Source organism: Anomalospiza imberbis, unplaced genomic scaffold, assembly GCF_031753505.1.
Source record: "Anomalospiza imberbis isolate Cuckoo-Finch-1a 21T00152 unplaced genomic scaffold, ASM3175350v1 scaffold_308, whole genome shotgun sequence".
In the NCBI taxonomy this organism is placed as follows: domain Eukaryota; kingdom Metazoa; phylum Chordata; class Aves; order Passeriformes; family Viduidae; genus Anomalospiza; species Anomalospiza imberbis.
The window spans coordinates 1-114257 of record NW_027099929.1 but is presented as its reverse complement, the minus strand read 5'-3'; the positions used below and the strand labels follow the sequence as shown (position 1 = coordinate 114257).

Sequence of the window (114257 nt, the reverse complement as noted above, 5' to 3'; positions counted from 1 at the left end):
TGGGATTTATGTTGTTGCAGTTCTTCTGGCTGTGAGGATGACCTGAAAATTTGAAGCAAGTGCACCAGCTCTTTACAATGGCTGTGGCAGCACCAGGGTTTGGGTTTTTTGGTTGGCATAGAAAAATGAGCTGTGAGCAGCATCTCTGCCAGGGAGGAAAGTGCCCCTGGAGCTGGGGCTGGGAAGCCGGGGTCGATGTGAGCACTTGTGGGTGGGAAGGAAGCTGGCAGAGCGCTGAGTTTGCTTTTCCTGCAGGCTCGCGCTCTGATCTGGCAGAACGGGACCCCGCAGCTGCAGGAGCCCAGGCGCCTGTCGGCTCTGCTGCGGGACTTCCTCGAGTGCAGCCTGGAGCCGGACGAGGAGCGGCGCTGGTCTGCCCAGGAGCTGCTGCAGGTGAATGCCAAGCGGCTGCAGGGGAAGCAGCAGCGCCAGGGAGGGGTTTTCTTGTGGGGCCCCCTCCGATGGTCTCCGGTCTCGCTGCTTTCCACACGCAAAGCAAGCAGAATCCTCGCCTGGTTTGGCTTGGCAGGGGCCTTTCGAGGTCATCTGCACCTGGGGCCCCACAGTGAGCAGGGCCATCTTCAAGCAGCTCAGGTGGCTCAGAGCCCTGCCTGACCTGAGCTTGGATGTTCCCAGGGAGGAGGCACCTCCCACATCTCTGGGCACCTTCTGTCAGTGCTTCCCCACTCTCCTGCTAAAAAAATTCTGCCTCAGATCTCATCTGAGCCTGCTTCCCTCTCCTGAGTTTCAGACCATTTCCCTTTGTCCTGTTGCAACAGAGCCTGTGAGGAAGTTGACTCTGGAAAGTAACGGTTCATTTCTTTCTTTTTTCTCCTTTGGGCAGCACCCATTTTTATCATCAGCCAAGCCTCTCTCCAGCCTGACCCCTCTGATCATCACAGCAAAGCAACTGAGGCAGCAGCGGAGGAGATGAAGCACTGGAGGACAGCATTTAGTTACAGTAGTTAGTTAGGACAACTAGTTAGTTATGGTAGTTAGCAGTGCCAGTTAGTTATGGTAGTTAGTAGTGCTAGTTGGTTAAGGTAGTTAGGACAGCCTGTTTGTTACAATTCTTATGACAGCCTGTTTTGCATGGCAGTTTTTTGAATAAAAACTCTCTTAAACCTCAACTCCCTTGACGTGTCCCTTCCTTCTCCCTGTGTGACTCAGCTGCCCAGAGCAATGTGAGGGGAGAGCGGGCCCAGCCTCGCCCAGAGCTGAGCCCCAGCAGAGCCCTGGCAGAGCCCAGAGCAGCCTCGGCATCTGCAGAGTCAGCCTGGAAGGAGGCGCTTGGAGCCTTCTTGGCTGCACCCGACTCTTGGTTACAAACTGTGTGTCAGGGCTCACCCCCAGATTGGGGTGGCCCTGAAAGATGGAAAAGTCTCTCCTCCAGCCTGTGCCTTCAAAGAAAGACTCAGTAGTCTTCAGTCGTCCGGTCTCAAGGTAGTTTATTGTGTGTTATCTAAAAGATTTTCTTCCTGAGCTGCTGCGGTCCGTTCAGCAGGTCAGACAAAGGCACACACTGACTCCCAGCGGGCTGGTGCCATCTTTTATATCATCCATGACGTGTTAAATGTTTATGGTTTTACCCCAATGCCTATCACCTATATTGAATGGTGACTTTCTACTCTAAAGCAATCTGTGAGTGCCAACATCGCCATGAACATGGAGGTTAGGGAGGAGAAAGAAGGAGGACCGGGCACGCCCAAGTCCCTTCATCTTAGAACTTCTGACTCCCATGTACAAAACTCAGACCCCTCTGTACAAGGCCTAAAATCCCCCTGTACAGCACTCAAAAGTTCTTCCTTTCACTTTGTGACTACTTCTACTATAATATCTAGACTTGTGTGATTTCTTGCTCTTCCTGCAAGGTTGGTAAATTGTTCCATGGGTCAGATTCAAAGCCACAGGGGTTTCCAGCTGCATGCCAGGGTCTCAAATGCTTCTGACCTGTACCCGGAACATCCAAGAGTGTCCAAGGGACATTCTGGGTTCTGACAAGAACAGGATAATGAGAAGTCAATGAAGAGCCTTGAATGCAGCTTTCCCCACGCCTCCCTCCTTCCAGCTGCACCTCCTCCCCCGGCAGTGCAGGAGACAGGGAATGGGGCCGTGCTCAGTTCATCCCCCGTGGCTTCTCCCTCTGCCCAGGGACAGGAGTCGTTCCCCTGCTGCAGCCTGCGGTCCCTCCCACCGGAGACTTCTCCAGGAACTTCTCCAACCGGAGTCCATCCCCTGGGGCACAGCCCCCCTCCAAGTGCTGCAGCGTGGGTCACTGTGCCACGGGGTCACTCCTTCCAGGACAGGCTGCTCCAGCGGGGGCCCCTCTGTCCACGGGGTCACAGCCTCCTCTCAGGCATCCCCGTGCTCCAGCCTGGCTCCTCCAGGGGCTGCAGGGGGATCTCTGCATCCCCATGGATCTGCAGGGGGATCCCTGCAGCCCCATTGTTATAAATGAATCAGTCAATTTAATAATTAGAGGAATTTATTAAATCAAGTCAAATAAAAATTGGAAAAGCCACAAGCAAAACAGCACCGAGCCAGGCGATCGGAGCTGGTTTCAGGCTATACAGCCCCGTACCTCTGGCAGTTCACAAGGTACTGATTCCACAGGGTTTTATTTTTATTGCTTTCAGACGTAGTAGGACTCCTGGGGGGTCTTCCTGTTCCCTCTTGTCGGTCTTGCCCCTTTCCACATAGTAATGCATGTTTTCTTGTGTAGAGTTTTTCCTGGAATACGCTGCTGAAAGCTCGTTAGATGGTAATCCTCTCGAATATCTTGTTCTGGCTATGAATATTCATCTTATCAGTTCAATGCTTATCTTCTAGATGGAATAATCCTTCAGAGTAACCATCCTTTGAGACAGGAATTCATCTTGTATATATTGTTCTTTCTGTCACTTGATTCCATTTAAAAAGATACTGTATTTTTTTTAGTCCTGAGCACGAATTTATTTTAAATTATATATTACACCCATGGATATGCAGGGAGACCTCTGCATCCCCATGGATCTGCAGGGGCATCTCTGCAGCCCCATGGATCTGCAGGGGCATCTCTGCAGCCCCATGGATCTCTGCATCCAGCAATGCCATCTTTGGAGGCACCAGGAATAGGCTGAGCACTGCCTGAAGCTCTTCTCACATTCCCCACACCCTTCCCACCACAGGGGGAGTTTTACCTCCTCACAGCTCCCCAGGCTGGGTTTGCAGCCCCTCCTCATGTGGGACCTCTGGGGCTTTTCCTCCCCATTGCATTCCTGTGCCGTGGAGCAATTCCAAATGGCCTCTTCCACGAGGTTCTGTGGCAGGGATTTGTTCTCCCTGGTCTCTGTCCACAGATCAGTGCCTGGGGCAGGAAGGACAAGGAGAGTTAGGGACAGGGAGAAAAGGAAAGGGAAAGGCAGGAGAGGAAGGGAGAAGAAGGAACGAGGGAGGAAGGAAATGGGAAAAGACGTAGAGGAATGAAGGAGAGAATGAAGAGAGGAAGCAGGGCAGAGAAGAAGATGGGATTTGTGTCCGTGCCAGAGGGAAGGGGAAGGAGATCCCCTCAATCCATCCCTGGCAGGACGGCGTCAGCAGCGAGGTTGTCCTGCAGCCAGGGGCGATGCTGGGCTGGGAGATGGAGCAGGAGAGAGGGGCAAAGGGGCAGTGACTTCCTCCTCACCTGCCTGGCTGTCCCAGCCTGTAGCGTCCTGGCGCTACCAAGGCCCTTGGAGCGTCCGGCACTGATGAGCCCGAAGCTCACGGCAACTTTATAAAGCTGACAAAGTAGGCAGGATGGGTCTTTGTAGGATCTCCAGCAAACTGGGTTTATTGGAACAGGAACAGAGCACACAGCTGAACAGGCTCCAGGGACAAAGACAGGCTGCAAGCTGAGGGCACAGGGGGTTTTTATATGGGGTAGTGAGGGTGGAGCTGAGGGTCAGGGTCCAATGGATATGGGGGAAAATGGTGCAAAGGAGGGGTTAAGGGTCGTGTCAGCTAATAGGGAAACAGAGGCAGGGAAATGCAGTAAACTTGGGCCAGTGGAGGGACAGAGAGAGGAGAACATTCTAGGGACTAACCAAAATAGGTGACAGGGGTTGAACTGGGGTAATTAGGCCAACGGGCCAATGGGGTAACATAACTTTACAGAAATCAGCATGTGCCTGCAAAGATCTATGGGAGAAGCAAGCTTCTCCCCATAACCTTGAAATCTATTCTTGTTTGGGACCAGTCCTCCAGAGCTGAGGGACTGAGATTCTGATGGTAGGCCCCTGGGCCTCCACAGCAGTGCATCTTCCTTTTCCTTGTTTTCATTGCAGCGTCATTCTCCTCCACCCAGATGAAATTGAGGATTGGCAATGGCTTGCAAGAAAGCAAGGGGTGAGTACCTTGGGTTTGGTGAGAAATGAGCCTCATGCTTTAGAATTTTTAAAACTTTAAGAAGGCATAATTAGAGACAAATCAATAACAGCAGTGGGTGTTTGGCAATGGCCAGAGGCACACTGGTTAGCCATAGCAACTCTTCTTATCTATTTTTTCCATTTTATTGTTCAAAAACATATTGATAAAGGTTATACGTATTCAAACCTTTATTTGAACTCGTTTACTTGTTCCAGGAACTCTTTAAGTTGGTTTGACCCACAAGCCGCCTTTCTAGAGTACGTGCAGGAATTGTGGATTGTTGTTCTGAGGGTTTTGTGTCACTTCCTCACAACAGCCCCCTGATCCCTGGTTTCAGCTGTCAGTCTGCAGTCCCCAAGTTGGGCAACTCCCTGGGGGCTCCCCTGGCAGGGGAGACCCTCCTGGAGCAGCTCTGTGTCAGGAAGGAGAGACGCATTGGACTTCTTTGGTCTTCAGCTTCTGTTTATTGTTACCTTGTCAAAACTTCAGCACACTGTCTGCACCAGACTCTGCGAGCAGGAAAAACAGCACAAAAGTGACTAACAATCTCTTGTTACAAGGCCTTTTGAGTCTAATCAAAAACTACGCTACCCAGTTAAGAAGGGACACCTAAATTATTTTCTTTTCTAACCCAATAACTGAGCCCTAAAGACCCGGATTTTTCATGTGGATTTTTCTACCCAATTACAAGATACCAGCTAAAGGCAAGAAGAAAGACGAAGAAGAAAGAAGAAGGGAACTCAAGACAACACCCTATATCCTCCATCTTGAACCCATCTATAACATACTAAAAATCCTAAAACCTAAATGTCTCACCCATGTGAAATACTACACTAGTCTCTACAATCTCTACAATCTCTTTCACACTTTTGTGGTTTCTAGTTTACCTTGAGGCTTTGGAAGTTTTCTCGATGAGCGAGGGTCAAAGTCAGTGCGCCCCTGGGGGTCAGGGCACCCCAGAGCAGACAGAGAAATATTCCCAGTGCCCTGGGTTTCCACATCAGCAGGCGACAGTTATTGACAGTTGAATGGTCAGCGGCAGGGGTCCTCATCACACCCGTTCCTTAAATGTTATCTGGCCATGCAGACGGTTTTAGCTACTTCCACAAGTACTTTAAATCAACATTAGCTGTTTCACAAATATCTCTGAGTTATTCTTGTCAGTTAGTTACAAAAATAAAAGCATTAGTTATTATTTCACAACTGCAGCAACTTCTGCAAAAGTTAACATTCCAATGCACAACACGTAGCATCCACTTCAATACTTTGCAAAAGCCAAAACTATAATGTATGTTTTTCATGCTGTCCACAAAGTAAAATATCATCCATGAATGATGTTCTGAGGACTTGAGCGACACAGGGGCCAGGGCATTGGCCACAAAATGCTGACAAATTATACTACAGCAAAAGTAGTTAAAAGTCATTACAAACTGTACTGTATCAAAATCGTTGTGATTAGGAATAAGTTGCAGAAGTCAAGACAAAATAGCAAAAGCCACCAACTACATAGTTCTTTATAACAAACCCAGGGCAGGTTTTTCCCTTGCTCGGAGCACTTGGGCCTTCCCCGGGCCCCTTCTGCCCTCTTGCAGAGCCGGTGGCATTTTCCACCACCCACAGTTTGTAACCAAGAGTCGGGTGCAGCCGAGAAGGCTCCAAGCGCCTCCTTCCAGGCTGACTCTGCAGATGCCGAGGCTGCTCTGGGCTCTGCCAGGGCTCTGCTGGGGCTCAGCTCTGGGCGAGGCTGGGCCCGCTCTCCCCTCACATTGCTCCGGGCAGCTGAGTCACACAGGGAGAAGGAAGGGACACGTCAAGGGAGTTGAGGTTTAAGAGAGTTTTTATTCAAAAAACTGCCATAACAAACAGGCTGTCATAAGAACTGTAATAAACAGGCTGTCCTAACTACCTTAACCAACTAGCACTACTAACTACCATAACTAACTGGCACTGCTAACTACCATAACTAACTAGTTTTCCTAACTAACTACTGTGACTAAACGCTGTCCTCCAGTGCTTCATCTCCTCCGCTGCTGCCTCAGTTGCTTTGCTGCGGTGATCAGAGGGGTCAGGCTGGAGAGAGGCTTGGCTGATGATAAAAATGGGTGCTGCCCAAAGGAGAAAAAAGAAAGAAATGAACCGTTACTTTCCAGAGTCAACTTCCTCACAGGCTCTGTTGCAACAGGACAAAGGGAAATGGTCTGAAACTCAGGAGAGGGAAGCAGGCTCAGACTAGGTCTGAGGCAGAATTTTTTTAGCAGGAGAGTGGGGAAGCACTGACAGAAGGTGCCCAGAGATGTGGGAGGTGCCTCCTCCCTGGGAACATCCAAGCTCAGGTCAGGCAGGGCTCTGAGCCACCTGAGCTGCTTGAAGATGGCCCTGCTCGCTGTGGGGCCCCAGGTGCAGATGACCTCGAAAGGCCCCTGCCAAGCCAAACCAGGAGAGGATTCTGCTTGCTTTGCGTGTGGAAAGCAGCGAGACCGGAGACCATCGGAGGGGGCCCCACAAGAAAAGCCCTCCCTGGCGCTGCTGCTTCCCCTGCAGCCGCTTGGCATTCACCTGCAGCAGCTCCTGGGCAGACCAGCGCCGCTCCTCGTCCGGCTCCAGGCTGCACTCGAGGAAGTCCCGCAGCAGAGCCGACAGGCGCCTGGGCTCCTGCAGCTGCGGGGTCCCGTTCTGCCGGATCAGAGCGCGAGCCTGCAGGAAAAGCAAACTCAGCGCTCTGCCAGCTTCCTTCCCACCCACAAGTGCTCACATCGACCCCGGCTTCCCAGCCCCAGCTCCAGGGGCACTTTCCTCCCTGGCAGAGATGCTGCTCACAGCTCATTTTTCTATGCCAACCAAAAAACCAAACCCTGGTGCTGCCACAGCCATTGTAAAGAGCTGGTGCACTTGCTTCACATTTTCAGGTCATCCTCACAGCCAGAAGAACTGCAACAACGTAAATCCCAAAACAAATTGTGTCTGGAGACTGCAGAATATGTGTCTGTGTTGAGGCTCCAGTCCTCTGGGAATTCCCTTCCCCATGTGCAGAAACCTCCAGCTGCTGCTCCCAGTGCAGGGTCACGCTGTGCTCACAGGCCTCTGCAACCACGGGAGAATTGGCCTCTTACCATGGCCCTCGTTTCCTTGAAGTAAGGAGGTTCTCCTTCCACCATCTCGATGGTCACAATGCCAAAGGACCAGATGTCCACCTTGGGGCCGTAAGGAGAACTGGTGACAACTTCTGGGGCCATCCAGTGAGCAGTGCCCACCATGGAGCTGCGCTGGTCCTGCTCAGGGCTGAGCTGAGCGCTGAGGCCAAAATCAGCTGAGGACAGAAACAAACACTGTCAAAGGCAGCTGGAATGAGGAAACCAAGCACAAAGACTCCCCGCTCTCAGTCTGAGAATGCAGCAGTGAAGTCAGCTGGAAAAGTCCTCAGGGCTGTAGCCAAGGAAAGATGGAACTGAGCTGGACCCTTAAAGAAACCCTCAGCTTTCGTGCAGTTGCTTTTACTGATTCCCTTGGAGCTTTAGATCCCAACTCCTGCCCCTCTGGGAGGGCCATTGCCAGAGCAAAGGCACCCCTGACAGCCTGCTCCTCTCCTGAGCTCTCTGCAGGGGCAGCCGCTCTCAGCTGGCAGCAGGGGCCGGGCAGTGCCCCCAGCAGCCCTTGTGGGGCTCTGGCCGTCACTGGGAAGCAGCCCCACAGCCGCACCCCGGGAGCGCTGTGCCTGGCCAGGAACACCCACCCAGCTTGACAGAGCCGTCCATGCCCAGAAGGATGTTGGAGCTCTTCAGATCTCTGTGGATCACCCGGTTCGAATGGAGGAAATCCAGGCCCTGCAGACACTGAGAGGGAACAAGAAACACGAGGGTAAAAACCAATGGCCGGAATATATCACACAAGAAAGGACAGTTTAGAATTCTGCCAGCAGCGACTTTGCTGTGACAGGCCAGGAGTGCAGTGCAGACAAGCTCCAGGCAAACGGTTCAAGGCAAAGCTGAGAACAGCACATCAAATCCAAAACAGACAGAGAGTGCCACAACAGCAGGAAAGAGAACAAGAACAGAGTAGAAGTGCAGTGCTGCTGGCAGGCCGTTCACTGCAGGGGCTCTTTCTTCTCCAGCTCATAAAAATAACAGAGAAACAAAGCCCTGAGCCTGGAGCCACTCCTGCTCTCACGCCCTCTTGGGAAGGACCATCGTGTCCAAGGCATGGCAGTCACAGGCAGGATCCCTCACCTCCCGACTGACAGCTGCCATCTCTCCTTCAGCCATGCGTGTCTGTCTGACAACGTCCTGCAAAGTTCCTCCATCCATGTATTCCATCACCAGCCAGAGATCTCCATCAACAAGGAAGCTGGAAGAGGAAAGCAGTGGCAGGGAGACCAATGTGCAGTGCTCAATTCCCCCATGGAAAAGCCTGGAGTGGAGTTTTGTTGCCAGGTCACTTGTCAATGAGGACAGAATCCGATGGAGAGACATTCCTGCCAGGCTGCACAGCCCTTGGAATCTGCACAGTCTAAAGGAGGAGACCCCTGTGAGAAAGGAGAGGCCTGAGATGGCAAGCAGGTGAAAAATGCAGTTTAGCAAAGGCCCAGATCAATGTGGAACCACAACACTGGCCCCCAGCTGGTTCAGCTTCTGAACTCATCAGTTCCACCCTTCCCTGCAGAACAAGGCAACACAGCTCCCAGGGTTATCCAGGGGAGGAGGCCGGGCAGCACTTGGGACAAAAGGGGTCAGAAAACCTTTCAGAAAGTCCCTTCAGAAACAGGCAAGGCCAGTGACAAATGGGCAAACGAGGCATTTCTGGGAACAAGAACCTGGTCTTCCTGGCATCTGCAGCAATGGGAAAGGGCTGGGAAGAAGAAGCCAAGGGAAATAATTTCTGCTGTGGTTTACCAGCACTTGTTGTAAGACACAGAAAACAGGGTCAACTTGAAGGAAAAACCAAACCAAAGCAACAAAAGCACACGGAGGGAGCGAACTGCCAGGCTGTTGTTTTGGGAAGATACGGCTGGGTCAGGCATTTTCAAATCAGGCTACAGACTACAGATGCCAGGAAAGGTTAAGGCAGGGCCCAGGCACGGGATAAGGCCTGAAGCACTCACCTGTCCAAAGGGCTGACAATGTTGGGGTTCTTCTTGTCCTTCAGGAGCAGGAGCTCATTCACAGCTCGTTCCCTGTTCTGCCCTCTCAGACTCATTTTCTTTATGGCCACCTGAAGGGACATTGCAGACCTTTCACTGGAGGAGTCTGTGGCAGGAGGCCGCAGCAAACACGGAGCGAGTCTTTTTGGGGCGACAGAGCCGGGCTGTGCCAAACTGCCTTGGGATGGGACACCAGAGCTCAGCAAGTGCCATTCCCACAGCCCATTGCTCTGCTCGCTGGGGGCTGCTTACAGGACACATGGCCAGAGACATTTGGCCTTGCAAGCCCTGCAGAAATGGCCCCTCAGCTGTCAGCCTCCAAGCTCTAACCACATTCTCTGCACCTACAGTCTTCTCAAATGGCCTCAACACTCTCATTATTGTTCAAACACATTCTGCAAGCAGGAGGTAATTCTGGTTCTGTGCAAACAGAGCAAAACAGCCGGGAACCCTTTAGCAGTTCTTCGGGATTTGGTCATGATTTCAGATGCAACTGCTCTGGTTGGGGTTGCACAACAAACCAAACAGACACATCCATTGCCATCCTTGCATTCCTTTGGGCACTTCAGAAGGACCAAGTCTGTCCCAGCTGTGCTCTGCAGGCTGACACGGCTCTGCCTGCAGAGGAGCAGCCTGTGCAGGAAAGCTCTGCTGGCCCCCAAAGCTGCAGCCACAGCTCCCAGCAGAGGGGAGAGCCCTGGAGAGCTGCCAGACGTGCTGGGCGTGTTGACACTGACCTCTCCTCCAGTGGCCCTGTCGAGTCCTTTAGAAATGGTTCCGAAAGCCCTGGAGACAAAACAGCAGAGAAGAAAGAAGCAGCGCTTTAGGCCCTGGCAGTGCAAGCCAGCCCAGACAGGAGATCTCTGCTGCCTGCAGCGTTCACAAACACCTGGGGGCATCGACCCTTCCAACAACAGCGCAGCAGCCACCAGCCCTCTGCCATGCAAGGTGTGCCAGAGAAAACTGAGACCCAACACCAAGGAATTGGGCTGGAGCAAATCCCAAATGTCCATGCTGCACTGCTTTAGTTCAAAACCTGAAGTGAGCAATGGGAGTCTAAAGAACTGGAAAAGAATGCATTCCATCCTTTTCCATTTCCTGCCTAAGACCTGCAGGATCCACAAGGGCCCTGCCATCAGGCAGGTGATTCATTTTCCCCCAGAGTGCATCAGCTCTGTGTCTGTTACTGAATGTATGGGCTCTACTACCTGTGCTAGAATAGAGCACTTATTAGTTCAGCTCTGGTTTCTGTTTCTAAACCATTAGGTTGTTAATCCTGACCGGAGGATATTTTTTGAAGCAAAATATTTGAAAGAAATCTCCTTGAGAACTGTTTTCTGACGGTCACCAGATGGTGAGTGGCTCTTTTAGGCAATCCAATTCCAGGGACACAAGGTCTTCCAGGTCCTGCTCCTTGCTGCAGGCAGGACACTGCCAGCCTCAGGGGCCTTTGACGGTGCCTTCTGAGCACAGGTATCAATTCTGATCAGGACTGAGGGACAGCAGGATGGCACCCCAGTGTCTGGAGGTGTTTGGAGCTCTCCTGACTTCTCACTTGATCCTGCACCAGCACAACACCTGGGCCTGCTTGTGCAGAAGTAACTGCCGTGCACTTACCCTTGGCCAATCTGCTCCACTTCCAGGTATTTCTCGGCAGGCTCCGCCAGGCTCACGGTGTTCCCTGAAAGAAACCACGTGGAAGACGCTCCCTCCCAGAGTGAGAGCCCGCCTTGCAGCAGAGCCAGAATGCAGCCCCCCTCCCTGGGGCCGTCAGCCCCTTGGTCTCAGCTGGGGAAGGACAAGAAATGACCCTGGCACATTCAGCTGCAGAGCAGCACTGGGTGCAGCTGATGCCGAGACACACACACAGCACCCTGCTCTGGCACACAGGAACACAGCAGACGTACTCAGCTGCATCAGGCACCACTCCCCTCTCCCCTCTGGCTGCAGGGCTGTGCTGCTGTCAGAATGTTCAGCCCAGGATCCCACAGCCGAGGGAGGTTCAGTGTCCTCTTCCCAAGCACAGGGAGCTTCTCTGTCCTCTTCCCAAAACGCTGCAGGTTCTCCGTCCTCTTCCCAAAACGCTGCAGGTTCGCCATCATCATTCCAAGCCCGGGGACGTTCACTGTCCTCTTCCCATGTTGGGGGAAGTTCACCCTCCTCTTCCCAAGCCACAAGATGTCCTCTGTCCTCCTTCCACGCCGGGAGATGTCCACTGTCCTTGTCCCACACTGCAGGAGCCTCACCGTTGTATTCCCACAGCGCGGGATGTTCACCCTCGTCTCCCAGAGCAGCGGGAAATTCACTGTCATCTCCCGGCACTGAGGGACGTTCACCATCGTCCCCTGGAACAGCGGGAAGCTCACTGCTGCCTTCCTCCTCTTTGGCCACTTCTTTGGAAGCAGAGGGAGCCATAGGAGGTTCTGGTGCCGCTTTTGTGCCCTGTGGACAGAAAGAAAAGGAGAAAACTCCCAGGGATCCCTTTGCTGCTGCAAGGACACTGACAGGAACTTTCCTTCAGCCTCCCAGGCTGGCACTCGGCTGCCACATGCCGAGCTCACAACTTGCTGCACAATTCCAAACACCAAAGGTTCCTTTCCCACTCACCGAAGGAGGAGCTGCTCGGGATCCACTCATGAGGTGCCCTGCAAGGGAAGAGGGAACATGAACCAGATGCTGTCAGGAAAAAAAACTGCCTGTGGTGGGAAATGCCCCGGAGCAAGGCAACCCCGAGAGAGCATTTTGCTTTCACAGCGTCCCTCCAGGAGCCACAGTCCCTTCCCACAGCAAGAGAACAGCACAAAATACTGGGCTGGGTCAGCTCTTGGCTGGACAGGCAGTTCCAGGCTCTGCTGCCACAGACTCCCCGCTTGAGGGAACAGAACCCCCCAGGGCTCATTGCAAATGCTGTGCACGCCCCGCTGGCTGCAGACACCCCCTTTTCCAGCTGCAGCTGCTGCCAGGAGCTCTCCCAAAGCAATGGTGTCTTCATGGCAATTTGGTTCCAAAGTCAGCTCAGGCCCAGAGGAAGAACAGCAAGCACACAGCAAGCCCAGAGACACAGCACCAAGGGAAAACCTCGACTTACGTGCCAAGTGGGTTAAAAAATACCCCGCATACGCCACAGAGTACAGCGTGCAAACTGCAGCAGCCACGTGCTGGATCATTTTGGCTGCGCTGCACACATCTGCAGACTGTAGCCCTGCAGGCACAGAAGGACACCCGTCAGGGCTGGGCTGGCTGCTGAGAATGCCTCGGGCAGGAGGATCCTCCGGCAACGAGCAGTGCCCAGAGCCACTCTGGACACTGAGGCCTCCGTGTGCCACAGCAACGGGAACACCTCGGGGACGTGGCAGTGCTCCTGTGACATCACAGCAGCAGCTCACGCAGAAACCGCCTGGAAGGTTCTCCTGTGTCACAAAGGAGCACAAAGAACCCTCCCAGGGCACAGCCTGTTGCCCAAAGGATCCAGGAGGAGCTCTGAAAATGCAGCAAAAAAGGACACCCCATAGCCCAGCCTGAACACTGAGGAGGAACAAGGACGGCACCAAAGCAGAGCAAACATGACCTTTAGTCACTGACACTTCTGGCTAAAACCAGCAAGCCGTGTTCCATCTGGGATCTTTGTTCTCGTTCTAAAAACAAGCAAGGTTCTCCACTCTAAATATAGAGAAGGCAGGAACTGGGCAGGAGGTGGGATGAGAAAGGAGGACGAGGGAGAGGGGAAAAGGAGGAGTAGGAAGAGGAGGAGCAGGAGCAGGAAAAGGAGGAGAAACAGGAGGTTCCAGTGCCCCCTGTGGCCACAGCACCCTTGGCCCCGGGACCATCGCCCCCAGCTCATCCTGCAGGTGGGAGGGGAGGGGGAGCTTGTCCCAAATCTATCAGGGGGTCCCTGAGAGGGTTTTTTTATTGGGGTGTGTTTGGAGCTTGCAGACTGTGGAATTGAGCCCCAAATATCGTCTGGGAGGCCCAAATAGACCCTGGGAGATTTATTTCTCTGTGTGTGTGTGTGTGTGTGTGTGTGTTTGTCTGTGTGTGTGTAGGTTTGGATCTTGCAGGACCCCAGAGCTGAGCCCCTTGGGGGGATCTTTGGGAGTCCACGTGGCCACTGCCCAGGGCCACCAGGGGGAGGACATTGGTCCTGGGGACCCCCGGGGGAGCAGAGAAGGGGAACCCCTGGGACCCCCGGAGTGGGGAGAGCAGAGAGGGGTGATCCTGGAGCTGGGGGACCCCCGGCTGGCTGGAAAGTGGGGGAGCCTGGAGAGGAGGGAGTCCTGGGACCCCTGGGATCTCAAAGTAGATCATCAAGGCAGAAGGGACCCCATGGACCCCCAAAAGCCCCTGGATCATCCCTAAGCAGGACGCCAGAGAAGGGGGAACCCCTGGAGCCATTGGACCCCCATCATCCCAAGGAAAGGAAACCTCTGGAACGACAAAAGTGGAGAGATCAGAGATCGGGAACTCCTGGGAGAGTTGTTTTGGGCTGAACCTTGATATAGTGGAGATTTCCATGGACACAAGACTCCTGCTGAGTTCCAGGGATGGATTTGGGCAGTGAGGAGCCTCTACTCCAAGGCGCTCCCACCTTGGTTTTCCCCAAAGAAGGATTTGTCATTCCCAGGGTGTGGCTGGATGGAGAAGAAGGAAAAGCCCTGGAGATCCTGCTGGAGGAGGGGTTGCACAAGTCACAAGAAGCCCCACAAGTGCAAGGAATGTGGGCAGGGTTTCAGCTGGAGCTCCACCCTGATGGAACTCCAGAACATCCACACTGGGGAGAGGCCCTGTGAATGTGGGGAGTGTGAAACAGCTTCAGTGGGACCTCTGACCTCATCAAGCACCACAGGATCCACACTGGGGAACGGCCCTATGAGTGCTTGGAATGTCAGCTTCAGGTGGAATTCAGAGATCGTCACTCACCAGCACTTCCACACCAGGGAGAGGCCCTGTGAGTGCCCCGAGTGCAGGAAGAGCTTCGTGCGCTGCTCCAGCTCCATCCCCCATGGGAGGATCCACGTTGGATGATCCCCAGTGAGCCCCGTTGGGCAGAGCCCCGGTGACCCCGTTCTGGGTGATCCTGGTTGGGTGGGGGGAAGGTGTTGGAGAGATTTCTTTCCCCTCTGCTTGTCCTGGTGTGATTTGGTTGGTAATAAATTCCCTCCCTGTGCCCGGGCCGGGTCTGTTGTGCCCGTGCCGGATTTGCTGAGGGATCTCTCCCGCTCCTTGTCCCCAGGCAGGAACCCTCGGTTCCATTTGCTGTCCCTGTGCGGCTGCGGGGGGCAGGGACAGAGCGGCTCTGGGGGGTGCCTGGCATGGGGCCAGCGTCACCCCTCGCCACGGGCACCCCTGAGACCCCGCGCAGCCGGGCACACATTTCTGGGCACAGCTGAGCTCCCAGCTGCGCAGCGCCCCAAGGCTCCCCGTGCCTGGAAAAGCCCCAGCCGGGGCTGCAGCGTCCCGGAACCGCTCAGCCAATCCAAACGCAGCCAAAACGCGCTGCAGCCAATGGGAGCGCGAGGAGTTGAGGAGTCATCGGTTGTGTGGCAGAGCCTCGGCAATCGGTGCCCAAAAGTGCTCGGAGCCAATGAGAGCGCGCGGCGCTGCTGAGCCCGCGCTGCTCCGGACTGGTGCTGCCAGCGCAGCGCGGCCGCTCTGGGGCTGGTGCTCCCTGGGCGGCGCTGGCCATGGGGCGAGTGGCGGCAGCTGGGGCCGTACTGGTGGCACTGGTGGTGCTGGGAGCCCCCCCGGCTGCGGGCGCGGAGCTCTCGGGAGAGCGGGGGGGGGGCGGGAGGCGGTGGGACAGGGGGGAGAATGGGGAAAAGGGGGCGGTGGGAGCCCGAAATTGCAGGGGCAGGAGGAGGAGGGGACCCCGAAAGGAAGAGCGGGAGGGGCTGAGGATTGGGAGCAGGTGAGGACGGGGTGGGAGAGGGTGGGAAAGTGGGGAAAAGGGGAGGGTAGGACCCCAAAACTGAGCGGGAAGGGGGGCTGGGCTTTTGGGAAATTATGTTTAAAAGGTTGGGATAGAGGAAAATGAGTAAATGGGACCTCAAAACTCATCTGGGGAGAGGATGAAAGTCGGAGGGGAGAGGATGTGCAAGGACAAATGGGGGAAGGGTGGAAAAGAGGAAGTGGCAGCGCGGGCAGGAGGGATCCATGGTCGTCCTGGGGCACAGGGGGTACGGAGTGGGGATCCGGGGTGGATCTCGGAGCTCTGGGGGTACTGGGGGGGCACCCCCGGACCTGTGTCCTGCACACACAGGGGTGTTCCAGTACGTGGGAAAGTCCGAGTGTCACTTCATGAACGGCACGGAGAAGGTGAGGTACCTGAGCAGGTTCATCTACAATCGGGAGCAGTACGCGATGTTCGACTGCGACGTGGGGCACTTTTTGCGGTTCACCCCCTATGGGGAGACAGCAGCCAGGTATTGGAACAGCGACCCAGACGTTATGGAGCAAAAAAGGGCTGCGGCGGACTGGCTGTGCCGGTACAACCACGAGTATCTCAGCCCGTTCCTCACGGAGCGCCGAGGTGAGCGCGGGGCAGAGCGTGTCCCCTCGGGCCCTGCCCTGGCAATGACCCTGGAGCCCCTCAAAACCTCCCTGGGATCGGCCCAGAGCCCTCAGCCCTCCTTGTGCCCATCCCCGAGACCTTGTGTCCCTGCCACTGACCCCCGTGGCTCTCCCAGTCCATCCCAGTCTCTCCCAGTGCCTCCCGGCTGTCCATCTCAGCCTAGCGTGGTGCTGCCGCTCTCAGCCAATCAGAGCGCGTGTCTCTGATGACTCATCAGTTGCCAGGCAGACCCGCAGCGCCGAGTGCCCCGCACTGGACTCGGCCTCCCAGTGCCGCGCGCTTCGTTTCCAGTTCCTCCCAGTGCCGCCCCAGTCCCTCCCAGTCCATTCCCAGTTCATTCCCAGTTCACTCCTAGACCTCCATCCTCCCTCCCAGTGCCCCCCATCCCCTCCCATCTCTCTGAGTGCCACCCCAGTCCTTCCCAGTCCATTCCCAGTCCCTCCCTTCTCTCTCCCAGTTCCCCCCAGCTGATCCCAGTCTGTCCCCGCTCTCTCCCAGTGTCCCCAGGCGTATCCATCTCGCTGGTGCCCTCGAGCTCTCAGCCCGGGGCTGCTCCGTGATGGATTTCTAGCCTGCCCACACCCAGCTGAGGTGGTTCCAGGGCCAGCAGGAGCTCTCTGTGGTGGCCACCGACATGGTCCCCAACAAGGACTGGACCTACCAGCTCCTGGTGCTGCTGGAAACACCCCCCTGGTGCGGGCTCACCTGCAGCTGGCAGGTGGAGCACGTCAGACTGGAGCACCCCCTGAGCTGGCATTGGGGCACAGGGGAGGAATTGGGGGCGCTGGGAGAGCCACTGGGATGTGCTGGGAGCAACTGGGAGGGAGTTGGAGACAGCCTGGTTTAAGCTGGGAGAGGGGCTTGGAGGTGTGGAAGGGCTGAGAAGTGATTTCAAGGATGCTGGGGAGGGTGGGATGGGGTTCTGGGGGCCCTGGTGGACACTGGGAGGGAGTTTGGAGGTGTTGGGTGTGACTGGGAAGGATTGGAGTGAGTCTAGAGGAGCTGGAAGGAGATTGGGGATGGAAAAGCAGAGGTTGGGATGAGGTTGGTTGTGCTGGGAAGAGACATGGAGGGGTCAGGGTGACTCCTGGTGAGGCTGGGAAGGGACTGGGACAGGGTTTGTGCGTCCTGGGGCGGTGCGAGGCAACTGGAAGGGGGCTGTGGGATCCTGAGAAGGATGGCCAAGGCTTTGGTGGGTCCTGGGGAGGCCGGGAAGGGATCGGGGGAAGGTTTCAGGGGGTTCTGGGTGGGATGGGGGTGACTGGGAAGGTACTTGGAGGTGCTTGGGGTGTCTCTGAGAGGTTTTGGGGGGTCCTTACCCCTGCAGACCCCCCAGAGATGCCACTGGATGCCGCCCGCAGCAAGATGCTGTCAGGGATCAGGGGCTCTGAGTTGGGCTTCGTCTTCCTGGCGCTGGGGCTCAGCTTCTAGGAGCGTGTGTGCTCCTTCCCTGGGGCCCCCAGCCCGGTGTCACCCCCTTTTCTCTGCACACAGAGCTCCTGAGCCGCCGCAGGCTGCAGCCCCTCCCCGTGGTCTCGGGCCCGGCCGGGACCCCCCGCTCCGTCCCCACGCTGATTTTGGGGGGGTCGTGTGTCCCCTCAACCCTGCTGTCACTCTGCCCCTGCCCGCCTGCTCCCAGTCTTCCCTGTAAAGCTTCCCAGTTAAACCCAGCCCAGGTTATGGGGGGCAGTGGGGAGGGACTTGGGGGGACCCCACGCGGGGGCCGGGACTGGGCAGGGAGGGTGGGGTCCAGGTGGGGAACACTGGGTGCTGCGGGTCTGCCCGGCAACTGGTGAGTCATCAGCCCCGCTCGCTCTGATTGGCTGACTCTTGTCCATCGCGTTCTCTCATTGGCTGAGGAGAGGCCCGGGACTGGAGAGAAGCAACGGCAGAGATCCCGCCCCGAGCACCGGCACGGGGACAACAGACCCAGCCTGGGCACACGGAGGGAATTTATTACCAACCAAACACAGCAGCACAAGCAGAAGGGAAAGAAATCCCTCCAACACCTTCCCCCCACCCAACGGGGATCACCCACAACAGGGCTTATCCACGATGGAGAGACGGGGACAGCCGAGTTTAGACCAGAAGCCAATTTCATTGAGGGTACCAGGTGTTTATACAGGGTTTTACTTGTGTGGTGCTCAGATAGGGCTCGATGTTTGCTAACAATTTCCCATTGGTTACACATTCTTCATGACATCATGGCACCTGGGAACATTATCTTATCACAAAGTCTCACAACAGGTTGCTTGGTCACTTCTTGCCCAGGGAGACTTAAACTGTGTCTGTGTCTCCCACAGTTGCTGCTCAGTCAGGCCTCAGATATCGGCCCCTTTATCAGCTCCATTGTTTTCCTCTCTGTTTTATTCCCCATTCAGGGGCACCAGGACTCTGCCCAACGGGGGTCACTGGGGATCATCCAGCCTGGATCCTCCCATGGGGGATGGAGCTGGAGAAGACCATGAAGCTCGGCCCTCACTCGGGGCACTCACAGGGTGAGTGGTGCCTCCGTTGGTGTTTGGTCAGGTCTGAGCTCCTGGAGAAGCTCTTCCCACACTCCCCACACTTGTAGGGCCTCTCCCCACTGTGGATGCGCCGGTGCCTTGTGAGGTGGGAGTTTTGCTTGAAGCCCTTCCTGCAGTCGGGGCAGCGGAAAGGCCTCTCCTCTGTGTGAATCCGCTCATGTCTGAGGAGATCGGAGCTGGTCTTAAACCTCTTCCCACACTGGGGACACTCGTAGGGCCTCTCCCCAGTGTGGATGCGCTGGTGTCTTCTCAGGGAAGAGCTCCACCCAAAGCTCTTCCCACATTCCAAGCACTCGTAGGGCCGTTCCCCAGTGTGGATCACCTGGTGCTGGCTCAGGCCAGAGCTGTCATTGAAGCTTTTCCCACAATTCCCACACTCATAGGGCCGTTCCCCAGTGTGGATTCTCTGGTGCTGGAGCAGGTTGGAGCTGAGGCTGAATCCCAGCCCACATTCCAAGCAGGTGTAGGGCCTTTCCCCAGTGTGGATCACCTGGTGCCGGATCAGGCCAGAGCTATGCCTGAAACCCTTCCCACACTCCCCACACTTGTAGGGCCGTTCCCCAGTGTGGATCCTCTGGTGCTGGATTAGGTGGGAGGTCCGACTGAAGCCCTGCCCACATTCCAAGCACTTGTGAGGCTTCTCCACCAGCTTTGGGCTCCGGCAGGATCTCCGGGGCTTTTCCTCCTCCTCCATCCAGCCACACCCTGGAATGAAAAATCCTGGTTTGGGGAAAAAACAAAAGGAGAGCACATTGGACTGGAGGTTACTCCCTGCCCTACTTAATCTCAGGAAGTCATTGGGAATCTTGTGTCTGTGAGAACCTCCAAAAAACCAAGCATCACCCCAGAAATCCTGCAAACTTCAAGACACGGATCAAAAACACCCCAAACCTCATAATTCAGCAAAAACCAAAACCTTCTCCAAAAGATAAAGATTCAGCTGCCACATAAAACCAAAGCACCAACATTTAGCCCAAGCAAGGCCAGAAACAACAAGATTCATCCCGTGAAAATCCTGGATCCCCCTCCACAGTCACCTGCTGCATGTGTGGGGGAGCAGCACTCCTGGGGCTGGGGGGAGGCTGCAGATACAGGGAGGGGTGGAACCTTGTGCTGCTTCCTGTTTCTGGTCCTCCTCCTATGACTCTGCTCTTCCTCCTGCTATTCCTCCTTCTGCAAAATCCCACCTTTTCCTGCCACGTCCATCGTTTGGCCATATTGTTCCTCAACCCTGCTTCTCCTTCCCTTCTCCTCCTGCCCCCAGGCCCAGCACCCACTGCCGGCTCCCTCTTCCCCCCAGACCCACAGCATCCCAGCGCAGGGGCAGGGATGGAGCTGGGGCAGGTCGGGCTGGGGCAGCGCTGGGCTCTCGGCCGCTTCCGCCCGCACTCGGTCCCCACTGCAGCCGCTCCCGCCAGGACAGCGCGGGGGGGCCCGGCCTTGGCGCTGCCCCACTCCCACCTCCCCAAATTCCCCTCGCGGGGGCGATGGGGCCGAGGGGGGGGGCGCAGGTGGGGTCCAGGTGGGGAACGCTGGGAGCTGCGAGTCTGCCTGGCAACTGGTGAGTCATCAGCGCCGTGCGCTCTGATTGGCTGAGCTCTGCCTGAGGGCTGGGGCTGCAGCAAAGAGGGGACACCCTGCTCCAGGGGGGATGTCCCGAAAACGGGGGACCCCCATGAAAGGAACAAGAGGAAAGTGTCTTTACAAACAGATGCTGTGAATCTGCTCCGAGATACGGCCAGGGACCTGTACATAAGGAAGTGACAGGAGAAGCCATCGGTTTCAGGACATGTTATCAATTGATGACACAGACTGCTGCTCAGCCAAGGTCCTGCTCAATTCATGAACTTCCAGAAGAACAACAAAGACTTGACAGAACCAGGAATATCGTCTGCTATACAACAGTGGGGTGCATATGAAGGGAGTATGTACTAGGTGGATTGGGAAGTCTGCACCTCTCAAGTACTTCAGCCAGTGGGGAAAGGGAGAGGGAGATGTGGCCAGGAGAATTGGGATGAAAAGGAGGCTGTGTCCTCCAACAACTGCAGAGATCCCATGGGGAATGTCCCATGGCCTCTCCCATTTCTAGAAATGAAATTACTTTTACAGGACTCCTCTGACTGCTTTGTGGACAGAAACCTCTGCTGATGTCAATTTTCCCACACACCCTGGGGCTCATCCGGAATTCCTTCCACCGGTCCGGGGCGGCGGGCAGGGAGTGCAGCTGAAGGTGCCTCACCCACTTTGGGTGATCGGCTCCCTTGGCTGGCGGCGGCACTGGGGATCGATTGGGGACCCGGGAGTGACCAGGAGACAGACGAGGGACACATCAGGGGGGTCTGTGAAGAGTCAGCAGGGAGAGAGCACTGAAAATCTCAGCAGTGAGTGCACTGGGATCTTCGGGGAGTGAACATGGCAGGGCACCCAGGGAGGGGAGAAAAAGGAAAGCCAGGCAGGGGTCCTGGCCAAAGGGATGATGATCCCAAAATGTCTCTGAAGGGTCCTTTGGGAGAATGTTGAGGTAGTTTGCACATTCCCCCAGAGGTAATTAAGGACATGGACACCCAGGGGGGCAATAAGGGAAGTGGAGAAGGGATTTGGACAACAGGGGATGGATGGTGTTGGTGTGCTGGGAAGGGATCGGGTGAAGGGCAGTGTGCAGCAATGTGGTGAAGGCAAGAAGCAGCAGGAGGAATCTATGTGGTAAGAAAAAGGATGATCAGAAAAAGAATGAAGAGAAAAATACAGAGGACTGGGATGTTTTTCAGCACTGTTCTATGCTCAGAATTTGCCAGCTGATCCAGATCCTTTCTATCCTGGGTTTCCAGGAGAGGAAAAGAAGGAGGTCAGGATGTCAGGGGGTTTCTCTGTGGTGGGCAGCGGCAGCACCGGGCGCAGATGTGCGGGACCGGGAGCACGGGCTGGGGGCCTGTGGGGAGCTGCGGGGCCGGGCCGGGGCTGTGGGGCAGCCGGGGCTCAGCGCTGGGCGCTGCCTGACCCCACCAGCCCCGGGCAGGGCCGGCAGTGGCCCCCGGCCCCCAGGAGCCTGCGGGACGCCCCGGCCGCTGCCAGGCCCCATGGAGCTGCCGGCCCTGCCCGCCGGGGGGGCCGCCTTTGGACACTGCGGCAGGACAGGGACCGGCTCTGGGATACGGGCTGGGGAGGGGACCCTGAGCACAAGGAGGAAAACAAAGACACATCTGGGAAATGTAGATTGTACATGGAAGGATCAGGATTTTCTATTAAGCATTTGCTTTGGGTCGCTGGAGAAAGGAAAGATTTTGCACAAAACTCAGCAGCTCTCAGAGGATGAGCACCCACAGGCAGTGAGCAGGGCTGCAGGAGCGGCAGAAGAAGGCCCTGGAGCACTTGGGCACAAAGGCACAGCAGCTGAATGCAAGAAGGGATGAGCAGAAGGCCAAGCTGAAGGCAAAGGCCATGGCACAGCTCTTACAGCCCCTCAGGGATCAACCCCAGGGCCCAAGGGGGCCCCAGCACCCAGGGGACGGGGTCGGCCACAAGCACCTGGCAGAGGCATTGCCCTCCTGGCCAGGGGAGAGCCCACCCAAACAGCCCCTGGGAAGGAGTCAGGGCTGTAATCCAAGATGCCATGGGTACGGCTTTTGCCGTTGGCTTTGGCAAGAAGAAGAGCCAGACCCAGGGCAGATATTCAATTCTCTCCCTTGCAATTGATCTTGGGAATTCCTTACCCTGGTAATTCTCCACCCAGTGCAGGGTGGGGATAAGGGATGGACATTTAAAGCACTCAGTGGCCAGAGTCCTGTCTCTTGTGAAATCTCTCCCACAGGAAGCTGGGCTGGCACAGAGCCTGCCTTGGCACTTTGCTGTTCCCAACATCCAAGCAGGACATCGGGCCCTGCCTGAGGAGGCCAAAGCAGCACCACTGGTGGCCAAGTGGCGTGGCCCATGCCAAGTGTCCCTGAGGCCAGAAACAGCCCCCAGCACAGCTGAGCACGGGGGGACCCCTCAGCCTGGGCTCCAGGGCTCTGAAGCCCCGGAGATTTGCACTTCCCGCCTGCAGCAGGAGCATGGGAGGCCCCCACGGAGCCTGCACTGAAGGCAGCGCAGCAGCAGCCAGGGCTCCACAGCGGGGCAAGCCCCTGGGCCTGCCCACACATCCTCTGCTCAAATCCTCTGCCTGGGCACCCTCCTTTGGCATCTCCAGCCACCGGGGCCAATCCTTGCTGCCACTGCTGCAGCTTCAGTGCTTTCTGGGCCTGCACTGCCACAGCTGCTGCCGAAGACAACGGCACAATTCCACTCTGGGTCTCAGCCACACTCACACACTGCCCTGCCTGGGATTGCATTGATGGAAAATACACCAGGTCATAGACTTGAACATTTCTAACATTTTATTTCCCTACTCAGCCTTGGTTTGCCTTGGCCTCGGGGAAAGAAATGGTAAAGGTTTTTTTAAGGGATGTTCCACCCCTCAATGGAGATGAATTTAACATCTCAACACTCTGGGAATGGCCCAAAAGATTCCCACAAAGATAACGCCCAGCAGCAAACAGCAACCAACACCTACCCCAGACACTGCCCCCGGCAGAGCTGGAGACACCTGCTCTGGAAAAAGCTGAGAAGGAAATCCAGCAGTTCCGATCTGATGAACAGCAGAAGCCAAGAAATCCGGGTCCAATAGGAACCCAAATACTAAAAACTGCACAACTTGAAACTACAGAACATTAAACCAATGGATTTAGATTGGTTCAGACTGTATCAAGTTTGGGGAAAATCCAGTCAAACCCACGTGTCATGGAACGATTTTCTCTGCACACCCGGGCTATGTAGGGATGGAATGATTTCTGCTGCACATCCTGGCCAGAATCAAGGAATGCCTTGACTCTAACACTAAACACATTGGTGGAGTTTTTCTTTTTCCTGCACTTTCAGTGCAAAGTTTATAGCAGTAGAGCATTATTTGTAATTTTCCTACTTCTATATTGCCGGTTAGGTTTGGGTCAGGGATGAGAGAATGAGTTTTTACTCCGAGGAGACGAAGAAAAAACTTAATTGCCTTGGGATTTTCTTGTGTATGTCTGTGTGAGAGATACCAAAATTTTGCTCTGGGTTTTGCGACATTCACCTTTAGGCTGCATTTTCCAAAACTAGAAAAGATTCACAGGTGACCCTTTAACTAATAAACAGTAAATAGATGATTTGAAGGAAAAAATTAAAAAAGCAGCAGGTTGTGGGGGTCCACATGTGAGGCTGCTGGAGGCTGCTCTGGAAGAGAAGCTGCATTCCAGGCAGCCAGCAGAGGAGCTTTAGAAATGCAAATTAACACTGCTGGGGCAAAGTGGGGACAATGGACCTGGCTCTTCTTGCCTGGGGCAGGAATTGGGCTGATTCCCTCTGCCCCTCACCCCAAGCTCTGCCTGCCTGCACAGATGGAATCTGCACAGCTGAAGGCAGAGCCCATGGTGAGGATCTCTGACTCTGCAACAGAAATGGGTGAAGCTGCAAAGGGAAACAGCAAATGGAGAATGCTGTGAAAACCTCACTAAAATAAGGGGGGATCATCCCTGTGCCCACTCCAACATGTGCTGGCACTGTCTATGCTACACAGGGAGTATCAGAGCACTGGGGTTTTTGCTATAACAAGTTCAGGGAAATCAGTTGGAATTCAAGTATTTGATGATGTAATTAGACAAAAGCGGTCAATTGATGCAGCCCCGGCTGGAGGGAGCACCCAAAAATGGGGAAAAGATGAACGGCCACCAGAACAAATCCGACAACACCGTGGACCTGCCCCTGGGAACCCGAACCAATTCATATCAGGAGACACAGCACCCATTTATCATTTCAATGGCATCATTAGATTACAAGATGTCCTCGAAATAAGAACCAACCAGACACCTCCAGCTCCTGACCTTCCTGCCGACCCATCCACTGAAATGAGGAACACAACATTTCACCAGGGGATGGGATCACATTATCTGTTAGCAGAAAAAACAGGAGTTTGTGGAAAACTAAATGACTCCAACTGCTGTTGGCAAAGAGATGACAAAGGAAAAGCAGTGAAAAAAGATAACAAAGGAAATAGGAGAGCAGTTTATGTATTGGTCCAAACATGGAAAGGATGGGAATGGGACACGGTTTCGTGGCTCCCTGGCACACCATGGGTTAAACGAATGCTGCTTCTCCTCTTCTGTGCTACAGCAACTCTCATCTTTTTACCATGCTCTACACCTTGGGAGTGCAGCTCATCCAGCAGCTGAGCCAGGGGATGCAGGTGGCAGCCAGGCCTCCTGATCCAGAAACGGCTACAAAAGGACAGGGAATGAGGGCACCGAGAATAATCCCAAAACCAAAGAGGACCCGGGAAGAACAAAACAGAGTCAATGAGTGAATCTGCCTGGAGATAGGGCCAGCGACTTGGAGATGAGGAAATAACGGGAGAAACCATCAGTTCCAATAAATGTTACAAATGGACCCGGACAGCTGCTCAAAGTCCCGCTAAACTCCTCAACTTCCCGAAGAACAAAGACCAAACAGAGCCATGAACATCGGCTGTCATCCACAAGGAGGGGTGCATATGAACGAGGACAGGCAGCAGGCGGATCGGGAAGTCTGAACCTTCCAAGTCCCTCAGCCAGTGGGCAAAGGCAGAGGGAGATGCGGCCGGGAAAATGAGCATCCAAAGGAGGCAGTGTGCTACAACAAGGGCAGAGCCCGCATGGCAAATGCCCCACGGCCTCTCCCTCTGCTCAGCAATCGAGTCACTTTGACAGGACTCCTCGGTCTGCTCTGGCCACAGAAACCTCCGGCGACGGGAATTTCCCCGCACGGTCCCGGCCACGGGGCAGCCACCTCTGTCCCAGCCACAGCAACCGGGACGAGCCAGCGCTGCTCCGGCAGCGGCTCCTGCCCAGGCAGCGGCGGGAAGGAGACCGCGGGCAGCCGCTCCCGCAGCGCCCTCAGCCCAGGGCCGGCACGGGCCGGACACGGCACCGCCAAGCCGCCGGAGCCCCCTGCCGCCCCCTCCGCCCGCAGCGAGCCCCGAGCCCCCGCAGAACCCGGCGCGGCTCCCACCTGCGCCGGGGCCGCCTCCGAGCTCCGCCAATGCCGCCTCCCCGCGCTCCGGCCGCTGCCGCCGCTCCCGGGCCCGCACAGACGCTCCGCCAATGGCGCCGCTGCCGAGCCAGGGCCGCCCTCAGGCCGCCAGCGGGGCCGTGCTTCGCCCCGCTCTCACCAATCAGCGCGCCAGAACCGCGACTGACGGCAGCAGCGGCCAATGGCAGCGAGGGGCGGGCTCTGCACACGGCACAGCCTCGCCCCGCGCTCTCAGGGCCCCCCGGGCTGTGGGAGGGCAAAGCCGGAGATGAGGAACAGCCCTGGAACGGGCCCGGGCCCGGGCCGGCATCCATCTGCAGCACCAACAAACTGCTCCGCACCTCCCGACACGGCTTTCCCGGCCCTGCGCCTTCGCCTTCGCTGGCTCCGGCTCTGCGGGAAGCCCATCAGCCCCACTTCTCCTGCCCCCTAATTCGGAGCATCAGCGCATCGCTTTGATTTCCCCCAAAAAGGGAAAACCGCCCCAAAGCCCTGTGGGGGAGTGGGGGAGGGGAGAGATTTCTGGCACAAAACTCCAAAAGCTCCGAGCAGGACAATGAGAAGTCAGTGAAGAGCCTTGAATCCAGCTTTCCCCACGCCTCCCTCCTTCCAGCTGCACCTCCTCCCCCGGCAGTGCAGGAGACAGGGAATGGGGCCGTGCTCAGTTCATCCCCCGTGGCTTCTCCCTCTGCCCAGGGACAGGAGTCGTTCCCCTGCTGCAGCCTGCGGGCTCTCCCACCGGAGACTTCTCCAGGAACTTCTCCAACCGGAGTCCATCCCCTGGGGCACAGCCCCCCTCCAAGTGCTGCAGCGGGAAAAACGCCAGTCACTTGTTTTTACAACTTTTAAAAGTTTAATGATAATGAAATGGTTATAAAAATAGTAATACGATTAGAGTAATAAAAATTTAGAGTTCGTGTAATTACAGGACAATAAAAAACAAAGAATTACGGACATCTGGATGCTCTCGGGCACTTAAGCTAGGACAGGCATGTTTTGTGAACAAAGGAATTACTCTTAAGATCCATTCACTGTTGCATATTCATACATACCTCATGGTTATGCATACATTCTATTTAAAATTAGTAACTCTCTCTGGAATATGTCAACTCCTTCTTTTAATCCCCACAACCTCTTCCAGTCTGAGCAAGGCCTGAAGAAATTACCTTCTTCTGATAAGAAACCCATAAATTCCTCTTTTCTGGAAGATTTGGGTGTTCTGTGACTCTTATCTCGTAGCCAGTATCTCATTATTTTTAAAAAAAACCTACATACATAGTTTCTATTTTAACTACTAAAGCTTCATTTTAACTACAAAACTACATTTACCATTCTATCAAAATGTTAATACAGCACTTCTAATCAATATATTACATATAATATTTGTTGTAGATGTCGGCGAACCCAATGAGAAGAACGATGATGTCTGACTTATTTCAGAAGGTTGAATGATTTTTTTATTATAATTATGCTATGATACATCAATATACTATATAAAAGAGGATACTAAAAACTACATGCTGCTTTCTCTAACTGTCATATCTAACTCCCTCACAACTCGTGACCCTGTTCTCCAGAGCCCAGACACAGGTGGATCTCATTGGCCATCAGGCCCAAACAATCCACCGTGATCCAACCAGGCATTTGCTCCAGGTAAACAACTCTCCAAACACATTGCACAAGAGAAAACAAGGAGCAGAAATAGAAATTGTTTTCTCTTTCACTTCTCTCTGTGCACCTTTATAAAAATCCTGAGAGAGAGAAATGTGCTTGCCACAAGTATTCAATTTAATATTTGTGAAAAGCCAATCATAAAATATGCATTTTTCACAGAGGACATCCCGAGGCTGCTGCAGGGACAGTGATGTCACCGCTGTGACGTCATCGGGGATGGTGACATCATCAGGGACATCGCTGCTGTCACTTGTCCCCTCTCCCCTCCCCACATGGGATTTGAGACAAATTTGGGGAATTTTCTGGGAAGTTTCATTGAAATTGTCCCAAATGCTGATGGGAATTCCTGGGTGACGTCACTGGGGACACTTGGGGACACTCTGAGGACGCTCTGGGGACACTCATGGAGGCGGGGGCGGGTCAGGGGGTGAATGACCCCCTCGGTGCCTTGCAGCAGAGGCAGCTTTCTGCTGTGGCTGCAGCAGAGCCAGGTTATGAATGACAATGGAATAATTGGCTTCTGCATTTCTGCACTGGCTTCTGCGCGTTGCTATTGATCACAAGGACTTTGCTCTGGTACTTGATATTGAGATTGATTATTGATGATTCCTTGTAGCTGCTCGCTGGTACAATAAAATCGATCCGTTTATGTGTGCACCGTGTAACCAATTTAATGCTAGAGTAACAAATAGATATTCTCTCCTAGGCCTTCAAATATTAAAAATAGATGAATATGAAATAGATCAATAACAAATATTGAAATAGAGACTATGCAATGTTAAAATGCTTCTGTGTGACTGACTCGGGTGGAAAACAACTCCATTGTTTCTCCCATCTGTGGACCAGCCTCACCAGGTGATAACAGTGACACAAACCTGAGAAGCATTTATGAATTTATCAGGGGCTCTGAAACAACAGGATGGAACCACGAGAAGAAATCAAATGTATTGACTTAATCTGCAGAATGTCCTGCAGACAAGTCAGAGGTGAGAACCAAACAAGAGTTCCTGGAACATCCAAAGCTCCCGGGAGTGTTTGAATAATGTCAAAACTCAGGGATGTGTTTGTAGCCCTGCAGTGGAACCGGATCCGGAGAACGAAGGGTTAAGTTAAGGGCGGGTTCTTTGGCCGAGCGCCAAAACCCTTTTTTATCCCTTATCAAACTTTTACAGATCTCCAAGAGTGAACTTTGTTTTTCACACCCGGCTGGGGTTTGGGGGGCCCGGGGGGGTCCCCAGGCAGCCCCCGCTGCTGAGCACTGACCCCCCCTCCCCGGGCACCGGGACCCCCCAAAAACCGCACCCGCACCCCCTTCAGTGCCCCCGACCCCCCCTCGAGCACCGACCCCCCCGAGCACCGGGCCCGGACCCCCCTTTGTGCCCCCCACCCATCACGGGGGTTCCGCCCCCTCCCCTTTGAGCCCCCGGAGCCGCGGGACCCCCGGGAGCAGCGCCGGGACCGGGGGGGCCCAGGGATGTGAGCAATGGATTTGTCAGTGTGAAAAATGCAGATTGAATGATCGGCTCTTGGCAAACATTAACTTGGATACTCTGTGTGCTGTGTTGCACAGTTATTTTGTAGAACTGTATTAATCCTTTTGAAGTAGTGTGAGAAATGCAGTTTTGGGTTATGACATAATGTCAAAATAGAAACTATGCGATGTAAGATATTTTTTGTAACTAGCTCAAGGAATGGGTAGGATAATTAAGAAATTCTTCGCAGGGAGATAACAGCAAGAGTTACTGCCTCCTTCTGGGAAAAGACAAACATTCTTACACCTCTCCTCTGTCTGTAATGAGCCACCAGGGTTGAGGGGAAAAAGCTGACAAAAAGCAGAGAACACCCTTTGTTTGAAAAGAATTTATGCACCATGGGTGAGATATTTGAATGTGCAACAGGCTATTGCTTTTAAGGGTTAACCCTTTGTTAGCCAGGCATGTTTTTGTGGCTTAGTGCCCAAACCTACCCTGACGTCTGTAATTCTTTCCTTTTTATTGTCCTTTATTGTCCTAACTCTGATTGTCCAAATTCTCATTGCTCTCACTTTTATTCCGGTTTTTATGACTATTTTATTACAATGAAGATTTTAAAACAAGTGATTGGCGTTTTTCACAGTCAAGGGTTCCCAAAACCTGGCAGAAAGCTCTCACAGCCTTGGACTTGTCCGTGCCAACTCTGAGATTTTATTGTGCCAGCGAGCAGCTGCAAGGAATTATCGATAATCAAAATCAGTATTGAGCAGCAGAGCAAAATGCTCGTGGTCAATAGGAACCTGCAAAAGCCAACAGAGAAATGCAAAAGCCAACAGAGAAATGCAAAAGCATTCTGATTGTGCTCAGAATGTCCCCAAGTGTCCCCAGTGATGTCACCCCAGGAATTCCCATCAGCATTTGGGTCTTGCTGCTTGATGCTTCCCATCAGCATCTGGGAAATTTCGGTGAAAATTCCCAGAAAATTCCCCAAATTTGTCTCAAAGCCTGCGCAGGGAGGGGACAAGTGACAGCAGCGATGTCCCCGATGATGTCATCACTCCGATGACATCACTGCGGTGACATCGCTGTCCCTGCAGCAGCCTCGGGATGTCCGCGATGGCTTTTTGGCTCCGCTCAGCCACTGTGCGGCAACTGGGGCCACCGGGGGGCTTCACGAGGAGCCTGCAGATGTCCCCAAGTATCCCCAGCAGGTGACACGTGGCCAGGCGGGCACTGGCCTCCCACAGCCGCTCGGCCATGGCCGCCTTGGCCACCAAGTCCCTGAGGACATCGGGGGACGCCTCATTTGTTCCCTGCAGGATGGCCTCGATGGCCTCGAGCCGGCGACACATCCCCCAGACAAAACACCTGGCTCTTTTCCACGTGGCCAGCAAGTGCTCCAGGGGCCCCAGGGCCACCTCCGAGCGCTGTCCCCTTCAGACTCCTCCAGTTAAAGGTCTGCAATGTCCCTTCAGGTGGCCATAAAGAAAATGAGTCTCAGAGGGCAGAACAGGGAACGAGCTGTGAATGAGCTCCTGCTCCTGAAGGACAAGAAGAACCCCAACATTGTCAGCTCTTTGGACAGGTGAGTGCCTCAGGCCTTATCCCGTGCCCGGGCCCTGCCTTAACCTTTCCTGGCATCCGTAGTCTGTAGCCTGATTTGAAAATGCCTGACCCAGCAGATTCTTCCCAAAACAACAGCCTGGCAGTTCGCTCCCTCCGTGTGCTTTTGTAGCTTTAGTTTGGTTTTCCCTTCAAGTTGACCCTGTTTTCTGTGTCTTACAACAAGTGCTGGTAAACCACAGCAGAAATTATTTCCCTTGCCTTCTTCTTCCCAGCCCTTTCCCATTGCTGCAGATGCCAGGAAGACCAGGTTCTTGTTCCCAGAAATGCCTCGTTTGCCCATTTGTCACTGGCCTTGCCTGTTTCTGAAGGGACTTTCTGAAAGGTTTTCTGACCCCTTTTGTCCCAAGAGCTGCCCGGCCTCCTCCCCTGGATAACCCTGGGAGCTGTGTTGCCTTGTTCTGCAGGGAAGGGTGGAACTGATGAGTTCAGAAGCTGAACCAGCTGGGGGCCAGTGTTGTGGTTCCACATTGATCTGGGCCTTTGCTAAACTGCATTTTTCACCTGCTTGCCATCTCAGGCCTCTCCTTTCTCACAGGGGTCTCCTCCTTTAGACTGTGCAGATCCCAAGGGCTGTGCAGCCTGGCAGGAATGTCTCTCCATCGGATTCTGTCCTCACTGACAAGTGACCTGGCAACAAAACTCCACTCCAGGCTTTTCCATGGGGGAATTGAGCACTGCACATTGGTCTCCATGCCACTGCTTTCCTCTTCCAGCTTCCTTGTCGATGGAGATCTCTGGCTGGTGATGGAATACATGGATGGAGGAACTTTGCAGGACGTTGTCAGACAGACACGCATGGCTGAAGGAGAGATGGCAGCTGTCATTCGGGAGGTGAGGGATCCTGCCTGTGACTGCCATGCCTTGGACACGATCGTCCTTCCCAGCAGGGCGTGAGAGCAGGAGTGGCTCCATGCTCAGGGCTTTGTTTCTCTGTTGTTTTTATGAGCTGGAGAAGAAAGAGCCCCTGCAGTGAACGGCCTGCCAGCAGCACTGCACTTCTACTCTGTTCTTGTTCTCTTTCCTGCTGTTGTGGCACTCTCTGTCTGTTTTGGATTTGATGTGCTGTTCTCAGCTTTGCCCTGAACCGTTTGCCTGGAGCTTGTCTGCACTGCACTCCTGGCCTGTCACAGCAAAGTCGCTGCTGGCAGAATTCTAAACTGTCCTTTCTTGTGTGATATATTCCGGCCATTGGTTTTTACCCTCGTGTTTCTTGTTCTCTCTCAGTGTCTGCAGGGCCTGCATTTCCTCCATTCGAACCGGGTGATCCACAGAGATCTGAAGAGCTCCAACATCCTTCTGGGAATGGACGGCTCTGTCAAGCTGGGTGGGTGTTCCTGGCCAGGCACGGCGCTCCCGGGGTGCGGCTGTGGGGCTCCTTCCCAGTGACGGCCAGAGCCCCACAAGGGCTGCTGGGGGCACTGCCCGGCCCCTGCTGCCAGCTGAGAGCGGCTGCCCCTGCAGAGAGCTCAGGAGATGAGCAGGCTGTCAGGGGTGCCTTTGCTCTGGCAATGGCCCTCCCAGAGGGGCAGGAGTTGGAATCTAAAGCTGCAAGGGAATCAGTAAAAGTGACTGCACGAAAGCTGAGGGTTTCTTTAAGGGTCCAGTTCAGTTCCATCTTTCCTTGGCTACAGCCTTGAGGACTTTTCCAGCTGACTTCACTGCTGCATTCTCAGACTGAGAGCGGGGAGTCTTTGTGCTTGGTTTCCTCATTCCAGCTGCCTTTGACAGTGTTTGTTTCTGTCCTCAGCTGATTTTGGCCTCAGCGCTCAGCTCAGCCCTGAGCAGGACCAGCGCAGCTCCATGGTGGGCACTGCTCACTGGATGGCCCCAGAAGTTGTCACCAGTTCTCCTTACGGCCCCAAGGTGGACATCTGGTCCTTCGGCATTGTGACCATCGAGATGGTGGAAGGAGAACCTCCTTACTTCAAGGAAACGAGGGCCATGGTAAGAGGCCAATTCTCCCATGGTTGCAGAGGCCTGTGAGCACAGGGTGAGCCTGCACTGGGAGCAGCAGCTGGAGGTTTCTGCACATGGGGAAGGGAATTCCCAGAGGACTGGAGCCTCAACACAGACACATATTCTGCAGTCTCCAGACACAATCTGCTTTGGGATTTACGTTGTTGCAGTTCTTCTGGCTGTGAGGATGACCTGAAAATGTGAAGCAAGTGCACCAGCTCTTTACAAAGGCTGAGGCAGCACCAGGGTTAGGGTTTTTTGGTTGGCATAGAAAAATGAGCTGTGAGCAGCATCTCTGCCAGGGAGGAAAGTGCCCCTGGAGCTGGGGCTGGGAAGCCGGGGTCGATGTGAGCACTTGTGGGTGGGAAGGAAGCTGGCAGAGCGCTGAGTTTGCTTTTCCTGCAGGCTCGCGCTCTGATCTGGCAGAACGGGACCCCGCAGCTGCAGGAGCCCAGGCGCCTGTCGGCTCTGCTGCGGGACTTCCTCGAGTGCAGCCTGGAGCCGGACGAGGAGCGGCGCTGGTCTGCCCAGGAGCTGCTGCAGGTGAATGCCAAGCGGCTGCAGGGGAAGCAGCAGCGCCAGGGAGGGGTTTTCTTGTGGGGCCCCCTCCGATGGTCTCCGGTCTCGCTGCTTTCCACACGCAAAGCAAGCAGAATCCTCGCCTGGTTTGGCTTGGCAGGGGCCTTTCGAGGTCATCTGCACCTGGGGCCCCACAGCGAGCAGGGCCATCTTCAAGCAGCTCAGGTGGCTCAGAGCCCTGCCTTACCTGAGCTTGGATGTTTCCAGGGAGGAGGCACCCCCACATCTCTGGGCACCTTCTGTCAGTGCTTCCCCACTCTCCTGCTAAAAAAATTCTGCCTCAGATCTCATCTGAGCCTGCTTCCCTTTCCTGAGTTTCAGACCATTTCCCTTTGTCCTGTTGCAGCAGAGCCTGTGAGGAAGTTGACTCTGGAAAGTAACGGTTCATTTCTTTCTTTTTTCTCCTTTGGGCAGCACCCATTTTTATCATCAGCCAAGCCTCTCTCCAGCCTGACCCCTCTGATCATCGCAGCAAAGCAACTGAGGCAGCAGCGGAGGAGCTGAAGCACTGGAGGACAGATTTTAGTTACAGTAGTGAGTTAGGACAACTAGTTAGTTATGGTAGTTAGCAGTGCTAGTTAGTTATGGTAGTTAGTAGTGTTAGTTGGTTAAGGTAGTTAGGACAGCCTGTTTGTTATGGCTCTTATGACAGCCTGTTTTGCATGGCAGTTTTTTGAATAAAAACTCTCTTAAACCTCAACTCCCTTGACGTGTCCCTTCCTTCTCCCTGTGTGACTCAGCTGCCCGGAGCAATGTGAGGGGAGAGCGGGCCCAGCCTCGCCCAGAGCTGAGCCCCAGCAGAGCCCTGGCAGAGCCCAGAGCAGCCTCGGCATCTGCAGAGTCAGCCTGGAAGGAGGCGCTTGGAGCCTTCTCGGCTGCACCCGACTCTTGGTTACAAACTGTGTGTCAGGGCTCACCCCCAGATTGGGGTGGCCCTGAAAGATGGAAAAATCTCTCCTCCAGCCTGTGCCTTCAAAGAAAGAGTCAGTAGTCTTCAGTCCTCCTGTCTCAAGGTAATTTATTGTGTGTTATCTAAAAGATTTTCTTCCTGAGCTGCTGCGGTCCGTTCAGCAGGTCAGACAAAGGCACACACTGACTCCCAGGGGCCTGGTGCCATCTTTTATATCATCCATGACGTGTTAAATGTTTATGATTTTACCCCAATGCCTATCACCTATATTGAATGGTGACTTTCTACTCTAAACCAATCTGTGAGTGCCAACATCGCCATGAACATGGAGGTTAGGAAGGAGAAAGAAGGAGGACAGGGCACGCCCAAGTCCCTTCATCTTAGAACTTCTGACCCCCATGTACAAAACTCAGACCCCTCTGTACAAGGCCTAAAACCCCCCTGTACAGCACTCAAAAGTTCTTCCTTTCACTTTGTGACTACTTCTACTATAATATCTAAACTTGTGTGATTTCTTGTTCTTCCTGCAAGGTTGGTAAATTGTTCCATGGGTCAGATTCAAAGCCACAGGGGTTTCCAGCTGCATGCCAGGGTCTCAAATGCTTCTGACCTGGGCCCGGAACATCCAAGAGTGTCCAAGGGACATTCTGGGTTCTGACAAGAACAGGATAATGAGAAGTCAATGAAGAGCCTTGAATGCAGCTTTCCCCACGCCTCCCTCCTTCCAGCTGCACCTCCTCCCCCGGCAGTGCAGGAGACAGGGAATGGGGCCGTGCTCAGTTCATCCCCCGTGGCTTCTCCCTCTGCCCAGGGACAGGAGTCGTTCCCCTGCTGCAGCCTGCGGTCTCTCCCACCGGAGACTTCTCCAGGAACTTCTCCAACCGGAGTCCATCCCCTGGGGCACAGCCCCCCTCCAAGTGCTGCAGCGTGGGTCACTGTGCCACGGGGTCAGTCCTTCCAGGACAGGCTGCTCCAGCGGGGGCCCCTCTGTCCACGGGGTCACAGCCTCCTCTCAGGCGTCCCCATGCTCCAGCCTGGCTCCTCCAGGGGCTGCAGGGGGATCTCTGCATCCCCATGGATCTGCAGGGGGATCTCTGCAGCCCCACTGTTATCAATGAATCAGTCAATTTAATAATTAGAGGAATTTATTAAATCAAGTCAAATAAAAATTGGACAAGCCACAAGCAAAACAGCGCCGAGCCAGGCGATCGGAGCTGGTTTCAGGCTATACAGCCCCGTACCTCTGGCAGTTCACAAAGTACTGATTCCACAGGGTTTTATTTATATTGCTTTCAGACGTAGTAGGACTCCTGGGGGGTCTTCCTGTTCCCTCTCATCGGTCTTGCCCCTTTCCACATATTAATGCATGTTTTCTTGTGCAGAGCTTTTCCTGGAATACTCTGCTGAAGTCTCGTTAGATGGCAATCCTCTCGAATATCTTGTTCTGGCTATGAATATTCATCTTATCAGTTCAATGCTTATCTTCTAGATGGAATAATCCTTCAGAGTAACCATCCTTTGAGACAGGAATTCATCTTGTATATATTGTTCTTTCTGTCACTTGATTCCATTTAAAAAGATACTGGTTTTTTTTAGTCCTGAGCACAAGTTATTTTAAATTATATATTACACCCATGGATATGCAGGGAGACCTCTGCATCCCCATGGATCTGCAGGGGCATCTCTGCAGCCCCATGGATCTGCAAGGGGATCTCTGCATTCCCATGGATCTCTGCATCCAGCACCACTGTCTTTGGAGGCACCAGGAATAGGCTGAGCTCTGCCTGAAGCTCTTCTCCCATTCCCCACACCCTTCCCGGCACAGGGAGGGTTTTCCCTCCTTGCAGCTCCCCAGGCTGGGTTTGCAGCCCCTCCTCGTGTGGGACCTCTGGGGCTTTTCCTCCCCACTGCATTCCTGTGCCGTGGAGCCATTCCAAATGGCCTCTTCCACGAGGTTCTGTGTCAGGGATTTGTTCTCCCTGGTCTCTGTCCGCAGCTCAGTGCCTGGGGCAGGAAGGACAAGGAGAGTTAGGGACAGGGAGAAAGAGAAAGGGAAAGGCAGGAGAGGAAGGAAGAAGAAAGAACGAGGGAGGAAGGAGATGGGAAAAGACGTAGATGGATAAAGGAGAGAATGAGGAGAGGAAGCAGGGCAGAGAAGAAGATGGGATTTGCCTCTGTGCCAGAGGGAAGGGGAAGGAGATCCCCACAATCCATCCCTGGCAGAACGGCGTCAGCAGCGAGGTTGTCCTGCAGCCAGGGGCGATGCTGGGCTGGGAGATGGAGCAGGAGAGAGGGGCAAAGGGGCAGTGACTTCCTCCTCACCTGCCTGGCTGTCGCAGTCTGTAGCGTCCTGGCACTACCAAGGCCCTTGGAGCGTCCGGCACTGATGAGCCCGAAGCTCACGGCGACTTTATAAAGCTGACAAAGTAGGCAGGATGGGTCTTTGTAGGATCTCCAGCAAACTGGTTTATTGGAACAGGAACAGGGCACAGAGCTGAACAGGCTCCGGGGACAAAGACAGGCTGCAAGCTGAGGGCACAGGGCGTTTTTATATGGGGTAATGAGGGTGGAGCTGAGGGTCAGGGTCCAATGGATATGGGGGAAAATGGTGCAAAGGAGGGGTTAAGGGTCGTGTCAGCTAATAGGGAAACAGAGGCAGGGAAATGCAGTAAACTTGGGCCAGTGGAGGGACAGAGAGAGGAGAACATTCTAGGGACTAACCAAAATAGGTGACAGGGGTTGAACTAGGGTAATTAGGCCAACGGGCCAATGGGGTAACATAACTTTACAGAAATCAGCATGTGCCTGCAAAGATCTATGGGAGAAGCAAGCTTCTCCCCATAACCTTGAAATCTATTCTTGTTTGGGACCAGTCCTCCAGAGCTGAGGGACTGAGATTCTGATGGTAGGCTCCTGGGCCTCCACAGCAGTGCATCTTCCTTTTCCTTGTTTTCATTGCAGCGTCATTCTCCTCCACCCAGATGAAATTGAGGATTGGCAATGGCTTGCAAGAAAGCAAGGGGTGAGTACCTTGGGTTTGGTGAGAAATGAGCCTCATGCTTTAGAATTTTTAAAACTTTAAGAAGGCATAATTAGAGACAAATCAATAACAGTGGTGGGTGTTTGGCAATGGCCAGAGGCACACTGGTTAGCCAGAGCAACTCTTCTTATCTATTTTTTCCATTTTATTGTTCAAAAACATATTGATAAAGATTATACACATTGAAAGATTTCTTTGAACTCGTTTACTTGTTCCAGGAACTCTTTAAGTTGGTTTGAGCCCCAAGCCGCCTTTCTAGAGTACGTGCAGGAATCGTTGATTGTTGTTCTGAGGGTTGTGTGTCACTTCCTCACAACAGCCCCCTAATCCCTGGTTTCAGCTGTGAGTCTGCAGGCCCCAAGTTGGGCAACTCCCTGGGGGCTCCCCTGGCAGGGGAGACCCTCCTGGAGCAGTTCTGTGTCAGGAAGGAGAGACGCATTGGACTTCTTTGGTCTTCAGCTTCTGTTTATTGTTACCTTATCAAAACTTCAGCACACTGTCTGCACCAGACTCTGCGTGCAGGAAAAACAGCACAAAAATGACCAACAATCTCTTGTTACAAGGCCTTTTGAGTCTAATCAAAAACTAAGCTACCCAGTTAAGAAGGGACACCGAAATTATTTTCCTTTCTAACCCAATAACTGAGCCCTAAAGACCCGGATTTTTCATGTGGATTTTTCTACCCATTTACAAGATACCAGCTAAAGGCAAGAAGAAAGAGGAAGAAGAAAGAAGAAGGGAACTCAAGACAACACCCTATATCCTCCATCTTGAATCCATCTATAACATACTAAAAATCCTAAAACCTAAATGTCTCACCCATGTGAAATACTACACTAGTCTCTACAATTCTCTACAATCTCTTTCACACTTTTGTGGTTTCTAGTTTACCTTGAGGCTTTGGAAGTTTTCTCCATGAACGAGGGTCAAAGTCAGTGCTCCCCTGGGGGTCAGGGCACCCCAGAGCAGACAGAGAAATATTCCCAGTGCCCTGGGTTTCCACATCAGCAGGCAACAGTTATTGACAGTCGAAGGGTCAGCGGCAGGGGTCCTCATCACACCCGTTCCTTAAATGTTATCTGGCCATGCAGACGGTTTTAGCTACTTCCACAAGTACTTTAAATCAACATTAGCTGTTTCACAAATATCTCTGAGTTGTTCTTGTCAGTTAGTTACAAAAATAAAAGCATTAGTTATTATTTCACAACTGCAGCAACTTCTGCAAAAGTTAACATTCTAATGCACAACACGTAGCATCCACTTCAATACTTTGCAAAAGCCAAAACTATAATGTATGTTTTTCACACTGTCCACAAACTAAAATATCATCCATGAATGATGTTCTGAGGATTTGAGCGACACAGGGCACAGAGCACTGGCCACAAAGAGCCGACAAATTGTACGACAGCAAAAGCAGTTAAAAGTGATTACAAACTGTAGTGTATCAAAATCAGCTCATCTTTCATGTTGTGATTAGGAATAAGTTGCAGAAGTCAAGACATAATAGCAAAAGCCACCAAGTACATAGTTCTTTATAACAAACCCAGGGCAGGTTTTTCCCTTGCATGGAGCACTTGGGCCTTCCCCGGGCCCCTTCTGCCCTCTTGCAGAGCCGGTGGCATTTTCCACCACCCACAGTTTGTAACCAAGAGTCGGGTGCAGCCGAGAAGGCTCCAAGCGCCTCCTTCCAGGCTGACTCTGCAGATGCTGAGGCTGCTCTGGGCTCTGCCAGGGCTCTGCTGGGGCTCAGCGCTGGGTGAGGCTGGGCCCGCTCTCCCCTCACATTGCTCCGGGCAGCTGAGTCACACAGGGAGAAGGAAGGGACACTCAAGGGAGTTGAGGTTGAAGAGAGTTTTTATTCAAAAAAGTGCCATAACAAACAGGCTGTCATAAGAACCGTAACAAACAGGCTGTCCTAACTACCTTAACCAACTAGCACTGCTAACTACCATAACTAACTAGTTGTCCTAACTAACTACAGTAACTAAACGCTGTCCTCCAGTGCTTCATCTCCTCTGCTGCTGCCTCAGTTGCTTTGCTGCAGTGATCAGAGGGGTCAGGCTGGAGAGAGGCTTGGCTGATGATAAAAATGGGTGCTGCCCAAAGGAGAAAAAAGAAAGAAATGAACCGTTACTTTCCAGAGTCAACTTCCTCACAGGCTCTGCTGCAACAGGACAAAGGGAAATGGTCTGAAACTCAGGAGAGGGAAGCAGGCTCAGATAAGATCTGAGGCAGAATTTTTTTAGCAGGAGAGTGGGGAAGCACTGACAGAAGGTGCCCAGAGATGTGGGAGGTGCCTCCTCCCTGGAAACATCCAAGCTCAGGTCAGGCAGGGCTCTGAGCCACCTGAGCTGCTTGAAGATGGCCCTGCTCGCTGTGGGGCCCCAGGTGCAGATGACCTCGAAAGGCCCCTGCCAAGCCAAACCAGGCGAGGATTCTGCTTGCTTTGCGTGTGGAAAGCAGCGAGACCGGAAACCATCGGAGGGGGCCCCACAAGAAAACCCCTCCCTGGCGCTGCTGCTTCCCCTGCAGCCGCTTGGCATTCACCTGCAGCAGCTCCTGGGCAGACCAGCGCCGCTCCTCGTCCGGCTCCAGGCTGCACTCGAGGAAGTCCCGCAGCAGAGCCGACAGGCGCCTGGGCTCCTGCAGCTGCGGGGTCCCGTTCTGCCGGATCAGAGCGCGAGCCTTCAGGAAAAGCAAACTCAGCGCTCTGCCAGCTTCCTTCCCACCCACAAGTGCTCACATCGACCCCGGCTTCCCAGCTCTAGCTCCAGGGGCACTTTCCTCCCTGGCAGAGATGCTGCTCACAGCTCATTTTTCTATGCCAACCAAAAAACCCTAACCCTGGTGCTGCCACAGCCATTGTAAAGAGCTGGTGCACTTGCTTCACATTTTCAGGTCATCCTCACAGCCAGAAGAACTGCAACAACGTAAATCCCAAAGCAGATTGTGTCTGGAGACTGCAGAATATGTGTCTGTGTTGAGGCTCCAGTCCTCTGAGAATTCCCTTCCCCATGTCCAGAAACCTCCAGCTGCTGCTCCCAGTGCACGGTCACCCTGTGCTCACAGGCCTCTGCAACCACTGGAGAATTGGCCTCTTACCATGGCCCTCGTTTCCCTGAAGTAAGGAGGTTCTCCTTCCACCATCTCGATGGTCACAATGCCGAAGGACCAGATGTCCACCTTGGGGCCGTAAGGAGAACTGGTGACAACTTCTGGGGCCATCCAGTGAGCAGTGCCCACCATGGAGCTGCGCTGGTCCTGCTCAGGGCTGAGCTGAGCGCTGAGGCCAAAATCAGCTGAGGACAGAAACAAACACTGTCAAAGGCAGCTGGAATGAGGAAACCAAGCACAAAGACTCCCCGCTCTCAGTCTGAGAATGCAGCAGTGAAGTCAGCTGGAAAAGTCCTCAGGGCTGTAGCCAAGGAAAGATGGAACTGAACTGGACCCTTAAAGTAACCCTCAGCTTTCGTACAATTGCTTTTACTGATTCCCTTGCAGCTTCAGATTCCAACTCCTGCCCCTCTGGGAGGGCCATTCCCAGAGCAAAGGCACCCCTGACAGCCTGCTCCTCTCCTGAGCTCTCTGCAGGGGCAGCCGCTCTCAGCTGGCAGCAGGGGCCGGGCAGTGCCCCCAGCAGCCCTTGTGGGGCTCTGGCCGTCACTGGGAAGGAGCCCCACAGCCGCACCCCGGGAGCGCCGTGCCTGGCCAGGAACACCCACCCAGCTTGACAGAGCCGTCCATTCCCAGAAGGATGTTGGAGCTCTTCAGATCTCTGTGGATCACCCGGTTCGAATGGAGGAAATGCAGGCCCTGCAGACACTGAGAGAGAACAAGAAACACGAGGGTAAAAACCAATGGCCGGAATATATCACACAAGAAAGGACAGTTTAGAATTCTGCCAGCAGCGACTTTGCTCTGACAGGCCAGGAGTGCAGTGCAGACAAGCTCCAGGCAAACGGTTCAAGGCAAAGCTGAGAACAGCACATCAAATCCAAAACAGGCAGAAAGTGCCACAACAGCAGGAAAGAGAACAAGAACAGAGTAGAAGTGCAGTGCTGCTGGCAGGCCGTTCACTGCAGGGGCTCTTTCTTCTCCAGCTCATAAAAACAACAGAGAAACAAAGCCCTGAGCATGGAGCCACTCCTGCTCTCACGCCCTGCTGGGAAGGACCATCGTGTCCAAGGCATGGCAGTCACAGGCAGGATCCCTCACCTCCCGACTGACGGCTGCCATCTCTCCTTCAGCCATGCGTGTCTGTCTGACAACGTCCTGCAAAGTTCCTCCATCCATGTATTCCACCACCAGCCAGAGATCTCCATCGACAAGGAAGCTGGAAGAAGAAAGTAGTGGCATGGAGACCAATGTGCAGTGCTCAATTCCCTCATGGAAAAGCCTGGAGTGGAGTTTTGTTGCCAGGTCACTTGTCAGTGAGGACAGAATCCGATGGAGAGACATTCCTGCCAGGCTGCACAGCCCTTGGGATCTGCACAGTCTAAAGGAGGAGACCCCTGTGAGAAAGGAGAGGCCTGAGATGGCAAGCAGGTGAAAAATGCAGTTCAGCAAAGGCCCAGATCAATGTGGAACCACAACACTGGCCCCCAGCTGGTTCAGCTTTTGAACTCATCAGTTCCACCCTTCCCTGCAGAACAAGGCAACACAGCTCCCAGGGTTATCCAGGGGAGGAGGCCGGGCAGCACTTGGGACAAAAGGGGTCAGAAAACCTTTCAGAAAGTCCCTTCAGAAACAGGCAAGGCCAGTGACAAATGGGCAAACGAGGCATTTCTGGGAACAAGAACCTGGTCTTCCTGGCATCTGCAGCAATGGGAAAGGGCTGGGAAGAAGAAGCCAAGGGAAATAATTTCTGCTGTGGTTTATCAGCACTTGTTGTAAGACACAGAAAACAGGGTCAACTTGAAGGGAAAACCAAACCAAAGCAAAAAAAGCACATGGAGGGAGCGAACTGCCAGGCTGTTGTTTTGGGAAGATACGGCTGGGTCAGGTATTTTCAAATCAGGCTACAGACTACGGATGCCAGGAAAGGTTAAGGCAGGGCCCGGGCACGGGATAAGGCCTGAAGCACTCACCTGTCCAAAGAGCTGACAATGTTGGGGTTCTTCTTGTTCTTCAGGAGCAGGAGCTCATTCACAGCTCGTTCCCTGTTCTGCCCTCTCAGACTCATTTTCTTTATGGCCACCTGAAGGGACATTGCAGACCTTTCACTGGAGGAGTCTGTGGCAGGAGGCTGCAGCAAACACGGAGCGAGTCTTTTTGGGGCGACGGAGCAGGGCTGTGCCCAACTGCCTTGGGATGGGACACCAGAGCTCAGCAAGTGCCATTCCCACAGCCCATTGCTCTGCTCGCTGGGGGCTGCTTACAGGACACATGGCCAGAGACATTTGGCCTTGCAAGCTCTGCAGAAATGGCCCCTCAGCTGTCAGCCTCTAAGCTCTAACCACATTCTCTGCACCTACAGTCTTCTCAAATGGCCTCAACACTCTCATTATATTTCAAACACATTCTGCAAGCAGGAGGTAATTCTGGTTCTGTGCAAACAGAGCAAAACAGCTGGGAACCCTTTAGCAGTTCTATGGGATTGGGTCATGATTTCAGATGCAACTGCTCTGGTTGGGGTTGCACAACAAAGCAAACACACACATCCATTGCTCAGGTGATCCCTGTCACAGGCTGTCACTGACCCCAGAGCCAAACACAACTGCAGGGTTTAGGAGAGAGCTTTGCTCTGGACATCCATCTTCTCATTTCTCTCCCTCTCTCTCTGTGAAGAGCTGCAGTGGAACTGAAACCCCAAACTGAGCCCAAGCAGGATCTCTCCCTCATTAGGCCTTGAGGTATCCTTTGAAGATGAAAGGCAGGATGGAAAAACTGCTAAATAGTGTTCCTGTCTGAGGCTGGGGTGAAGATAAATTGGGCCTCAGTCTCCAGCACTGATGCATTCCCACTTTTAGATATGAAGACCAAGCCAGCGTGTCCTGCTCTGACAGACACCGCTGCCCTCCTTGCATTCCTTTGGGCACTTCAGAAGGACCAAGTCTGTCCCAGCTGTGCTCTGCAGGCTGACACGGCTCTGCCTGCAGAGGAGCAGCCTGTGCAGGAAAGCTCTGCTGGCCCCCAAAGCTGCAGCCACAGCTCCCAGCCGAGGGGAGAGCCCTGGAGAGCTGCCAGACGTGCTGGGCGTGTTGACACTGACCTCTCCTCCAGTGGCCCTGTCGAGTCCTTTAGAAACGGTTCCGAAAGCCCTGGAGACAAAACAGCAGAGAAGAAAGAAGCAGTGCTTTAGGTCCTGGCAGTGAAAGCCAGCCCAGACAGGAGATCTCTGCTGCCTGCAGCGTTCACAAACACCTGGGGGCATCGACCCTTCCAACAACAGCGCAGCAGCCACCAGCCCTCTGCCATGCAAGGTGTGCCAGAGAAAACTGAGACCCAACACCAAGGAATTGGGCTGGAGCAAATCCCAAATGTCCACACTGAACAGCTTTAGTTCAAAACCTGAAGTGAGCAATGGGAGTCTAAAGAACTGGAAAAGAATGCATTCCATCCTTTCCCATTTCCTGCCTAGGCAATCCAATTCCAGGGACAGAAGATCTTCCAGGTCCTGCTCCTTGCTGCAGGCAGGACACTGCCAGCCTCAGGGGCCTTTGACGGTGCCTTCTGAGCACAGGTATCAATTCTGATCAGGACTGAGGGACAGCAGGATGGCGCCCCAGTGTCTGGAGGTGTTTGGAGCTCTCCTGACTTCTCACTTGATCCTGCACCAGCACAACACCTGGGCCTGCTTGTGCAGAAGTAACTGCCGTGCACTTACCCTTGGCCAATCTGCTCCACTTCCAGGTATTTCTCGGCAGGCTCCGCCAGGCTCACGGTGTTCCCTGAAAGAAACTACGTGGAAGACGCTCCCTCCCAGAGTGAGACCCCGCCTTGCAGCAGAGCCAGAATGCAGCCCCCCTCCCTGGGGCCGTCAGCCCCTTGGTCTCAGCTGGGGAAGGACAAGAAATGACCCTGGCACATTCAGCTGCAGAGCAGCACTGGGTGCAGCTGATGCCGAGACACACACACAGCACCCTGCTCTGGCACACAGGAACAGAGCAGACGTACTCAGCTGCATCAGGCACCACTCCCCTCTCCCCTCTGGCTGCAGGGCTGTGCTGCTGTCAGAATGTTCAGCCCAGGATCCCACAGCCGAGGGAGGTTCAGTGTCCTCTTCCCAAGCACAGGGAGCTTCTCCGTCCTCTTCCCAAAACGCTGCAGCTTCTCCATCGTCTTCCCAAAACGCTGCAGGTTCTCCGTCCTCTTCCCAAAACGCTGCAGGTTCGCCATCATCTCTCCAAGCCAGGGGACGTTCACTGTCCGCTTCCCATGCTGGGAGAAGTTCACCCTCCTCTTCCCAAGCCACAAGATGTCCTCTCTCCTCCTCCCACGCCAGGAGATGTCCACTGTCCTTGTCCCACACTGCAGGAGCCTCGCCGTTGTGTTCCCACAGCGTGGGATGTTCGCCCTCGTCTCCCAGAGCAGCGGGAAGTTCATTGTCATCTCCCGGCACTGAGGGATGTTCACCATCGTCCCCCGGAACAGTGGGAAGCTCACTGCTGCCTTCCTCCTCTTTGGCCTCGTCTTTGGAAGCAGAGGGAGCCAGAGGAGGTGCTGGTGCTGCTTTTGTGCCCTGTGGACAGACGGCAGCGTGAGGGACGGGAAGTTCTGTCTCAGTTATCACCTTATTTACCCTCAGCTGCACATCCAGCTGCACTAAGCAGAAATTGGGTTCGGAGTTGTTCAAACTAACAATGGGCTAAAGTCGACATTGCCCCTTATTGTTGGGAATTCCATATTCCACCATGGCTAGAGCCAGCAAGCAATGCTCTGCCTGCAAAACCAGACCTGCAGCTCTTCAAAAGCTCTTCAGCAGAAAAGGAGAAAACTCCCAGGGATCCCTTTGCTGCTGCAAGGACAATGACAGGAACTTTCCTTCAGCCTCCCAGGCTGGCACATGGCTGCCACATGCCGAGCTCACAACTTGCTGCACAATTCCAAACACCAAAGGTTCCTTTCCCACTCACCGAAGGAGGAGCTGCTCGGGATCCACTCATGAGGTGCCCTGCAAGGGAAGAGGGAACATGAACCAGATGCTGTCAGGAAAAAAACTGCCTGTGGTGGGAAATGCCCCAGAGCAAGGCAACCCCGAGAGAGCATTTTGCTTTCACAGCGTCCCTCCAGGAGCCACAGTCCCTTCACACAGCAAGAGAACAGCACAAAATACTGGGCTGGGTCAGCTCTTGGCTGGACAGGCAGTTCCAGGCTCTGCTGCCATAGACTCCCTGCTTGAGGGAACAGAACCCCCCAGGGCTCATTGCAAATGCTGCGCACGCCCCGCTGGCTGCAGACACCCCCTTTTCCAGCTGCAGCTGCTGCCAGGAGCTCTCCCAAAGCAATGGTGTCTTCATGGCAATTTGGTTACAAAGTCAGCTCAGGCCCAGAGGAAGAACAGCAAGCACACAGCAAGCCCAAAGCCACAGCACCGAGGGAAAACCTCGACTTACGTGCCAAGTGGGTTAAAAAATACCCCGCATACGCCACAGAGTACAGCGTGCAAACTGCAGCAGCCACGTGCTGGATCATTTTGGCTGCGCTGCACACGTCTGCAGACTGTAGCCCTGCAAGCACAGAAGGACACCCGTCAGGGCTGGGCTGGCTGCTGAGAATGCCTCGGGCAGGAGGATCCTCCGGCAACGAGCAGTGCCCAGAGCCACTCTGGACACTGAGGCCTCCGTGTGCCACAGCAACGGGAACACCTCGGGGACGTGGCAGTGCTCCTGTGACATCACAGCAGCAGCTCACGCAGAAACCGCCTGGAAGGTTCTCCTGTGTCACAAAGGAGCACAAAGAGCCCTCCCAGGGCACAGCCTGTTGCCCAAAGGATCCAGGAGGAACTCTGAAAATGCAGCAAACAAGGACACCCCATAGCCCAGCCTGAACACTGAGGAGGAACAAGGACGACACCAAAGCAGAGCAAACATGACCTTTAGTCACTGACACTTCTGGCTAAAACCAGCAAGCCGTGTTCCATCTGGGATCTGTGTTCTAGTTTCAAAAAAAAGCAAGGTTTTTCCACTCTAAATATAGAGAAGGCAGGAACTGGGCAGGAGGTGGGATGAGGAAGGATGAGGAGGAGGGAGAGAGGAAGAGGAGGAGCATGAAGAGGAGGAGCAGGAGCAGGAAAAGGAGGAGAAAAAGGAGGTTCCAGTGCCCCCTGTGGCCGCAGCACCCTTGGCCCCGGGACCATCGCCCCCAGCTCATCCTGCAGGTGGGAGGGGAGGGGGAGCTCATCCCAAATCTGTCGGAGGGTCCCCGAGAGGGTTTTTTTATTGGGGTGTGTTTGGAGCTTGCAGATTGTGGAATCGAGCCCCAAATATCGTCTGGGAAGACCAAATAAACCCTGGGAGGTTTTTTTCTCTGTGTGTGTGTGTAGGTTTGGATCTTGCAGGACCCCAGAGCTGAGCCCCTTGGGGGATCTTTGGGCATCCACGTGGCCATTGCCCAGGGTCACCAGGGGGAAGACATTGGTCCTGGGGACCCCCTGGGGAGCAGAGGAGAGGAACCCCTGGGACCCCCCAGAGTGGGGAGAGCAGAGAGGGGTGATCCTGGAGCTGGGGGAACCCCGGCTGGCTGGAATGGGGGGGAGCCTGGAGAGGAGGGACCCCTGGGACCCCTGGGATATCAAAGTAGAGCATCAGGGCAGAAGGGACCCCATGGACCCCCCAAAAGCCCCTGGATTATCCCTAATCAGGACGCCAGAGAAGGGGGAACCCCTGGAGGCATTGGACCTCCATCATCCCAGGGAAAGGAAACCTCTGGCACACCAAAAGTGGAGAGATCAGAGATAAGGATCTCCTGGGAGAGTTGTTTTGGGCTGAACCTTGATATAGTGGAGATTTCCATGGACACAAGACTCCTGCTGACTTCTAGGGATGGACTTGGGCAGTGAGGAGCCTCTATTCCAAGGTGCTCCCACCTTGGTTTTCCCCAAAGCAGGATTTGTCATTCCCAGGGTGTGGCTGGATGGAGGAGGAGGAAAAGCCCCGGAGATCCTGCAGGAGGAGGGGCTGCAAACCCAGCCCAGGGAGCTGCGGGGAGGAAAGAGCCCCCCTGAGCCAGGAAGGTGGCCGGAGATCCAGCCGGAGCACGGAGCTGGTGGAGAAGCCTCATGGCAGGGAGAAACCCCACAAGTGCTTGGAATGTGGGCAGGGTTTCAGCTGCAGCTCCACCCTGATGGAACACCACAACATCCACACTGGGGAGAGGCCCTGTGAGTGTGGGGAGTGTGGGGAGAGCTTCAGTGGGACCTCTGACCTCACCGAGCACCACAGGATCCACACTGGGGAATGGCCCTATGAGTGCTTGGAATGGCAGAAGAGCTTCAGGTGGAATTCAGGGATCGTCACTCACCAGCACTTCCACACCAGGGAGAGGCCCTGTGAGTGCCCCGAGTGCAGGAAGAGCTTCGTGCGCTGCTCCAGCTCCATCCCCCATGGGAGGATCCACGTTGGATGATCCCCAGTGAGCCCCGTTGGGCAGAGCCCCGGTGACCCCGCTCTGGGTGATCCTGGTTGGGTGGGGGGAAGGTGTTGGAGAGATTTCTTTCCCCTCTCCTTGTCCTGGTGTGATTTGGTTGGTAATAAATTCCCTCCCTGTGCCCGGGCCGGGTCTGTTGTGCCCGTGCCGGATTTGCTGAGGGATCTCTCCCGCTCCTTGTCCCCAGGCAGGAATCCTCGGTTCCATTTTCTGTCCCTGTGCGGCTGCGGGGGGCAGGGACAGAGCGGCTCTGGGGGGTGCCTGGCATGGGGCCAGCGTCACCCCTCGCCACGGGCACCCCTGAGACCCCGCGCAGCCGGGCACACATTTCTGGGCACAGCTGAGCTCCCAGCTGCGCAGCGCCCCAAGGCTCCCCGTGCCTGGAAAAGCCCCAGCCGGGGCTGCAGCGTCCCGGAACCGCTCAGCCAATCCAAACGCAGCCAAAACGCGCTGCAGCCAATGGGAGCGCGAGGAGTTGAGGAGTCATCGGTTGTGTGGCAGAGCCTCGGCAATCGGTGCCCAAAAGTGCTCGGAGCCAATGAGAGCGCGCGGCGCTGCTGAGCCCGCGCTGCTCCGGACTGGTGCTGCCAGCGCAGCGCGGCCGCTCTGGGGCTGGTGCTCCCTGGGCGGCGCTGGCCATGGGGCGAGTGGCGGCAGCTGGGGCCGTACTGGTGGCACTGGTGGTGCTGGGAGCCCCCCCGGCTGCGGGCGCGGAGCTCTCGGGAGAGCGGGGGGGGCGGGAGGCGGTGGGACAGGGGGGAGAATGGGGAAAAGGGGGCGGTGGGAGCCCGAAATTGCAGGGGCAGGAGGAGGAGGGGACCCCGAAAGGAAGAGCGGGAGGGGCTGAGGGTTGGGGGCAGGTGAGGAAGAGTCGGGAGAGGGTGGGAAAGTGGGGAAAAGGGGAGGGTAGGACCCCAAAACTGAGCGGGAAGTGGGGCTGGGAATTGTTAGAACAGGGTGGGAAAGGGTGGGAAAGAGGAGAATGGGATCCGAAAAGTGAGTTGGGAAAAGGTTGGAGGTGGAAGGGGAGAGGATGTGGAAGGGCAAATGGGGGAAGGGTGGAAAAGAGGAAGTGGCAGTGTCGCCCTGATTTCTTAGGATTTTCTAAAGTCTTCTGAATTTACATTCTTGTAGAGAACTTTCTCATGCAACTTTCTGTAAACAACCTATTGTTTTGCATTCTTTCATAGAGGTGGAGAAATTTGATAGACTGGTAGTTTGTCCAGTGTCATTGGAGAGGTGGCACGTTCACCCTTCAATCCACTGGCACCTTTTGAGAACTATAAATGATTGGAGTCAGAAAAAATAAATTAGTCTCTTCATGGTGACCAAAGCTGTGGTGCGTCGTTTTTCCTTGTGTCCTCTGGTGACATCTGGTGGCCGCCGGCGTGTACTACAGCTTCGGTCGGGTGAGAGTGAGCTTACCCCCCCCCGATCTGTGGGGTTTTGCCTGCTGTGTTAGTGATGGAAACCTCTATCGGTTTCGGGATGGAATCTCTTATGTTGGATCTCTGGAGGAATGGCCTGGAGAGGAATCGTGTTTCCGTCTCCTGGAGTGATTTTGAAAGGCTGTTTCTGTGGGCAAGGCAGCAGGGGTTCTTTTCTGACTTTAGGGAGGTGATGTCCCGGGAAGTGTGGTCTCAGTTGGGGGTCAGACTCATGGACGCCCTGTTTGATAACTGCTCTGTGGACGTTGGACCACTGCTGGTGCAATGGAAAATAGTGGACGCGGCTTGGCCGGAATCTGAATTTGGTAGCTCTCGGAGCTCTTTGGGGGAACCGTCTGTCTCGGACGTGGACGACGGGGACTTTGAGTTTATGCAGGATGCGGGTGCTTCCCCTTCTCCCCGAGACAATGAGCTGGCAGGTGGTTCCTCCTCTGAGGTGGATCGGGCTCCCAGCCCGCTGGCCTTAAGCGAGCTGTCGGTGGAGCCGGCTCGGCCGCCTCGCCCCGCTCCGCGTTGCAGGCGCAGTGAGCCGGTGGGGCCGGCCGGGCCGCCTCGCCCTGCCCCGCGCCGCAGATGTAGTGAGTCGGGGGAGAAATCGCCCTCTCTTTGTGCCTTCCCAGCGCTCGGGGGCGAAGAGGGGCCTGTGGATCAGTCCTCGCCTCTGATTGCGTCTGATTCGGTGACAACACTTTGTCCAAATTGCGGTGTTTCTACGACATATCCCCTGGGGGCAGCGAGAGCGGGTTCGCCCGTTTCCATCTCGGGCTCGTCTTCCGGGGGAAGGTCGTCTCCCATGCCTGAGCCTGCGCAGCCTGCTGGGCGTGCGGCGGCAGTGGGAGCCGCCGGAGGCGGGGCGCTGGTCGCTGTTCCTTCGGGCCCCGGCCCAGCGGGCGGGCAGCCCGCCCCGCTCCGCCCGGCGGGGGCGGTGCCCGCTGCGCGGCTGCGCGGCACGGGTGCGACGCTCCTTGGGGCCGTGCTGGACTCCCTTGTGTCGGCCCGTGATAACGTGACTCCGAGCGCCGCGTCTCTCTCTGTGCCCCATCCCTCCCCCGCGCCGGGGGAGGGGGGCGCCGCGCCGGGTCTGCGTTCCGCGCCGCAGCCTGTGTCCGCCGCGGTGCCCTCTGCCAGCGCTGCGGCGGGCGGCACCGCCAAGCTGCCGGCTGGTTCGGCTCCGCCTTCCCCGCCTGCCGCGGGGGCTGAGGTTGCGGTACAGCGGGGCGCTGAGGTGTTTAGCTTTAGCGCGACTGCTGACGCGGCCAGCGGGAGACCGGTGGGTTCCCGTGGCCGCGGATCCTCTCCATCGGCCCTGTGGACCCTCCCCCCCTGCCAGGTGACCGTGCGTCCCAAGGACCACGGGCGGTTTTGGCAGGAGGTCCTAGATAAGGCTGAGGAGATGTGCGACTCTTCCTCCTCGCAGCGCCTGCAGGATCGTGGGGGAGGCTCCTCTGGCTCTGCTGATGCTGCGGGGAGCGTGGTGTCAAGTGATGCTGCACTGCCCCGCAGTCAGGCGGCTGCCGTTGTCCCTGTGGAGCCCACGGGACGGGACGCGGCGGGTGATGCGACCTTGACAAGGGGTCCCCAGGCTTTCCCTGTGCTTAGGGGTGTTACTCACAACACACATCAACCTTTACCGTTTAAGACACTGAAGGAAGTCCGTGATACCGTTGCCCAGCATGGTGTTGGTTCTGCTGAAGTTATGCAGACGCTTCGCATGCTTGTTGCTGAGATGCTGACGCCTTCCGACATCCGTTCTGTGGCACATGCTCTTTTTGACCCTGTGCAGTTTGACGTTTTTGAGGACAAGTGGGCTCGTTTGGTAGCCAGCGCAGTGCAAAAGAATGCTACGCGGGGGCCACAGGATCCCAGGAGTGCGGTTGGCACTGATATGTTGCTGGGCACAGGCAATTATGTTGATCCTCAGCTGGATATGATCCCCTTGTGCTTGACCAGTGCCAGACGCTAGGCTTGGCAGCACTGGTTCAGACCCTGGAAATGGCTGCTCCTCTGCAGCCGTTTGCAACCATTGTCCAAGGGGTAGATGAGCCTTTCATGAAATTTGCAGGGAGACTGACTGCCTCTGTGGAGAGGCAGTTAGCAGATTCTGAGGCGAGGAGAATTGTGCTTGCGAACCTGGCCAGGAGCAACTGTAATGCAGACTGTAGGAGAGTCATAGGGGCTCTTCCTGGTACGGCTACTGTCTCGCAGATGGTAGAGGCCTGTGCAGACCTCAGCCCCTCGGTTCAAAGGACGGCTGCCCAGACTACTGTTGCGCAGCCGATTTGGGCAGTGCCGCAGGGTTGGCAACAACAGCGGGGGGACTGCTCGGGCCAGCACCAAACAGGGAAAGAAAGTGCAGAAGGGAAAATTTCCCATGTTCTTGTGTGGCCGGTGTGGAAGGCCCGACCATATGTCATACGCCTGTAAGGCAACTGTTCATGTTAATGGCCAGGCGCTGCCGGGCCCAGGAAACGGGAAGCGGAGCGCGAAGGGGAAGCGCGCCCAGACACAAGTTCCTCTCCAGACCCCGGAGCCCATGGAGGTTTGCTCAGCCAGCTTGCAGCCAGCACCCGTGGATCAGCAGGTGTGGATGTCTGCACAGCAGCAACAGTTGTGTTAGAATCTAGTCAAATACACAAGGTTCCTCTGGATGCTTTTGGTCCTTTGGGTGAAGGCATGAGTGCTTTCCTTATGGGAAGGTCTAGTGCCACCCTTCAGGGCATCATTGTGCACCTGGGTCTCATTGATGCGGACTTCACAGGGCAGATTTGTGCAATGGTTTCCACACCCACCCCCCCAGTCACGATCCCGAAAGGGACACGGCTTGTTCAACTTGTACCTTTTAAGTCTTCTATTCGCAGGACAGCTGGCCGGTCGTGTGGAGTCAGCAGTTTTGGGTCTACTGGGCCGCCTCAAATTCACTGGACCGCTGTCCTGACCAAAGACCGTCCCGAGATGTCATGTACTCTGTCCATCCCCGGTGCAACCCCATCGGAGATTCACCTCCGCGGGCTTCTCAATAGTGGCGCTGACGTCACAGTTCTCTCCCTTGCCACCTGGCCTCCGGACTGGCCTCTGAGTCCCGTGGAGACATCCGTCGCAGGACTGGGGGGGACGGCACGATGTTACGTGAGCCAGCGGTCTGTGCTGATCACAAACCCAGAGGGACAGACGGCCTGGGTTAGGCCACATGTTACTTCTACTCCTGCTAACCTCTGGGGAAGGGATGTTCTGTCTGCATGGGGGGTGCGCATCGGGACGGGTTTTTGATGGGGGCCACTGCGAAGAAGGGCGCAGAGTGTCCCACGCCTCCTATACGGTGGCTGGTGGACACACCTGTTTGGGAGAACCAGTGGCCCCTCCCTTACAATAAATTGAGCGCCCTTCGGGATTTGATGCAGGAGCAGTTGGACCAGGGTCATCTGGAGCCTTCTACCAGTCCCTGGAACACTCGTTTTCTGCATCAAGAAGAAATCTGGGAAATGGAGGTTGTTACAAGACCTCCGAAAGGTCAATGCCGTGATGGAAAGTATGGGAACTTTGCAGGTAGGCATGCCATCGCCTACCATGCTTCCTGCAGATTGGCCAATCTTCATCGTGGATTTGAAGGATTGTTTCTTTACAATTCCTTTGCATCCCAATGACAGACCAAAATTTGCCTTTTCGGTGCCAGCAATCGACAATGCTGAGCCCGCACAGCGATATCAATGGAGGGTCTTGCCCCAGGGGATGCGTAATTCCCCTGCCATATGTCAATGGTATGTGGCTCGTGCCTTGTCTGGAGTTCGCAAGCAGTTTCCTGGTGCACGTCTGTATCATTATATGGACGACATTTTGGTGGCTGCTTCTACCCAGGATGAGCTGCTGAGGATTCAGCCTCGGTTGCTCGATGCTTTGCATGAGCATGGACTGCAGGTGGCTCCAGAAAAGGTTCAGCGACAACCTCCTTGGAAGTATTTGGGGGTCAAAATTCTGGAACGGACAATCCAACACCAGGAGGTGCAATTTGTGCATTCAGTGAAGACACTGAAGGATGCCCAGAAGTTGATGGGTGTCATCACTTGGTTACGTCCATACCTGGGACTAACCGACGCACAGCTGTCTCCTCTGTATGATTTGTTGAAAGGAGACTCTGATCTAAAGTCGCCTCGCACGTTGACCCCTGAGGCATGTCGGGTGCTGGAGGAGGCTCAGCAGGCTGTTTCTGCCCGCCAAGTTTATCGCATTGATTTCTCCGTTGATGTCACTGAATTCGTTATCCAGATTCGCATCCCACAGGTATCATTGGCCAGTGGAGTGACAAATGGTCTGATCCTTTGCACATCTTGGAATGGGTTTTCCTGCCCCATCGGCCGCAGAAGACAGCAACTGAATTGGCTGAGTTGCTTGCTCGCTTAATAATCAAATGCCGGCAACGGTGTTTGCAATTGATGGGCGCAGATCCCGCAAAGATCATACTCCTGGTATCCCGGGAGGATTTTGACTGGAGCCTTGCACATAGCGTATCCCTGCAATGTGCTCTGGTAAACTTTTCAGGGCAGATCAATTATCATCTGCCCAGCCACAAGCTACTGCAGGTGGCGAAATCCACGCAAATTTCTTTGCGGCCCAAAAATAGTCAGGAACCCGTGCAAGGGCCCACCGTCTTTACTGATGGCTCGGGGAAGACTGGAAAGGCCATTGCTACCTGGCAGGATGGATCTGAATGGCAGGTTCTGGGAGGTCATCAGGATGGATCAGCCCAATTGGTTGAATTAAGGGCTGCTGTTACGGCATTTGAGAGATTTTCCCAGGGACCTTTCAATTTGGTCACGGATTCCGCCTATGTGGCTGACATTGCACAGCGATTGGGTCATTCAGTGTTGAAGGAGGTCAGTAATCCTGCCTTGTTTCATTTACTGAAGACATTGTGGTGTGCCATTCAGGCCCGGGTTCATCCATTTTATGTTTTGCATGTGAGGAGTCACACCAACTTGCCAGGATTTGTGGCAGAAGGTAACGTGAGGGCTGACAGGTTGGCTAACCTGGCATGGGTAGCACCTCAGCACACTCGCGCAGGCCAAGGCATCGCACGGGTTTTTCCATCAGAACGCACATACCTTGCAGAAGCAGTTTCAGCTGACGCCAATGGAGGCTCGGGACATTGTCGAGTCCTGTGACGACTGCCATGTGCTTGCTCCACCTTTACCAGCAGGGGTAAACCCCAGAGGCCTTAGGGCTTTGGAGCTTTGGCAGACTGATGTCACCCAGATTGCCGAGTTTGGCCGGCTTAAGTATGTGCATGTCACGGTGGACACGTTCTCTTCTGCAATGTGGGCTTCTGCTCACACTGGAGAGAAAGCCCGCGATGTCATTGCCCACTGGCGGCAGGCTTTTGCCGTCCTGGGGGTACCTTCTGCTGTGAAAACCGACAATGGTCCTGCTTGCGCATCGCAAAAGGTGCGGCAGTTCCTGCAGCTGTGGGGTGGGTCACACAAGTTTGGTATCCCTCATTCTCCAACTGGTCAAGCTATTGTAGAACGCGCTCATGGTACCCTGAAGCGGGTTCTTCAAAAACAGAAAAGGGGAATGCAGGGTGAAACCCCGCACAGTCGGTTGGAAAAAGCATTGTACACCATCAATCATCTTACAGTGCAACAGAACTCAAATAACCCTGTCATTTTGAACCATCATTTTTCATTGCAGGCTGCAGACGAGGCACATCAGCCTCGAGCAAAGGTTCGAGTGCGGAATTTAGTCACCAAACAGTGGGAAGGTCCTTATGACCTTATCGCTTCGGGGCGCGGGTATGCTTGTGTGTCCACAGATACTGGGGCACGATGGGTACCTTCAAAGTGTGTTCGCCCTGACCTGCGACCACAGAGACAGAATCCGGCCGACGGGCAACATGGAAACCGTGACCAACCTGAAAGGCATCAAGTGGGTGAATCGCTGAGTGATGACTCGGATGCAGACAACACGAGTGATCACTCTGATGATTCCTCCATGAATGGACACTGAACACTGTTCATTTTTCTTTTTCCATTTTCTTTTTTTAAACTGAGAAGGGTGAGATGTCGCCCTGATTTCTTAGGATTTTCTAAAGCCTTCTGAATTTACATTCTTGTAGAGAACTTTCTCAAGCAACTTTCTGTAAACAACCTCTTGTTTTGCATTCTTTCATAGAGGTGGAGAAATTTGATACACTGGTAGTTTGTCCAGTGTCGTTGGAGAGGTGGCACGTTCACCTTCCAATCCACTGGCACCTTTTGAGAACTATAAATGATTGGAGTCAGAAAAAATAAATTAGTCTCTTCATGGTGACCAAAGCTGTGGTGCGTCGTTTTTCCTTGTGTCCTCAGGTGACATCCCAGTACTCCCATCATCCCAGTTCCCCCTTATCCCAGTTCCCCATTATCCCACTCTCCCAGTTATCCCAGTTCCCCATTATCCCAGTTATCCCAGTCCCACATTATCCCTCTCTCCCAGTTATCCCAGTACTCCCATTATCCCAGTTATCCCAGTTCCCCATTATCCCACTCTCCCAGTTATCCCATTATCCCAGTTATCCCAGTTCCCCATTATCCCACTCTCCCAGTTATCTCAGTACTCCCATTATCCCAGTTCCCCATTATCCCAGTTATCCCAGTTTACCTAACCCACTCTCCCATTTATCCCAGTACTCCCATTATCCCAGTTCCCCATTATCCCAGTTCCCCCCATTATCCCAATTCCCCATTGTCCCAGTTCCCCAGTTATCCCAGTACTCCCATTATCTCAGTTCCCCCCATTATCCCAGTTCCCCATTATCCCAGTTATCCCAGTTCCCCCAATTATCCCAGTTCCCCATTATCCCACTCTCCCAGTTATCCCAGTTTCTCCCCCATTATCCCAGTTCCCCATTATCCCACTCTCCCAGTTACCCCAGTTTCTCCCCCATTTTCCCAGTTTCCCCATTATCCCGTGCTCCCCAGTTATCCCAGTTCCCCATGATGCCTGAGAGACTGGAGAGATTATATGGAACTGGGATAAAACAGGGAATGGGATCAAATAGGGACGGGGATCCTATGGAATGGGATAAACTGGACTGGGATAAACTGGACTGGGATTATATGGAACTGGGATAAAACAGGGAATGGGATCAAATATGGACTGGAATCCTATGGACCGGGATAAACTGGACTGGGGTTATATGGAACTGGGATAAAACAGGGAATGGGATCGAATAGGGCCTGGGACCCTATGGACTGGGATAAACTGGACTGGGATAGCCCAGACTGGGATCCTATGAACTGGGATAATCTGGACTGGGATAGCCCGGACTGGGATCCTATGGACCTGAATCCTATGGACTGGGATAAACTGGACTGGGATTATATGGAACTGGGATCCTATGGACTGGGATAAAACAGGGACTGGGACCCTGTGGAATGCAATCCTATGGAGTGGGACCACCCAGACTGGGATAACATGGACTGGGATCCTACAGACTGGGACTGCACAGAGTGGGACTGCACAGACTGGGACCACATGGATCAGGACCATAGAGACTGGGATAAACAGGACTGAGATGATATGGAATGGGATCCTACAGACACGGAGCATACAAATCCCAGTACAAACTGGGATCGCATGGAAGAGGAGGGGTGAAGAAGGAGAGCGAGTAGGGCTGGAAACAGAAGGAGATGGGAAAAGGGAGGGGGAAGAGGAGGAGGAGGAGGGATGGAAGGGGAGGGATGAAGGAGGACAGGGAGGAGAGGATAGCACACAGGAGGAGGAGGAGGAGCGATGGAAGAGGAGAGATGAAGGAGGAGAAGGCGAGGGGGGGTTAGGGAGAAGGAGAAGGGGGGAAGGAAGAGGAGAATCAGGCGGGGTTAGGGAAGAGGAGGAGGGGGGGAGAAGAGGAGGGAGGGAAGGGCAGGGATGAAGGGGACATTGGGGGTCCCGGTGGCAGCTGCCGGCAGAGGCAGCCTGGAGGAGCAGAGCCCTGTGTCCCCCAGGAGCCCAAAGTGGGGAGCCCAGAGAGGGGGGAGCGCTGCCATCGGCGGGACCCTCAAGAGCCTGGAGAGGGGCAGGGGGGACTCCTTGGAGCCCCTGCAGCCCCAAGCAGAGAGGAAGGGGAGAAGGGAGCCCGGGAGCCCAAAAAGCCCCGGCAGCCCTAAATGGGGAGAGCCAAGAGGGGGGAGCTTTTGGGATTGCTGGGACTCCCAGCAGCCTGGGGAGGGCGGGCAGCGAGGAGAAGGGGGACCCCCAATCCAAGCGTGACCCCCAGCAGCTGGGACAGGGGGGAGCCCCAAACAGCAAAGGGGAGGGAGCAGGGACGGGGAACTCCTGGGAGGCTTTTTCAGGGCTGAATCTTGGTGTTTGGGAGGTTTTTATGGAGCCCAGGTGGCCAGGGACTTCTAGAGATGGACTCGGGCAGAGGGACCTTCAGACTCAAGGTGCTCATCCCTTGTTTTCCCCAGACCAGGATTTCCCATTCCCAGCCCCTGGGAGGCGGCGAGGAAGAGGAAGACCCTGTCCTTGTCTTTGCTCCCCCAGAGCAGGAGCTGAGGATGGAGAGCAGGGAGGACAAATCCCTGCAGCAGAACCTCGTGGAAGAGGCTGATTTGAGCGGCTCCACGACGCAGGAACCCAGCGGGAAGGAAAAGCCCTGGAGATGCCGCACGAGGACAGGCTGCAAACGCAGATCGCGGGGATCTGAGGAGGAAAGACCCACCCTGGGCCAGGGAGGCAGCCGGAGATCGAGACAGAGCTCGGAGCTGGTGGTCCATGAGCAGCTCCATGATGGGGAGAAGCCCCACACGTGCTCAGAGTGTGGGAAGAACTTCAGGAGGAGCTCAAACCTGATCAGGCACCAGAGGATCCACAGTGGGGAGAGGCCCTACGAGTGTAGGAAGTGTGGGAAGAGCTTCAGGCGGAGCTCACACCTGATGAAGCACCAGAGGATCCACACTGGGGAGAGGCCCTACGAGTGTGGGGAGTGTGGGAAGAGCTTCAGACAGAGCTCCAGCCTGAACGTGTACCAGAGGATCCACACTGGGAAGAGGCCCTACGAGTGTTCCAAGTGTGGGAAGAGCTTCAGCCAGAGCTACAGCCTGATCAAGCACCAGAGGATCCACACTGGGAAGAGGCTCTACGAGTGTTCCAAGTGTGGGAAGAGGTTTCAGACCAGCTCCCATCTCCTCACGCACTATCTGGTTCACACAGAGGAGAGGCCCTTCTGCTGCCCTGACTGCGGGAAGGGATTCAGGCAGAAGTCCCACCTCATCAGACACCAGCGCATCCACACCGGGGAGGGGCCCTACGAGTGTCCCCAGTGTGGGAAGAGCTTCCCCAGCAGCTCTACCTTGACCAAACACCAACGGAGCCACCGGTAATGGAAGCGCTGCGAGTGCCCCAATGTGAGGAGAGCTAAACTCCATCCCCCACTGGAGGACCCACATTGGGCACAGCCCTGGTGACCCACATTCCCTGTGATCAACATTGGGAACACACCCGGCTGCTTCTCCTTTCCTATTGACCTTAATTTTTTTCTCTTCTCAATTTAACTGCACTCCGAAAGCCAAGAGGCATCGATCTTTCCCCTCAAAACCACTCACATGCCACTGAAAACCACTGAATTTTAACCCATAAAGGCTCAATCCCACCTCAATTTGCTTGTTCCCACCTCAAAAATCTCAATCCCACCCAAAACTCACTCGATTCCACAACCTCCAGAGTGAGATGGGGTTGAGAGGAGATTAGGAGAAGTGGGATCCCAGTTTGGAGCGGTGACATGGGGACTGTGTGGGGATGGGTGGCTGGGATGTATTTGATAGCAAATAAAACTTTCAGACTTACTGATTTCTTTACCGTTCATTTTCAGTCCGTGGCAGTTCTGTCTGCAGAGCGCCGCCTCACAGAGTGTCCCCTCACAGTTCCCGCCCTTGGCCTGGCCCCGCCCCCTTCCCCTCACGATTCCCGCCCTTAGCCTGGCCCCGCCCCTTTCCCCTCACGGTTCCCGCCCTTGGCCTGGCCCCGCCCCTTTTCCCTCACGGTTCCCGCCCTTGGCCCCACCCCTTCACCTCACGGTTCCCGCCCTTTCCCCGCCCCTTTCCCCTCACGGTTCCCGCCCTTAGCCTGGCCCCGCCCCTTTCCCCTCACGGTTCCCGCCCTTTGCCCTCACGGTTCCCGCCCTTTCCCCTCACGGTTCCCGCCCTTTCCCCGCCCCTTTCCCCTCACAGTTCCCGCCCTTGGCCTGGCCCCGCCCCTTTCCCCATATGGTACCCGCACTTTGCCCCGCCCCTTTCCCCTCACAGTTCCCGCCCTTTCCCCGCCTCTTTCCCCTCACGGTTCCCGCCCTTTCCCCGCCCCTTTCCCCTCACGGTTCGGCCTTCGGGAACGGGGGAGGAGGAGGAGGGAGGGAGGAAGAGGCGCAGCGGCAGCCGGGAGCGGCCGGAGGAGAGGAGAGAAGGAATCGCGGGGCCCTGGCGCTGCCAGAAGTCGCCGCAGCCCCGGGAGCATCGCCCCCCATCCCGCAGGTGCCCGGGCAGGGGGAGCTCGGCCCAAATATCCCGGGGGGTGCCTGGGTTGGGGTTTTTTGGGGGGGATGTTTGGAGCTGGCAGGGCTCCAAAGCCGAGCCGCAGCTGGCCCTCGGGGGACATCGGGGGGTCCCCGGGAGGTGTTTTTGGGTGGTCCCGGGGCCGGCAGTGGCTTCTCCCAGTACGAGCCCAGTTCGTTACAGTATGAGCCTGGTAACTTTCTCTCACTCCCTGCAGGATTCCAGTATCTCCCAGTTTGATCCAAGCTTATCCCGACCTGTCCCGGCTCCATACCCGCTCGTTCCGCGCGCTGCCAGGGCTGCGGGAACGGGGCACCGAGGGTGTCGCTGCTCCTGTTAAAGGAGGAGGAGGGAGGGAAGGGCAGGGCAGGGATGAAGGAGGAGGAAGAGGAGCAGCTGGAAGGAGGGAGGCGTGGGGAAAGCTGCATTCAAGGCTCTTCATTGACTTCTCATTGTCCTGCTCGGAGCTTTTGGAGTTTTGTGCCAGAAATCTCTCCCCTCCCCCACTCCCCCACAGGGCTTTGGGGCGGTTTTCCCTTTTTGGGGGAAATCAAAGCGATGCGCTGATGCTCCGAATTAGGGGGCAGGAGAAGTGGGGCTGCTGGGCTTCCCGCAGAGCCGGAGCCAGCGAAGGCGAAGGCGCAGGGCCGGGAAAGCCGTGTCGGGAGGTGCGGAGCAGTTTGTTGGTGCTGCAGATCGATGCCGGCCCGGGCCCGGGCCCGTTCCAGGGCTGTTCCTCATCTCCGGCTTTGCCCTCCCACAGCCCGGGGGGCCCTGAGAGCGCGGGGCGAGGCTGTGCCGTGTGCAGAGCCCGCCCCTCGCTGCCATTGGCCGCTGCTGCCGTCAGTCGCGGTTCTGGCGCGCTGATTGGTGAGAGCGGGGCGAAGCACGGCCCCGCTGGCGGCCTGAGGGCGGCCCTGGCTCGGCAGCGGCGCCATTGGCGGAGCGTCTGTGCGGGCCCGGGAGCGGCGGCAGCGGCCGGAGCGCGGGGAGGCGGCATTGGCGGAGCTCGGAGGCGGCCCCGGCGCAGGTGGGAGCCGCGCCGGGTTCTGCGGGGGCTCGGGGCTCGCTGCGGGCGGAGGGGGCGGCAGGGGGCTCCGGCGGCTTGGCGGTGCCGTGTCCGGCCCGTGCCGGCCCTGGGCTGAGGGCGCTGCGGGAGCGGCTGCCCGCGGTCTCCTTCCCGCCGCTGCCTGGGCAGGAGCCGCTGCCGGAGCAGCGCTGGCTCGTCCCGGTTGCTGTGGCTGGGACAGAGGTGGCTGCCCCGTGGCCGGGACCGTGCGGGGAAATTCCCGTCGCCGGAGGTTTCTGTGGCCAGAGGAGACCGAGGAGTCCTGTCAAAGTGACTCGATTGCTGAGCAGAGGGAGAGGCCGTGGGGCATTTGCCATGCGCTCTCTGCCCTTGTTGTAGCACGCTGCCTCCTTTGGCTGCTCATTTTCCCGGCCGCATCTCCCTCTGCCTTTGCCCACTGGCTGAGGGACTTGGAAGGTTCAGACTTCCCGATCCGCCTGCTGCCTGTCCTCGTTCATATGCACCCCTCCTTGTGGATGACAGCCGATATTCATGGCTCTGTTTGGTCTTTGTCCTTCGGGAAGTTGAGGAGTTTAGCGGGACTTTGAGCAGCTGTCTGGGTCCATTTGTAACATTTATTGGAACAGATGGTTTCTCCCGTTATTTCCTCATCTCCAAGTCGCTGGCCCTATCTCCAGGCAGATTCACTCATTGACTCTGTTTTGTTCTTCCCGGGTCCTCTTTGGTTTTGGGATTATTCTCGGTGCCCTCATTCCCTGTCCTTTTGTAGCCGTTTCTGGATCAGGAGGCCTGGCTGCCACCTGCATCCCCTGGCTCAGCTGCTGGATGAGCTGCACTCCCAAGGTGTGGAGCATGGTAAAAAGATGAGAGTTGCTGTAGCACAGAAGAGGAGAAGCAGCATTCGTTTAACCCATGGTGTGCCAGGGAGCCACAAAACCGTGTCCCATTCCCATCCTTTCCATGTTTGGACCAATACATAAACTGCTCTCCTATTTCCTGTGTTATCTTTTTTCACTGCTTTTCCTTTGTCGTCTCTTTGCCAACAGCAGTTGGAGTCATTTAGTTTCCCACAAACTCCTCCTTTTTCTGGGAAAAGATAACCTGATCCCATCCCCTGGTGAAATGTTGTGTTCCTCATTTCAGTGGATGGGTCGGCAGGAAGGTCAGGAGCTGGAGGTGTCTGGTTAGTTCTTATTTTGAGGACAGCTTGTAATCTAATGATGGCATTGAAATGATAAATGGGTTCTGTGTCTCCTGATATGAATTGGTTCGGGTTCCCAGGGGCTGGTCCATGATGTTGTAGGATTTGTTCTGGTGGCCGTTCATCTTTTCCCCATTTTTGGTTGCTCCCTCCAGCCGGGGCTGCATCAATTGACTGCTTTTGTCTAATTACATCATCAAATACTTGAATTCCAACTGATTTCCCAGAACTTGTTATAGCAAAAACCCCAGTGCTCTGATACTCCCTGTATAGCATGGAGAGTGCCAGCACATGTTGGAGTGGGCACAGGGGTGATCCCCCCTTATTTTAGTGAAGTTTTCACAGCATTCTCCATTTGCTGTTTCCCTTTGCAGCTTCACCCATTTCTGTGGCAGAGTCAGAGATCCTCACCATGGGCTCTGCCTTCAGCTGTGCAGATTCCATCTGTGCAGGCAGGCAGAGCTTGGGGTGAGGGGCAGAGGGAATCAGCCCAATTCCTGCCCCAGGCAAGAAGAGGCAGGTCCATTGTCCCCACTTTGCCCCAGCAGTGTTAATTTGCATTTCTAAAGCTCCTCTGCTGGCTGCCGGGAATGCAGCTTCTCTTCCAGAGCAGCCTTCAGCAGCCTCACATGGCCCCCCCCCCAATACCTGCTGCTTTTTTTATTTTTTCTTTCAAATCGTCTATTTAGTGTTTATGAGTGAAAGGGCCAACTTTAAATCTCTTCTCGTTTTCCAAATTGCAGCCTAAAGGTGAACGTCGAAAAACCCAGACCAAAATTTTGGTATCTCTCGCACAAACATACACAAAAATTTCCAAGGCTATTAAGTTTTTTCCTCTTCTCCTCGGAGTAAACACTCATTCTCTCATCCCTGACCCAAACCTAACCGGCAATATAGAAGAAGGATTATTACAAAAAATACTCCACTGCTATAAACCTTGCAGTGAAAGTGCAAGAAAAAAAAAAACAAAACTCCACCAATATGTTTAGTGTTAGAGTCAAGGCATTCCTTGATTCTGGCCAGGATGTGCAGCAGAAATCATTCCATCCCCACATAGCCCAGGTGAGCAGAGAAAATCGTTCCATGACACGTGGGTTTGACTGGATCGTTCCCAAACTTGATATAGTCTGAACCAATCTAAATCCATTGGTTTAATGTTCTGTCGTTTCAAGTTGTGCAGTTTTTAGTGTTTGGGTTCCTGTTGGACCCGGATTTCTTGGCTTCTGCTGTTCATCAGGTCGGAACTGCTGGATTTCCTTCTCAGCCTTTTCCAGAGCAGGTGTCTCCAGCTCTGCCGGGGGCAGTGTCTGGGGTAGGTGTTGGTTGCTGTTTGCTGCTGGGTGTTATCTTTGTGGGAATCTTTTGGGCCATTCCCAGTGTGTTGAGATGTTAAACTCATCTCCACTGAGTGGTGGAACATCCCTTAAAAAAACCTTTACCATTTCTTTCCCCGAGGCCAAGGCAAACCAAGGCTGAGTAGAGAAAATGTTAGAAATGTTCAAGTCTATGACCTGGTGTATTTTCCATCAGTGCAATCCCAGGCAGGGCAGTGTGTGAGTGTGGCTGAGACCCAGAGTGGAATTGTGCCGTTGTCTTCGCCAGCAGCTGTGGCAGTGCAGGCCCAGAAAGCACTGAAGCTGAAGCAGTGGCAGCAAGGATTGGCCCCGGTGGCTGGAGATGCCCAAGGAGGGTGCCCAGGCAGAGGATTTGAGCAGAGGATGTGTGGGCAGGCCCAGGGGCTTGCCCCGCTGTGGAGCCCTGGCTGCTGCTGCGCTGCCTTCAGTGCAGGCTCCGTGGGGGCCTCCCATGCTCCTGCTGCAGGCGGGAAGTGCAAATCTCCGGGGCTTCAGAGCCCTGGAGCCCAGGCTGAGGGGTCCCCCGTGCTCAGCTGTGCTGGGGGCTGTTTCTGGCCTCAGGGACACTTGGCATGGGCCACGCCACTTGGCCACCAGTGGTGCTGCTTTGGCCTCCTTAGGCAGGGCCCGATGTCCTGCTTGGATGTTGGGAACGGCAAAGTGCCAAGGCAGGCTCTGTGCCAGCCCAGCTTCCTGTGGGAGAGATTTCACAAGAGACAGGACTCTGGCCACAGACTGCTTTAAATGTACATCCCTTATCCCCACCCTGCACTGGGTGGAGAATTACCAGGGTAAGGAATTCCCAAGATCAATTGCAAGGGAGAGAATTGAATATCTGCCCTGGGTCTGGCTCTTCTTCTTGCCAAAGCCAACGGCAAAAGCCGTACCCATGGCATCTTGGATTACAGCCCTGACTCCTTCCCAGGGGCTGTTTGGGTGGGCTCTCCCCTGGCCAGGAGGGCAATGCCTCTGCCAGGTGCTTGTGGCCGATCTTGTCCCCTGGGTGCTGGGGCCCCCTTGGGCCCTGGGGTTGATCCCTGAGGGGCTGTAGGAGCTGTGCCACGGCCTTTGCCTTCAGCTTGGCCTTTTGCTCATCCCTTGTTGCATTCAGCTGCTGTGCCTTTGTGCCCAAGTGCTCCAGGGCCTTCTTCTGCCACTCCTGCAGCCCCGCTCACTGCCTGTGGGTGCTCATCCTCTGAGAGCTGCTGAGCTTTGTGCAAAGTCTTTCCTTTCTCCAGCGACCCAAAGCAAATGCTTAATAGAAAATCCTGATTCTTCCATGTACAACCTGCAGCTCCGAGTGTTCCCCACCTGGACTCCACCTGCGCCCCCCCCTCGGCCCCATTGCCCCCGCGAGGGGAATTTGGGGAGGTGGGAGTGGGGCAGCGCCAAGGCCGGGCCCCCCCGCGCTGTCCTGGCGGGAGCGGCTGCAGCGGGGACCGAGTGCGGGTGGAAGCGGCCGAGAGCCCAGCGCTGCCCCAGCCCGACCTGCCCCAGCTCCATCCCTGCCCCTGCGCTGGGATGCTGTGGGTTTGGGGGGAAGAGGGAGCCGGCAGTGGGTGCTGGGCCTGGGGGCAGGAGGAGAAGGGAAGGAGAAGCAGGGTTGAGGAACAAAATGGTCAAAGGATGGACCTGGCAGGAGAAGGTGGGATTGTGCAGGAGAAGGAGGAATAGCAGGAGGAAGAGGAGTGTGAGGAAGAGCAGAGTCACAGGAGGAGGAGGAGCAGAAACAGGAAGCAGCACAAGGTTCCACCCCTCCCTGTGTCTGCAGCCTCCCCCCAGCCCCAGGAGCGCTGCTCCCCCCACATGCAGCAGGTGACTGTGGAGGGGGATCCAGGATTTTCACGGGGTGAATCTTGGTGTTTCTGAGCTTGCTTGGGCTAAATGTTGGTGCTTTGGTTTTATGTGGCAGCTGAATCTTTATCTTTTGGAGGAGGTTTTTGCTGACTTGTGATGTGTGGGGTGTTTTTGATCTGTGTCTTTATGTTTGCAGGATTTCTAGGGTGAATCTTGGTGTTTTGGAGGTTCTTACAGACACAAGATTCCCAATGACTTCTTTAGATGAACTTGGGCAGGGAGGAACCTCCAGTCCAAGGTGCTTTCCTCTTGTTTTCTCCTCAAACCAGGTTTTTTCATTCCAGAGTGTGGCTGGATGGCGGAGGAGGAAAAGCCCCAGAGATCCTGCAGGAGGAGGGGCTGCAAACCCAGCCTAGGGAGCTGCAGGGAGGAAAGAGCCCCCCTGAGCCAGGAAGGCGGCCAGAGATCCAGCCGGAGCACGGAGCTGGTGGAGATGCCTCATGGCAGGGAGAAGCCGCACAAGTGCTTGGAATGTGGGCAGGGTTTCGGCCGGAGCTCCCACCTGCTCCGGCACCAGAGAATCCACACTGGGGAACGGCCCTACGAGTGTGGGGAGTGTGGGAAGGGATTCAGGCGGAGCTCCCACCTGATCCAGCACCAGAGGATCCACACTGGGGAACGTCCCTACACCTGCTTGGAATGTGGGAAGCGATTCAGTTGCAGCTCCCGCCTGACCCGGCACCAGAGGATCCACACTGGGGAACGGCCCTATGCGTGCTTGGAATGTGGGAAGAGCTTCAGAGACAGCTCTGAGCTGATGCGGCACCAGAGGATCCACACTGGGGAACGACCCTATGAATGTTTGGAATGTGGGAAGAGCTTCAGAGACTGCTCTGAGCTGATGCGGCACCAGGTGATCCACACTACTGAATGGCCCTACACCTGCTTGGAATGTGGGAAGGGCTTTGGGCAGAGCTCTTCCCTGAGAACACACCAGCGCATCCACGCTGGGGAGAGGCCCTACGAGTGTCCCCAGTGTGGGAAGAGGTTTCAGACCAGCTCCACTCTCCTTTTACATGAGCGGATTCACACAGATGAGAGGCCCTTCCGCTGCCCTGACTGCGGGAAGGGCTTCAAGCACAACTTCAGCCTCACCGTGCACTGGCGCATCCACAGCGGGGAGAGGCCCTACGAGTGTGGGGAGTGTGGGAAGAGCTTCTCACAGAGCTCTCACTTGACCAGACACCAACGGAGGCACCAGTGAGGGAAGCCCTGGGAGTGCCCTGAGTGAGGGAAGAGCTTGGAGTGAGGGAAGAGCTTTGTGGGCTGCTCCAGCTCCATCCCCCATGGGAGGATCCGGGCTGGATGATCCCCAGTGACCCCTGTTGGGCAGAGCCCTGGTGATCCGTGGTCCTGGTGATCCCCGTTGGCTGAGGGGATGGTGTTGGCTTCTTCTCCTTGTGCTGCTGTGATTTGGGAGGGTTCCCATGGATGGGGGAGGGGCGGTGAGTGGGGGGTCCTGTTGCACTGGGGGGGGCTCATGGATCAGGAGGGGTCCCAGCCTTTTGGGGGGGTCATCTAACGGGGTGAGGCAGTGCACGGGGGGTCCCGGTGCTCGGTGACTGGAAGTGTCGGAATCCAGGACATCCCTCTGGCTGCCCTGGATGGCTCGAGCCCCTGGCAGGGGGCTCGGAGACCTTGGCACGGTGTCAAGAACGCCTGTGGCTTTGGTTTTAGCCCCTGGAGAAAATTGTCAACATTGTATGAGGAATTACAAGCCACAAGGGTTTGAGTAGGGTGGTAAGTGAATTAACACAGGGCGAAAAAGTAGAATTTTAGTGTTTTAAAATAAAGGGTTCAATGGGACAAGCTGGAGGGATTTGGGCGTGTCCTGACCTTCTTCTCCTTCTTCTTGCCCTCCATGTCTTGCTGTGGTGGTGACACTTTTCTCTTGGTTGAAGGTAGAGTCACAGTGTGCAACATGAATAATAGGTGTTGGCACGTTATTGTAAACACAGTACAGGTACTTTTTAGTGTAAAAGGCAAACACCGCCCTGAGGGCAGGGAGGCTGCCACAGACCGACCTGCCAGACAGAGCGGACAAAGCATGTTATGGATAAGAGAAAATAAACGACCTTGAGAAGCAAAGCTACGCATCTCGACTCCTTCTTTGGCAGAGCAGGCTGGGAGAAAAGGACTTTTCACAGTCTCAGGGTCATCTCGACCACCAGAAAACTGAGAGGTGGGGTCTCCACTCGTCCCAGTGCCCGGTGAGGGGGGGTCAGTGCTCGAGGGAGGGTGGGGGCACTGAAGGGGGTGCGGGTGTGGTTTTTGGGGGGTCCCAGTGCCCCCCGGGGCAGGGTCAGTGCTCAGCCGCAGGGGCTGCCCGGGTGGCCCCCCCGGCCCCCAAATCACAGCTGGGTCTCCTGCAAGGCACTGAGGGGAGGCTCGTTCACACCCCCACCCCCACCAGCGTCGCCACACGCCTTCCCAAAGTGTCCCCAAGTACTCCCAAAGTGTCCTCAGAATGTCCCCGAGTCTCTGCAGAGGTGACCCCGGCCCCATGGCAGCCCAGTGGTGATGTTGCTCTGTCCACAGCAGCCTCGGGATGTCTTGGTGGCTCTTTGGCACCGCTCGGCCACCGTGTGGCCACTGTGGCCAGGAGAGGGACAGAAGAAGAGGCTGTTGATGTCCCCAAGTGTCCCCAGCAGGTGACGTGTGGTCAGTCGGGCACTGGCCTCCCACAGCTGCTCGGCCTTGGCCACCGTGGCCACCAAGGCCGCAGGGAAATCAGGGGACACCTTTGTTGTCCCCTCAAGGGCTAACTCGATGTCCCCAATCCGGCGCTGCAGCTCCTGGGGGAATGCAGTGGCTTCGTCACATGCAGCCACCAAGTCCCCCAGCAGCCACAGGTACAGCTCCAGCCGCTGCTCCCTCCTGATGGCCGCATCCACCGGCTTTCCCCTCCTGATGGCCGCATCCCTGCAGGCATCGCAGAGCTTGGTGGCATCCTTGGCCACCTGGGCCCTGCTGTCCATGAGCCTGTCCAGCCCACGCTGCCAGGCGGTGGTCAGGGCTCTCACACAGGCCCAGGTGGTCCCTGGGGTGCCCCCGAGTTTGGCCAGGGTCCAGCCCAGAGAGGGGACAGGGCAGTGGCCCAGGGAGGGGACACGGTAGTGGCGCAGGGCGTCCTGGAGGTGAAAGATCAAGTTTCCCACAGCCACCCGCAGGAACTCTGGGGATGCAGCCAGCAGCACGTCCTGTTCGGCCTGGCCACGGTGGCCATCAGTTCTCTCAGGGTGGCCAGCAGCTTGCCCAGGGTGGCCACCACGACGACCTTCGCCTCCAGCAGCTTGGGTGGTGGGGACAGCTGGTGAGGGGACAGGGGAGGTGTCAGGGACCTGGTGGCACTTATGTCCTCTTATGGTGGCACCCAGGTGTGACATCACCTGCCCAGGTGTGACATCGCCTGTTCCCAGCTGTCACAGCTGTCACAGCGCACCTGTCCCCTGCCCATGCCCCTCCCCCATGTCCCTGCTGACCTGGCACAGGTGGCCCCGTGTCACACGGAGCTGTCCCTGCACCTGCCCAGGTGTGACATCACCTGTGCCCAGGTGTGCCAGGTGTCACTCAGGTGTCACTCAGGTGTTACTCAGGTATGCCAGGTGTCACTGAGGTGTGACAGTACCTGCGCCCAGGTGTGCCAGCTGTCCCCGCACAGGTGCCCCGGTGCCTGACGAAGCTGTCCCTCCACATGAAGGTGCGCTCACAGGTGCTGCAGGTGTAGGGCCGCAGCCCGGTGTGGGTTTCCATGTGCTCCGTCAGGTGATGTTTCATCCTGAAGCGCTGGCGCCCCTGCGCGCAGGTGAAGGGCCGCAGGTCCAGGTGCTCGTTCACTGCGCCGCTCGCGCGTGCTGCGGTGTGAGAATGCCTTCCCGCAGTGGCACGCGAACACCTTGGCCGAGCCGCACGAGCTCACCTGGGCGGCAGGTGAGGGCTGCGAGGGGCTGGGATCCGCCTCTGCGGGCGGCTCCGGGATTCGTGATTTGGGCGGGTCTGGGCGAAATTCCCGAATTTTCATGCGAAATTCTGCCGGTCCTGGTCAAAATCCCCTCAGTTCAGTCCGGAATCCTGCTGGTTCTGGTCAAAATCCCTGAATCTTCGTGTAAAGTTCTGCCGGTTGTGGTCAAAATTCCTGAATTTTCCTGTGAAATTCCGGTGGTTCTGGTCGAAGTTTTCATTTGTAAATTAGGACTTTCTCTCTGCTGCCATCAATGGTTTTGCAATCTTTACCCGGCTGCGGCTTGTGGTCTTTTAAAACTTCAAGAATCTTTTTGTACAAGCACAACTTATTTCATGTCTATTTTACATCAGCATGAATTATTCCATGACATATATAACAATGGGGCTGCAGGGATCCCCCTACAGATCCATGGGGATGCAGAGATCCCCCTGCAGATCCATGGGGATGCAGAGATCCCCCTGCAGCCCCTGGAGGAGCCAGGCTGGAGCACGGGGATGCCTGAGAGGAGGCTGTGACCCCATGGACAGAGGGGCCCCCGCTGGAGCAGCCTGTCCTGGAAGGAGTGACCCCGTGGCACAGTGACCCACGCTGCAGCACTTGGAGGGGGGCTGTGCCCCAGGGGATGGACTCCGGTTGGAGAAGTTCCTGGAGAAGTCTCCGGTGGGAGAGAGCGCAGGCTGCAGCAGGGGAACGACTCCTGTCCCTGGGCAGAGGGAGAAGCCACGGGGGATGAACTGAGCACGGCCCCATTCCCTGTCTCCTGCACTGCCGGGGGAGGAGGTGCAGCTGGAAGGAGGGAGGCGTGGGGAAAGCTGCATTCAAGGCTCTTCATTGACTTCTCATTATCCTGTTCTTGTCAGAACCCAGAATGTCCCTTGGACACTCTTGAATGTTCCGGGCACAGGTCGGAAGCATTTGAGACCCTGGCATGCAGCTGGAAACCCCTGTGGCTTTGAATCTGACCCATGGAACAAGTTACCCACATTGCAGGAAGAACAAGAAATCACACAAGTTTAGATATTATAGTAGAAGTAGTCACAAAGTGAAAGGCAGAACTTCTGACTGCTGTACAGGGGGGTTTTAGGCCTTGTACAGAGGGGTCTGAGTTTTGTACATGGGGGTCAGAAGTTCTAAGATGAAGGGACTTGGGCGTGCCCTGTCCTCCTTCTTTCTCCTTCCTAACCTCCATGTTCATGGCGATGTTGGCACTCACGGATTGGTTTAGTGTAGAAAGTCACCATTCAATATAGGTGATAGGAATTGGGGTAAAACCATAAACATTCAACACGTCATGGATGATATAAAAGATGGCACCAGGCCCCTGGGAGTCAGTGTGTGCCTTTGTCTGACCTGCTGAACGGACCGCAGCAGCTCAGGAAGAAAATCTTTTAGATAACACACAATAAATTACCTTGAGACAGGAGGACTGAAGACTACTGACTCTTTCTTTGAAGGCACAGGCTGGAGGAGAGATTTTTCCATCTTTCAGGGCCACCCCAATCTGGGGGTGAGCCCTGACACACAGTTTGTAACCAAGAGTCGGGTGCAGCCGAGAAGGCTCCAAGCGCCTCCTTCCAGGCTGACTCTGCAGATGCCGAGGCTGCTCTGGGCTCTGCCAGGGCTCTGCTGGGGCTCAGCTCTGGGCGAGGCTGGGCCCGCTCTCCCCTCACATTGCTCCGGGCAGCTGAGTCACACAGGGAGAAGGAAGGGACACGTCAAGGGAGTTGAGGTTTAAGAGAGTTTTTATTCAAAAAACTGCCATAACAAACAGGCTGTCCTAACTACCTTAACCAACTAACACTACTAACTACCATAACTAACTAGCACTGCTAACTACCATAACTAACTAGTTGTCCTAACTCACTACTGTAACTAAAATCTGTCCTCCAGTGCTTCAGCTCCTCTGCTGCTGCCTCAGTTGCTTTGCTGCGATGATCAGAGGGGTCAGGCTGGAGAGAGGCTTGGCTGATGATAAAAATGGGTGCTGCCCAAAGGAGAAAAAAGAAAGAAATGAACCGTTACTTTCCAGAGTCAACTTCCTCACAGGCTCTGTTGCAACAGGACAAAGGGAAATGGTCTGAAACTCAGGAGAGGGAAGCAGGCTCAGATGAGATCTGAGACAGAATTTTTTTAGCAGGAGAGTGGGGAAGCAATGACAGAAGGTGCCCAGAGATGTGGGGGTGCCTCCTCCCTGGAAACATCCAAGCTCAGGTCAGGCAGGGCTCTGAGCCACCTGAGCTGCTTGAAGATGGCCCTGCTCGCTGTGGGGCCCCAGGTGCAGATGACCTCGAAAGGCCCCTGCCAAGCCAAACCAGGCGAGGATTCTGCTTGCTTTGCGTGTGGAAAGCAGCGAGACCGGAGACCATCGGAGGGGGCCCCACAAGAAAACCCCTCCCTGGCGCTGCTGCTTCCCCTGCAGCCGCTTGGCATTCACCTGCAGCAGCTCCTGGGCAGACCAGCGCCGCTCCTCGTCCGGCTCCAGGCTGCACTCGAGGAAGTCCCGCAGCAGAGCCGACAGGCGCCTGGGCTCCTGCAGCTGCGGGGTCCCGTTCTGCCGGATCCGAGCGCGAGCCTGCAGGAAAAGCAAACTCAGCGCTCTGCCAGCTTCCTTCCCACCCACAAGTGCTCACATCGACCCCGGCTTCCCAGCCCCAGCTCCAGGGGCACTTTCCTCCCTGGCAGAGATGCTGCTCACAGCTCATTTTTCTATGCCAACCAAAAAACCCAAACCCTGGTGCTGCCTCAGCCTTTGTAAAGAGCTGGTGCACTTGCTTCACATTTTCAGGTCAACCTCACAGCCAGAAGAACTGCAACAACGTAAATCCCAAAGCAAATTGTGTCTGGAGACTGCAGAATATGTGTCTGTGTTGAGGCTCCAGTCCTCTGAGAATTCCCTTCCCCATGTGCAGAAACCTCCAGCTGCTGCTCAGTGCAGCAGTCACCCTGTGCTCACAGGCCTCTGCAACCACGGGAGAATTGGCCTCTTACCATGGCCCTCGTTTCCTTGAAGTAAGGAGGTTCTCCTTCCACCATCTCGATGGTCACAATGCCGAAGGACCAGATGTCCACCTTGGGGCCGTAAGGAGAACTGGTGACAACTTCTGGGGCCATCCAGTGAGCAGTGCCCACCATGGAGCTGCGCTGGTCCTGCTCAGGGTTGAGCTGAGCGCTGAGGCCAAAATCAGCTGAGGACAGAAACAAACACTGTCAAAGACAGCTGGAATGAGGAAACCAAGCACAAAGACTCCCCGCTCTCCGTCTGAGAATGCAGCAGTGATGTCAGCTGGAAAAGTCCTCAGGGCTGTAGCCAAGGAAAGATGGAACTGAGCTGGACCCTTAAAGAAACCCTCAGCTTTCGTGCAGTCACTTTTACTGATTCCCTTGGAGCTTTAGATCCCAACTCCTGCCCCTCTGGGAGGGCAATTCCCAGAGCAAAGGCACCCCTGACAGCCTGCTCCTCTCCTGAGCTCTCTGCAGGGGCAGCCGCTCTCAGCTGGCAGCAGGGGCCGGGCAGTGCCCCCAGCAGCCCTTGTGGGGCTCTGGCCGTCACTGGGAAGGAGCCCCACAGCCGCACCCCGGGAGCGCCGTGCCTGGCCAGGAACACCCACCCAGCTTGACAGAGCCGTCCATTCCCAGAAGGATGTTGGAGCTCTTCAGATCTCTGTGGATCACCCGGTTCGAATGGAGGAAATGCAGGCCCTGCAGACACTGAGAGAGAACAAGAAACACGAGGGTAAAAACCAATGGCCGGAATATATCACACAAGAAAGGACAGTTTAGAATTCTGCCAGCAGCGACTTTGCTCTGACAGGCCAGGAGTGCAGTGCAGACAAGCTCCAGGCAAACGGTTCAAGGCGAAGCTGAGAACAGCACATCAAATCCAAAACAGACAGAGAGTGCCACAACAGCAGGAAAGAGAACAAGAACAGAGTAGAAGTGCAGTGCTGCTGGCAGGCCGTTCACTGCAGGGGCTCTTTCTTCTCCAGCTCATAAAAACAACAGAGAAACAAAGCCCTGAGCATGGAGCCACTCCTGCTCTCACGCCCTTTTGGGAAGGACCATCGTGTCCAAGGCATGGCAGTCACAGGCAGGATCCCTCACCTCCCGACTGACGGCTGCCATCTCTCCTTCAGCCATGCGTGTCTGTCTGACAACGTCCTGCAAAGTTCCTCCATCCATGTATTCCATCACCAGCCAGAGATCTCCATCAACAAGGAAGCTGGAAGAGGAAAGCAGTGGCATGGAGACCAATGTGCAGTGCTCAATTCCCCCATGGAAAAGCCTGGAGTGGAGTTTTGTTGCCAGGTCACTTGTCAATGAGGACAGAATCCGATGGAGAGACATTCCTGCCAGGCTGCACAGCCCTTGGGATCTGCACAGTCTAAAGGAGGAGACCCCTGTGAGAAAGGAGAGGCCTGAGATGGCAAGCAGGTGAAAAATGCAGTTTAGCAAAGGCCCAGATCAATGTGGAACCACAACACTGGCCCCCAGCTGGTTCAGCTTCTGAACTCATCAGTTCCACCCTTCCCTGCAGAACAAGGCAACACAGCTCCCAGGGTTATCCAGGGGAGGAGGCCGGGCAGCACTTGGGACAAAAGGGGTCAGAAAACCTTTCAGAAAGTCCCTTCAGAAACAGGCAAGGCCAGTGGCAAATGGGCAAACGAGGCATTTCTGGGAACAAGAACCTGGTCTTCCTGGCATCTGCAGCAATGGGAAAGGGCTGGGAAGAAGAAGCCAAGGGAAATAATTTCTGCTGTGGTTTATCAGCACTTGTTGTAAGACACAGAAAACAGGGTCAGCTTGAAGGAAAAACCAAACCAAAGCTACAAAAGCACATGGAGGGAGCGAACTGCCAGGCTGTTGTTTTGGGAAGATACGGCTGGGTCAGGCATTTTCAAAACAGGCTACAGACTACGGATGCCAGGAAAGGTTAAGGCAGGGCCCGGGCACGGGATAAGGCCTGAAGCACTCACCTGTCCAAAGAGCTGACAATGTTGGGGTTCTTCTTGTCCTGCAGGAGCAGGAGCTCATTCACAGCTCGTTCCCTGTTCTGCCCTCTCAGACTCATTTTCTTTATGGCCACCTGAAGGGACATTGCAGACCTTTAACTGGAGGAGTCTGTGGCAGGAGGCCGCAGCAAACACGGAGCGAGTCTTTTTGGGGCGACTGAGCCGGGCTGTGCCAAACTGCCTTGGGATGGGACACCAGAGCTCAGCAAGTGCCATTCCCACAGCCCATTGCTCTGCTCGCTGGGGGCTGCTTACAGGACACATGGCCAGAGACATTTGGCCTTGCAGGCTCTGCAGAAATGGCCCCTCAGCTGTCAGCCTCCAAGCTCTAACCACATTCTCTGCACCTACAGTCTTCTCAAATGGCCTCAACACTCTCATTATTATTCAAACACATTTTGCAAGCAGGAGGTAATTCTGGTTCTGTGCAAACAGAGCAAAACAGCCGGGAACCCTTTAGCAGTTCTATGGGATTGGGTCATGAATTCAGATGCAACTGCTCTGGTTGGGGTTGCACAACAAAGCAAACACACACTTCCATTGCCCTCCTTGCATTCCTTTGGGCACTTCAGAAGGACCAAGTCTGTCCCAGCTGTGCTCTGCAGGCTGACACGGCTCTGCCTGCAGAGGAGCAGCCTGTGCAGGAAAGCTCTGCTGGCCCCCAAAGCTGCAGCCACAGCTCCCAGCAGAGGGGAGAGCCCTGGAGAGCTGCCAGACGTGCTGGGCGTGTTGACACTGACCTCTCCTGCAGTGGCCCTGTCGAGTCCTTTCGAAACGGTTCCAAAAGCCCTGGAGACCAAACAGCAGAGAAGAAAGAAGCAGCGCTTTAGGCCCTGGCAGTGAAAGCCGGCCCAGACAGGAGATCTCTGCTGCCTGCAGCGTTCACAAGCACCTGGGGGCATCGACCCTTCCAACAACAGTGCAGCAGCCACCAGCCCTCTGCCATGCAAGGTGTGCCAGAGAAAACTGAGACCCAACACCAAGGAATTGGGCTGGAGCAAATCCCAAATGTCCATGCTGCACTGCTTTAGTTCACAACCTGAAGTGAGCAATGGGTGTCCAAAGAACTGGAAAAGAATGCATTCCATCCTTTTCCATTTCCTGCCTAAGACCTGCAGGATCCACAAGGGCCCTGCCATCAGGCAGGTGATGCATTTTCCCCCAGAGTGCATCAGCTCTGTGTCTGTTACTGAATGTATGGGCTCTACTACCTGTGCTAGAATAGAGCACTTATTAGTTCATCTCTGGTTTCTGTTTCTAAACCATTAGGTTGATAATCCTGACCGGAGGATATTTTTTGAAGCAAAATATTTGAAAGAAATCTCCTTGGGAACTGTTTTCTGACAGTCACCAGATGGTGAGTGGCTCTTTTAGGCAATCCAATTCCAGGGACAGAAGATCTTCCAGGTCCTGCTCCTTGCTGCAGGCAGGACACTGCCAGCCTCAGGGGCCTTTGACGGTGCCTTCGGAGCACAGGTATCAATTCTGATCAGGACTGAGGGACAGCAGGATGGCACCCCAGTGTCTGGAGGTGTTTGGAGCTCTCCTGACTTCTCACTTGATCCTGCACCAGCACAACACCTGGGCCTGCTTGTGCAGAAGTAACTGCCGTGCACTTACCCTTGGCCAATCTGCTCCACTTCCAGGTATTTCTCGGCAGGCTCCGCCAGGCTCACGGTGTTCCCTGAAAGAAACCACGTGGAAGACGCTCCCTCCCAGAGTGAGACCCCGCCTTGCAGCAGAGCCAGAATGCAGCCCCCCTCCCTGGGGCCGTCAGCCCCTTGGTCTCAGCTGGGGAAGGACAAGAAATGACCCTGGCACATTCAGCTGCAGAGCAGCACTGGGTGCAGCTGATGCCGAGACACACACACAGCACCCTGCTCTGGCACACAGCAACAGAGCAGACGTACTCAGCTGCATCAGGCACCACTCCCCTCTCCCCTCTGGCTGCAGGGCTGTGCTGCTGTCAGAATGTTCAGCCCAGGATCCCACAGCCGAGGGAGGTTCAGTGTCCTCTTCCCAAGCACAGGGAGCTTCTCCGTCCTCTTCCCAAAATGCTGCAGGTTCGCCATCATCTCTCCAAGCCAGGGGACGTTCACTGTCCACTTCCCATGCTGGGAGAAGTTCACCCTCCTCTTCCCAAGACACAGGATGTCCTCTGTCCTTCTCCCACGCCGGGAGATGTCCACTGTCCTTGTCCCACACCGCGGGAGCCTCGCCGTTGTGTTCCCACAGCGCGGGATGTTCGCCCTCGTCTCCCAGAGCAGCGGGAAGTTCACTGTCATCCCCCGGCACTGAGGGACGTTCACCATCGTCCCCTGGAACAGTGGGAAGCTCACTGCTGCCTTCCTCCTCTTTGGCCTCCTCTTTGGAAGCAGAGGGAGCCGGAGGAGGTGCTGGTGCTGCTTTTGTGCCCTGTGGACAGACGGCAGCGTGAGGGACGGGAAGTTCTGCCTCACTTATCACCTTATTTACCCTCAGCTGCACATCCAGCTGCACTAAGCAGAAATTGGGTTCGGAGCTGTTCCAACTAACAATGGGCTAAAGTCCACATTGCCCCTTATTGTTGGGAATTCCATATTCCACCATGGCTAGAGCCTGCAAGCAATGCTCTGCCTGCAAAACCAGACCTGCAGCTCTTCATAAGCTCTTCAGCAGAAAAGGAGAAAACTCCCAGGGATCCCTTTGCTGCTGCAAGGACACTGGCAGGAACTTTCCTTCAGCCTCCCAGGCTGGCACTCGGCTGCCACATGCCGAGCTCACAACTTGCTGCACAATTCCAAACACCAAAGGTTCCTTTCCCACTCACCAAAGGAGGAGCTGCTCGGGATCCACTCATTAGGTGCCCTGCAACGGGAGAGGGAACATGAACCAGATGCTGTCAGGAAAACAACTGCCTGTGGTGGGAAATGCCCCGGAGCAAGGCAACCCCGAGAGAGCATTTTGCTTTCACAGCGTCCCTCCAGGAGCCACAGTCCCTTCACACAGCAAGAGAACAGCACAAAATACTGGGCTGGGTCAGCTCTTGGCTGGACAGGCAGTTCCAGGCTCTGCTGCCACAGACTCCCCGCTTGAGGGAACAGAACCCCCCAGGGCTCATTGCAAATGCTGTGCACGCCCCGCTGGCTGCAGACACCCCCTTTTCCAGCTGCAGCTGCTGCCAGGAGCTCTCCCAAAGCAATGGTGTCTTCATGGCAATTTGGTTACAAAGTCAGCTCAGGCCCAGAGGAAGAACAGCAAGCACACAGCAAGCCCAGAGACACAGCACCAAGGGAAAACCTCGACTTACGTGCCAAGTGGGTTAAAAAATACCCCGCATACGCCACAGAGTACAGCGTGCAAACTGCAGCAGCCACGTGCTGGATCATTTTGGCTGCGCTGCACACGTCTGCAGACTGTAGCCCTGCAAGCACAGAAGGACACCCGTCAGGGCTGGGCTGGCTGCTGAGAATGCCTCGGGCAGGAGGATCCTCCGGCAACGAGCAGTGCCCAGAGCCACTCTGGACACTGAGGCCTCCGTGTGCCACAGCAACGGGAACACCTCGGGGACGTGGCAGTGCTCCTGTGACATCACAGCAGCAGCTCACGCAGAAACCGCCTGGAAGGTTCTCCTGTGTCACAAAGGAGCACAAAGAACCCTCCCAGGGCACAGCCTGTTGCCCAAAGGATCCAGGAGGAGCTCTGAAAATGCAGCAAACAAGGACACCCCATAGCCCAGCCTGAACACTGAGGAGGAACAAGGACGGCACCAAAGCAGAGCAAACATGACCTTTAGTCACTGACACTTCTGGCTAAAACCAGCAAGCCGTGTTCCATCTGGGATCTTTGTTCTCGTTCTAAAAACAAGCAAGGTTCTCCACTCTAAATATAGAGAAGGCAGGAACTGGGCAGGAGGTGGGATGAGGAAGGAGGAGGAGGAGGGAGAGAGGAAAAGGAGGAGCAGGAAGAGGAGGAGCAGGAGCAGGAAAAGGAGGAGAAACAGGAGGTTCCAGTGCCCCCAGTGGCTGCAGCACCCTTGGCCCCGGGACCATCGCCCCCAGCTCATCCTGCAGGTGAGAGGGGAGGGGGAGCTCGTCCCAAATCTATTGGGAGGTCCCTGAGCGGGTTTTTTTATTGGGGTGTGTTTGGAGCTTGCAGATTGTGGAATTGAGCCCCAAATATCGTCTGGGAGGCCCAAATAAACCCTGGGAGGGTTTTTTCATTCTGTGTGTGTGTGGGTGTAGGTTTGGATCTTGCAGGACCCCAGAGCTGAGCCCCTTGGGGGGATTTTTGGGAGTCCACGTTGCCATTGCCCAGGGTCACCAGGGGGAGGACATTGGTCCTGGGGACCTCCGGGGGAGCAGAGGAGGGGAACCCCTGGGACCCCCAGAGTGGGCAGAGCAGAGAGGGATGATCCTGGAGTTGAGGGACCCCCGGATGGCTGGAAAGGGGGGAAGCCTGGAGAGGAGGGACCCCTGGGACCCCTGGGATATCAAAGTAGAGCATCAAGGCAGAAGGGACCCCATGGACCCCCAAAAGCCCCTGGATTATCCCTAATCAGGACGCCGGAGAAGGGGGAACCCTTGGAGCCATTGGACCCCCATCATCCCAAGGAAAGTAAACCTCTGGAACGCCAAAAGTGGAGAGATCAGAGATAGGGAACTCCTGGGTGATTTTTTTTTTTTTTTTTTTTTTTTTTTTTGGGCCGAACCTTGATATAGTGGAGATTTCTATGGACACAAGATTCCCAATGACTTCTTGAGATGAACTTGGGCAAGGAGGAACCTCCAGTCCCAGGTGCTCTCCTCTTGTTTTTTCCCCAAACCAGGATTTGTCATTCTCAGGGTGTGGCTGGATGGAGGAGGAGGAAAAGCCCCGGAGATCCTGCAGGAGGAGGGGCTGCAAACCCAGCCCAGGGAGCTGTGGGTGGAAAGAGCCCCCCTGAGCCAGGAAGGCAACCAGAGATCCAGCTGGAGCTCAGAGCTGGTGGAGAAGCCTCATGGCAGGGAGAAGCCCCACAAGTGCTTGGAATGTGGGCAGGGCTTCAGCTTCAGCTCCAAGCTGATCTGGCACCAGGGAATACACACTGGGGAACGGCCCTACGAGTGTGGGGAGTGTGGGAAGGGATTCAGCCACAGCTCCAAACTGATGCGACACCAGAGGATCCACATTTGGGAAAAGCCCTACGATTGTGGGGAGTGTGGGAAGAGATTCAGAAGAAGCTCGGCCCTGATCCAGCGCCAGGTGGTCCATACTTGGGAACGGCCCTATGAGTGCTTGGAATGTGGGAAGGGCTTTGGGTGGAGCTCTGCCCTGAGAACACACCAGCGCATCCACACCGGGGAGAGGCCCTACGAGTGTCCCCAGGGAAGAGGTTTCACACCAGCTCCGATCTCCTCCTACATGAGCCGATTCACACAGATGAGAGGCCCTTCCGCTGCCCCGACTGCGGGAAGGGCTTCAGGCGAAACTCCCACCTCACCTTGCACTGGCGCATCCACACTGGGGAGAGGCCCTACAAGTGTGGGGAGTGTGGGAAGAGCTTCTTCAGGAGCTCAAACTTGACCCAACACCAACGGAGGTACCAGTAAGGGAAGCCGTGTGAGTGCCCCGAGTGAGGGAAGAGCTTGGAGTGAGGGAAGAGCTTTGTGCGCTGCTCCAGCTCCATCCCCCATGGGAGGATCTGGGCTGGATGATCCCCAGTGACCCCCGTTGGGCAGAGCCCTGGAGATCTGTTGTCTTGGTGATCCCTGTTGGGAAGACACCTGGATGGAGTGCTCCACATCTTCCTGGCTCCCCGTGGGCACCTGGATGAACCCCTGGCAGGAGCATCCATCAGGACACAGACCAAAAATGGGAATTCCTTGGGGAGAATGGATTTGTTGACTTTCAACCCCAGGACATCTTTTGCATTACGTCCTCTCTGCTGGTGGCATCAAGTAATACTGAATGGTCTTGGAGGTCTTTTCCAATTTCAGGGATTCCATGATTTTGATTTCCTAATGCCAAAGGGCATCTTCCAGAGCCAAATGGTGAAAAAGTGGGAAAAAGACCAAGATTTTGGAGACAGTGGGGTGAAACTCCACCACAAAAGGGTCTTCCCTTCTACCCAATCATGTGGATCCTCAGCCGGCAGGGACACGGAAATCCTTTCCTTTTGGCCTTGGTTTTCTTTTCATTTCTCTTCATCCCTTCAAAATGTCCAATACTGAGGTAAAAATAGACATTGAACTAAGACATGGGTGTGGTCATGGTAGGACACAACATGGTGGGACACAGACATGGAGAGTGACATGGGGACACATGGACATGGAGAGGGACAGGACCATTCATGGGGACATGAGGGGACACAGGCATGGATGGAGATGTGGGGACAATGACAGGGATTGAAACATGGTGGGGAGACAGCCATGGGTGAGGACATGGTGGGACACGGCCAGTGACATGTGGGGACGTGGCCATGGCCGGTGCCATGGGGGGAACTTGCAGGGGATGTGGGGGATGCTGGGTTTGAGGGAGCTGAGGGTTCCTGGGAGGAACTTGGGCCTTGCTGAAGTCTTTGGGGACCCCAGGCCGAGAGGCTCCGGCTGCGCTGGGAGACCCCGGCGGAGGTTCTGGGGCAGCTGCTCAAGGACCCCTGCTTGATATATTGGCTGAGTCAAGCTTCTCATTCCTAACACTCAGAATGCCTTTGGATTTCTCTATTGGCTTTTTGAATTTCTCTACTGGCTTCTGCATTTCTGTTGGCTTTTGCATTTCTCTGTTGGCTTTTTGCATTTCTCTGTTGGCTTTTTGCATTTCTCTATTGGCTTTTGCAGGTTCCTACTGACCACGAGCATTTTGCTCTGCTGCTCAATACTGATATTGATTATTGATAATTCCTTGCAGCTGCTCACTGGCACAATAAAATCTCAGAGTTGGCACGGACAAGTCCAAGGCTGTGTGAGCTTTCTGCCAGGTTTTGGGAATCCTTTACGAATCCATTTCTCACATCTCTGGGCCCCCCCGGTCCCGGCACTGTTCCCGGGGGTCCCGCGGCTCCGGGGGGGTCAAAGGGGAGGGGGTGGAACCCCCGTGATGGGTGGGGGGCACAAAGGGGGGTCCGGGCCCAGTGCTCGGGGGGGTCGGTGCACGAAGGGGGGCCCAGTCCCTGTCCCGGTGCACGGGGGTGGCGCTGCCCGGGGGGTCCCGGTGCCTGGAGGTGTCCCGGGGTTCGAGTGGGGGTCCCGTCCCAATCCCGGTGCTCAGTGAGGGGGGGATCAATGCACGGGGGGGTCCTGGTGCCCAGGATACTGTTTTTATAGCTATTTTATTACTATTGTGAAAAATGTGTATTATATGATTGGCCCTTCGCAAATATTAACTTGAATACCGTATGCATTATGTTGGAAAGTTATTTTGTAGTGTGAAAAACGCCAATCAATTGTTTTTAAAATTTTAAAAGTTTAATAGTAATAAAACGGTTATAAAAATAGTAATACAATTAGAGTAATAAAAATTTGGACAATTAAGATTAGGACAATATGAGGCAATAAAAACCAAGAGTTAAATGCCCCTGAATGCTTTTAGGGCACTAAGCCGCTAAAAATCATGCCTTGTGAACAAAGAAACAACTCTTAAAAGCAACAGCCTGTTGCATATTCATACCCTTCACACATGATGCATACATTTTATTTAAAACAAAGAGCTCTGTCTGGTTAGTGTCAAATCTTGGTGGCATCTTTAGGTCTGAGCGAGGCATGAAGAAGTTAGTTTCTCCTGATAAGGAAGCCACAAATTCTTTCTTTAGAAGATTTAGGTGTCTTGTGGCTGCTATCTCAATGGAGTACCTCATTCCTTTCTTAAAAAAATATCCCACATATATAGTTTCTATTTGAACCACAAAAGCTACATTTTAACTACAAAACTACAGTTACCATACCATTAAAATGCTAATACAGCACTACTAATCAATAGAACACAATACATATTCATTTTAGTATTTGCGAAAAGCCAATCTTTTAATCTGCATTTTTCACATGTAGTACTGTATTAATCCTTTGTAAGTAGTGTGGTAAATATAGTTTTAGGTTATATCATAATGTTCAAATAGAAACTATGTGATGTAAGATATTTTTTTAGCAGCTCAAGAAAGGGATGAGATAGCCAAGAAATCCTTCTCAAAGAGATAACAGCAAGAGTCACTGCCTCCTTACTGGAAAAGACAAACATCATTCCACCTCCTCTCCCGTTCCTTACATCTTTCAATGTCCGATTTCATTTATCAGCCAACCTACACTTTGTTTGTAATGGCAAATTATCTTTTTTCCCTTCATTCTCCTGAAAATTCCCCAGTTTATTTTATCCCCTAACCTGCTGCATATGCATAAAATAAATTTGCCTGATCAATGTTGATGAGCCTGAACAGTTTTTCACTCCTGGTGTTTGCGACCCAGATTCAGTTTTTTTTACCTGTTCCAACCCCAAATTAAGTGAAACTCTCTCTTTATCTCTCTTTATCTCAGACACTTGTATTCTTCTTTAAGTTCTGTGTGGGAACCCAGGATGTCCCTCTGGCTGCCCTGGATGGCTCGAGCCCCTGGCAGGGGGCTCGGAGACCTTGGCACGGTGTCAAGAACGCCTGTGGCTTCGATTTCAGCCCATGGAAAAACTGCCAACATCGTATGAGGAATTACAAGCCACGAGGGTTTGAGTAGGGTGGTAGGTGAATTAACACAGGGTGAAAAAGTAGAATTTTAGGGTTTTAAAATACAGGGTTCAAGGGGACAAGATGGAGGGATTTGGGTGTGTCCTGACCTTCTTCTCCTTCTTCCTGCCCTCCATGTCTTGCTGCGATGGTGACATGTGGATATTCTCAGTTCAGTCAGAGAGAAAAAGAGAAGGTTTTCTAACCAGGCGAGAGCCTGGGAAGCACTTGGGGAAGAATGTAAATAATTCACTAATCTCTCTTGTTGTTCACATTGTTTATAGATATGTTCTGCCACCGTGCGTCATTCACTGCACACCAGTGGTGTGAGATGTTTTTACTCTAAGACCAATGAAGTTAGTCTGCATGATGTTCCCTATAAATAGAGCGGTGCATTTGAGATAAATCAGAGCTTCATTTCTTGCCTTCTAATTTGGAGTCCGTCTGCTCCCGTCCTCCTCAACGGCGACAGTGACACTTTTCTGTTGGTTGAAGGTAGAGACGCACTGTACAACATAAATGACAGATATTGGCATGTTATTGTAAACATAGTGCAGGTAGTTTTTAGTGTAAAATGGTAACACCACCCCAAGGGGGTGGGAGTCTGCCACAGACTGACCTGCTAGACAGACCGCAGCTCCTTGAGAAAGCACGTTATAGATTGTGGGAATCCAGGGCATCCCTCTGGCTGCCCTGGAAGGTCTGGGACCCTGGCAGGGGGTCAGAAACCCCCCCTGTACAGAGCCCCGAGAGACACTGTCTCTGATCTCTATCCATGGAAAAGAGTTTTCAATCTTACAGGATGAATTACAAGCTCTGACTGCTTGATATAAGTGGTAATTAGTGTGGCATGGGTGCAAAAGTAGAATTTTGGGATTCTAGGTAAGGGGTTCAAAGGAGGCAAGATGGAGGAAACTGGGTGTGCCTTGTCCTTTTTCTTCTTCTTCTTCATGCCCTCCACGTTTCACTGTGGTGTTGGCATTTTTTATTGGTTTAGGCTTGGGATACACTGTTCAACATGGGTGATAGATATTGGCACGTTATTGTAAATAAAACACATAGTAGTTTTTGGTACATAATGTTTGTAACATCCCACTGAGGGGCAGAGCCCCGCACGCTGTCCTGCGAGACAGACCTGCTGCAGGTCAGAGAGAAAATATTTTAGATAAGAAGAAATAAACACCCTTGAAAACCAGCACAGACGAATTACGACTCCTTCTTTGGCAGTGGGGCTGAAAGACAGAGACTTTACCATCTTGGGATCATCTAAAAATCACAGATCCCGACAACAGATAAGAGAAAATAAACGACCTTGAGAAGCCAACCCTACGCATTCCGACTTCTTCTTTGGCTGTGCAGGCTGGGAAGCAAGGACTTTTGCATTTTTGGGGTCACCTCTACTGCCAGACACCTGAGACCTGGGAATCGTCCCAGAGCCCCCAGCCCTCCTTGTGCCTCCTGCCCCCTCACCCCAAGGGACTCCGGTGCCTCTCCCAGTCCATCCCAGTGTCTCCCAGGGACCTCACAGTCCCTCCCAGGGTCCCCAGAGTCCCTCCCAATTCCTCTCAGCCCACAGCCATTCCATTCCGAGTCTATCCCAGTCCCTCTAACTCCACTCCCAAACCTCCACCCTCTCTCCCAGTGCCCTCCCAGTCCAATCCAAGTCCTTTTCAGCCCAATCCCAGACCTCCCCTCTGTCCCAGCTTTCCCCCACCCTATCCAATTTCATTCCCAGTCCCTCTCAATGCCACACCAGCCCTCTCCCACCTCTCCCACTTCCCCCCAGCTGACCCCAGTGTGTCCCCAAACTCTCCCAGGACCCATCCCACTGTGTCCATCTCGCTGGTACCCTCGAGCTCCCAGCCCGGCCCTGGCCACCTGCTCTGCTCCGTGATGGATTTCTAGCCTGCCCACATCCAGCTGAGGTGGTTCCAGGGCCAGCAGGAGCTCTTGAGGCATGTGGTGGTCACCGACGTGGTCCCCAATGGGGACTGGAGCCACCAGCTCCTGGTGCTGCTGGAAACCCCCCACTCCCAGTGCGGGGTCACCTGCAGCTGCCAGGTGGAGCACGTCAGCCTGGAGCACCCCCTGAGCCAGCACTGGGGCACGTCCCGGCCCCCACAGCGCCAGGGACAGTGGGAGAGGCACTGGGGGGGCTGGGAGGGGGATTGGGGTGTGCTGGGAGCAACTGGGAAGGAGTTTAAGATAGCCTGGTTTCAATAGGAGAGGAGCTCGGGGGTGTGGAAGGGCTGAGAAGGGGATTGAAGGATGCTGGGGAGGGTGGGATGGGGTTCCAGGGGTCCTGGTGGACACTGGGAGGGAGTTTGGGGGTGCTGGGTGTGACTGGGAGGGATTGGAGTGAGCCTGGAGGAGCTGGAAGGAGATTGGGGATGGAAAAGCAGAGGTTGGGATGAGGTTGTTTGTGCTGGGAAGGGACAGGGAGGGGTCTGGGTGAGTCCTGGTGGAGCTGGGAAGGGACTGGGAGAGGGTTTGGGGGTCCTGGGGCTGTAGGGACAACTGGAAGGGGGTGGTGGGATCCTGAGGGGAATGGGAGAGGCTTTGGTGGGTGCTGGGGAGGTTGGGAAGGGATCTTGGGAAGGTTTCAGGAGGTCCTGGGTGGGCTGGGGGTGACTGGGAGGGTGCTTGGAGGGGCTTGGGGTGTCTGTGAGAGGTTTTGGGGGTCCTGACCCCTGCAGATCCCCCAGAGATGTCGCCGGATGCCGCCCACAGCAAGATGCCAAAGGGGATGAGGGACTCCGAGTTGGGCTTCGTCTTCCTGGCGCTGGGGCTCAGCTTCTATCTGGGCAAGAACGTCAGGGGGGTCCCGGGGGTCGTGTCCCCCGTCCCCCAGAGCGTGTGTGCTCCTTCCCCGGGGCCCCCAGCCCGGTGTCACCCCCTTTTCTCTGCACACAGAGCTCCTGAGCCGCGAGCAGCCACAGCCCCTCCCTGTGGCCTCCGTCCCTGCGGTGATTTTGGGGGGGTTGTGTGTCCCCCCAGCCCCGCTGTCACTCTGCCCCCGGCACAGGGACAACAGACCCAGCCTGGGCACACGGAGGGAATTTATTACCAACCAAACACAGCAGCGCAAGCAGAAGGGAAAGAAATCCCTCCAACACCTTCCCCCCACCCAACGGGGATCACCCACAACAGGGCTTATCCACGATGGAGAGACGGGGACAGCCGAGTTTAGACCAGAAGCCAATTTCATTGAGGGTACCAGGTGTTTATACAGGGTTTTACTTGTGTGGTGCTCAGATAGGGCTCGATGTTTGCTAACAATTTCCCATTGGTTACACATTCTTCATGACATCACGGCACCTGGGAACATTATCTTATCACAAAGTCTCACAACAGGTTGCTTGGTCACTTCTTGCCCAGGGAGACTTAAACTGTGTCTGTGTCTCCCACAGTTTCTGCTCAGTCAGGCCTCAGATATCGGCCCCTTTATTAGCTCCATTGTTTTCCTCTCTGTTTTATTCCCCATTCGGGGGCACCAGGGCTCTGCCCAACGTGGGTCACTGGGGATCATCCAGCCCGGAGCCTCCCATGGGGGATGGAGCTGGAGCAGCCCACAAAGCTCTTCCCTCACTCTCTTCCCTCACTCCAAGCTCTTCCCTCACTCGGGGCACTCGCAGGGCTTCCCTTAGTGTTGCCTCCGTTGGTGTTGTGTCAAGTTTGAGCTCCTGGAGAAGCTCTTCCCAGACTGGGGACACTCATAGGGCCTCTCCCCAGTGTGGATGCGCTGGTGTCTTCTCAGTTTGGAGCTCCGCCCAAAGCTCTTCCCACATTCCAAGCAGGTGTAGGGCCGTTCCCCAGTGTGGATCACCTGGTGCTGGATCAGGTCAGAGCTGTCCCTGAAACCCTTCCCACACTCCCCACACTTGTAGGGCCATTCCCCAGTGTGACTCCCCTGGTGGCGGATCAGGTGGGAGCTGTGCCTGAAGCTCTTCCCACACTCCCCACACTCATAGGGCCTCTCCCCGGTGTGGACGCGCCGGTGCCTGATGAGGTGGCAGTTTTGCTTGAAGCCCTTCCCGCAGTCGGGGCAGCGGAAGGGCCTCTCCTCTGTGTGAATCCGCTCATGTAGCAGGAGACTGGAGGTGGTCTGAAACCTCTTCCCACACTGGGGACACTCGTAGGGCCTCTCCCCAGTGTGGATGCGCTGGTGTGTTCTCAGGGCAGAGCTCTGCCAAAAGCTCTTCCCACACTCCCCACACTCGTAGGGCCGTTCCCCAGTGTGGATCACCTGGTGCTGGGTCAGGGCCGAGCTTCTTCTGAATCTCTTCCCACACTCCCCACACTCGTAGGGCCTCTCCCCAGTGTGGATCCTCCGGTGCTGGATCAGGGTGGAGCTCTGGCTGAATCTCTTCCCACACTCCCCACACTTGTAGGGCCGTTCCCCAGTGTGGATCCTCTGGTGCTCGATCAGGGTGGATCTCCAGCTGAAACCCTGCCCACATTCCAAGCACTTGTGAGGTTTCTCCCTGCCATGAGCCTTCTCCAACAGCTCTGAGCTCCGGCTGGATCTCCGGCCGCCTTCCTGGCTCAGGGGGGCTCTTTCCTCCCCACAGCTCCCTGGGCCGGGGTTGCAGCCCCTCCTCCTGCAGGATCTCCGGGGCTTTTCCTCCTCCTCCATCCAGCCACAACCTGGAATGAAAAATCCTGGTTCAGGGAAAAAACAAGAGGAGAGCAACTTGGACTGGAGGTTCCTCCCTGCCCAAGTTCATCTCAAGAAGTCATTGGTAAGTTTTTGTACGTAAGAACCTCCAAAACACCAAGATTCAGCCCACAAATCCTGCAAACTTCCAAGACACAGATCAAAAACACCCCAAACCTCACAAGTCAGCAAAAACCTCCTGCAAAAGATAAAGATTCAGCTGCCACATAAAACCAAAGCACCAACATTTAGCCCAAACAAGCTCAGAAACACCAAGATTCACCCCGTGAAAATCCTGGATCCCCCTCCACAGTCACCTGCTGCATGTGGGGGAGCAGCGCTCCTGGGGCTGGGGGGAGGCTGCAGATACAGGGAGGGGTGGAACCTTGTGCTGCTTCCTGTTTCTGCTCCTCCTCCTGGGACTCTGCTCTTCCTCACACTCCTCTTCCTCCTGCTATTCCTCCTTCTCCTGCACAATCCCACCTTCTCCTGCCACGTCCATCGTTTGACCATTTTGTTCCTCAACCCTGCTTCTCCTTCCCTTCTCCTCCTGCCCCCAGGCCCAGCACCCACTGCCGGCTCCCTCTTCCCCCCAGACCCACAGCATCCCAGCGCAGGGATGCCCGCTTCCGCCCGCACTCGGTCCCCACTGTAGCCGCCCCCGCCAGGACAGTGCGGGGGGGCCCAGCCTTGGCGCTGCCCCACTCCCACCTCCCCAAATTCCCCTCGCGGGGGCGATGGGGCCGAGGGGGGGGCGCAGGTGGGCTCCAGGTGGGGAACGCTGGGAGCTGCGAGTCTGCCTGGCAACTGGTGAGTCATCAGCGCCGTGCGCTCTGATTGGCTGAGCTCTGCCTGAGGGCTGGGGCTGCAGCAAAGAGGGGACACCCTGCTCCAGGGGGGAATGTCCCGAAAACGGGGGACCCCCATGAAAGGAACAGGAGGAAAGTGTCTTTACAAACAGATGCTGTGAATCTGCTCCGAGATACGGTCAGGCACCTGTGCATAAGGAAGTGACAGGAGAAGCCATCGGTTTCAGGACATGTTATCAATTAATGACACAGACTGCTGCTCAGCCAAGGTCCTGCTCAATTCATGAACTTCCAGAAGAACAACAAAGACTTGACAGAGCCATGAATATCGTCTGCTATACAATAGTGGGGTGCATATGAAGGGGGTATGTAGTAGGAGGATTGGAAAGTCTGCACCTCTCAAGTACTTCAGCCAGTGGGGAAAGGGAGAGGGAGATGTGGCCAGGAGAATTGGGATGAAAAGGAGGCTGTGTCCTCCAACAACTGCAGAGATCCCATGGGGAATGTCCCATGGCCTCTCCCATTTCTAGGAATTAAATTACTTTTACAGGACTCCTCTGTCTGCTTTGCGGACAGAAACCTCTGCTGATGTCAATTTTCCCACACACCCTGGGGCTCATCCGGAATTCCTTCCACCGTCCTGGGCTGCGAGCAGGGAGTGCAGCTGAAGGTGCCTCACCTACTTTGGGTGATCGGCTCCCTTGGCTGGCGGCGGCACCGGGGATCGATTGGGGACCCGGGAGTGACCAGGAGACAGACGAGGGACACATCAGGGGGGTCTGTGAAGAGTCAGTAGGGAGAGAGCACTGAAAATCTCAGCAGTGAGTGCACTGGGATCTTCGGGGAGTGAACATGGCAGGGCACCCAGGGAGGGGAGAAAAGGGAAAGCCAGGGAGGGGTCCTGGCCAAAGGGATGATGATCCCAAAATGTCTCTGAAGGGTCACTTGGGAGAATGTTGAGGTAGTTTGCACATTCCCCCAGAGGTAATTAAGGACATGGACACCCAGGGGAGCAATAAGGGAAGTGAAGAAGGGATTTGGACAACAGGGGATGGATGGTGTTGGTGTGCTGGGAAGGGATCGGGTGAAGGGCAGTGGGCAGCAATGTGGTGAAGGCAAGAAGCAGCAGGAGGAATCTATGTGGTAAGAAAAAGGATGATGGAAAAGAGGAAGAAGAGAAAAATACAGAGGACTGAGATATTTTTCAGCACTGTTTTATGCTCAGAATTTGCCAGCTGATCCAGATCCTTTCCATCCCGGGTTTCCAGGAGAGGAAAAGAAGGAGGTCAGGATGTCAGGGGGTTTCTCTGTGGTGGGCAGCGGCAGCACCGGGCGCAGAGGTGCGGGACCGGGAGCACGGGCTGGGGGCCTGTGGGGAGCTGCGGGGCCGGGCCGGGGCTGTGGGGCAGCCGGGGCTCAGCGCCGGGCGCTGCCTGACCCCACCAGCCCCGGGCAGGGCCGGCAGCGGCCCCCGGCCCCCAGGAGCCTGCGGGACGCCCCGGCCGCTGCCCAGCCCCGTGGAGCTGCCAGCCCTGCCCGCCGGGGGGGCCGCCTTTGGACACTGCAGCAGGACAGGGACCGGCTCTGGGATACGGGCTGGGGAGGGGACCCTGAGCACAAGGAGGAAAACAAAGACACATCTGGGAAATGCAGATTGTACATGGAAGGATCAGGGTTTTCTATTAAGCATTTGCTTTGGCTCGCTGGAGAAAGGAAAGATTTTGCAGAAAGCTCAGCAGCTCTCAGAGGATGAGCACCCACAGGCAGTGAGCGCGGCTGCAGGAGTGGCAGAAGAAGGCCCTGGAGCACTTGGGCACAAAGGCACAGCAGCTGAATGCAAGAAGGGATGAGCAAAAGGCCAAGCTGAAGGCAAAGGCCATGGCACAGCTCCTACAGCCCCTCAGGGATCAACCCCAGGGCCCAAGGGGGCCCCAGCACCCAGGGGACGGGGTCGGCCACAAGCACCTGGCAGAGGCATTGCCCTCCTGGGCAGGGGAGAGCCCACCCAAACAGCCCCTGGGAAGGAGTCAGGGATGTAAACCAAGATGCCATGGGTACGGCTTTTGCCGTTGGCTTTGGCAAGAAGAAGAGCCAGACCCAGGGCAGATATTCAATTCTCTCCCTTGCAATTGATCTTGGGAATTCCTTACCCTGGTAATTCTCCACCCAGTGCAGGGTGGGGATAAGGGATGTACATTTAAAGCAGTCTGTGGCCAGAGTCCTGTCTCTTGTGAAATCTCTCCCACAGGAAGCTGGGCTGGCACAGAGCCTGCCTTGGCACTTTGCTGTTCCCAACATCCAAGCAGGACATCGGGCCCTGCCTAAGGAGGCCAAAGCAGCACCACTGGTGGCCAAGTGGCGTGGCCCATGCCGAGTGTCCCTGAGGCCAGAAACAGCCCCCAGCACAGCTGAGCACGGGGGACCCCTCAGCCTGGGCTCCAGGGCTCTGAAGCCCCGGAGATTTGCACTTCCCGCCAGCAGCAGGAGCATGGGAGGCCCCCACGGAGCCTGCACTGAAGGCAGCGCAGCAGCAGCCAGGGCTCCACAGCGGGGCAAGCCCCTGGGCCTGCCCACACATCCTCTGCTCAAATCCTCTGCCTGGGCACCCTCCTTGGGCATCTCCAGCCACCGGGGCCAATCCTTGCTGCCACTGCTGCAGCTTCAGTGCTTTCTGGGCCTGCACTGCCACAGCTGCTGGCGAAGACAACGGCACAATTCCACCCTGGGTCTCAGCCACACTCACACACTGCGCTGCCTGGGATTGCACTGATGGAAAATACACCAGGTCATAGACTTTAACATTTTTAACATTTTATTTCTCTACTCAGCCTTGGTTTGCCTTGGCCTCAGGGAAGGAAATGGTAAAGGTTTTTTTAAGGGATGTTCCACCACTCAGTGGAGATGAGTTTAACATCTCAACACACTGGGAATGGCCCAAAAGATACCCACAAAGATAACGCCCAGCAGCAAACAGCAACCAACACCTACTCCAGACACTGCCCCCGGCAGAGCTGGAGACACCTGCTCTGGAAAGGGCTGAGAAGGAAATCCAGCAGTTCCGACCTGATGAACAGCAGAAGCCAAGAAATCCGGGTCCAATAGGAACCCAAATACTAAAAACTGCACAACTTGAAACTACAGAACATTAAACCAATGGATTTAGATTGGTTCAGACTGTATCAAGTTTGGGGAAAATCCAGTTAAACCCACGTGTCATGGAACGATTTTCTCTGCACACCTGGGCTATGTGGGGATGGAATGATTTCTGCTGCACATCCTGGCCAGAATCAAGGAATGCCTTGACTCGAACACTAAACATATTGGTGGAGTTTTCTTTTCTCCTGCAGTTTCAGTGCAAAGTTTATAGCAGTAGAGTATTTTTTGTAATAATCCTACTTCTATATTGCCGGTTAGGTTTGGGTCAGGGATGAGAGAATGAGTTTTTACTCCGAGGAGAAGAGGAAAAAACTTAATAGCCTTGGAAATTTTTGTGTATGTTTGTGCGAGAGATACCAAAATTTTGGTCTGGGTTTTTCGATGTTAACCTTTAGGCTGTAATTTGGAAAACAAGAAGAGATTTAAAGTTGGCCCTTTCACTGATAAACAGGAAATAGACGATTTGAAAGAAAAAATAAAAAAAGCAGCAGGTATTGGGGGGGGGGCATGTGGGGCTGCTGAAGGCAGCTCTGGAAGAGAAGCTGCATTCCAGGCAGCCAGCAGAGGAGCTTTAGAAATGCAAATTAACACTGCTGGGGCAAAGTGGGGACAATGGACCTGGCTCTTCTTGCCTGGGGCAGGAATTGGGCTGATTCCCTCTGCCCCTCACCCCAAGCTCTGCCTGCCTGCACAGATGGAATCTGCACAGCTGAAGGCAGAGCCCATGGTGAGGATCTCTGACTCTGCAACAGAAATGGGTGAAGCTACAAAGGGAAACAGCAAATGCAGAATGCTGTGAAAACCTCACTAAAATAAGGGGGGATCATCCCTGTGCCCACTCCAACATGTGCTGGCACTCTCTATGCTATACAGGGAGTATCAGAGCACTGGGGTTTTTGCTATAACAAGTTCTGGGAAATCAGTTGGAATTCAAGTATTTGATGGTGTAATTAGACAAAAGCAGTCAATTGATGCAGCCCCGGCTGGAGGGAGCAACCAAAAATGAGGAAAAGATGAACGGCCACCAGAATGTTATAAACGCCAATCACTCGTTTTAAAAATTTATAAAAGTTTACTAAAAATAAAATGGGAAAAAATAATACAAGTATAGTAATAAAGATTAAACAATTAGAGTTAGGACAATTAAAGAGACAATAACAGCAAAAAGTTACAGCCCGGGCTGGGTACCTCTCTCTGGACAAAAGTGAGCCAGGAGAAGGACCCCGATAAAAAAGAATTCCCTCCTTAAGAGGGGTAACCTGTTGCATACACAAATCACTTCATGAATATGCATATATTTATTTAAAACAAGAAGTTCGTCCGGTACTTGTTGAGGAATTCCTGTTAATCCCAGGCGCCTTGAAGTCTAAGTTGAGTTTGGAGAAGTTCGGTTTTTTGTTGATAAGGAAAGCCATAAATTCCTCTCCTCTGGAAGATTTGGGGGTTTTTGTAATTGTTATCTCTGTGTGAAGAATTTCTTGATTATCTTCTCCTTCTCTTGAGCAAAAAGAATACCACACACACATATTTTCTATTTTAACTACTAAAGCTTAATTTCAATTACAAAACTACATTTACTATATTATTAAAATGTTACTACAGCATAACTTTCCAACCTAGCATAATACATATAGTAAATATCTGCGTAGAGCCATACATTCTGCATTTTTCACAATCCTTCCTCTTTCTTTTTATAATTATTTTGGCTCGAGCAATATTTACTGCTTTCTAGTCTTCACTTTTCGTTCATTTTCTTCATAAATCAATCTAGCCTCTTGAAAGGGGTCTTCTATATTATTTTGTTTCTTTAATACCATAATCTTTTGCACCGTTTTTGTTGTATCCAATTTTTGATCCATGGTCACTAATTGCATGCGTTGAACTACACTGGTGATGAGTCGAATGAAACAGGGGATCAAACAAGGAAGGAATATTAGACCAGCTGTAGCGCATAACAGGAAGAAGCCTAGCTTTTTCCACCATTCTATTTCCAACACGTTATCCCACCAGCTAGTATTCAGCATTGGTATACAAATTGTCAAGTGAGATTGGTACAGGTTTAGGTGGTGGTGCTGGCTTAGCTTTTTTGTTTATCAATTGCTCTTTTACCAGATCCTGTGCTTTATTCCCAATAGCGTATGTGAAACAAATCTATTTTTCCCTTTTTGGGCATTCACTTCTCGCCCCGTTACCACTTATTCCTAAATTCTCAGTAATCTAGTACTTTTGTCCACTGTGCATGCAGTTTCTTAATCTGGATGGGTTATAACAGTGACTGTTGACATGAGTGTGCGAGATAAAAAAGGAGCCTCGGTGTCTTTCCATATACAGCTTCTGGTAACACCTGTAGCATGGCTTTGTCAATATCCCAAAAGGGAAAAGACAGAAAATGAGTGACAGAAAAAGGAGAGGTCCAGTATGGCTTATACTCCCACCTCCCATGCCTATGGGGTTGCAACCCACAGCAGGTGTATGTGATCTTCTTGGTGGCGATTATAGAGGCCAATCTGGTCTTGCCCTCTCTTCTTTTGTCACTTTCTCTTAGCTAATTTTCAGGCAAATCGTTTTTGACACTCCTTAACGGTGGTCTCCCACTGTTCCTCAGCTATTTCCCATTCAACAGGCACTAATAATTCCCATCCACAAAATAAAGTTATTATTTCAGTTGTTTCGAGCTCTGCTTGGATAGGGGATCTAGTTGACACTCGACACTTCTTGCAATGGGGGCGTCGCTTGTGTGAACTACAATACCAATTATTCCCACAATTCAAACATTTACATTTAACTCAACTAACATGCCCAGTATTTGGGTGAATCAAACAGGGTATATTACGTGGCACTGATTGAGGTTGTAATCCGCCCTCCTCTTTGTATAAATCACAGGCTAAGGCCAAAATACAGGAGTTTTTTTTTGTCCGAAACAGTCCTGATCCTCCTGTCTGTGGTGGCAGTATTCCTTCCCAAGGAGGGTACCGGAGGCACCTCAAAGTTTGTCCAGGCAGTATTTGAAACTACTGATGTAACTCGGTCTTACTTCCCAGTTAGGTGTGATCTTGTGTATATTTCTTGGATCATTCAGGTCTTCCCAGTTCATTACCACCCATTCCCCGTTTAAGAGTCAATTTTGTATCACCCGGTTCAGAGGTTATCGTCTACTCTTTAGGTTCTTCCACAGGTCCTTTGATTCTGCTGGCGTGGATCCACCCTCGTTCCCTGGTCCGGATCGCAGCCTCGGTCGTCAGCAATACCTGAAAAGGACCTTCCCATTGTGGAGTTAAAGATTGTTCTTTCCATGTTTTTACCAACACCCATTCCCCTGGATGAATATTATGGATTTTAAAGTCTAAAGGTGTGGTTTGGGGGATTATTCCTTTTAACCTTAAATTTTCAAGAGTTTTGGCAATAGTGTTCACATATTTTTTAACATTTTCTTCCCCTACCTCATGGGTAGCATTTTCATGTAGAGTAGTCAAAAAAGGTAATCCAAACATCATTTCATAAGGTGACACTCCCAGGTCTGACCTGGGTTGTGTTCGAATCCTCAGTAAGGCTAAAGGTAGGCATTGTACCCATGACATTCGGGTTTCAACTATTAATTTAGTTAAAGTTCTTTTTAAAGTTTGGTTCATTCTCTCTACTCGGCCAGAACTCTGTGGATGCCATGGGGTGTGTAATTCCCATTTTATCCCCAAGGTCTGAATTAATTGTTGTAACACTTTTGACGTAAAATGTGTTCCTCTGTCTGAGTCTATCCTATTAACCATTCCATATCTTGGAATAATCTGTTCCAAAAGGGTTTTACTTACCACGTTGGCTGTGGCCGTGGCAGTGGGAATCGCTTCCACCCAATGAGTTAGATGGTCTGTTATTACTAATAGATACTTCCATCTTTGAACTTGAGGGAGTTTAGTAAAATCTACTTGAATACTTTGAAATGGCCTAAGAGCTAATTCCCGACCTCCCAATGTGGTTTTTCTCATTACCTTTTTATTTATCTTTTGGCAAGTTATACATTTTTCAGTAACCTTCTTTGCTATCCCAAAAATCCCAATATACCCATAGTTCCTTAGAAAGTGATCACACAGAGCCTGAGTACCCCAGTGAGTTTTTTGATGCATGTCTTCTAATATCCTTCTAGTAAGTATTTTATTAAGTAATTGTCTTCCATCAGGAAGTTTCCACTTCCCTGATTCATCTTGTAAACCTCCTATTTTCTTAAATTCTTTTTCCTCTGCTTCACTAAATTTTGGAATTTCCAATTTCTCCTCATTTGGAGTTAATATTAGCATAACTCTTTCAGTTCAATTTTCTGCCGCATCCTTAGCTTCCTGGTCTGCCAAATTATTTCCTCTTACTTCTGGAGTCACTCCCTTTTGGTGACTTTTAATATGTACTACAGCTATTTCTTCTGGTAATCTTAATGCTTCTAAAACCTCTAAAATGAGCCCCTCATGTACTAATCCTTTTCCCCTTGAATTAAGCAATCCTCTTTCTTCCCAAATTTTTCCAAAGGTATGTACTACTCCAAAGGCATACCTTAAATCAGTATATATAGTTCCCTTTTTGTGTGCTAAATATTCTAGTGCTCTTTTTAGAGCATATAATTCACAGGTTTGAGCTGACCAGTTTGAAGGTAATTTCCCCTTTTCAATGGTTTGCATGTTTTTCCCATCCACTACTGCATACCCTGACATTCTTTTTCCTTGTAGACACCTGGAGGAACCATCCACAAAAATTATCTCCCCTTCTGAAAGGGCTTGTTCTTCAAGATCTTCTCGAACCTTTGTTTGGTATTGAATAATTTCTAGACAATCATGTATTAGATTATCTGTTGGTTCCCCATATAAAAACTGAGCTGGATTTAAACTTCTGTTTACTTCTAGTGTTAAGTCATCACTGTCTATCAAGATTGCTTCATATTTTAACATCCTAGAGTCTGTCAACCATTTTTCAGCCTTTTGATTTAACACATTTCGTACTGCATGAGGTGTGCACACAATTAGTTTGCCCCCAAAAGTCAGTTTACGACTTTCTTCCACCAGGATTGCAGTAGCTGCTATAGCCTGAATACATACTGGCCAGCCATGACTCACTGGATCTAACATCTTTGATAAATAAGCCACTGGTCTCTTTACCCCCCCCCACTCCTGAACCAGAACTCCATGAGCCACCCCCTTTTCTGCATTCACATACAGATGAAAGGGTTTTTCTAGTGAAGGTAAGCTTAAAGCAGGTATTGAGGCCAGTTTTAACTTCAGTTCTCCTAATTTATCATCATCTTCCTTGGTCCATTTTATATCATCTCCCTCTGTTAATTTTTCATACAAAAACTTTACTGCCTGTGTGTATCCCTCAATCCATAATCTACAATATCCCAATAACCCAAGTAGTTTTCTGATCTCCCTCTTGGAAGAGGGAGGGGGAAGGGATAAAATTCCGGCAATTCTTTCTGGGTTAAGCTTCCGACTACCTTTACTTATTAAGTGTCCAAGATATTTTACCTCTGGTTCCACAAATTGCAGCTTCCCTTTTGACACCCTTAATCCTTTTTCCCCAAGAAAATTCAAAAGTTTTATAGTAGCCTCCCTGACTTCAGCTTCAACTTCCCCCGATAGTAAAAGATCATCCACATATTGGAGAATTTGTATCCCAGGGGGAGTGGGGAAAGCTTGTAATATTGTTTCTAAGGCTTGTCCAAATAAGTTTGGGGACTCTGTAAAGCCTTGTGGTAATTTTGTCCATCTTAATTGCTGCTTTCTCCCAGTTTGTGGATCCTCCCATTCAAAGGCAAAGATATCTCGGCTCTCTTTGGCTAATGGGCAAGCCCAAAAAGCATCTTTAAGATCCACCACACTAAACCACTGATGCTGGGGAGGGACCTTACTTAGGAGAGTATAGGGATTTGGTACCACTGGGTAGCGAGTCCGAGTTCTCTTGTTTACCTCCCTTAAATCTTGTACTAGTCTGTAACTCCCATCAGACTTCTTTACTGGGAGAATAGGGGTATTGTGAGGAGACATACAAGGTTCTAATGTCCCATCCTCTATTAGCCTTTCTATTACTGGCTTCAAACCTTCTCGTCCTTCTAATGAGATAGGATACTGACGCACACGTATGGGACAATCTTCTCTCTCAATTGTAACTTTTATAGGATCGATATTTAATCCTCCCCTATTTCCTTCACCAGCCCAAACTTCCTTTTTAATCTTCTTTTCATCCTCCTGGTCTAATTTTAGCACTTTAGCTGTCATCCTCCCATCTTCTGGTATAACTCCTATCCCTAATTTCACTTGAAAGTTTCGTCCCAATAAATTACTACCTGCTCCTGGGACTAACAAGACATCCCCCATCCAAAATCTAGTTTCTCCCTCCATTACCACATTTTTGATGACAGGAACAGTGAAACTCTCTCCTTTTGCTCCTGTTACTTTTACAGTATCTTTACTTACACTATAACCTTTTGGAATATTTAACAAACAGGTTCTTTCTGCTCCTGTATCTACTACAAATTCCAGTTCTTCTTCTTGGGGACCTACTTTTAAAGTTATCACAGGCTCCAGATGGTATCTGTCCCCTAGAAAATAGAGCCTTTGACCCCCCTATTCTTCTTCTGTGCTCATCTCTTTGAAGATTTTCAGATCTTTTGCCCGCTTAGGACAGTCCTTCCTATAATGTCCTTCGCCCTGACAGTAAAAACAGACATTCCTAAAATGCTCCTGAGGTTTGGTTTGTATTGGGGTTTTATTCTTTTCTGTTCCTCTGTCTCTACGACCGTTAGGAGTAGAGTCTGTGTGGTTTTGATTTTTCTTGTACTTGTTTTCTCTCATGGTGACTGCCATAATTTTTGCCTTCAGTTTAGCTTTTTCTTCATCTCTCCGGACATAAACTTTCTGAGCTTCCTTTAATAAGTCATTTAATGGTTTATCATGCCAATCCTCAATTTTTTCTAATTTCTTTCTAATATCTGGCCAAGCATTCGTTATAAAGTTAATTCTTAACAAAGCTTTCCCCACATCAGTTTCAGGATCTATTCCTGAATATTGTTTTATATTTTTCCTAAGTCTGTCTAACCATTCAGTTGGGGTCTCTTCTTTCCCCTGCTGTGTCTCAAAAGCCTTTTTAGCGTTTTGCCCTCGAGGTGCCGCCCCTTTTATTCCCTTGATTATTGTATTGCGATAGTCATTCATAAGTTTTCTCCCCTCCTCACTATTTTGACTCCACCCCGGAGGTTCAGTTGGCATTATGTCTTCTCCAGAGGGCCCCTGTGGATGTTCTTTATTCCAGGCTTTAATGCCTGCAACTCTTATAATTTCCTTTTCTTCCTGAGAAAATAATATCTTCATTATAGACTGCATTTCTTCCCAGGTATAAACGTTTGGACCTAAAAATTGGTCAAGTTGTTCAGCTGTGCCGATGGGATCCTCTAAAATCCCTTTGATTTCCTTTTTAAAATTTCTGACTTCGGAAGAAGTCAGGGGAGCATTCACAAATCCAATCCCACCCCCTCCCATCGGGACCTCTCTTAGTGGAAATAGACCAATTTCTTTATTCCAATGTTTTTCTGCAGCTTTATTTTCGTGTGGTGAGGAAAAATCCGGAGAAAGCTGCTTCCTAACTGCACCTCTAGTATTTTTATAAGGAGCATCTTCCAGGGACAGGGAGTTCCTTGGAGCCGTAGCTGCGGTTTCCAAGGGAACGGGACTCGGGACCGGAAGAGCGGTGTGAGGAGGACAGACCATAGAGGCCAGGTCCTCCAGAGGCGGAGCACGGGCGGGGTTTGCTGCCGGAGCTGCTGAAGGGGGCAGCATGTTCGGGGGATAGCGGATGGGAGTGCGGTCAGCCTCCACGTGGCTCATGGCGGCTGAGTCGGCCGCTCCCGGCAGAGGCAGGGCAGCGGCGGCAGCGCTCAGTGTAGCCGGAACGGGCAAAGCCGCGGGGCATGGGGCCGAGAAAACCGCTGCGGGAGAAGCGGCCAGAGACGGGACAGCCGGGACTAACGGGAGCCCGCCGGACGCGGCCAGCGGACCGGCCGCGGACAAACCGGGCAGGATGGGGAGGGGGCCGGTCGGGCAGCCGCGAGCAGCGAGGCGGGGGCCGGTACCGAAGCGGCAGGCGGCGAAACAGGGACCGGGAGGGCCGCCGCAGGCAGCGGGACGGGAGCCTGCAGAGCCGTCGCCGCGGGCACGGGAACCGGGGCAGGAACACGCGGCGAGCCAGAGCCCGGGGTGGGCGCAGGCACCGGCACCGGCACCGGGACCGGCGGAGCTGAGGGGAGCGGCTCGCTGGGACCCGAAACCGGTGCTGGGGCCGCAGGCGGTGCAGGCGCGAATGGGAAGGGAGGAGGTAACATTTCTAAAGGATCCCATTCTTTTTCTTTTCCCTTTTTTTTCCTTTCTTGTTTTGTTTCGGGGATTTCTGATACCTTAAAGATTTTTACTTTCCTAAAATCCCCTGTCCAACACGTGGCATATTCTCTTTCTTCTGAATTAAACGGTTCCTTTGAGTTTACAAATACATTTAAAGCCTGACAAATCCATTTCTCAAAAGAACCATATCTAGGCCAATAAACGTGGTCAGATCTTATTTCCTTTGTTGGCCATTCAAGCATACAAAATTGTATCATCTTTACTTTGTCTTTATTTCTTGTACAAGGGTTTTTTTCCCAGTTGGCTAACATAACTCCTAGGGGACTATCTTGGGGTATCTCTGTTGATAATTTCTTACTGGATTTCTGTCCCATTTTTCAAGATTTTATCTACTCACCCCCTGCCTCAGTTCCACCTTCCTCTCCCTACTTAAATACCACTTTTCCCTCGACTACACTCAAAAAAAAAGAACAACTCCTTTTTCTCTCACCACCCTTCAACACAACACACTTTCCTCCAAGGAACTACAACAAAGCTTAAAATAAACAATCTGCATTACGTATACTTTCATTTGTCCCCATTCGCTCAAGTTTATTTTTCACTTACTCACACACACAACAAAACAACCACAACAACAAGGTACCTTTTATTTTTCAACACACCTATTACACTTTTAGGTGTCCCTGGCCAGTCCCGGTGTTCTTGGATACCCCTCAATCCGGCTGCATTGTTACCAACCCCAGATTCTCTTGGGTGTACCCTCACTCCGGCAAAATTTTACTCAGTCCTGGGTGCTCTTGAATATTAATATCTCAACCCAGCAACAACCCTGGGTGTTCTTGAAGATTAATATCTCAACCCAGCAGACTTTTAATTCAACCCTGGGTGCTCTTGAAGATTAATATCTCAACCCAGCAGCAACCCTGGGTGCTCTTGAATATTAACCCCTCAACCCAGCCCATTCAATTCAACCTCCCTGGGGGGGATTCTCTCACTCTTTTATCATTCGCTTCGTCTCTGTACTGGCCGCTTTTCTCGCGAAAAAGACGGAAACGCAGCATAGGAGACTACCGCTCTCACTTAGCAGGTCTGGGGTAACCAGCCCGCCTCTCATTCACACACATTCATCCCCCCCTTATCCACTCCATTCACACATTCATCCCAACAAATACTTACCTATCCGTTGTCCTTGGGTCTTTGTTCTTCGTGTACACTTTGGTCTTAGGGGCTAATTACCGCGGTTTAGGAATTCTTTCCCTTTTCTTTGCTTTATTGTCTCTTTTTGTCCATCGGATCGTAACCTGCGGTCTGTGGTCACACCAGGGGAACAGAGCGAGACTGCCTAATCAGGGCAGGACGCGCCTTCTCACTCTAATTCTCCTACAGCACCCACAGCGAGGTATTAGGAACCATCCTCTGCTACCATTTGTTATAAACGCCAATCACTCGTTTTAAAAATTTATAAAAGTTTACTAAAAATAAAATGGGAAAAAATAATACAAGTATAGTAATAAAGATTAAACAATTAGAGTTAGGACAATTAAAGAGACAATAACAGCAAAAAGTTACAGCCCGGGCTGGGTACCTCTCTCTGGACAAAAGTGAGCCAGGAGAAGGACCCCGATAAAAAAGAATTCCCTCCTTAAGAGGGGTAACCTGTTGCATACACAAATCACTTCATGAATATGCATATATTTATTTAAAACAAGAAGTTCGTCCGGTACTTGTTGAGGAATTCCTGTTAATCCCAGGCGCCTTGAAGTCTAAGTTGAGTTTGGAGAAGTTCGGTTTTTTGTTGATAAGGAAAGCCATAAATTCCTCTCCTCTGGAAGATTTGGGGGTTTTTGTAATTGTTATCTCTGTGTGAAGAATTTCTTGATTATCTTCTCCTTCTCTTGAGCAAAAAGAATACCACACACACATATTTTCTATTTTAACTACTAAAGCTTAATTTCAATTACAAAACTACATTTACTATATTATTAAAATGTTACTACAGCATAACTTTCCAACCTAGCATAATACATATAGTAAATATCTGCGTAGAGCCATACATTCTGCATTTTTCACAAGAACAAATCCTACAACACCATGGACCAGCCCCTGGGAACCCGAACCAATTCATATCAGGAGACACAGAACCCATTTATCATTTCAATGGCACCATTAGATTACAAGCTGTCCTCGAAATAAGAACCAACCAGACACCTCCAGCTCCTGACCTTCCTGCCGACCCATCCACTGAAATGAGGAACACAACATTTCACCAGGGCATGGGATCAGGTTATCTTTTCCCAGAAAAAGGAGGAGTTTGTGGAAAACTAAATGACTGCAACTGCTGTTGGCAAAGAGACGACAAAGGAAAAGCGGTGAAAAAAGATAACAAAGGAAATAGGAGAGCAGTTTATGTATTGGTCCAAACATGGAAAGGATGGGAGTGGGACACGGTTTCGTGGCTCCCTGGCACACCATGGGTTAAACGAATGCTGCTTCTCCTCTTCTGTGCTACAGCAACTCTCATCTTTTTACCATGCTCCACACCTTGGGAGTGCAGCTCATCCAGCAGCTGAGCCAGGGGATGCAGGTGGCAGCCAGGCCTCCTGATCCAGAAACGGCTACAAAAGGACAGGGAATGAGGGCACCGAGAATAATCCCAAAACCAAAGAGGACCCGGGAGGAACAAAACAGAGTCAGTGAGTGAATCTGCCTGGAGATAGGGCCAGCGACTTGGAGATGAGGAAGTAACGGGAGAAACCATCAGTTCCGATAAATGTTACAAATGGACCCAGACAGCTGCTCAAAGTCCCGCTAAACTCCTCAACTTCCCGAAGAACAAAGACCAAACAGAGCCATGAATATCGGCTGTCATCCACAAGGAGGGGTGCATATGAACGAGGACAGGCAGCAGGCGGATCGGGAAGTCTGAACCTTCCAAGTCCCTCAGCCAGTGGGCAAAGGCAGAGGGAGATGCGGCCGGGAAAATGAGCATCCAAAGGAGGCAGCGTGCTACAACAAGGGCAGAGAGCGCATGGCAAATGCCCCACGGCCTCTCCCTCTGCTCAGCAATCGAGTCACTTTGACAGGACTCCTCGGTCTCCTCCGGCCACAGAAACCTCCGGCGACGGGAATTTCCCCGCACGGGCCCGGCCACGGGGCAGCCACCTCTGTCCCAGCCACAGCAACCGGGACGAGCCAGCGCTGCTCCGGCAGCGGCTCCTGCCCAGGCAGCGGCGGGAAGGAGACCGCGGGCAGCCGCTCCCGCAGCGCCCTCAGCCCAGGGCCGGCACGGGCCGGACACGGCACCGCCAAGCCGCCGGAGCCCCCTGCCGCCCCCTCCGCCCGCAGCGAGCCCCGAGCCCCCGCAGAACCCGGCGCGGCTCCCACCTGCGCCGGGGCCGCCTCCGAGCTCCGCCAATGCCGCCTCCCCGCGCTCCGGCCGCTGCCGCCGCTCCCGGGCCCGCACAGACGCTCCGCCAATGGCGCCGCTGCCGAGCCAGGGCCGCCCTCAGGCCGCCAGCGGGGCCGTGCTTCGCCCCGCTCTCACCAATCAGCGCGCCAGAACCGCGACTGACGGCAGCAGCGGCCAATGGCAGCGAGGGGCGGGCTCTGCACACGGCACAGCCTCGCCCCGCGCTCTCAGGGCCCCCCGGGCTGTGGGAGGGCAAAGCCGGAGATGAGGAACAGCCCTGGAACGGGCCCGGGCCCGGGCCGGCATCGATCTGCAGCACCAACAAACTGCTCCGCACCTCCCGACACGGCTTTCCCGGCCCTGCGCCTTCGCCTTCGCTGGCTCCGGCTCTGCGGGAAGCCCAGCAGCCCCACTTCTCCTGCCCCCTAATTCGGAGCATCCGTGCATCGCTTTGATTTCCCCCAAAAAGGGAAAACCGCCCCAAAGCCCTGTGGGGCAGTGGGGGAGGGGAGAGATTTCTGGCACAAAACTCCAAAAGCTCCGAGCAGGACAATGAGAAGTCAGTGAAGAGCCTTGAATGCAGCTTTCCCCACGCCTCCCTCCTTCCAGCTGCACCTCCTCCCCCGGCAGTGCAGGAGACAGGGAATGGGGCCGTGCTCAGTTCATCCCCCGTGGCTTCTCCCTCTGCCCAGGGACAGGAGTCGTTCCCCTGCTGCAGCCTGCGCTCTCTCCCACCGGAGACTTCTCCAGGAACTTCTCCAACCGGAGTCCATCCCCTGGGGCACAGCCCCCCTCCAAGTGCTGCAGCGGGAAAAACGCCAGTCACTTGTTTTTACAACTTTTAAAAGTTTAATGATAATGAAATGGTTATAAAAATAGTAATACGATTAGAGTAATAAAAATTTAGAGTTAGGACAATTACAAGAGAATAAAAAACAAAGAATTACGGACGTCTGGATGCTCTCGGGCACTTAAGCTAGGACAACATGTTTTGTGAACAAAGGAATAACTCTTAAGATCCATTCACTGTTGCATATTCATACATACCTCATGGTTATGCATACATTCTGTTTAAAATAAGAAACTCTCTCTGGAATAGGTCGACTCCTTCTTTTAATCCCCAGGAGGTCTTCCAGTCTGAGCAAGGCCTGAAGAAATTACCTTCTTCTGATAAGAAACCCATAAATTCCTCTTCTCTGGATGATTTGGGTGTTCTGTGACTCTTATCTCGAAGCCAGTATCTCATTATTTAAAAAAAAAAAAACCCACATACACAGTTTCTACTTTAACTACTAAAGCTTCATTTTAACTACAAAACTACATTTACCATTCTATCAAAACGTTAATACAGCACTTCTAATCAATGTATTTCATATAGTATTCAATTTAATATTTGTGAAAAGCCAATCATAAAATATGCATTTTTCACAGAGGACATCCCGAGGCTGCTGCAGGGACAGTGATGTCACCGCTGTGACGTCATCGGGGATGGTGACATCATCAGGGACATCGCTGCTGTCACTTGTCCCCTCTCCCCTCCCCACATGGGATTTGAGACAAATTTGGGGAATTTTCTGGGAAGTTTCATTGAAATTGTCCCAGATGCTGATGGGAATTCCTGGGTGACGTCACTGGGGACACTTGGGGACACTCTGAGGACGCTCTGGGGACACTCATGGAGGCGGGGGCGGGTCAGGGGGTGAATGACCCCCTCGGTGCCTTGCAGCAGAGGCAGCTTTCTGCTGTGGCTGCAGCAGAGCCGGGTTATGAATGACAATAGAATAATTGGCTTCTGCATTTCTGCACTGGCTTCTGCGCGTTGCTATTGATCACAAGGACTTTGCTCTGGTACTTGATATTGAGATTGATTATTGATGATTCCTTGTAGCTGCTCGCTGGTACAATAAAATCGATCCGTTTATGTGTGCACCGTGTAACCAATTTAATGCTAGAGTAACAAATAGATATTCTCTCCTAGGCCTTAAAATATTAAAAATAGATGAATATGAAATAGATCAATAACAAATATTGAAATAGAGACTATGCAATGTTAAAATGCTTCTGTGTGGCTGACTCGGGTGTAAAACAATTCCATTGTTTCTCCCATCTGCGGCCCAGCCTCACCAGGTGATAACAGTGACACAAACCTGAGAAGCGTTTATGAATTTATCAGGGGCTCTGAAACAACAGGATGGAACCAGGAGAAGAAATCAAATGTATTGACTTAATCTGCAGAATGTCCTGCAGACAAGTCAGAGGTGAGAACCAAACAAGAGTTCCTGGAACATCCAAAGCTCCCGGGAGTGTTTGAATAATGTCAAAAGTCAGGGATGTGTTTGTAGCCCTGCAGTGGAACCGGATCCGGAGAACGAAGGGTTAAGTTAAGGGCGGGTTCTTTGTCCGAGCGCCAAAACCCTTTTTTATCCCTTATCAAACTTTTACAAATCTCCAAGAGTGAACTTTGTTTTTCACACCCGGCTGGGGTTTGGGGGGCCCGGGGGGGTCCCCAGGCAGCCCCCGCTGCTGAGCACTGACCCCCCCTCCCCGGGCACCGGGACCCCCCAAAAACCGCACCCGCACCCCCTTCAGTGCCCCCGACCCCCCCTCGAGCACCGACCCCCCCGAGCACCGGGCCCGGACCCCCCTTTGTGCCCCCCACCCATCACGGGGGTTCCGCCCCCTCCCCTTTGAGCCCCGGAGCCGCGGGACCCCCGGGAGCAGCGCCGGGACCGGGGGGGCCCAGGGATGTGAGCAATGGATTTGTCAGTGTGAAAAATGCAGATTGAATGATCGGCTCTTGGCAAATATTAACTTGGATACTCTGTGTGCTGTGCTGCACAGTTATTTTGTAGTGCTGTATTAATCCTTTTGAAGTAGTGTGGGAAATGCAGTTTTGGGTTATGACATAATGTTAAAATAGAAACTATGCGATGTAAGATATTTTTTGTAACGAGCTCAAGGAATGGGTAGGATAATTAAGAAATTCTTCGCACGGAGATAACAGCAAGAGTTACTGCCTCCTTCTGGGAAAAGACAAACATTCTTACACCTCTCCTCTGTCTGTAAGGAGCCACCGGGATTGAGGGGAAAAAGCTGACAAAAAGCAGAGAACACCCTTTGTTTGAAAAGAATTTATGCACCGTGGGTGAGATATTTGAATGTGCAACAGGCTACTGCTTTTAAGGGTTCACCCTTTGTTAGCCAGGCATGTTTTTGTGGCTTAGTGCCCAAACCTACCCGGACGTCTGTAATTCTTTCCTTTTTATTGTCCTTTATTGTCCTAACTCTGATTGTCCAAATTCTCATTGCTCTCACTTTTATTCCGGTTTTTATGACTATTTTATTACAATGAAGATTTTAAAACAAGTGATTGGCGTTTTTCACAGTCAAGGGTTCCCAAAACCTGGCAGAAAGCTCACACAGCCTTGGACTTGTCCGTGCCAACTCTGAGATTTTATTGTGCCAGCGAGCAGCTGCAAGGAATTATCGATAATCAAAATCAGTATTGAGCAGCAGAGCAAAATGCTCGTGGTCAATAGGAACCTGCAAAAGCCAACAGAGAAATGCAAAAGCCAACAGAGAAATGCAAAAGCATTCTGATTGTGCTCAGAATGTCCCCAAGTGTCCCCAGTGATGTCACCCCAGGAATTCCCATCAGCATTTGGGTCTTGCTGCTTGATGCTTCCCATCAGCATCTGGGAAATTTCGGTGAAAATTCCCAGAAAATTCCCCAAATTTGTCTCAAAGCCTGCGCAGGGAGGGGACAAGTGACAGCAGCGATGTCCCCGATGATGTCATCACTCTGATGACATGACTGCGGTGACATCACTGTCCCTGCAGCAGCCTCGGGATGTCCGCGATGGCTTTTTGGCTCCGCTCAGCCACTGTGCGGCCACTGGGGCCACCGGAGCCACCGGGGGGCTTCACGAGGAGCCTGCAGATGTCCCCAAGTATCCCCAGCAGGTGACGCGTGGCCAGGCGGGCACTGGCCTCCCACAGCCGCTCGGCCATGGCCGCCTTGGCCACCAAGTCCCTGAGGACATCGGGGGACGCCTCATTTGTTCCCTGCAGGATGGCCTCGATGGCCTCGAGCCGGCGACACATCCCCCAGACGAAACACCTGGCTCTTTTCCACGCGGCCAGCAAGTGCTCCAGGGGCCCCAGGGCCACCTCCGAGCGCTGTCCCCTTCCGCTGGCCGCCTCCTCCTCGCTGGTGGCCGCAGGCACCTGGACCCCAGGGGCGGCCCCTGCCGAGGCCACCTCCTCCCTGTCCGTCAGTCGCGGTTCTGGCGCGCTGATGGGTGAGAGCGGGGCGAAGCACGGCCCCGCTGGCGGCCTGAGGGCGGCCCTGGCTCGGCAGCGGCGCCATTGGCGGAGCGTCTGTGCGGGCCCGGGAGCGGCGGCAGCGGCCGGAGCGCGGGGAGGCGGCATTGGCGGAGCTCGGAGGCGGCCCCGGCGCAGGTGGGAGCCGCGCCGGGTTCTGCGGGGGCTCGGGGCTCGCTGCGGGCGGAGGGGGCGGCAGGGGGCTCCGGCGGCTTGGCGGTGCCGTGTCCGGCCCGTGCCGGCCCTGGGCTGAGGGCGCTGCGGGAGCGGCTGCCCGCGGTCTCCTTCCCGCCGCTGCCTGGGCAGGAGCCGCTGCCGGAGCAGCGCTGGCTCGTCCCGGTTGCTGTGGCTGGGACAGAGGTGGCTGCCCCGTGGCCGGGCCCGTGCGGGGAAATTCCCGTCACCGGAGGTTTCTGTGGCCGGAGGAGACCGAGGAGTCCTGTCAAAGTGACTCGATTGCTGAGCAGAGGCAGAGGCCGTGGGGCATTTGCCATGCGCTCTCTGCCCTTGTTGTAGCACGCTGCCTCCTTTGGATGCTCATTTTCCCGGCCGCATCTCCCTCTGCCTTTGCCCACTGGCTGAGGGACTTGGAAGGTTCAGACTTCCCGATCCGCCTGCTGCCTGTCCTCGTTCATATGCACCCCTCCTTGTGGATGACAGCCGATATTCATGGCTCTGTTTGGTCTTTGTTCTTCGGGAAGTTGAGGAGTTTAGCGGGACTTTGAGCAGCTGTCTGGGTCCATTTGTAACATTTATTGGAACTGACGGTTTCTCCGTTATTTCCTCATCTCCAAGTCGCTGGCCCTATCTCCAGGCAGATTCACTCATTGACTCTGTTTTGTTCTTCCCGGGTCCTCTTTGGTTTTGGGATTATTCTCGGTGCCCTCATTCCCTGTCCTTTTGTAGCCGTTTCTGGATCAGGAGGCCTGGCTGCCACCTGCATCCCCTGGCTCAGCTGCTGGATGAGCTGCACTCCCAAGGTGTGGAGCATGGTAAAAAGATGAGAGTTGCTGTAGCACAGAAGAGGAGAAGCAGCATTCGTTTAACCCATGGTGTGCCAGGGAGCCACGAAACCGTGTCCCATTCCCATCCTTTCCATGTTTGGACCAATACATAAACTGCTCTCCTATTTCCTTTGTTATCTTTTTTCACTGCTTTTCCTTTGTCGTCTCTTTGCCAACAGCAGTTGGAGTCATTTAGTTTTCCACAAACTCCTGTTTTTTCTGGGAAAAGATAACCTGATCCCATCCCCTGGTGAAATGTTGTGTTCCTCATTTCAGTGGATGGGTCGGCAGGAAGGTCAGGAGCTGGAGGTGTCTGGTTGGTTCTTATTTCCAGGACAGCTTGTAATCTAATGATGGCATTGAAATGATAAATGGGTTCTGTGTCTCCTGATATGAATTGGTTCAGGTTCCCAGGGGCTGGTCCATGATGTTGTAGGATTTGTTCTGGTGGCCGTTCATCTTTTCCCCATTTTTGGGCGCTCCCTCCAGCCGGGGCTGCATCAATTGACTGCTTTTGTCTAATTACATCATCAAATACTTGAATTCCAACTGATTACGCTGAACTTGTTATAGCAAAGCCCCAGTGCTCTGATACTCCCTGTATAGCACAGACAGTGCCAGCACATGTTGGAGTGGGCACAGGGATGATCCCCCCTTATTTTAGTGAAGTTTTCACAGCATTCTCCATTTGCTGTTTCCCTTTGCAGCTTCACCCATTTCTGTTGCAGAGTCAGAGATCCTCACCATGGGCTCTGCCTTCAGCTGTGCAGATTCCATCTGTGCAGGCAGGCAGAGCTTGGGGTGAGGGGCAGAGGGAATCAGCCCAATTCCTGCCCCAGGCAAGAAGAGCCAGGTCCATTGTCCCCACTTTGCCCCAGCAGTGTTAATTTGCATTTCTAAAGCTCCTCTGCTGGCTGCCTGGAATGCAGCTTCTCTTCCAGAGCAGCCTCCAGCAGCCTCATGTGTGCCCCAACAGAACCTGCTGCTTTTTTTATTTTTCTTTCAAATCATCTATTTAGTGTTTATGAGTCAAAGGGTAACCTTTAAATCTCTTCTGGTTTTGCAAAATGCAGTCTAAAGGTAAACGTCGAAAATCCCAGACCAAAATTTTGGTATCTCTCGCACAAACATACACAAATAAATTCCAAGGCTATTAAGTTTTTTCCTCTTCTCCTCGGAGTAAAAACTCTTTCTCTCATCCCTGACCCAAACCTAACCGGCAATATAGAAGTAGGATTATTACAAAAAATACTCTTCTGCTATAAACTTTGCACTGAAAGTGCAGGAAAAAGAAAAACTCCACCAATATGTTTAGTGTAGGAGTCAAGGCATTCCTTGATTCTGGCCAGGATGTGCAGCAGAAATCATTCCATCCCCACATAGCCCGGGTGTGCAGAGAAAATCGTTCCATGACACGTGGGTTTAACTGGATTGTTCCCAAACTTGATACAGTCTGAACCAATCTAAATCCGTTGGTTTAATGTTCTGTAGTTTCAAGTTGTGCAGTTTTTAGTATTTGGGTTCCTGTTGGACCCGGATTTCTTGGCTTCTGCTGTTCATCAGGTCGGAACTGCTGGATTTCCTTCTCAGCCTTTTCCAGAGCAGGTGTCTCCAGCTCTGCCGGGGGCAGTGTCTGGGGTAGGTGTTGGTTGCTGTTTGCTGCTGGGCGTTATCTTTGTGGGAATCTTTTGGGCCATTCCCAGTGTGTTGAGATGTTAAACTCATCTCCACTGAGTGGTGGAACATCCCTTAGAAAAACCTTTACCATTTCTTTCCCCGAGGCCAAGGCAAACCAAGGCTGAGTAGAGAAATAAAATGTTAGAAATGTTCAAGTCTATGACCTGGTGTATTTTCCATCAGTGCAATCCCAGGCAGCGCAGTGTGTGAGTGTGGCTGAGACCCAGAGTGGAATTGTGCCGTTGTCTTCGCCAGCAGCTGTGGCAGTGCAGGCCCAGAAAGCACTGAAGCTGCAGCAGTGGCAGCAAGGATTGGCCCCGGTGGCTGGAGATGCCAAAGGAGGGTGCCCAGGCAGAGGATTTGAGCAGAGGATGTGTGGGCAGGCCCAGGGGCTTGCCCCGCTGTGGAGCCCTGGCTGCTGCTGCGCTGCCTTCAGTGCAGGCTCCGTGGGGGCCTCCCATGCTCCTGCTGCAGGCGGGAAGTGCAAATCTCCGGGGCTTCAGAGCCCTGGAGCCCTGGCTGAGGGGTCCCCCCGTGCTCAGCTGTGCTGGGGGCTGTTTTCTGGCCTCAGGGACACTTGGCATGGGCCACGCCACTTGGCCACCAGTGGTGCTGCTTTGGCCTCCTTAGGCAGGGCCCGATGTCCTGCTTGGATGTTGGGAACAGCAAAGTGCCAAGGCAGGCTCTGTGCCAGCCCAGCTTCCTGTGGGAGAGATTTCACAAGAGACAGGACTCTGGCCACAGACTGCTTTAAATGTACATCCCTTATCCCCACCCTGCACTGGGTGGAGAATTACCAGGGTAAGGAATTCCCAAGATCAATTGCAAGGGAGAGAATTGAATATCTGCCCTGGGTCTGGCTCCTCTTCTTGCCAAAGCCAACGGCAAAAGCCGTACCCATAGCATCTTGGTTTACAGCCCTGACTCTTTCCCAGGGGCTGTTTGGGTGGGCTCTCCCCTGCCCAGGAGGGCAATGCCTCTGCCAGGTGCTTGTGGCCGACCCCGTCCCCTGGGTGCTGGGGCCCCCTTGGGCCCTGGGGTTGATCCCTGAGGGGCTGTAGGAGCTGTGCCATGGCCTTTGCCTTCAGCTTGGCCTTTTGCTCATCCCTTCTTGCATTCAGCTGCTGTGCCTTTGTGCCCAAGTGCTCCAGGGCTGCCTTCTGCCACTCCTGCAGCCCCCTTCGCTGCCTGTGTGTCCTGGTTCAGGGTAAATTTGGGACAGGAACCCCCGAAGGTGTTCCTCTAGAAAGCAGATTCAATCGGTCCCTCCCCCCAACTGGTTCGGGAAAAAAAATCTTTCCTTGGAGAAAAGTGGAAAAACCTTGTTTCTTAAACAAGCACACCTAATCAATATTAAACAATGAAATTTCTTGCCTCTCCAAGAAAGAGAGACACACTCAGAAAAATCCCCCCGGGCTGCAGCTCAGCTCACTCAGTCTCTGATCAGTCCCTCCGGCACTGGAAATGCCGTGGCCCAGGCCCAGCCCACTGGGTCACAGCTGCGAGCTGCTGATCTCTTCTGGCTGTTCAGTCCAGAGCAGGTGTGAGCAGGTCCAAAGAAAAGGAAGAGGCCACAGTCCAGTGAACTTCTTTGCCCCAGCTAGCTTAAACTAACTAAAAAGCAAAGGAGAGCTCTGTCTCGCTGTCTGTCCGTGTGCAGACAAGGCAGCCCAGCAGCAGGAATGTGGAGGAGTGAGCGCAGTTCCTGAAAACAAATTCGGGGCTTCTTCTCCCGCCCCTTCACTCCTGGAACAAGTCTTAAAGGTGCAAAACTTACTATTCAGCATAAACAGAACAGACAACAGGGGATAAAAGCATCATACAGCCAGCGCAGGACAATGTGAGTGCTCATCCTCTGAGAGCTGCTGAGCTTTGTGCAAAATCTTTCCTTTCTCCAGCGACCCAAAGCAAATGCTTAATAGAAAACCCTGATCCTTCCATGTACAATCTGCGTTTCCCAGATGTGTCTTTGTTTTCCTCCTTGTGCTCAGGGTCCCCTCCCCAGCCCGTATCCCAGAGCCGGTCCCTGTCCTGCCGCAGTGTCCAAAGGCGGCCCCACCGGCGGGCAGGGCCGGCAGCTCCACGGGGCCGGGCAGCGGCCGGGGCGTCCCGCAGGCTCCTGGGGGCCGGGGGCCACTGCCGGCCCTGCCTGGGGCTGGTGGGGTCAGGCAGCGCCCGGCGCTGAGCCCCGGCTGCCCCACAGCCCCGGCCCGGCCCCGCAGCTCCCCACAGGCCCCCAGCCCGTGCTCCTGGTCCCGCACCTCTGCGCCCGGTGCTGCCGCTGCCCACCACAGAGAAACCCCCTGACATCCTGACCTCCTTCTTTTCCTCTCCTAGAAACCCGGGATGGAAAGGATCAGGATCAGCTGGCAAATTCTGAGGATAAAACAGTGCTGAAAGACATCCCAGTCCTGAGTTTTTTTCTCTTCCTCCTCTTCTCCATCATCCTTTCTCTCACCACATAGATTCCTCCTGCTGCTTCTTGCCTTCACCATATTGCTGTACACTGCCCTTCACCCGATCCCTTCCCAGCACACCAACACCATCCATCCCCTGTTGTCCAAATCCCTTCTCCACTTCCCTTATTGCCCCCCTGGGTGTCCATGTCCTTAATTACCTCTGGGGGAATGTGCAAACTACCTCAACATTCTCCCAAGGGACCCTTCAGAGACATTTTGGGATCATCATCCCTTTGGCCAGGACCCCTCCCTGGCTTTCCCTTTTCTCCCCTCCCTGGGTGCGCTGCCATGTTCACTCCCCGAAGATCCCAGTGCAGTCACTGCTGAGATTTTCAGTGCTCTCTCCCTGCTGACTCTTCACAGACCCCCCTGATGTGTCCCTCGTCTGTCTCCTGGTCACTCCCGGGTCCCCAGTCGATCCCCGGTGCCACTGCCAGCCAAGGGAGCCGATCACCCAAAGTGGGTGAGGCACCTTCAGCTGCACTCCCTGCCCGCCGCCCCGGACCGGTGGAAGGAATTCCGGATGAGCCCCAGGGTGTGTGGGAAAATTGACATCAGCAGAGGTTTCTGTCCACAAAGCAGACAGAGGAGTCCTTTAAAAGTAATTTCATTCCTAGAAATGGGAGAGGCCATGGGACATTCCCCATGGGATCTCTGCAGTTGTTGGAGGACACAGCCTCCTTTTCATCCCAATTCTCCTGGCCACATCTCCCTCTCCCTTTCCCCACTGGCTGAAGTACTTGAGAGGTGCAGACTTCCCAATCCACCTGCTACATACCCCCTTCATATGCACCCCACTATTGTATAGCAGACGATATTCCTGGCTCTGTTAAGTCTTTGTTGTTCTTCTGGAAGTTCATGAATTGAGCAGGACCTTGGCTGAGCAGCAGTCTGTGTCATCAATTGATAACATTTCCTGAAACCGATGGCTTCTCCTGTCACTTCCTTATGTGCAGGTCCCTGACCGTATCTCGGAGCAGATTCACAGCATCTGTTTGTAAAGACACTTTCCTCCTGTTCCTTTCATGGGGGTCCCCCGTTTTCGGGACATCCCCCCTGGAGCAGGGTGTCCCCTCTTTGCTGCAGCCCCAGCCCTCAGGCAGAGCTCAGCCAATCAGAGCGCAGGGCGCTGATGACTCACCAGTTGCCAGGCAGACTCGCAGCTCCCAGCGTTCCCCACCTGGAGCCCACCTGCGCCCCCCCCTCGACCCCATCGCCCCCGCGAGGGGAATTTGGGGAGGTGGGAGTGGGGCAGCGCCAAGGCCGGGCCCCCCCGCGCTGTCCTGGCGGGAGCGGCTGCAGTGGGGACCGAGTGCGGGTGGAAGCGGCCGAGAGCCCAGCGCTGCCCCAGCCCGACCTGCCCCAGCTCCATCCCTGCCCCTGCGCTGGGATGCTGTGGGTCTGGGGGGAAGAGGGAGCCGGCAGTGGGTGCTGGGCCTGGGGGCAGGAGGAGAAGGGAAGGAGAAGCAGCGTTGAGGAACAAAATGGTCAAAGGATGGATGTGGGAGGAGAAGGTGGGATTGTGCAGGAGAAGGAGGAATAGCAGGAGGAAGAGGAGTGTGAGGAAGAGCAGAGTCCCAGGAGGAGGAGCAGAAACAGGAAGCAGCACAAGGTTCCACCCCTCCCTGTATCTGCAGCCTCCCCCCAGCCCCAGGAGCGCTGCTCCCCCCACATGCAGCAGGTGACTGTGGAGGGGGATCCAGGATTTTCACGGGGTGAATCTTGGTGTTTCTGAGCTTGCTTGGGCTAAATGTTGGTGCTTTGGTTTTATGTGGCAGCTGAATCTTTATCGTTTGGAGGAGGTTTTTGCT

General features: G+C 53.9%; 1 protein-coding gene and 2 pseudogenes across 1 annotated transcript; 2 read left to right on the top strand and 1 right to left on the bottom strand.

Annotated features, from left to right (window-relative positions):
• Positions 1-15201: 15201 nt before the first annotated feature.
• On the top strand, positions 15202-18240 carry LOC137466583 (class II histocompatibility antigen, B-L beta chain-like; annotated as a pseudogene).
• Positions 18241-18566: 326 nt separating this feature from the next.
• On the bottom strand, positions 18567-99064 carry LOC137466582 (zinc finger protein 420-like). Its single transcript, XM_068178281.1, has 3 exons — positions 98945-99064; positions 86240-87126; positions 18567-19188 (listed from the first exon to the last, which is right to left on the bottom strand). The coding sequence occupies exons 1-3, from the start codon at positions 99062-99064 to the stop codon at positions 18567-18569; spliced, it is 1629 nt and encodes a 542-aa protein (XP_068034382.1).
• On the top strand, positions 57370-79491 carry LOC137466585 (zinc finger protein 420-like; annotated as a pseudogene).
• Positions 99065-114257: the final 15193 nt, after the last annotated feature.

Bases quoted from the DNA above. Each gene is read 5' to 3' on its own strand.
- LOC137466582 (XM_068178281.1), bottom strand. From the start codon at position 99,064: ATGAGCCACGTGGAGGCTGACCGCACTCCCATCCGCTATCCCCCGAAC. The intron at 87,127-98,944 runs GTCTGTCCTCCT...CCCCTGAGCCAG, and splicing joins TGGAGGACCTGGCCTCTATG to GAAGGCGGCCGGAGATCCAG. The intron at 19,189-86,239 runs GCAACACTAAGG...CCAGCACCAGAG, and splicing joins TTGACACAACACCAACGGAG to GATCCACACTGGGGAACGGC.